The sequence below is a fragment of the Vulpes lagopus genome, chromosome 5, assembly GCF_018345385.1.
Source record: "Vulpes lagopus strain Blue_001 chromosome 5, ASM1834538v1, whole genome shotgun sequence".
In the NCBI taxonomy this organism is placed as follows: Eukaryota; Metazoa; Chordata; class Mammalia; order Carnivora; family Canidae; genus Vulpes; species Vulpes lagopus.
This window is the reverse complement of record NC_054828.1, coordinates 95,517,528-95,660,315: the sequence shown is the minus strand read 5'-3', so window position 1 is coordinate 95,660,315 and position 142,788 is coordinate 95,517,528. Positions and strand designations below refer to the sequence as shown.

The 142,788-nt window shown below is 40.6% G+C and overlaps 2 protein-coding genes across 4 annotated transcripts; one reads left to right on the top strand and one right to left on the bottom strand.

Annotated features, from left to right (window-relative positions):
* The first annotated feature begins 36,522 nt into the window (after window positions 1-36,522).
* Window positions 36,523-42,931, top strand: CD8A (CD8a molecule). The gene is made up of 6 exons (XM_041754309.1): window positions 36,523-37,230; window positions 37,320-37,685; window positions 38,184-38,294; window positions 38,484-38,594; window positions 39,220-39,250; window positions 41,589-42,931. Exons 1-6 carry the CDS (start codon window positions 37,182-37,184, stop codon window positions 41,638-41,640), a joined length of 720 nt encoding a protein of 239 aa, XP_041610243.1. The 5' UTR covers window positions 36,523-37,181; the 3' UTR covers window positions 41,641-42,931.
* Window positions 42,932-50,025: 7,094 nt separating this feature from the next.
* On the bottom strand, window positions 50,026-115,061 carry RMND5A (required for meiotic nuclear division 5 homolog A). Of its 3 annotated transcripts, none has more exons than XM_041755122.1 (10): window positions 114,283-115,061; window positions 92,895-93,037; window positions 75,842-75,976; window positions 74,134-74,234; window positions 61,256-61,422; window positions 60,001-60,166; window positions 57,691-57,793; window positions 55,608-55,762; window positions 54,382-54,469; window positions 50,026-53,904 (listed from the first exon to the last, which is right to left on the bottom strand). In XM_041755122.1, the coding sequence occupies exons 1-9, from the start codon at window positions 114,422-114,424 to the stop codon at window positions 54,406-54,408; spliced, it is 1,176 nt and encodes a 391-aa protein (XP_041611056.1). In that variant the 5' UTR covers window positions 114,425-115,061; the 3' UTR covers window positions 50,026-53,904; window positions 54,382-54,405. The 3 variants fall into 3 exon arrangements, with proteins under 3 accessions (XP_041611056.1, XP_041611057.1, XP_041611055.1); XM_041755123.1 differs by having other exon boundaries at window positions 50,026-53,900; XM_041755121.1 differs by having other exon boundaries at window positions 50,026-54,469.
* Between the last annotated feature and the right edge of the window lie 27,727 nt (window positions 115,062-142,788).

The window sequence follows — 142,788 nt, the reverse complement described above, 5'->3', positions numbered from 1 at the left end:
TTAGTCATAAGAGACTAAGGCCCAGATGTGCAGCCTGCCTTTCCCGAAGGCTCACACCCAGTCCACAGTGGAAATAAGAACAGGCCTTCTAGGTCTCTCAACCCGCTTCAAGCTCTGCTATATAACAGCATCTCCCCATTACTATCCTTGCAATTGTGTTTAGTTGTCTGCAAACTCACATGGGGTGAGGTTGGGGGACCAGGGCCGGGGAAGGCGGGAGAGGGGGATACACTCTGTCTCTTTTCTGTGCAGCAGGCACCTGCTATGACTTGATCTACACAGAGAGCTGGAGCAGGCTTGGCTGCCAACAGCAGGGGCTGCGGTGAAGAGGTCTGCACTCAGCACCTGACTTTTGTTTTGAAAAAGGAACTGAGTATTTACTACTTTTTGGAGGTCCGTTACAGCAAAATATTTTTTTAAATGTTTTTTTTTTAATGTTTTTTAATCTAGCTATCTTTTGACTAGCAATTCCACCTCCAGGCAATTATCTTTAAAACACACACACACACACACACACACACACACACACACACACATCTCAAAGTTACATGCACAAAGAAATACACATCAGATTGTTTCTCGTAGTGCTGCTTATTAGCTAGAAGTTGGAAACAATCCAAATGTCCATCAGAAAAAAGCCAGTTAGATCAGTTGTGGTACAAGGGACTCCAAACAACTGTTAAGGAATGAGCTAGATCCATACATGTGGGCATCAAATCATGGCCACTACATCTTTTACATATTTTAACATCTGATTGATTATCCTTGTTTTAAATGCAATATATGGCCACTGTTAAAATTCAAGCACAGATAAAAACAGGCAAAGTAAATATATGTCCAAGTCAAGATATGTTACCCTATTGCAGGGGTGATCAGTAGGAGCAATTATGAAGTTTAGGGATTGGCATGTCCTGCTTCCCCATCTGGGAACTGCTCCTGTGGGTCCGTGGAAAGTCCCTGAGCTGTACACCCATGATATGCCAACTTTCATATGTACATATAGATATAGATACAGATTATACTCCAATAAAGAGATATTTTGAATATCCAAGTACCAAGCATTGCAGAGATATGTAAAATTAATATTGAAAGTTTCTTGTCCTTCCAGGTTTTTCCCACATGTATTGGTTTAAACAGATATTGAAATCTTACCAAATGTAATATGTAATACATTAGATATAGAATATAAAAATTGAATCTTATTATTCTGAAAATTTGATTTTTTTCTCTAATAATATATCAATGCTTCTGATCATATTTGTGTATGCATAGAAAAAGATCCAGAAGGATATACTCCAAGCTGTTAATGGTAGTTAAGTGAGGAATTTCCACTCCTGCATTGTACAAATGTGCAATTTGTGTCATGCAAATTTTTACAACAATCATGTGTGACTTTTATAATGGGGGTTAAAAAGTTTGGAAAAAAAGAAACAGTCTCTTTTTAAAAAGAGGCTCTGATCATCGTAATGTTAAAAAACTGGAATCCGCTTAAATAGCTATCAATGAGAGATTTGTTCATGAGTCATGATTTTTAAAAATCCGTGCAATGGAAATCATGTGACACATCAGAGGCTGCAGGACAGCACAGCCTAAGTCCACCGGTCATGCCAACCTGGGCAAGCCCCTGTAACATCTGTGGGCTTCGATTCCCTCCTTTGCAAATGGGAGCAGCAATAGTCTCACTCTGTCTTGCTGTGGGGCTTGCAGATAGCAGGGTCTGGGGACAGTGCTGCTTCCCTGGCCAGCCTTCCTCTCAGCAGGAAGCAAGGGTAGAGAATTCTGGGCGCCAGCCTGCAGGTGCGGCCCCCAGCAGCATGAGTTCAAAGGAGGAAGGGGGCTTCTACACCACCCCGTCCCTTTCATCCTTAGTCATCCCCCCCGCCCCCCCCCCCCCCGCAACTTGTGTCTCTACCTGTAGGAAGTGGGCAACTTGTTTTCACAAAGTGATCCCCAGCCCTATGTGGGCTGCGAAGCTGATCTGAATCTACCACCCAGTCAAAGGGAAAGAGAGAGAGCCCTGTCTTCGGAGGTCTTTCCAGGGGTGGAGGGCGAAAGAGATTTCCTCCATCTCTCTTGGGAAACCTCCTCAGATGCGTCACTGACACTCCTTGGTGACTGTGAGTCACTGGTTCCTGGAGTCCCGTGCTGCATAACTCAGTGCCTTGGCCCAAACAGAAGGAAGCCATATCCACCACCACCACCCACCCACATTGGTTTGGGATGCACAGACGTATGCCTGACCCGTGTGATTGTCGTCATGCCGAAAGCCAAAGTGCTGAAAAAGGACTTTATTCCTGCACGGTGTCATTGGCTCTCCTGGATCCTGCTTGCTCCCATTCATTTACTGCCTTTTATGCTCAAGTACCCATCTGAGGTTAGCTTGGGCATTTGAATTTGAACAAAAAAAAAATCTACTTTTCTTTGTATTTGTAATTGCAAACCATGTCCCATCCTGGCCCCTTTGACAAGTGAGCTAATCACCAGCCCCTTCTCTGCACTTTGTGCTCCTCTTCCTCAGGCTTCTCAATGCCAGCTCAAATTATTTATTTGCTGCTAAGTTCTGGGACTGGGGGAATCAGGACAGACACAGCCTGGCCCCCAGATCCCTCCTTACTGACCTGTCCCTGATCTCCTGTCCTACCACTGGCATATACAGACAGCATTCCCCATCTGTGAGGTCAGAATCTGTATGAATAAATGAGAGAAGCAAGGAGCTCACTTGCCAAGCTAGGAGACAGCCTGCCCTAGGCACCCCGTCGGTCCTGTGTGCCAGCTCCCCAGCCCAGCCCTCCCCTGCCCACCCCAAGGCTGTGAGGACTCAACTTCTCAGGGTTTGCTTTGGCAGGTACAGTCAACAAACCCCTTGGAGAACATACGCTCAACAAACTAGTTATTAACTGAGCACCTATAGAGTTCTTTGTGCTCACAATGGGTTTAGCACAGACTCTATCCCTAACTCCATACATTCACACCATCATGTGGGGCTGGGACACAGACACAGGCCTGGGCACTTGTGTGACCCCAAGAGTGAGTGCCCTCGGTCGCCTGCCCTAGAGCCAGCCCTGGTCAGACAGTAAACAGGTGCACAGTTAAGTACCCAGATGATGTTAACCCAAGCAAAAGGCATGAATTGTCACCTCACACAAAATTGTGCTCTGCAGATGGAGGGGTATGAGGCCTTTCACAATAGATTTTGTGGAGGTCTCTGCGGTTGGGTGGGGACAAAGCTAAGAGGGGAAGATTTGAAGTGTTGGTGGGGAGGCGGAGGCCCATCTTCCCCAACACACCCCTCTGCAGCACCCCTTCAGCATCCTGTGGGCCGAAAGCTGGCTGCTTGCTAGACCTGCTGTCTAGGTCTAGCCTAGGGCCAGCTTTTGGCCTACTGGATGTTGATGGGGCCAGGCCAGGCAAAAGGGAGGCCGTGACTCCTATTCCTCTACCTTCACTCAATCCCAGGCTTCTGCTATGCTCGGGGAGCCTAGGTGGCCTAGGGAACAGACAGCAATGGGAGGCTCACCCAGCACAAAAGATAGGACTGGCCTGAGACCTCCCAGCCTCTGGGTGGGCAGGTCAGGACAAGGTGGGGTGTGAGCTGCACCTTCCTTCTACTCCATCATTGTCCCCACAGCCACGCTAACACATCTGGTTTGGGAAGGGGACAGAAGGGCAACTTCCACAAGGCAAGTAGGCCTTTGCAGAAGCCCTTTCCTGGATGGCACTCAGAGTCCACCTGGCCAGAAACTCAGCGTCCCATCTCTCACGGCCCACCTTGAGGTGTTGGGGATGAAGGAGGTGGAGAAGGAAGGCGCGATGGGCCTCAGAGAGGGGCCAGTGTTTGCCCAACAGGTCTCAACATCCTATCTGGCACCTGCGGAGCTTATCAATGGAAGAGGGATAACGCTATTGGGATTTAATCTGTGTCACTTCAGAGGGAGTGTGCTCCTGCGTGGGGTGGGTAAGGTGGGGTGGGGATGTTTGTCTCGTAAACTATTTCCAATTATTGTGCCATACAGGGCCTTTCAGTGGACAGCTGTCCCACGGTGGAGCCTGGACAGACCCTGCTGATATTCATTCAAAACCTCCTTACCCTCTTCCCTGCCCTTCCATTAGCATCCAAATACATTAAGACCCTTGAGTGTGCCTGCGTGTTTAAGAGAGGACAGTTCGTTCACATGGTCTCATCTCTCCCTCCGTGATCTCTACATCAAAGTTTCATCTTCAGAGAATGAGTGGTGACTCAGTCAAGGTTAAGAATACATTTTCCAGGAAAATGGAAATCTGTCATTTGCAGACAAATGTCACTGGGTGGGTGAAAATGTAAAAGAGTGATAGTGCTCACTGCTGGAGAGGACATGGACAAGGGCTCTCACAGGAGTGGCTGCTGGTATCATGAGACACTACAGCTGTTTTCCTTTTGGAAAAACAGTTTGGTAATATCTAGCAATGTTGAATATAAATCACATACTCCGCCTCAGCAATCCAGGGTATATGTCCCTATAAAGAAAAAGCATTACTGATTACTGCATAGGAATAAGTATATAGAAATGATTCTTTTTTTTCTTTTTTCTTTCTTTCTTTCTTCCTTTCTTTCTTTTTTCCTTTCTTTTCTTTCTTTCTTTCTTTTCTTTCTTTCTTTCTTCTTTCTTTCTTCTTTCTTTCTTTCTTTCTTTCTTCTTTCTTTCTTTTTCTTTCTTTCTTTCAGATTTTATTTATTCATGAGAGACACAGAGAGAGAGAAGCAGAGACACAGGCAAAGGGAGAAGCAGGTTCCTTGCGGGGAGCCCAAGGCAGAACTCAATCCCAAGACCAGATCACAACCTGAGCCAAAGGCAGAAGCTCAACCACTGAGTCACCCAGGCACCCCAGAGATGATTCTTTTGATTTCATTTAGGACAAATAAGAACTGGAAACAACCCCGAGTTCATCCATAGGGAATTACTAAGTAAAATGTGATCTAAACATGCCCTAAAATAAGAATGCCATCAAAAGAATGACTTGAGAATGATTTGGTCAGATTGCCAGGAATCCTTAAGGAGGAAATGTCGGATGCAGGGAAGAATTTAAAATATGATCCTATTTTTGTAAAGCAAGTAATCACCTGCAGGAAACCAGGGCTGAGGGTACACAGCCACATGAATGGGCAGTTGCCACTGTGGAAGGAGACCCAACTGCCTGCCAATACTGGGCATGAGCACTAAAAAGCAAATGTTCCCCTAGAAAAGAAACTAGTTTTACTGAAGTCATGAGAAATTGAAGCAAAAGAATTCCTCCTTTTATCTTTTATTAATTAACTTGACAGTTAAAGTTCTATTTTATAATCCATTGGAAAGCACCTAAGAATCAATATTTTTATTTATTCTTGCACTCCCTAATTTCAAAAAGGATTTGGGGAAGGTTACAAATCTACACACGCAAACAGAACACTACAAAAGGGTGAAATAGCAATGGAAGGGAGAATGGGGATGAAACAGTGGCATGCCAGTGGCAACAGCAGCTGATAGCATTCAACACGTTTCCCACTCAAGTCGAGTTGTCCCCTAGTACATCAAGACTCAATGGTACTGTAGCCTTCATCTTACTTGATGCGTTATCATCGCTTTCTATTTTTAGTTTTCCAGTCACTCCAGGTACTTTATTTTCTCCTCTATATCTGCCTAAAATTACCATTCACCACCCCAAAGACACTGTGTTGCTCTGGCTGTGGGTTCGTGGTGTAAACACCCAGGCTGCTCAGCAGGACAGTTATATGAGAGAGCACAGTTTCCCCTCGTTTAAACTTTTTTTTTTTCCACAGTAGAATTTGTACAGTAGCTAAACATATTATCAGTTTCTATATTTAAAAAGATGGCATTTCAGGACATCTGGGTGGCTCAGCGGTTGAGCGCCTGCCTTCGGTCCAGGGTGTGATCCTGGAGTTCAGGGATCAAGTCCCACATCGGTCTCCCTGAGGAGAGCCTGCTTCTCCTTCTGCCTGTGTCTCTGCTTTTTTTTTTAATTTTTTTTTAATTTTTATTTATTTATGATAGTCACAGAGAGAGAGAGAGAGAGGCAGAGACACAGGCGGAGGGAGAAGCAGGCTCCATGCACCGGGAGCCTGATATGGGATTCGATCCCGGGTCTCCAGGATCGCGCCCTGGGCCAAAGGCAGGCGCCAAACCGCTGCTCCACCCAGGGATCCCACTGTGTCTCTGCTTCTATCTCTCTGTGTCTCTCATGAATAAATAAATAAAATCTTAAAAAAAAAAAAAAAGGGATGCCCGGGTGGCTCAGCGGTTTAGCACCTGCCTTCAGCCCAGGGCTTGATCTTGGAATCCCAGGATCGAGTCCCGTGTTGGGCTCCCTGCATGGAGCCTGCTTCTCCCTCTGCCTGTGTCTCTGCTTCTCTCTCTCTCCTTCTCTCTCATGAATAAATGAACAAAAAATTTAAAAATTTTTATTTAAAAGCCTAAGAACGGTACTTCCTTCTCCTCCCCAAACTCTTGTTTTTTAATTTCTTTTCAGGGTCCCAGAACTTGGCTGGCTTCTCAAAGTGTCTGAATCCGAGATGCTGGTCTTCAGTTTTTCCTGGGACTCCCTCCTGCCCCCCACCCAGAGAAGGGGAGCTTTGGTTTTCCCATAAGCTTCATTACTGGTCACCTAGGTTCTGAATTCTGGATTCCTGCATCCTCACGGTGATGTCCTGTGTATCCCATCCTTAAATCCCAGCAGACAGAAAAATTTCAGAGATGGAGGAATGTGATTCACCCATCTTTTCAGAATCAAGAAGGTTTCTTTCTCAAAGGCAAGAGAACCCCAATAGGGTTCTCAGCTACCTGACCCATACTGGCCAATTCACAATTACTGATTCCAGTAATTAAGATGAAGTGAAATGAGAATGGAGCCCATCAGAATATTTGGAGTACATGATACCAGTGGCATTCACATACAAGAGGAAAGACTGGGTTACATAATAAAGTGCTGAGATCACTGGTTCACTGTTTGAAAAAAATGAAGTTTTTGCCCTTCACATCTTACATGGAAAGACAAGTCCAAGTGTCTTAAATAAGTGAATATTTTTAAAAACATACTGAAAGCAAGAAACCAGAAGATGAGTCATTTTATGAATAATAAACTCTAATAAAAATTAAATATGAACTTGTTTCTAAGATAGTTTGGAGTTGTTTAAACAACAAATCTTAAAAAGGAATGCATTTTTTAAAAAGGCATTAGACCAGACTATACCAGAATACAGTATTTCAGATAGATGAGAATGCTGACAAATGGTGCCACCATTACCAAGGGCAATTTGGTAGCAGGTATCAAGAGCCCAGAGTTGTGTATGGTTTTTTTGTTTGTTTGTTTGTTTTGTTTTGTTTTTAATTTTATTTAAGTAATCCCTTCACCCAACATGGGGCTCAAACTCATGACCCTGAGATCAAGAGCTGCGTGCTCTTCCAACAGAGCCAGCCTGGCACCCTAGTTATGTATGTTTTTGATGCAGCAATTTCACTTCTATGAATCTATCATGAAAAGGTTACCATGATTATGCACAGGATTATAACAGCAATCCCTTTATTGTGCGCATATTGAAAACATGCTAAAAATCTAAGTATCCACCACTGAAATAAATAAGAATACATCCATACAATGTATAAGAGCCATTAACATCATGGTGTGCAACGATGCTTAACAACTGGAAAGATAGGGCAGCCTGGTTGGCTCAGCAGTTTGGCACAGCCTTCAACCCAGGGCCTGATCCTGGGGACCTGGGATTGAGTCCCACATCTGGCTCCCTGCATGGGGCCTGCTTCTCCCTCTGCTTGTGCCTCTCTCTCTCTCTGCCTCTCTCTCTCTCTCTGTCTCTCATGAATAAATAAATAAATAAATCTTTAAATAAATAAAAAAATAAAAAATAAAAATCAGGTTATAAAACATTAGATGTTATATGAACTCAGGAGAGGAGAGGAATTATCTGTGTTTTAGAAGCATGCATTAGAAAGAGTAGATGCCATAGTGTTAGCTCTGACTGTTGCACGAATTGGGGGAGGGAGCAAATCACAGGTGACTTTTACCTTCTTGTCCGTGCATGTGGATTACTCACATCTGTGTATTACATGTATAGCCAGACAAAACTATATAGCAATTTTAATTTTGGAAGTTTCAAATTGGGAAATTGAATACATATACATATATACATATTTATATGAAAATATATAATGGCATGAAAGGAATTACTTTTTTAAAAGATTTATTTATTTATTTATTCATGAGAGACAGAGAGAGAGAGAGAGAGAGAGGCAGAGGGAGAAACAGGCTCCATGCAGGGAACCCAACGTGGGACTCGATCCCGGGTCCCCAGGATCATGCCCTGGGCTGAAGGCAGGCGCTAAACCGCTGAGCCACCCAGGGATCCCCAGGAATGACTATTTTTAAAAAGTTATGGGGGTACCTGGGTGGCTCAGTCAGTTAAGCATCTGACTCTTGGTTTGGGGTCAGGTCATGATCTCAGGGTCCTGGGATCGAGCCCCAAGTTGGGCTCCCTGCTCAGCACAGAATCTGCTCGGGATTCTCTCTCTTCCCCAGCTCTGCCCCTCTCTTCCACTCATGCTCTCTGTCTCTAAAATAAAATAAAAATTAAAATTAAAAGTTATGAAATATTAGAGGAACTAGTGTGACCCCATTTTAAAGAGAATGTGAATCTGGAAGTTGATACAGTAGGAGATGCTGGTTGTATCTTTGGTTAGAACTACAAGAGTATTTTCTTTTCCTCTCTTCTTTGCTCTGCTGTTGCTTAGATTTTCTCTATAAAGAAAACTGAGGGGCGCCTGGGTGGCTCTGTGGTTTGGCACATGCCCTCAGCCCAGGGTGTGATCCTGGGGTCCCAGGATCGAGTCCCACATCGGGCTCCCTGCAAGGAGCCTGCTTTGCCCTCCACCTATGTCTCTACCTCTGTGTGTGTGTGTGTGTGTGTGTGTGTGTGTGTGTGTGTGTGTCATGAATGAATGAATAAAATCTTAAAAAAAAAAAAAAGACAACTGATTTTGATCATGAGAAAATAATGTATTGAAGGCTATAACTGTGTAAAATATACTTGAACAGAACTTCCCACTTCCACATTGGCTCCAAATAACACAGGCTCATCATCTCCAGTTGTTATGGGGGTTTCACTCTGAGTCCAGGGCCACAAAAAAAAGGGAATCTTCCCTTCAGAGGCGGGCTCAGCAAGAGCATGTCCTGTCCCCCCCCACCCCACCCCAACCTATGGGGATGAAAGAAAGAGTAATTTAATCTTGGGTCCTGCACAAGCTCACCTAGTCTTATCACAACATGAAGGCTGCATAATAGCTGTCCTGTGGGTTCTCTTGCTACTCTGGTTGTGGCTGAAGCAGCAGTAAGCTGCAATTAAAATTTAAAAATCTTCGTGACTGGTATAATCTGATCCTTTAGAATTTAGACCTCTATGTTGGGAAAATAACTATCTAATTCAGCCTCCAAAATAATATTTGAGGGCCCTTTGTGACAGCCCTGCCAAGTGCTTGTCCTTCCCACATTTAAATACCTCTGTGACATGGAACTCACATTCTCTAATTCTACCACAAAGTGCTTTTCTCAAAGGAAGTCCTTGCAAGCTTCCAAGAACCCCTCTAAAACAAGTGTGCTCAATAGCTTACATTCGACTGCAGTTCTGAATCACTAATGCACCATGATGAGCTCTTTCCTGCCACAAAATTCACACTGATATCCACATGTGACCATTTCCGTGGCCAATTCCCAGTTGTCACTCCATCCCTTTCTAGTCCACTCAAGGAAACCTACTTCAATACAAGGGAGCAAGTGACACTATATTTTATAGGAATAGCCTTGAACTCTATTTATTTTAAAGAAGTGGGTATTTCTAATTGCTACACTTCACACCCAGCAGTGACAAAGTAAGGTACCCATATAGAGAAGGTTAAGAAGACAAGCTGAGGTTATTTTCAGGTGACAGGGTCCAGACAAGTTCCTGGGTAATCTGCTTTCCCAGAAATGTCTGTTGGTGCCTCCTGGCCTTGAACCAATGCAGATTTTAATGGTATCATTATGATCAGCGGTTTCTGTTTCCTCTTCATGTACAAACCCACAGATATCACAGATTTTCAGAATATTTCATTGTTTGCAAGAAAGTCACTATTCTACTCTAGTCACTATTCTTGTTTTTTTGTTTTTTGTGTTTATTGGAAGGAGCAATTTGGCTTTATAACTCCAACACCCTACCACACACAGCAGGGGAAGTGTAGCCAGCTAACCAAGGGGGCAGGTGTGACTTGCCTTCATTCCCATGGCCCAGATGGACTCCTCTGACAACAAGGGGCAGAGCTAAGAAGACATCACAGGCCCTGGTGTTGCCAGCACAGTGCTCCCCCACAAGACCACACTTCCTTTCTGTCTTTCAAGGGTACATCAATATAACATAAATGAGACTTTCTAAAAAAAAAAAAAAAACTTAAAAACACAGGTGTCTAAGTCTGCTTGGTCTACTGATTTATCAAAGCTTGGAGGAGCTCTCTTGGATGTTTTCCTTCAAAACTCCAGCGTCGGTGTCATGCATTCAGGTATGTGCTTCCATTCGAGGCTGCATTGTGCCTGATGTCCCTTCCTTGAGGACAAGGTCTGCAGATGCTCTCTGTGATGTGTCTTTGGGAATGGCTGGCAGACTCGTGCTGAGTCACACAGCCTGATAGGGTCAGGTAATGGCAATAAACAGATGGATCAATGGGCTGGAGGTGAGCCACTAGGAAGGGAGTGGCCTCTTCTGGGAAGCTCCTTCACCTCTGGTTATGGTCTGCTGACCACATGGACTTGGAAGTGGCAGGCGAGGATGGGTCACAGCACTTTTCCTCTCCTGTGCCACTGCTTCCGCGTAAATTCTCTGTCAGTTTCCTCCTAGAGATGTCTGGCCCCCAGGGAATCAACCAATAGGAGGCTGAGTTTGCTTGAACCCAGGCTCCCAGGGCTGGAGTCTCTCTCAGAGCCTCAGGACATCCACCTGGCACAGGGCTCTTCCCACTTGGGATGCGCTGAGTGACACCTGCCAGGGCAGCGGTTCTCAGACTCTGATGTGATCACAGCAACCGCAAGCCAGCCACAAGCCTCTGTTTTTGCGTGCCTGGCGTTTGCTGTGACAGTTACAGACTCTGGGGCTGTGCTTCAAATGGGGTCAGATTGAAATGTGCAATGAATCCCTGAATGTGGGACTCTTTCCCAAAGGAGTTAAAGGGAATAGGCCAAGGAGAGGCTGGAAAAGAACTGATGCAGGTTGTCACCCTCCCCCCAAAAGCAAGGGGAGTCGGGCAGAATGACTGTCACCCCAGGTCCCACCTGCACACCTGTCCTTTTATGTGGGGATGCTATGTAGGGCAGCCCTCCCTGCCCGAGCAGTGCCTCCCACCCCCCAACCCTACCCCACTGCTTGGGGCTAAAAGAATAAGCTCATTTACAGACACAGATGCAGTGGCATCCCGGTTCTGTCCCTGGCCTCCTCGGCCTGCCCACCCGGCCCACCTTAGGCACCGGGGAAGGTCAAAACTGAGGGCCCAAGGAAACTACTCAGACCTTGGAAACCCAGTCTGGAGACTAGTCCTCAGGAACTATTACCCTCAGTGTAATTGGCACTATTTAATAGCATTATTTATGTATTTCAGAAATATCAAAAACAACCTAAATGATTGATAATAAGAGGCCATTTTAATAAACTGTGGTCCAGTTACTTGGTAGACGATTATTCAAAGCTCAGAAATGGAGGTCGTAAAGATTTTCTAAGAGACTCTGAGAATGTTCACGTAAATAATAAGGGAAAAGCACGGGACTCCTGGGTGGCTCAGCATTTGGGCATCTGCCTTTAGCTCAGGGCGTGATCCCAGGATCTGGGATCAAGTCCCACATCAGGCTCCCTGCATGGAGCCTGCTTCTTCCTCTGCCTGTGTCTCTGCCTCTCTCTCTCTCTCTCTCTCTCTCTCTGTGTGTGTCTCTAATGAGTAAATAAATAAAATCTAAAAAAAAATAAATAAATATAAAAATAAGGGAAAAGCAGGACATTGCATTTGCAGGAAATAAGCTCAACATGAGGCTCAGGAAAGAAGCACAAGAAAGTATATTCGAGCGTGCTCTGGAGAGACTAGAATCTTCTTGTCATCTTCTGTGGTGGGCTCTGCTCCCCCCTTGGCTCCTGCCTCTCCCCACGGGCCTCTCTCTCTCTCCCTCTCTTCCCTGGGCCCAGGGGAGCCATGGAAAGGCCTCCCTGAGGCTCCTAGGAGGGAATGATCGGCTGGGGGATGGGGTCGGACACTCTTGTCTTCCTATTTGCTCATTCGGCGGCAGGTTCATTCTTCATTCACTCACTCGCTCTTTGACCTTGGGCAGGTGGCTTCTTGCCCTGGAGCCTCAGTTTTCACTTGTACAAACTGGAGATAACAATCGCCCTCCAGACCCTGTACACACAGCCGACCAGCGGTGAACAAAGACCCAGGACCAAGGGTAGAGCCAGGGGTGGGCCATGTCCACTTGGCTGCCTGCGGCGTAGGGAGAGGTTGCAGTGATCGCAGTGTCTGAGGCACCAGGAATCTGGGGCTTCTCGGGGTGCCTGGCCCAGGAGGTCATGTGGGGAAGGAGAGTGGCCGTCAGTGCCCAGCACAAAGCCTTGGCAGGTTGGCTGTGTGCTCCCTTCTATCGTCTCGGGGTGGGACAGCTCCCTGCTGCACCTAGAATACAGGTGCCACAGGCCCCCTGCACGTGGGTGTGCACACACGTGCGCGTGCACACACACAGACACTGCAGAAGGCCCCTCCCTCCTCAGGCTCTGTGCCCTCTCCTTCTGTCTGGACCCCCAGGGCTCCTCCTCAGCCTTCCTCCCCTGCCATTCCCTCATTCATCCAGAAGGTCCCCTGGAGTGCCAGTGCCCCCTCCTCACACTCTGCAGCTCCTTCCTCCCTGTTTCCCCTGTTGTCTCTGCCCCACCACGCTGCCAGCCTCCGAGGGCACGTGTGTCTCTGGAACATTGCTTAACCCCCCGCCCAACACAATACATATTAAATAAATGACCAAATAAACATTATGTCTAAAATGAAAACAAATCAGGGTCTTGGTCCTTATCCTCAAAGGGCTTTTTTTTTTTTTAAGATTTTATTTATTTATTCACGAGAGACACAGAGAGAGAGAGAGAGGGAGAGAGGCAGAGACACAGACAGAGGGAGAAGCAGGCTCTGCCCTGGGCAGGGAGCCTGATGTGGGACTCGATCCCAGGACTCCTGGGATCAGACCTGAGCCAAAGGTAGACACTCAACCACTGAGCCACCCAGGCACCCTCCTCAAAGTGCTTTAAAAGTGGTGGTAGGAAAAAGACAAATATTGTCTGATTCCCCTTTGGTGAGGTGCCTAGGCAAATCCACAGAGACAGAAGGGAGCACAGTGGATGCCAGGGTTCAGGGGGAGGGGGTAAGGAGGAGCCAGTGTTTTATGGGGACAGAGTTTCAGTTTGGGAAAATGAAAAAGTTCTGGAGACGGGCAGTGGTGATGGTGGCACAGCATTTTAAATGTACTTACGGCCACCAAATCAGACACCTGAAAATGGTTAACTCAATATTATATATCTTTTGCCACAATTTAAACATTTAAAAATTAATTACGGAGAAAGATATAAACATAGTAAACACTTGGAGAATGATAAGACAACATCAGAATAAATGGCACAGATAGTATCAGGCAAGGAGTGACACACACTTCTCAGTCTGGCCCCTAAAAAGAAAAATGTCCAGCCCTGCAGGCAGTGTCGGAGGCGGAGTGTGGCTTTGCACCAAGCATCACTACCCCCAGAAAGGAAGTGAGTTCTTTTTAAGCTTTTCATTTGTAAAAGTAATAGAACTGCAGTACTATACATTACAGAAATTTTGAAATTAGAAAAAAGAGCAAGGGAAAGGAATCTTGATGCATTTTCTTCTAATGTTTTTAAGGTATTACTTACATAGTTGTAATTGCATGGAATATATGTTTTTATAGAGTCCACTGTTTTTATAAAGTCTTTCATAATTATAATGCTTTGCAATTCTAATGTGTAAAATTGCTTTGGATGGATTATCATACCTTACTTAAATAATCTGCTACTTCTAAACATTTCAGTTTTTTCCAACATTTACTTATTGTACTAAATTGAAGATTATATCTACTAGAGAAACGTCCCAGACTGGAATTACTGAGCATATGGGTATAAACATTTGATAGCTTTAAATTGTTTTCCAGGCCACCAGCATGTACCAGTTTTACCTCACTTTCACCCACAACATGTATCACCTTTTTTTTCCTGCTGGGTTATAGGTGGGAAATATTTTTTCAGCATTGTATGATAATTTTGTATTGGAAGACTCCTACATTTTTTAAGACTTTCTTTTTTAGAGCAACTTTAAGTTCACAGCAAAATTGAAAGGAAGGTACAGGGATTTCCCATATACCTCCTGCCCCAACATGTGCACAGCTTCCCCCATGATCGACAGTCCCCACCAGAATGCTATGTTTGTTACAACCGATGAACCTCCACTGGCACATCATTATCACTTGAAGTCCATAGTTTCCATTCAGGTTCACTCTTGGTGTACATACTGTGTGTTTGAGCAAATGTGTGATGTCATGTCTCCACCATTATAGCATCATGCAGAGCAGTTCGCTGTCCTCAAATCCTCTTTGCTGCACCTGCTCATCCTTCCCTGCCCCCCTCACCCTTGGAAATTATTACTCTTTATCATCTCTGCAGTTTTGCCTTTTTTGAATGTTACATAATTGGACTCAGGCAGTATGTGACCTTTTCAGATCGGCTTCTTTCACTAAGTAATGTGCATTTAAGGTTTCTCCATGCCTTTCCATGGTTTGATAGCTCATTTCTTTTTAGTGCTGAATTATATTGCATTGCCAACACATTCCATAGCTTATTTATCCATTTGCCTACTGAAAGACATCTTGGTTGCTTCCAAGATCTGGCAAAGCTACTATAAATATCTGTGCAGGTGTTTGTGTAGACATGTTTTCAACTCCTTTGGGTAAATACCAGGGCATGGGAGTATGTTTAGTTTTGTAAGAAACTGTCAAATTGTCTTCCAAAGTGGCTGTGCCATTTTGAACTCCCACCAGCGATGGCTGAGAGTTCCTGTTGCTCTACATCCTTATCAGCATCGGGTGTGTCAGTGTTCTGGATTTTGGCCAGTCTACTTGGTCTGTAATGGTATCTGCATATATCCTTGATGACATATGATGTGGAGTATTATTCTCTATGCTTATTTGTCATCTGTCTATGTTCTTTGGTAAGGTGTTAGCTAAGATTTGGGCCCATTTTTTAATTGAGTCATTTGCTTTTTTATTATTGAATTTTAAGAGGGCTTTGTATATTTTGGATAACAGCCTTTTATCAGAGTTGTCTTTTGCAAATATTTTCTCCCAGACCATGGCTGGTCTAACCCCTCTCTTGACATTGTCTTAGCAGAGCAGAAGTGCTTAATTGTGATGAAGTCCAGCTTATCAATTATTCCTTTCATGGATCACACTTTAGAACAATGTAGCATTTTAAAACTCTGTGTTTCCCAGGTGAACTATCTTTCCTTGTAGTACACAGACCTGTTTTCTGTGTTAGATAGCTAAAGTATAGAGCTTATGCTGTTTACAGGGCAGGAACTTAACACCCCAGATAGGGTCCCTAATTCATCTCCACCATTCCTGGGGGCAAATCAGGGCAGGCTGCTTGGAACCAGTACTCTAAGACAGTGCCACACAGAATTGTCCAGGGACACAGGCAGAGAGACTGCACCGGGGCTGTTGGGAAGAAACTCCTCACCAAAGCCATGGCAGACCTGTGAGCAGTGCCAAGACTCCACCAACTCTCCAGAAAGAGAGAGGAGCGGGGCTGGAAAAGGCAAAAGGATAAAGAAGGTGGGACAGGATGGAGCTAAGGAATTAAACAGTGGGAAGGCAAGAGTGCAGTGGGCAGAGCAAGAGTGCAGCCCCACCAAGAGGACTCTCCCTTCATGGAGGACTGATGACTGTGGGGGCTTCCCCCTCAACTGTTGCAGGGTCTTGCTAAAAGTGAAACTGTAATTTTCCAAGGGCTCTGAAGGGGTTTGCCCTGTGAGAGAAGATGTTCCACTTCAGTGAGGGTCCACACGGGCTTATAAACAATCCCTCCACCTGCTTTCTGCTGCAGTGTCCCCAACACATCCAGCATCCCAGCCTGGGCCAGGGCATGAAGGAACCTTTGTGTCTCAGCTTAAGTGTGCCTGACAAGACGAGACCCCATCTGCTTCCTCAGCACCAGACAAACAAGAATAGTAAAATCCCCTCTGCAGAGTGCTTCCCAGGTGCCAGCACAGTGCTATGAGGTGCGTTCCTTTTCTTGCTTACTCTCCTGATAGACTAACAGGGTGGATGGTAGTCACTAACCCCTTTAACAGGTTAGGAAACTAAGGCCCAGAGTGGCTCAGAAGCATGATTGAAATCACACAGCGTTACTACATCTGAGAGCTAGGATTCAACCCCGGGCAGCCTGACTCCAACGACTTACCTGCTCCCCACACTTGCTAGACATAGCGAGTTGTTTCTCTAGATTTTGAGGAATAGAAAGCCTGTGAGTTTGGAGAAATGTTTGGGGGAAAACATGTGTAACCTGATAAAAAGTCTGAGTTTGGGAATTATTTGAGAAGAAAAAAAAATTAAGCTGGCCCTTTCAAATAAGGTAAACCCAGCTATGCAGAATGGTTCGGGAGAAGAGGCAAGGCTAGGGGGGTTGGTGAATCTGGAGCCCGAGTGACAGCATGACTCAATGGTTAGAGCAAAGGCTGGCATCCAGCAGGCCTGGGCTGCCTATGTGATCCCAGGCAAGTGACCCAAGCTACTGTTTTTCCCAGTTTGATGAGATATAATTGCTATACAACATTATTAATTTCAGGTGTACAACATAATGATTTGATATTTGTGTATATTATGAAATGATCAGCATGGCAAGTCTAGTTAACATCATCATCTCATGTAATTATAAATTATTTTCTTGTGATGAGAAATTTTAAGATCTATTCTCTTAACAACTTTCAAACATACAAAATTGTATTGTTAATTATAGCTGCCATGATACAGTATATCCCCAGAATTTATTTATCTTAAAATGCAAAGTTTGTGTCTTTTGATATATGGGTTTGTACCTTTTGATAATAAATAGAAAAAAAAAACACTTCTAACCATTTTTCCCACCTCATACAGTATTTGTCTCTCTCTGTTTGGCTTATTTCAGTTAGCTTAATGTCTTCAAGTTTCATCCATGTTGTCACAAATGGCAGGATTTCCTTCTTTTAAATGGCTGAGTGTTTCATTGTGATATATATATATATATATATCTCCATTCATCCATTGACACTTAGGCTGTTTCCATTATCTTGGCTTTTTTTTTTTTTTTTAGATTTTATTTATTTATTCATGAGAAAATACACAGAGTGAGAGAGGCAGAGACATAGGCAGAGAGAGAAGCAGGCTCCATGCAGGGAGCCTGATGTGGGACTCGATCCTGGGACTCCAGGATCACACCCTGAGCGAAAGGCAGACGCTCAACTGCTGAGCCACTCAGGCATCCCATATCTTGGCTATTTTAAACAATGCATTGAACATGGGGATGCAGATACTATTTTGAGATAGTGATTAATTTCCTTTGAAGTTAATTCCTTTAACTCCTTTGAAGTTAATTCCAGAAGTGGAATTGATGGATTATATGGCAGTTCTATTTTTAATTTTTTAAAAAGATTTTATTTATTTATTCATGAGAGACACACATAGAGAGAGGCAGAGACACAGGCAGAGAGAAGCAGGCTCCATGCAGGGAGCCCGATGTGGGATTCGATCCTGGGACTCCGGGACCACACCCTGAGCCAAAGGCAGACGCTCAACTGCTGAGCCACTCAGGCATCCCATATCTTGGCTATTTTAAACAATGCATTGAACATGGGGATGCAGATACTATTTTGAGATAGTGATTAATTTCCTTTGAAGTTAATTCCTTTAACTCCTTTGAAGTTAATTCCAGAAGTGGAATTGATGGATTATATGGCAGTTCTATTTTTAATTTTTTAAAAAGATTTTATTTATTTATTCATGAGAGACACACATAGAGAGAGGCAGAGACACAGGCAGAGAGAAGCAGGCTCCATGCAGGGAGCCCGATGTGGGATTCGATCCTGGGACTCCGGGACCACACCCTGAGCCAAAGGCAGACGCTCAACCATTGATCCACCCAGGAGTCCCCTATTTTTAATTTTTTGAGGAATCATTATATTGTTATCCATAATCGCTTCACCAATTTATATTCCCACCAATAGTACACAAGGGTTCCCTTTGCTCGAAATCTTCATTAGCATTTTTATCTTTTGTCTTTTTGATGATAGCCATTCTAACAAGTATGAGGTAATATTTCATTGTTTTTTATTTGCATTTCCCTAATGATTAGTGATGTTGAACACCTTTTCATGTGACTATTGGCCATCCAAATGTCTTCTTTGGGAAAACGTCTATTCAATTTCCCTACCCATTTTTAAATGGAATTTTTTTTTTTTTTATATTGAGTTGTGTGAGTTCTGTATATTTTCTGGATATTAGTCCCTTTCCAGATCGATGACTTGCCTGGCTATTTTTGAATAGCCTAAATTTTACCCTCACTCAAAGCCGGCAAGTCTGTTTCATTAACCTTGAAAATTCTAGTACTTTAAACAGTGTCTCGAACACCACAGATACTCATCATATGTTAGTCTATTAGCCTTCTAAGGGGGACAGAATATTTGACTATTTTGTTTTAAATTATTAAATATTTCAAATATAAAGAAAAACACTGAAAGTCATATAACAGATACCCAGATACCCACTGTCAGATTTACACAATTTAACATTTCACCAAATTTTCTTCAGTTATTTCAAGATGTAAAATGTTAATACTTACTTCACCTCATCCCAGCCTCCACTACCACTCACCACCAGAGTATCTTCATCCTGAGTTTGTGGGTTCCACCTGGTCCAAATCAGGTTTTTATATTTTTGTACTTATAATACTTTTATTATGTAAGTATGTATTTATAGATAATGATAATAAGAAATAATACAGAGCATTATTCTGCATGTGATTTTATTTTTTATAAATTATGTCGGACTGTATACACACTAGAAATTTGTTTACTTTACTGAATGGCACATTTCTGAGATTTACCTTTGTTGATGTCTATGATCTAGTTTGCTCACTTTGTTATTTGTCACCATTTATTTATCCATTCCTTTATTATTCAGTATTTAAGTTTTTTCCAATTTTTATTACAAATTTCCAGTTTCTATTCTTTGTTACCTCCATGACCATTCTTATACTTCAAAATTTCTCTGCGTGATGAACCTAAAAGCAGAAGTGCTAGGGTTGGAAAGGGAGGGTGAGTTGGGGGTAATGGTGAGTAGCTTCATTTTTGCTAGATATTGCTGAATCGCTTCCAAAGTGGATGTACCAATTTGTATTCCCATCAACATTGCATAAGAGTTCTTCAGCCAAATATTTATGATTGGTATTTTAGTCTTGTTAATTTTTGCTAATCTGGGTATAAAGTGATATCAGTTGTTTTAATTTGCATTCCCCTTATTCACTTAAAGTTTAGTGTCTTTTTATATAGATACGTTTGGTTCATGTACTTTGCTCATTTTTAATTGAGTTATGTCTTTATTTTCTTATTTTGTAATAGTCTGATATAGTATGGATCATGATCCTCTGTTGCTTCGATGTATTAAAAATATCTTTTCTTTCTTTTTTTTTTTAAAAGATTTTATTTATTTTTTCTTGAGAGATACACAGAGAGGCAGAGACATAGGCAGAGGGAGAAGCAGGCTCCATGCAGGGAGCCTGATGCAGGACTCAATCCCAGGACCCCAGGATCATGACCTGAGCCAAAGGCAGATACTCAACCACTGAGCCCCACTGAGCCACCCAGCCATCGCCTAAAAGCATGAGGATGTCCCTTGCATGTACACACCCTTTACACCCTTGATTCCAGATGTCAGGAAACTAAACTGCAGGTCACACACTAGTGAAATTCACCTTGATTAAACCACAGGGATAAAACCCAAGGTGATGCCCTAAAGGGAAGTGTAAAACCCTCACCCTACTTTCCCAAAGGAGATGACCTTGCTTACTTTTGGGGCATAATTGTTACAAGTGATTCTGTGTGATTTCTGCCTTCTGAGGGGAATTCAGAAGAAACAGAAATAGCATTTTCTGGTGTTGGGTCCTAAATTAAATGAGGGTGGATCCTCTTGTGCCCCTAGGCTTGTGGAGTTCTATAATCCTGGCTCCTTCTATGTAAATTGACACACCATCGAACTGGTTAACTGAGTCACAGAGTAAACCTTCCTCCTCCTTAGCAAGTAACTAACAGATTGTTGCCAATTTGGAGCATGTATTGAGCCCTCTTGTCCTTTCAGGACTTCCAGGGGAAGGAAGGCATTTCAGTAATCCCTATCTCATGATGCCTGTCTCCAAAGTACAGCCATGCTGTGACCTCACCAAAGCTGCTTGGCCCCAGGGCCCCTGAGAATCAGGGGCAAGAAGTGTAGGTCCATTGAGTGGATCTTTCACATTTTCATCAGATTCCCTCCCTCTCCCATAAGGGTTTCCTGTACCCCACCCCCACCCCAAATCCTAGATGGATTAACTCCACCCTAGTGAGCTGTGACCCCAGTCCTTGTGACCTACAGAGTATCCACCTTCAGTAAATTTGCCCAAAGTCCTAGAGGCAGCGCTGGAATTGGCAAGTGCTTAGGAACATCCCTGCTCCTGAACCTCTGGCTCAGGATCACCAAGGGTATCCAAATGCTGAGGTTAGAGAAAGTTTCTTACATCAGGTGACCTCCTTCTGAGGAAAACACTTTTCATCTCTTTTCATTTTTTAAAAAATAAAAGATTTTTATTTATTTATGAGAGACATAGAGAGAGAGAGAGAGGCAGAGACACAGGCATAGGGAGAAGCAGGCTCCATGCAGGGAGCCCGATGCAGGACTCAATTCTGGGACTCTAGGATCACTGGAGTGATTACTGGACTGGGTGGAGCAGGCACTAAACCGCTGAGCCACCCAAGGATCCCCTCCTTTCATTTTTTTTAAAGTTTAATAAAAATCTTATGAATATAATTTTGTCAGAAAAACTAATAGTTTGCTACTAGTCACAAATAAGTGTTTCCCAAATCCACCATCAATTGGCATAATACCGCAGTATTTCCTGTGCATTTATACAGACACACACACACACACACACACACGTAATTTTTATATAAGAGTCATAACGTATATATCATTCTGCAACTCGTTTTCCAATTAATATATGTTAGAATTTGTTTTATTCCAGAACATATAAATTATTGACTTACTTATAATTGTTACGTGGTATTCCTTTAGGTCAGTGAACCATGATTTAAATTACCACTGCCTCATTGATGAACAGTGGGGTTTCTCCAAAAATTCACTCTATGGACAGTGCTGCACAAATATTTTAATAACTGCCTCATTGTGTATAGTGGTGAGGAAGCACATTTTGCTGGACACATAACCAGTCATGATGTTGCTCAGACATATGCTGGAAAAACATTAAGAAATAGTTATTTATAAAGATTCCTCAGGGACAACAAATACCAACAGTTACAAATATGATAGATATTAATCCAACCACATCAATAATCACTTTCAATGGGAATGGTCTAAATACACCAACTAAAAGACAGATTGTCAGGGGATCCCTGGGTGGCGCAGCGGTTTGGCGCCTGCCTTTGGCCCAGGGCGCGATCCTGGAGACCCAGGATCGAATCCCACATCGGGCTCCCGGTGCATGGAGCCTGCTTCTCCCTCTGCCTGTGTCTCTGCCTCTCTCTCTCTCACTGTGTGCCTATCATAAATAAATTTTAAAAAAAAAGAAAAAAAAAAGTTTAAGACAGATTGTCAGGATATAAAAAACAAGATCCAACCAAATGTCTACAAGAAGTCTAAAGGTAAAGACTCAGATGAGTTGCAAAAGGATCGGGAAAACTGTATTGTGCTAATACTTATCAAAAGAAAGTTGTTGGGCTGCCTGGGTGGCTCAGTCGGTTAAATATCTGCCTTTGGGTCGTCATGATCCCAGGGTCCCTGCTCCCTGCTCAGCAGGGAGTCCCTCTCCCTCTGCCCCTCCCCACCACTTGGGCACATGCTTTCTCTCTCTCTCTCCAATAAATAAATAAAATCTTTAAAAAATAATTTAAAAGAAAGCTGTTTCTTTTGTAGTTATATTAATTTCAGATGGGGCAGTCTATAGATCAAGAAAAATTATCAGGATTAAAAAGGGGCATTTACATAATGTTAAAGATGTCGGTTCTCTAAGAAGACTTAACAATCTAACAAGTATGCACCTAACAGAGCGTCAAAATACATGAGACAAAAACTGGCCTGACTGCAGAGACAGATCCCCTATCATTGTTGGATATTTCAAACTTTTCTCTAAGCAATTGATAGATCCAGCAGGCAGAAAATCAGTAATGAGTATTACTAAGGAGTCCTGGATGCAGTACTATTAACAAACTTGATTTAGTTAACATTTATAGAATACTCCATCAAACAACAGCAGAATAATATAATATTTTTCCCAAGGTCACATAGAATATTTACCAAAACAGACCCACATTGTGGGCCATAACATACACCTTAACAAATTTAAAATAATAGAAATAATACAAAGCATGGTCTCAAATTACAATGAAATTAAACTATAAGTCAGTAACAGAAACATCTCTGGAAAATTCCTAAATATTTGGAGATTAAACAACATATTTCTTAATAACACAGGGGTCAAAGAATAAACCTCAAGAGAAATTTAAAGATTTTTTAATGAAATGAAAATACAACTTATCAAAATGTGTGGGATGCAGCAAAAGCAGTGCTTTGAGGGAAATTTACAGTATTAAATGGCTGTATTAAAAAAGAAGGAAGATCTAAAATCAATAATGTAAGCTTCCAACTTAAGAAATGAGAGGAAGAAGAGCAATTTAAGGCTAAGACAAGCAGAAGAAAAGAAATAAAAATGAGAGCAAAAATCAATGAAATGGAAAGGAGGGAAACAATAAAGAAAATCAATAAAGCTAAAAGCTGGTCCTTAGGAAAGATCAATAAAATTGATAAATCGCTAGTCAGGCTAACCAAGAAAGAAAGGGAGAAGACACTAATTACTAATATCAGAAATGAAAGAAAGGTCATCTCTATTGATCACATGGACAGTAAAAGAATACTGAAAGTATTCAATAAATGGATGGGGCCACTTGTGTATGACAGACTAGGCCGTTCCTTATCTCCTTAGTCCTGGAAAAAGCAAAAGACTCCAGCTTCCTACACCTAACTTTCCCCTCCCTCTCCACCAAACTCCCTTTATCTTAGGAACAATGAAACAGGAATCCATCAATATTAGGAAAATAATGTCATCTCACTGGGCATCACTTTCCCCCATATTTCAAGCTCAATTACCCTGAAATCTCACCACTCTAGACAAATTTTTTTAAAGCACACATCCAAACACACACCTCAGTTGTATAAGCTTGAGGCTCTACAGCACCCCACCAGCTTTGTGTGCCCCACTGAAAGTTCTGCTCAGGACCAGGGGCAGCAGAGGGAGAGGCAGTCAGGGAATATTCGTGGTATCTGGTTTGATGGGCTAGATTTTTTTCTTTTTCAATAAAGAGTTTTGCGATATTTGAATAAACACAAGCATAATTCCTAGAATGTAAGATTTGACGTTACAAGTCAGAAAACAGAAGCACAAGAACAAACAATCCACATACAACAAAGAAAATTCTATGATCATTAGACCTGGAGGGGGAAAAAGTCAACTTCAATAAAAATCAAAGCAAATTTGTTGAAGTTTCCCATTTCTTACCTCAAAAATACTACTGCCCTGTTTTTGTTTCTGTTCTTTTTATACCTGCAGTGGACCAGAGTTCAATGAAGCAAGCACTCCCATGTGATAGCCAACAGCGTGCATTTGTCAAGTCCTTAAGAAACCAGTTAGGCTTTCACCATTTGCCTCCAAAAGTCCAGACCAAGAAAACAATTTAAAATCCGAAAGATGGGATGCCTGGGTGGCTCAGCAGTTGAGTGTCTACCTTCGGCTCAGGGCGTGATCCTGGAGTTCCAGGATCGAGTCCTACATCGGGCTTCCTGCATGGAGCTTGCTTCTCCCTCTGCCTCTGTCTCTGTCTCTCTCTGTGTGTCTCTCATGAATAAATAAATAAAATCTAAAAAAATAAAAATAAAATAAAAAAATCCAAAAGATACATATGCCAATTGTTTATATATTAAAACAGCCACGTGATTTTCACACTTCACAATATCACTTTAAAATATGGAAATAAAATGGTAAAAGATACAAACATCCAGTTATAAGATAAATAACTTCTGGGGATATAATGTACAGCATCGTGAATATAATCAACAATACTGTATTGTATGTTTGAAAGTTGCTAAGAGTAACTCTTAAATGTTCTCAACTCACACACAGGAAAAAAAATGTAACTGATGGATGTGTCAACTCTTCTTAGTGTGATAACCATTTCACAATACATACATATGTCAAATCATACTGTACACCTTAAACTTACACAATGTGGTATGTCAATTATTTCTCAATAAATGTGGAAAACATTTAATAAATACATAAAATACATAAAGTGCAAACTGTTAGACATATAAAGAGGAAATGGTAAATCCACAAACATACTTTGAAAATTTACAGTTCTTGCAGAAATTAGCAGATCAAGTAGATAAGAATAAAGGAAATAGTAAGTATGGGTAATATATTTCACTAAGCTTCATCTAACATATAGAATTTTGTACTCATTCATTCATTCAACACTATGCCTAGGGTTATTTACAAAATCAACCATCAATCAAAAGTTCAAAATATTCCAGAAAGCTTAAGAGGCCACATTCTCAGACCACAGGACAATAAAACCAAAAACAAATGGGGAAAAATCGATCCACTTAAAAAAGTGTTAGCCTCTTTTAAGAACTCTAGGGGTAATTAAGAAATAAACATTGAAATTGCATACTATTTAGAAAAAATAAGTAACTTTTGAAAAGAAATTGCATACTATTTAGAAATCACTGTATCCTAATGAAAAGGTAGACACAACCTAAGTGTCCAACTAACTAGGGACGAATAGGTCAAAATATGAGCAGACTATTACGCGGGTATCAGGTGAGATTCATGACGAACATGTTATAAAAGAGACGAACATGATCTAAGAATTTTTAAAAGCAGGCTGGAAACCTGAATAGAAAATACGATGACACTGACGGAAAAAAAAAAAATTAAAAATACATCAGCACAGGCTTAGAATAAAAAAGGCCAAAAACAATACCAGAGAAACTAACTGAGGGTGATGATAGTTCATTATTGGCACCATGCGTGATTATGTTTCCTTTTCAATTTTCTATTTTCCAAACTATTTTTAGCCAAAGCGGGGGAAAAAAAAAAAAAAGACGGCAAAACTTTTTAGGTTAAATTTTGATTGTGTATACGTCGGTCGGAGGCAGAGAGAAATTGAGGGATCTGCAGAGTCACAGATTCAGGGCAGCACCCCCTGCCCGCTGGGTTTCACGGGCTCAGGATCCGTGGGAATGGGAATGACCAACACCGAAGATCCGAGCCCCGAGGAACCGGCCGGGCCGGGCTGCGCCCCCAGCACGGCCGAGCCGGCGAACGAAATCCGCGGAAAGGCCGAAGCAACGGCGACGGCCCGGCTCCGCGGCGCCCCGAGGCTCCGCTCCCCCGCGCGCCCGCGGGGCCCGGGGGCCGGATGCTCCACCTGCCGGCCGCGGCCCCCGAGCCCCCCCCCGCCCTGCACCGACCCCATCCGCTTCCGGCCCGTGCTGCCCCCCGCCCCCCCGCCGGCCCCGGACCCCCGCCCGGAGCCCGCGCCCGCCGAGCCGTCCCCGCCAGGGGCGCCCCACACCGCGACCCGGTCACCCCCGGCCGGGCCTCCCGGCTGCGGGAACCGCCCAGGATCTCCGGTCCGGCCCCCGGGATCCTCAGCCTGTCCCTTTTCGGGATGGAGAATTGGGAGAAATCCTAGCCGGGCGCAAAGCAGAGGTCTCAGACCGAGCATTCCTCCCACCGCCAGAGCGCTGACGTTCTGGAACAGTCTGCCCGAGCTTTCACCTCGCCCAACCCTGAGCCAGAAACTCCGTCCTCAGCCAGTCATTGGATCCGCTGTAAAAATGCAAACGCCGCCCTCCACCCCACCCCACTCCCCAGGAGTAATCCCGGTCCCCAAAGAAAAGTAGGGCTCTCAGGAGCCTGTAGGAGGACCTGGGAGCCGGGGTAGCCAAGGGCACGGGCGGGGGCTGCAGCCGGGCACCTGGGGCCTGGGGCGCGCTGGGAGGGAATCGCACTTGCTGCAGTTTGCCGTGCGGTCCCGCGGGCCCGGACTCGGAGGACCTCCCTCCCCGCTCACAGGGTCGAAGCTAGAGCAACATCGCCCCCTGCCGGACAGAGCGGCGCGACAGCTTTCCGTCCACGGGGGGCGCGGAGGCCTCTCGGCAGGGAGCCCGGGTGACCTGGGCGGTTGGTCCCGGTGGGCGCGGCCCTCCCGAGTTACTAGTAGTAAAATGCTTACCCTCGGGGAACTGCTATAATGGAAATCTGTTGCGCTGGGTCTTTCCTGAGTTCATTTCCAACTCTGGATTCTAGATCCCTCCTCTCTCCTTCCTGGGCCAGAGGCCCTGAGGCGCTCCTTCCTCTTTCCATCCCCGCCCCGCTTTGGCAGTTTCTGCCTCTGTGTTCTGCGCTGAGCTCTGTGTCCCTACGGGTGCAGGGACATAAAACCAGGACCCGACCTTCTATTTTTTTTGGGGGGGGGACTTTTTAAATTCCATTCATTAACATAGAGTGTATTAGCAGTTTCAGAGGTAGAGTTCAGTTATTCATCAGTTGCACACAATACCCCAGTGATCATTACATCAGGTGCCCTCCTTCATGTCCATCACCCAGTTACCCCACCCCACCCACCTCCCCTCCAGGGATCCTCAGTTTGTTTCCTGCACTTTAAGAGTCTCTTATGGTTTGTCTTCCTGTCTGATTTTGTCTTGTTTTATTTCTCTCTCTCTTCCCCTACAGATCCTGTTTTGTTTCTTAAATTCCACATAAGAGTGAAAGCATATAATTGTCTTTCTCTGATTGACTCATTTCACTCATTTCTCAGAAAAGACTCATGTCTTTGCAAATGGCAAGATTTATTTTTCTGATGGCTGAATAATATTCCATTTGTGTGTGTGTGTGTACGCATGTGATATAGATATATATATATATATATATATATATATCACATTTTCTTTATCCATTCATCTGTCAGTGGACACCTAGGCTCTTTTAATATTTTGGCTATTGTGGACATTGATGCTATCAACATTGGGGTGGAGGTGCCCCTTCAGGTCACTTCTTTTCTATCCTTTGGGTAAATCCTAGTAGTGCAATTACTGGGTTGGTAGGGTAGCTCTATTTTTAACTTTTTGAGGAACCTCTATACTGTTTTCCAGAGTGGCTGTACCAGCTTGCATTCCCACCAGCAGTGTAAGAGGGTTCGGTTTTCTCTGAATTCTCGCCAACATTTATTGTTTCCTGACTTGTTCGTTTTAGCCATTCTGACTAGTGTGAGGTGGTATCTCATTGTAGTTTTGATCTTTGATCTGATGCCCAGTGACATGGAGCATTTTTTCTGTGTCTGTTGACCGTGTGTATGTCTTCTCTGGGGTAATATCTATTCATGTCTTCTGCCCATTTCTTGACTAGATTATTTGGTTTTGGGGTGTTGAGTTTGATAAGTTATTTATATATCTTGGATACTAACCCTTAATCTGATAAGACATTTGCAAATATCTTCTCCCATTCTGTAGGTTGTCTTTTGGTTTTGTTGACTATTTCCTTTGCTGTGCAAAAGCTTTTTATCTTGATTAAGTCCCAATAGTTCATTTTCGCTTTTGTTTCCCTTGCCTCTGGAGACCTGTCTAGCAAGAAGTTGCTGTGGCCAAGGTCAAAGAGGTTCTTGCCTGTATTCTCCTCTAGGATTTTGATGGATTCCTGATTCACATTTAGGTCTTTCGTCCATTTGGGGTTTATTTTTGTGTATGGTGTAAGAAAATGAGGGCCTGACTTTCTTTAGGCCACTCTTTCCTGGGGTAAGAGTGGGAAGTGTGCTGGCTGTGTCTGTTAAGGACACCCAGAAAAATGAATTTTGTGAGAAATGGTTGGGAGGGATTCAGGCTCTGGATCAACCAGGATGGATATTTTAGACTTCTGCCAAGGCTGTCCCAGAAAATTGTGCTGAAAGAGCAACTGAGAAGGGAAGGAGAACTTTTTGAGCTCCTTCCGATGGCTCCACCTCTCCTCCATCAATTTTCCCTCAAGGGAGCTGGCTGGTGCTGGCTCCCCAAACACTGCACTGCATCCAGCCACTATGCCTTCAGCCTGGCTCCCCAGCCCTGCACTTGTAACCTCCTTTAAGCCTGGGTACAAGCACAGCTGCACAGGTTGCCCCCCCCCCCCGCCCCCGTCGCCCTCCCCCAACCTCCCTCCACCCCTGCTAAGGGTGGCGACTTGGGCTGGGCTCCTGTCCTCACTGCGCCCACCACATCCTGGCAACCCCCACCTGGTGTCATGTGTTTCCTTGCCTGTCCCCACTGCTGGCGTGTCTCTCAGCAGGGGGACCTGCAGAACTAGAAGCAGTGCCCTGAAGCAGGACACCCACCGTGAAGCACATCCCACTGGCACCCCAGCTCCTTGTAGCTCCTCTCCACTGCACCACAGCCTGGGGGGTCATGGAAACATTCTCCCCAGAACGGAGTCCTATTTCCCCCGGCTCTGCCTCTGGGGGCCTGTATCAACATTCCTGATGGCCAGTACACCTCCGTGTCTGAAGGGGGGAGAGGCAGCTCATCTCTCTCATTCCTGCTAAACTGAGAAGGTGCAAACCATCCTCAGAAGCCCTCTAACCTCCTTCATCCCATCCCTGCCAAGACAGATAGACGGAGGGGAAGCTGGGGGACAGAAGGAGGAGGGAAGCAGGGAGGAGAAACGCCCTGGGGCTTCTCATCTCAGTCTTTTCTTTCCTTCCCAAGCTTGACCTTTTCTGCCTTTCTCTCCCTGCACTCAAGACTCCCATCTTCCTCTTCCCAGAGAGGATTTCTTACTGGGGCAGGGTGCTGCAGCCTGCCCTGTCTGCACTGGGGTATTGGTGGTGAGCTCTGGAAACTATGACCCTCCTCTCCTGCAATGTTTCCATTGCTGTGTCGTCCCACTTCCACGGCTCACCCCACAGGTACCTGAAGAGAAGCACTAAGATCCCCCCAGAACGTGGCATGGGGGGGGCTTCCTGCCGGCAAGGTCACAGTTAAAAGACTTGAGAGTGAAAGCTTTAGGGTTGAGTTGAGGTTACTTATGGATCCTCCACCAGCACCCAAACAAAGAATGAAACATCTTGTGTAAAAAGTAAAATTTCCACTGACTCTTTGACGTTTATTTTGGATGTACTGTATCAAGACAACAAATTGAAAGAAAGGAAGGAAGAGAGAGAAGAGAAGGAGGGAGGGAGGAAGACAAAGGGAAGGAGGAATGAGAAATGAGCATTTTTATAGGTTTATTTTGGTACTGGGTGTTTTTTGCCAGAGCCTCAACTGTGAGGTACAGCAGGACTCACAACAGCCCAGAAACAAAAAGAGGAGCTGAAGCCTCATTTATTGTGGATATCAGTACTGCACAATTGGTCAGAAAGAAGTCAGGTTCTCTAAGCGCCAAAAAAAAAAAAATGTGTATTTTAAGTGTTTAACAGAACAGCTGGCAAAGAATGCAGACAGGCACTCTGCAGAAGAGGTTAGCCCAATGGCCAACATGTGACAACACACCCACTCTCAACTTCAATTAGGGAGATGCAAGTTTAAACAACAAGATACCAATTTACATCTCTCAGAGTGACAGAACTGAAAAGACTGACAAAACCAAGAATTTTAAAGCATGTGGGTAAATGGAAATGCATCTACAGCTGGAGTGAGGATAAACCGGTACCCTCACTTTGGAGAGAAATTTGCCAACAGCTGTGGAGGTTGAAGAAAAGCTCAAGCTCCAAGTCACTGCTCTCAAGGACAACATCCTCTTGAAGCCATTCCTCTTCCAAGCTGACACCCTAGAGAAAATCTTGTACCTAGACTGTAGGAGATATTTACCAGGATGTTCACTGTAGCATTGTTTATAATGGCAAAAACTAGAAATAGCCTTAAAGATCCATTAACAGACAAACAGTGGTAGTTCTCATTACATATTGCTCTTGTATTCCCCCCCTCCCAAATATGAAAGACTGTGTACTCCTTCACTTGTTTTTAAGTTTTTATTGTGGTAAAATACATATAATGTAATATTTACCATCTTCACCACTTCTAAGTGTAGAGTTTAGTGGTATTAAATACATTCACATTGTTGTACGAACATTACCACCATCTATCTCCAGAGCTCTTATTTTGCAAAACTGAAACTCTGCACCTATTAAATAATAACACTCCATCCCCCTCACCCTCAACTCCTGGCAACTACCAATCTAGTTTCTCTCTCTCTCTCTCTCTAAGATTTTATTTATTCATGAGAGACACAGAGAGAGGCAGAGACAGGCAGAGGGATAAGCAGGCTCACAGGCTCCCCTTGGAGAGCCTGATGGGGGACTCAATCCCAGGACCATGGGATTGCGACCTGAGCCGAAGGCAGATGCTCAACTGCCCAGCCATGAGGTGCCCCACAGTACTGGTCTTTTTGTGACTGGCTTATTTCATTCAGCATAAGGTTCTCAGGGTTCATCCATATTGTAGTGTATGTTAAATTTTCCTTCTTTTTAAAAGTTGAATAATAATCCATTGTGTGGATATACCACATTTGCTTTTCCTTTCATCTGTCCGGGGGACAGCTAGGTCACTTCCACAGTGTAGCTATTGTGACTAATGCTGCTATGAACATAGGTATACTCCTTCACTCAGTTTTAACTTCATGTCAAACATTTTCATCGTAAGTGGTTGTAAAATATAATTTCCAGTGTGTTGTAAATGTTGATGTTTTAAGATAAAACCTCTACATCGTTGTTTCTGATAGGTTATAAATAAATAATATATCAATTTTATTTCAACCATCATTTGTTTTTGCAAGCAAGAATATAAAATAAAAATAAATAAAAGCAAGAACATTTTCTTCAACTTTTGGAAATTTTTCATCATCCCTTTTTCCCCCTATAATTTATGAATTCTACCCATCTTCTTTTTTTTAAGATTTTATTTATTTATTCATGAGAGACACAGAGAGAGAGAGAGAGGCTGAGACATAGGCAGAGAGAGAAGCAGGCTCCATGCAGGGAGCCCGGTGCAGGACTCTATCCCCTGTCTCCAGGATCAGGCCCTGGACTGAAGCGGCGCTAAACCGCTGAATCACCTGGGATGCCCTCTACCCATCTTCTTGAATAGAAGTTTATTCTAATGTAGTATGTTTTTATGCTTGAAGATCTTTTATTGATCATACTTCTCTGCCAGAAAAGCGTATAAACTGAAATTTTAATTTCCTATAACCATGAATTTTTAAGTATTAAAATTTTATTTAGATTATGCCATCTTTATTGCTATTAGTAGCGCAGATTGTTAAAAAAATGGCATAAATTACAAATATTGAAAATTAAGTGTTAAATATAAAAATAGCCTTTGGTGATAGTGATATTGCAAGATGCTACCTTAGGTGGATATTAGGTAAAGAGTATATGAGATCTCTATATTATTTATTATTAACTGCATCATCAACCTACAATTATTTCAAAGTAAGAATTTTTATTAAAAAAATAACTTTGAGGGGAAAATACAGCTCTTAAATAGATGGATATGATCCAGTTAGTTAATGAACCCATTGGAAATGATTACTTATTGCTAAAATAAGACAAGGTACAACACCAATTATTTTCCTACTTTTGGGGAGATTTTTTTCATATAAAAAATCTCATTCCCTATAAATAAATTGTTGGCTTTGTAATAGTACAGTTGCTAAATCTTTTAACTTTTTTCCAAAAAAAACAACAACAACATTTTTTTACAAAACATAAAGCCACGTAGTGAGCTACCATCAGAAAGTCATCTTAAGGATCTATTATTAGTTGTGTATTCATTTGCTAGGGCTGCTTAACAAAGTACCACAAACTAGGTGTCTCAACAACAGAAATGTATTGTCTCACAGTTCTAGAAGTCCAAGACAGGGGCTGAGTTCATCTCCTGTGAGAGCTGTGAGGAAGAAACTGCTCTCTCTCCTCTAGCTTCTGGTGAGTTGCCAGCCATCTTTGAGTTTCTTGGCTTGTAGAAGCATCACCCTGATCTCTGCCTTTATTTTTTACCTGACATTCTTCCACAGCATGTGTCTGTGTCCAAATTTCCCCTTTTAATAAGGACACCAGTTATACTGGATTTCAATCAACCCTAATGACCTCATGTAAACTTGACTTTACCTTTGATAAAATCCAATCTCCAAGTAAGGTTACTTTCTGAGGGTACTGGGGTTTCCAATTTCAAAATATGATTTTCAGGGAGACACACACAATTCAGCACATAAGAGTTGCCAATTCTAGTAGGTCTTTTTTCAATTGTGTTGAAAGCAAAGACTTGGGAACCACTGACCTGTAAGTGGATTGATTACCATCCTTAGAGTTATTCACATCTCAGTTTCTGGAAACCGACTAAAATAGGCTTTACCAATGTCTATTCAGTAGCTATGAATTGTACCACTCTTATCTCACCTAGAAGCAATTGCCTTCACACTAATGAACTTAGAAGAGGTTGGGGACATAGAAATATTTTTAATTTCAATATAAATCTGCCAAAATAATATTTTAATTAAATGTTTTTATTTTATCATAGACTTTCAGCTTTGTTTTCATCAAAATTTCAGAGCTAAGGATATACCTAATTTGATTTGTTGCAAATAAAAATGCTGCCAACTAACCTCATTGGCAAAGTCAGTCTTTAATATCAAAGCAGTTAGCAAATCAGACTTTGTGTTAAAAGAGAAAGTGTGGTTCCTTTTGCAATACTAATGAACATGCTAGGAACAAGTGCACATCCCATAACAACTGTCTGGCTTCTGCATTGAGGCTCTACAGAGAGAGGTGAGTAAAATGATGAGGCCCAGGGGTTGGCCACGAGATACTCTAGCTCCAGCATTTCTCCCAGACACCCTCTTTGTCAGGATCTCGGGGACATTCCTCAGGAGAAATGCTTATTCATAACTAAGGGAATGGACACAAAATGAAAAATATCTGGGTGTTTCCCCTTTGATTGTTGTCCCAGAGAGTTTTGCACCTCCCGGGCATTGCACCACAGTAATGTACAGAATGGTAGCAGGTCTGCCTTTTTGTTTTAAAGCAAGAGAAGAGCAATTATGAAAGGGGAGATGGGGAAAGAGGATTGGCACGAAGACTAGACACAGACATTTATTTGCTCCTGGGCAGATCCATTTTAGGAAAGAGAACCAAAAGTTGAAGATCTGGGAAATGAGCCCCTTAAAATACAGTGTATCCCAAAGACAGCCAGCCTCCTTGTCCCCCCAAGGGTATGAATACTCTGGTTTGAGGACCACTGAACTGTGGAATATTCACAAGATACTACTATACAACATTTAAAATAAATAAATCTGTATGTGTCACCACAACTCAAACTCAAAGACATACAATATGACAATGTTTCTATATATTGAAACATTCTCCAGAAAAAGTAGGAGTGGCACAATTGAGGTGGAATTGACAGGTATTTGTCATTGAGATAAAGCAAGACTCTGTTAGCTCTAGGACTCAGAGGCCTTTCTAGGCCCAAACAAGCTAACTCCTTCCAAGGAGACAGTATTGTCTTCACAGTCCGGGATTGGCAAGAGGAGGTAGCAGGCCATTGATTCCAAGTTGTCCCTGCAGTCAGGGTCTTAGGAGCTGCGGTCCAGAGCCCTGATTCAATTCATACCACTGCTCTGCCTGGTTATATGTTCCAAATGTCTTCAATTCATGTAAATTAAGATTCTTGTATTTCCATGTTTTAAGAACAAACACTTCAAGAAAAACAAAGACTTGCTTAATTTGGCACAAAAATTGGTTACTCTCATCTCTTTCTGGATGTTTTTAAAAATAAGGGACTTGCTTGACGGATTGCAGTGGTTCCCATGCCTTCCTGCCATCCCACCTGAGTGCTGCAACTTGGGGGAGGGGAGCTTACCTGGCAGTGAGGGGCAGGCCCCACCCAGCCCTCTGCACAGCTGGCCCTACTGCAAGCAAGCATCCCCAGAATTTTCACAAACTGTGTCTGCTCTCCTGTATGCTGCGAGGCGGATGTCATTGTGGTTGCGTTGAGATCCACCACATTCTGTAAAAAATATCATTGGGGTCACAAAGCCTCCTTGGTAGGTTTCATGTGTTGCCTTGGCATCCCCCCCACCCTTTGTCATGCTCTGTACAAAGGGACTGCCACCCCCCATGGCTGACACTTTTCTTAGCTGCAAGGCTGGAAGGTCTCCAAGTCAGCTGCAGCTCTCTTTCAGGAGACCAAGATGGCCTGCCTGCACATGGCTGTTTCCTTGTCACCCTCATTCATGTGAGTTAAGGGATAGCACTGTGTCTATACAGCCACAGACACACACACACACACACACACACACACACACACACACACACATCTATATGCCAGGGGATGCCCTGCATGAGTCACAGTCATAACATAACCATCATTACAAAGGGTTTTCCTTCCCCAGCATCCCTCATCTTCCATTTGTATGTTTGTAACATGTACTGAGCAAGTCCTCAACAATACAGATACATTGTATCTACTAGAGCTCACATAATGTTCATTAACAGGAAAACTAAATTATGGAACATCGATATAAAATACATGTGTTGATGTGAAAAGCTTTTCTTCTTTTGCTATTAGCTAAGAAAGGAAGGTTACAGAAAAAGACATGCAGGGTACAATCTCATGTGTCTAAAATGTTGTATAGGTGGCTGGGCGGCTGTTGGTTGAGCATTCTGTCTCTTGATTTCCGGCTCAGGTCATGGTCGTGGGGTCCTGATTTCTGGCTCAGGTCATGGTCGCGGGGTCCCCAACTAGCAACAGTGTGAGGCGTGTTCATCATGGGATTCCAAGTGGGAAGGCTCAGGCACCCCGAGGAAATGGGAGGAGGGCATTCACCCAGGCAGTTTCAGGATAGCAACAGGTTAAAAGGAAGGGGATATGAGGTGGCACAGCCTGAGAGGGAAAACTCGTTGTTGCAGGCTTTCCCCCCGGTTTCACACAGGTCCCCACCAGGCGCCCGGTGTGCAAGTCCCCAAGTCAAGCCCTAAGTGGGGCTCCAGGCTCAGTGGGGTGTCTGCTTAGGATTCTATCTCTCCTTCTCCCTCAGCCCCTCCCCCTGCTCATGCTTTCTCTCCTTCTTTCCCTAAGATAAATAAAATTTTATATTTAAAAAAACTAAAACTAATTCAACGGGATATATGCACCCCTGTTTTTAAAAAAGATTTATTTATTCATGAGACACAGAGAGAGAGAGAGAGAGAGAGAGAGGCAGAGATACAGGTAGAGGGAAAAGGAGGCTCCTTGAAGGGGGCCCGACACGGGACTGGATCCTGGATTCTGGGATCAGGCCCTGAGCTGAAGGCAGATGCTCAACCACTGAGCCACCCAGGCGTCCCACACTCCTATGTTTAGAGCAGTATTATAAACAATATCCAAATTATGGAAGCAGCCCAAATGCCCATCAATAGATGAATGGATAAAAAAGATGTGGTGTATATATAATGGAATATTATTCAGCCATAAAAAAGAATGAAATCTTTCCATTTGCAATGACATGGATGGAGCTAAAGAATATGATGCTGAGTCAGAGAAAGACAAATACCACATGTTTCCCTCATATTTGGAATTTAAGAAACAAACAAACAAGCAAAGGAAAAAGAGAGAAAGCAAGAAACAGACTTACGTATAGAGAATACACTGGTGGTTATCAGAGGGAAGGTGGGTGTGGGGATGGACAAAATAGGCGATGGGAATTAAGGAGGGCACTTACCATGAGCACAGGGTGATATATCCAAGTGCTGAATCACTATATCGTACACCTGAAACTAAGATAACACTGTATGCTAACTAGACTGGAATTAAAAGAAAATATGCTAAATATTCCCCATAGGCTTAAGCACCTTGGATGATTTGAGAAGCATAGAGAGGACACTTTGAAATCAAAGTAATAGTAATGATTTTTTAAAAAAAGAAAAAAATAGCCCATCCAACACTTCGGTTCTACAAACACAGCTCAGCCCAAGCTATGATATAACATGGTGGGGAAAGGTGTCTGCAACACAGCCTTCACCATGCAAAACCCACAGGTGGGGCAGACACAGAGAACAGATAATGCCACGTGGACCCTGGAATCAAGTAGCAACAGTGTGAGGCGTGTTCATCACCGGATTCCAAGTGGGAAGGCTCAGGCACCCCGAGGAAATGGGAGGACGGCATCCACCGGGGCTGGAAGGTTTCAGGATAGCAACAGGCTAAAAGGAAGGGGATATGAGGTGGCGCAGCCTGAGAGGGAAAACTCGTTGTTGCAGGCTTTCCCCCGGGCTTCACACAGGTCCCCAAGGCCTCCCCCTGCTCAACGCTCAGTTCCCATCTTGCTGGAGACCCTGTGCGTGACTACACGGGTCGTGGACACTGCTTCCCGCTCACTCTCCCCTTCACCTCTCCTAACTTCGCTTAATCCTGTCTCCCCCCCCCCCCCCCACGAGGGAGCCTTTTCCAGGGGTCACTTGCAAGCCCTTTTCTTCATCAGGAGGCCTGCGGGTCCCCACCACCCCCAGCTTCCTGCAAGCCTGCTTCCACCGCCCAGATCGCGGACCCCAGCCTCCTCCCTGGGCTGAAAGGTGGCAACCACGAGACTCTACTCTGCAGGGCTTCGGGTGACATCACATCCTCGGATCGCAAAATCTGGCTCCTAGGCCGGCTGGAGGGCGCGACTCCCGCCCCCCCCCGCCCCGCCCCGCCGCGTCCCGTCCCACCGGCTCCAGCGCGTGTCCGCGGAGCGCACCATGGCCTCTCGGGTGACCGCCCTGCTCCTGCCGCTGGCCCTGCTGCTCCGTGAGTTTGCGCCCCTCGGGGAGGGCGGGGGGCGGGACGGACGGGGAGCGCGGGGCTCCGGGCTCAGCCTCGTGCCTGCCGCCCCGCAGGTGCCGCGGCGGCCAGCGGGCCCAGCCGGTTCCGCATGACGCCGCTGAAGGTGGTGGGCCGGCTGCACGCGCAGGTGGAGCTGCAGTGCCAGGTGCTGCTGCCCACCGCGGCGCCGGGCTGCTCGTGGCTCTACCAGAGGAACGAGCCAGCCGCCCGCCCCGTCTTCCTCATGTACATCTCCCAGAGCCGGGCCAAGACGGCCGAGGGCCTGGACACCAAACACATCTCCGGCCAGAAGAAGCCCGACAACACCTACAGCCTCACCCTCAGCCGCTTCCGCAAGGAGGACGAGGGCTACTATTTCTGCTCTGTCCTGAGCAACTCCATTCTGTACTTCAGCCCCTTCGTGCCGGTCTTCCTGCCAGGTCCGGGCGCCGGGGACGCGGTCCTTTGCGTGTGGGGTGTAGGGCTCACCTCCACTTTTTTCACACGGGCGCCCACTGCTTGCATTTCGCAGACAGGGAAACTGAGGCTAAGGTGCGACGGGGTGGGGACTGAAGATGGTTTCTTAGGTCCGAAGGGCCTGGGCTCCAGTTTGGGCGCCTGTCTGCTTGCTCCTGGGAGGGCTACTGAGTTTGCTCGCCAGTGAAACGCGGGTCAGCCCGAGCCCACGGGCTCGCAGGCTGCACCCTGGAGAACGGCTGGGGGACGGGGAGCGGCTCCCGCGGGGCAGCAGGCGGCCACGCGCGCCGCGACGGGCTGAGCGCGAATCCTGGGGGTCGCCAAGCCATCCCCGCTCCGCGCTCCGCGAGCGCAGAGGTCAGCGCGGGTGGAGGAGGGGCCCTCTTGGCCGGAGGCGCGAAGCAGTGGGAAGGGTTAGCGTCCAGTCCTCCGCGCGATTCCAACCTCGGTTTCCCCCGCAGTCAAGCCCCCCACTACGCCGGCGCCGCGGCCACCCACGCGGGCGCCCACCAACGCGTCCAAGCCGGTGTCTCCGCGCGGGGAGACCTGCCGGCCTGCGGCGGGCAGCGCAGGTGAGACGGGCTCCGGGCTCCCGGGACGGGCTCCCGCGGGGAGAGCCCCCTGCCGGGGCCAGCCCTGATCCTGGAGGCAGCGCCGAAAGCTGTCCGGATGGTGGGGAAACCGAGGCCCGGCCCCAGCTGGTGGTGTGGGTTGGAGGATCCTGGGCCAGCTCCTAATGTCAGCGTCTTCCGTGGCTTCAGTGAAAACAAGTGGGTTAGACTTCGCCTGTGAAATCTACATCTGGGCACCCCTGGCTGGGACCTGCGCCGTCCTTCTCCTGTCACTGGTCATCACCATCATCTGCAACCACAGTAAGCCCCTAGGGACGCGCGCAAGTTGGGGGAAGCAGTCAGCTCCACTCCCTACTCTTGTGCTGCTTGCTCCAGGAAGCCCCTGCCCGACAGAGGATGGCGATTTCAGGGATCCAGCTGCCCTGTAGGGTCAGGCACAGCCCATTTCTCTCCTGGAGACTGAGCTCGAGAAACCTCCTCCTCTTCCTCTTTCCACTCTCTGGGAGGTTTTCAGGAAGACAGAGTCCTTATCCCAGGAGCAGCAGCGGGTGTGTTGAGTTGGCCTAGGGCAGAGGGTGTGCATAGATTCTGGCTTATTACAAACACCCTCAGGAGAAGGTGCCCCAGTGGCCCTGGGACTAGTGCTCATGAAGACTGGGTCAGAACCATGACCCGTTGAGATTTACCCTGGGCCACCTCCTGGTGAACCCCTTACTACTTTGGGTCCCACTGTGGGTGACTATACTTAACCCACATCTGTATTTGCAATGTTTTAAAATTGATGAGAAGAGGGTTGGAAAAGAAGCTCTTACCAAGCTCTCAAGAGTTATAATCCTAAAGAAATAGGAAAAGGGAAGGAGGAACTCTATTTGGGGACTATTGCTGGTGGTAAGGCAGTCACTTTACCCCTTCTTTTTCTTATCAGGGAACAGAAGACGTGTTTGCAAATGTCCCAGGTGAGCCTCTTCCTTCCCCTCTGGGCAGGCCTATGCACAGGTCCTAGCTTCCCAGGAAGCAGTTGGTGGGAACCTTTCCCAGAGACAGGCCATGGCAGTGGAATTCTGGGAGCAAGGAGTCAGCAGAGTTCTTGAGCAAAGAGAGGCACAAGGCTGGCAAACTGAGGAAAATAGAGGCACAGTTTGCACTGTTCGGGAGAGCCGGGTGACTTGGGTAAATCTCCATCTTTTCTGGTCTAGCACCAAAGATCCTGTCTGAAGGATTCCCCCCAACTAATCCTAGCTCTTCAAAAGAACTGAGGTCTCTTTATCTGGATGATTCCAGCTGGGTTTTGTTGTTTTCTTTTCTTTTTTTTTTTTTAATTTATTTATGATAGTCACAGAGAGAGAGAGAGAGGCAGAGACACAGGCAGAGGGAGAAGCAGGCTCCATGCACTGGGAGCCCGACGTGGGATTCGATCCCGGGTCTCCAGGATCGCGCCCTGGGCCAAAGGCAGGCGCCAAACCGCTGCGCCACCCAGGGATCCCGGTTTTGTTGTTTTCTTAAGAAAACTTTTTTTCCCCCCTATTGGCTTATTCTAGACTTTTGAGAGACCAATGTTTTGAGAGAGAGCCAATCTTTTATCAGGGAGCCAAATAAACAATGGCCTAGGCTCCTAATCTCCCTGTGCCAATGTAGGGCCTTGATTTAACACCAAGGCTCCAGAAGCAGGAGCAGTTAGCTATCTGGCAGCTCAAGTAACTCTCCCATCCAATTCCAGCCCATGGTCATTCTGAAATGATCAAGAAAAAAATTTAAAAAAACCAAAGACCAGTGCCTGGAAGAGAGGTCTCAATTTCTTCTGTCCTTTGAACTTAGGCCGAGGCAGCCCTTTGCTAACGTCTAACTAGCCCCACTCCAGCCCTGCACCATGATGGGAGTTACACTCAGGATCTCTCTTCTCTGCACAGCAATCCCATGTGATAGATACCATGGTCACATATCACGGATTAGCAGGTCAGATCAGGAAACCTACCCCAGGCAGTAGAGATATGATGACTCTCAGATTATCAAAATAATATACCATTTGATAAAAGTCTACAGAGTACCTGTTCCTTGTTTTATATGTATTTCTTTTTAAATTTCAAGTTTCATAACAATCCTTCAAGTAGTTACCATTTTTCAGATGAGGAAACTGAGGGTTAGGACATTTAGTGACTTGTTCAAGGCCACACTGTCTGCAAATAGCAGAAATGCAACTTCCATCCAAAGCTCAGGTTTCTTCCTGCAATTGGGTTTGGGGGATGAGAATGTTTAAGGATGATCAGTTCCTTTCAGTAGATGAAAATATTTCAAATTTTATACCTATGGTTTGCATTTCGCATTCCTTGAGATTTCTCTTCAGGAATCCAAGTTCAATATCTCATATGATGTTATTTTTTTAATATATCATTATTTTTATTTATTTATTTATTTATTTTTTTATATATCATTATTTTTAACAGCTGAAAATGTAATGACTTTCCAATGTCTGTATTATAAATGGCATAACAAGGGGATAAAGACCCTTTAAAAACAGAGAAAGATTTTTAACATTTACAAGTATTTGGGGTGCAGTTGGGAGCTTTTAGAGGAGAATCTCCCCGTGTCTCTATCTTTTCTGAAAATTCTCAGTTTGAAATGAACTGAGAACAAAACCCTGCCCTAGAATACAAAGCTATATAGAGTAAACATATCTGAGGGATCCCTATGCCTGAGTTAACATACTCAGTGATGCCTGAGGGCAGCTTAGCTTCCAGAGGTTTGGAGGACGGTGTGCAAAGACATGATGTTCATGATGAATTAGCCCATTTAGGAGGTGCTAGGCCAGTCCTGAATTAACACATGTTTTTAGGGTCACATCAAATTCGGGTTTTCTGTGTTAGATAAAGTAGCTCTGTTTCACCGATGGTGGTGGTTTGCTCACATCCTCCCTGGGGTTGAGAATCAACTCAACTGATGACTTTGGTTATCAGCTTTTCTCACCTCCATGAGTGCCCCTGACAAGGCTCCCAGAAACTAGATTAACTGGGTTCAGAACCTGCTCTATCATCTCCTAGTTAGGTGACCCTAGGCAAGTTCTCACTCTTTCCCAATGCCCCCCATCCTCAGGCTGCTGTGACAGCAAGATGGCAAATGTAAAGCTCTCGACAGGGTTGCTGACATCATTCACCCAGTCCCCTGCTGGTGTTCCAGGGACAAGTGCTCAGACCTTGTAGGGGCTGGGAGGCTAGGTGGGTAGAGAGGCATGGATGGATGCAGTAGCACACTGCGGGGGCTCTTGTTGCAATAATGGTTAGTTGCCTGCCTCTCTTTCAGGCCCGTGGTCAGACCAGGAGGCAAGCCCAGTCCTTCAGAGAAATATGTCTAACATGGAGATGGATCCTGCATGACAGCCACTACAAGACCAAATAGAATTCTCTTTATGAGAACAGCAACAGTCCCTCCCTTTTGGTTTTTCCGGACTTCTTATGTATCCATTCTCATTATTATTTTTGTGGGGGTTGGGGGGGGGAAGGTGATTTTTTCTTTATGTGTTTTCCTTAATTGACCCAAAACAAGACTGTATATCTACAGTACACCACAAGCGTTACAATACCATTGTGTGCATGCATTGGGGTAAAGGGCAGACAGGCCAGAGCTACCATGAGCCATGTTCTCAGAATTTGGTGGTTAGAGCTGGTGATGGGGGCAGGGGCCAGCAGCGGGGGTGCTCAGCATGACTCAGTCCAAACCTCTTCAGTTGACATCCATGGATGGGGAGCAGCTTGATCAGAGTCACAGCAAGTTTCAGGGCTCTTCTTCCAATCACTCAGGTCTTTATTCTGGAGGCCTCTGTTTCAGCAGGTGGGGTACTGTGTCTCAAACCATAAGGGCACAAGCTATTTCTTAAGCAGCAGTCATAGACCTATGACTATACCCACAGCCCCAAAGAGGTCATGAAATAAGAGAACTTCTGCCTTTCACAGAGTTCTGTAATGTAGCTGAATAGTATCAGACTTTTTTTTTTTTTTAATACTGAAGTGTGGAATTGTAATGGAATAGGAAGTTCTCAAATAAAGTCGGAGGAGTGAACCGAATCCTGGAAAATGAAAAACTCCATCTCTGAAGAAAATCTCTGGGAAATCCCCAAGTGGAGGCAAAATTGCCCTTCCAGCCCTTGCGCCGCAGGGGGAGCCCATGAAAGAGGAGAGACCACCGCAAGTATGATCTGAGCATCAGTATAGTTGAACAGAGGTCCTCTTAAATCTCTAAACCTGAGATAGCATATGTGAACATGCTCCTGAAACATCAAAGACACCTTATGATTTGTAAAGGCCGCATTGTTAAGGGCTGCTAGCACAGGCCCTGGCTTCCCCTCCATCAGCAGTTGTGGGGATGTCACAGAAGGGACTCTGGTGAGGAGCCTCAGAGCCAACTCCGCTGCCCTACACACGCATTTCCTCTCTTATGGAGTTGAACAAGCAATGAGTGCTCATTGGAAGGAAAAACTTAGACAAGGAAGTAAGAATCACCCGTAATTCTTTACCTCAGACGTAATCCAGTCTTATTACATTCTTCCTGATTATTTTCTCTGCATATATGTGATGTATATACTTCTGGTTTTTAAAAATGGGATTGTTCTATGCTTTTTATAAGTGGATTTAATAAACAAAACATTTATGACATACTTTTTAACAATGAAGTAGCTCTCCATTTTCAATTCTGCCAACTTTATTTAGCTATTACTCTGCATTTAATTTTCTAGTTTCCAGTTTTTCACTACTATAATAACATAGGATAAAATCCGAAAAGTAAAACTATGGGGCCAGTCCCCACTTTCACTGTGGACTCCCCATTTCCACATCAGCAAAAACTGATTAGCCTCATCTCGCATCACCTTGTCTTTTGTTCATGGCAACAGATGAGCTGATATTCCTCTCATAATAATAAATCATAAAATCTTCACTCTCCTTGTTGAGGTAAAATATGCATACTGAAAAGTGCCCAAATCTTAAGTGTACAGCAGCTCTGAGACATCATTAAGTGAACACACTCACATAGCCAGCACAAGGTCAGTAGAGAACTTTCCCTGCCCTCCTAAAACTGTCGTTTGCAACCTTAATTTTTAAAGCCAAGACATTTTCAAAGAACAGAAATCAAGAGGGAAAAGTGTCCCAAGTGTGAAAAAGCAGAAGTGAAACCTTAGAGTTCCCATGAGACAAGGTATTGTCCTTGCCCTCCTGCTCCCCAAACCTATCCAGCGACCAGAACCAGGAGCCGCTATGGAGACTGAGACCCAGTTCAGAGCGGGCTCCAGGCTCGGAGGCTGCCTGTGGAAGCTGTCCCTGAATTCCCTGGAAAGGGTGACAAGGAACATCCTGTCTCCTCATGGGAGAAACTTGAGAGAATGGCTGTGGAGTGCTGATTTAAAGAACCCCGGCCAGGGTGAAGACAGGAAGAGGGCTTTTCCTCTTCAACTTGCAGCTCAAGTGATGAGTAGCTGGGCAGCCACCCTGGGGAGGCTCGGAGAGAGATCAATACTTACTGATTTTTTTCATACTCCTTAAAAAAGAGTTTCACTTACCATAACTAAAATGGTGAACACTATTTTGGAGATTAAAAATATCAGCATGGGGTGTGGGGGGGTACCTGGGTAGCTCAGTTGGTTGGGCATCAGACCCTTGACATCACCTCAGGTCTTGAAGTTTGTGAGTTCAAGTCCCATGTTGGGCTCCATGCTGGGCATGGAGGCTACTTAAAAAGATTTTAAAAATCAACAGAGGAAAAGGTATCCATTAGAATTGGCCCTCAGGACCAGAGAGAAAATTTTAAAAATCTGCAGACAGGGCTAAAAGCATGCTAACAGTGGGCTGTAAATTTAGACTCAGGACTTGCTGGTGACCACAAACATCCAACTGTTCATTCTGCACATGCAGGAGCACCTGACAGTTCAAAGCCAGCAGCTTCAGGTCCAAGTCATATTTCACTTGCCAACTTCTAGCCTAAATCAATGGTTCTACAAATTTCTCCAGGTGGGAGATGCCCAAAACACATTTTTGGACCCCAAGAAACAGGAAGTAGAAAAATGACTTCTCTGTTTTGCAGTTACCTTGGTGGTTCATTTAACAAACATTCACTCATTTAACAAAAAACATATTCCATTTGTGGAAGAAAGAACCACAGACCTACGTCATTTCTTTCTCTAGTTGTGAAACTGCCCTGCAGAAAGCCCATGCTACACTTGACTATCCCCCATGACTCTTCAACCAGTGGGACTGGGAGAAGTCTCTCTCTTTCACCAGCAAGAAGCAGCCCCTACCCACCCTGCCCCAGGGCTGTGTACAAATTCCACCCCCCACCCTCGATTTTGTGATCACCAGGGGCAGGCAAAACTTACTCTGCTCCTAAAAGAAGGCTTGAGCTATGTTTCTCCACCAAAGGAACTGAAGAGGCCACAATTGCCTTAGGTTATAGAAAAGCTTTTGAAAACAGCTTTCTGGCTCTGCTACGGACTCCGTGTTCTCTAGCAAATGACTTAAGGTCTCAAAACCTTGGTTTCCCCACTTGTAAAATTGAGGTAATGATAGTCCCTCCCTCAAAGGGTTGCTGGGAAGAATATGAGTTTATATGTATTTTTAAGGGCCTAGAACAGCTTCTGGAACACAGTAACAAAATGTATACTGAAAACAATGTAGTGCATTTTTCAAAACCAGTGTAGTTCCTATTACACTCTGGATTCTGATTCTCCCAACCCCTATTCTCAAAAATGGTAACTATTTCTGACAGGACACATTATGTATACACCCAGGGATCTCGGCATCCCAGTGCTAAAGTAGGACAACCCTTCATACACATCTCAACTCAAGAAAGCTCAGTCCCAGATATACACAGTCTTTGCTGTCATTGAGGCTCCCCTCAGCTTCACATCCTGAGTGCCACCCTCCTGTATCCCCTCACCCCCTGCTGCAAGAGAGCTCTACCATTCTTAGAGCTACTGGATAAGGTTGAAAGATAGAAAAAGCATGTGCTCTATACTATTGCGTCATCTCAGCACCTACTGAAGTCCTCATCCTTTTGGGCAACCTCAGTTCTGCATCCCAGTTACTAATTCCCTTTTTCTACTCTTCCTACTCTCTCAGGTGGTTGTGATCTGTGGATGTCATTTGTTCTTACGTTTTATTAACTTAAATAAAATAATAGCTACCAGTTATTGAGCACTCACCATGGGCCCGCTACCTCATTTGGGTTTCATCAGAGCTATGAAGTAGGAACTATTACCATTCTTCTTTACAGATGTGAAAACTAAGGCACAGGAAGTTTCAAATGTTTGCCCAAGATCACAGGAGAACCTAGTGGATTAAGATTTGAACTCAGGTCTAATCCTATAGCCCAAATGCTTACCTGCTCTGCTATGTTTAATATGTTTCTTTAAGTAAAGTATGGTTGACACACAATGCTAGTTTTAGCTGTACGACATAGTGATTCGACAACTGTTATGCTGTGCCATCAGAAATATAACCACCTCAAAACCATTTTTTTTTTACACCTATGCAGCCCAAGGTAGAGAACAAAGGTCACCACCTGCTCTGAAATCAAACAAATGAGATCCTGTCTGAAGTTAGGGTGAGGGCCCTGCTTCTAACACAAATACCACTAGGGGCCAAGAAATGCTGCTCAAGAAGATGGTTCAGTGACAGTTAACTCTTCATTTGTCTAATATCTCAGGGCAGGTGCAGATGGCTTAATTCCTTTACATGAGTGAAATTTCATCTGTTTTCCGGCTCAAAGGCACAGGTAAGTGTGGCAGAGACTTCAGGTTGCTTTCCTAACAACCGTTCTCCCTTTCTTCCTTACTACCACAACCCTCATGGTATTACGGGTGGTGATGCGCCCAGACATTTCCCAGACTTCCCTGCAGCCAAGTGTGGCTAATAAATCACTGGGTGGAGCTTCCAGGAAAGACTGTTCAAAGGGGCTAATTCAACTGGAAGCTGCTTCTTTTCCCACTCCCTTCTTCCTCCTTCCTGCCTGGAGCACAGTTATGACTAAGAGGTAAAACAGGCCACATGTGAAGGTAAAACAGGCCACATGTGGAGAATGACAGGAGCCTGGGCCCCTGATGGCAGGAAGCCACCATACAAACCCAAGACTGCCTGCTCCTCACATGCGGCTAACTGGTACACACTAGGAAAGCCAAAAGCCATCGGCCCAAATTCCCCAAACTACCTCTCAAAGCTTTCAGGACAATTTAGTAATTTCCTGTGAAATACCTAAAGAGCTGATTAGCTCACTGATCTAAAACAACTAAAAGCAACATGGTCTTAAGAATGAGAGGAAACCTAAAATGCATTTCTAACCTGTTCAGAAGGGGAGAAAAGCTCCTGAAATGATTAGTTTTGAACACTTTCAAATAACAGGCTTCCTTTTAAAGAGCCCTTTTCTCCTAGAGGGGTTTGAAACAACATCAAAGCCCTTTACTTGCATGACGGCCCCTGAGACAGTAGCTGAATGCAATTTTCAAGTGGAGTTAAAAAGATCCCTCCTGATTAGAAATTGGCATAAAAATCACACAGCCCACATAGTGTAGAGACCAACAGGAGAGTGTGAAGTTAAAAATTCACCCTTCTAGAAAAGGTAGACAACACAGAGACTTGGGAATGTATTTTAGAACACCAGAGCAAGGAAGCCCACACTTAAGAGACCCCACCTTATTGCTTCTCTGAATTACAAAAGGGTTCAGAGCACTGACATTTTATAACAAAAACATCTCCTTGCTGGTTTTTCATTGTATTTCTCACTCTCACATTATCTTGGCCCTTACTGAGACCATACCTATCTTGTTCACAATGCTATACAGACCCTCTAATACTCAACATTCACTTTACTTACTGTACTAGCCTCCACTGCTCTAACCCCATCCCCTCCCGTTACCTCTCATCCTACTATATAGCCAGAGTGGGACTTAAAAATACGCAACTTACTACACGTTTCCCTTCTGCTCCCTCTCATCAGTCTTCTGGGAGTTAGCTCACTAGTGGGAACTAATCTCACTAGAAGGGCCTTGGTGCTTGGTGCTCTACTTTTCTCTACCTATGAGCAGTCCCTAAACTCCAGGAGGCTGAAACCCTGTTTTCTCTCAGCACCTGGCACTTCAAAAAATCCCATGTTGAATGATTGAAGGTGCCATACCACTATATGTTAAATGTATTCTGCATTTAACATACACACCTGTTTGAGTTATTAAAGAATTCTATTGCACAAGCCTGATGATGCACTTTGACTTTCCCAAGAAAAGTAAATTTTTTTCTCTGACACACAGGAGTTCTTGCTTAGACAATACTTAGTGTTGAGGTATATTACATTTGTTAGCATGGAAGACTCATTGGAGTGTAAGAAGCACCCCACTACAAAGAAAAGTTTTTTTTGAAAGCTGTTTTTTGTTTTTAAGAATGAATAAAGGGGGATCCCTGGGTGGCGCAGCGGTTTGGCGCCTGCCTTTGGCCCAGGGCGCGATCCTGGAGACCCGGGATCGAATCCCACGTCAGGCTCCCGGTGCATGGAGCCTGCTTCTCCCTCTGCCTGTATCTCTGCCTCTCTCTCTCTCTCTCTCTCTCTCTGTGACTATCATAAATAAATAAAAATTAAAAAAAAAATTAAGAATGAATAAAGGACCCCTAGGGGGCTCAGTGGTTGAGCGTCTACCTTTGGCTCAGGGCCTCGTGATCCCGGAGTCCCCGGATCAACTCCCCACATCGAGCTCTCTGCATGGAGCCTACTTCTCCCTCTGCCTATGTCTCTGCCTCTCTTTCTGTATCTCTCATGAATAAATAACCCCCCCCCCTTTTTTAAAGAATGAATAAAATACTTTCTATCATGATCATCATGATCTATTGACAGGGATTTCAAAGTAGCTTTGTGGATGGATCATTCTACCATTCATTATCCCTTAATGCAAGGTTTTTAAAACTCTGGATTTTGACCTATTGGCAGGTCATAAAATTAAGAGTCTTAAGAATGGGATGCCTGAGTGGCTCAGTGGTTGAGTGTCTGCCTTTGGCTCAGGGTGTGATCCCAGAGTCAAGGGATCGGGGCCCCACATCAGGCTCCCTGCATGGAGCCTGCTTCTTTGCCTGTCTCTGCCTCTTTCATGAATAAATATTAAAAGTCTTAACATTAACAAATTGAAAATATCAGTGTTATCACACATCAGAAGCATTAGTTTTGTAAAACTTGTTTCAGAACTATAAACTTGACATGTATATAGGATTATGAGATTTTCTTACTGGGTGCCAGAAAAAGTCAAGTGGGTCCTCTGTGAATTGACATTTCTATTTGCTAGGATACTATATCACCAAGCATCTCTACCAACCTACTGTTCAGTCTAAAGGTACATTTTCAGTTTTTATCTTGCCATTACAAAATTCCTTTATTTTACATCTCTAGTGGTCATCCTTGCCCATTTTGGTGGGAAGGGGATGGGAAATGTATTTTGCCATGCTAAAAACACAACACTCCCTTCAATTGCCTGGATGCTTAAAGAAATGCACTGGTTTTTAAAATCACTGTACTAAAACAAAGTTCAAGGGCACTAAATTTAACTTTACTTGGCAACTTAGAACTTAGTAATCAAGAAAAGGGTAAATTTTGGGACGCCCAGGTGGCTCTACAGTTGAGTGCCTGCCTTTGTCCCAGGACGTGATCCTAGAGTCTCGGGACTGAGTCCCACATCAGGCTTCCTGCATGATGAGAGAAGCCTGCTTCTCTCTGTGTCTCTCATGAATAAATAAAATCTAAAAAAAAAAAAAAAAGGTAAATTTTGTTCAGTAGATGTGATCCTTACCTGTCCATTGAGGAGGGAGGATACTTCACAAAATAAGGAGCATCCAATAGGCCACTTGCAAAGGAAGCCAGTCTTCTCACAAGCGTGCAGCCAATCTGGGATTCTGCATCTCTCACAAGCTCTCAGGTGATGCTCATGCTGCCAGAGATCACACTTTGAGTCCGAGAGAGCCCCAAATGCTGCAGGGATAGATGGTGGGGTCTTTGGCCAGGCCTGCCAGGCCTCACCTATACCACCTGAGCCCTGACTCCAAATGCAACTGAGTGGGACCCACACTTGTTCCCAAGTAGGAAACATTACCCTGTTTTTCTCCCTAGCAATTCAGACTACATGCGCCACCCCACCAGCAGCCCAAGGAGAGCTGCTTCAGGGCTCCTCTTCCCAGTGATACGCTACCACTCCAGTCACAGGGCTCCCTGCCATCCACAGGATGCAGCATGCACAGGGTGCAGGAGCTGGCAAACACTAATGCAATCCCCTCCTAGAAACTGGGGATGGTACCCAGCCACCTCTTCTTACACTGCTGATGGTGCAGAAACAGGATGGGATGGAGACAAAGATATTCTCTTAAATTCTTTACATGCAGATCCTTAGCAAATGCAGGCAGCAATGTTCTCTTCTTACAACTGACACCTCCATACTCCCTCCCTTATACCTCTGTCACCTGTCACATTTATACAGACTGGTTCCACAAAACACTTTTAAAATGTGCATTTCTTTAATTTTTAAAAATATACACAGGAGAAGCCATGTGTTTTACATAGGAATACACACATTAACAAAGCATTTGTTATAGTTTTCCAAAACTCTTATATCAGTCTGAAATTTATAAATTAAGTATATCAGAACTTTTTAAGTCAAAATGAAATCCCTGAAACTACTGGATATGGTGGACTTTTTCCAAAATCAAATGAACAGAGAGTATGAATATGGTTTGTGTTAAATAAGGTTTATTGTTAGCTTTATTGCCTATAGTCTATAAGATGCAACTTTATTGTGCCTTTGCAAACAGGATACATTTCTTAAAAAACTGATCAAAATTTTCCATACATATAGCTCTATATGATAGATTACAGTGCAACACTATTCTTGTTACATAATTATAGAAATACTATAGAACCCAAGAGCACAGCGTAAGCAAAAGAAATACAATCCTGAGCCATCTGAACAGATGATTTGATGAATCCTTTTAGTGTAAGTTAAGAAAACATGGAGGAGATAAAAAAAAAAAATACATGCACGCTGCAGTCGTGAGCAAAATACATTAAATGCCTGTTCCTTGTTAGACACAGGTGGGGGGAACGGTGAGTCTCAGACACATGCACACTCACTCACACTCCCATTTTCTTCTCCTGCTTCCCTCCCATCCCCAATACATTCACTCCCACCCCTCCCCAAAAGAAAAGATCAGGCACTAAATCCTAGTGAACCCCACATCTGCCTTGCTGGAGAATGTTAAGTGACTGCTAAAATAAGAGTGTAAATCTTCACCCACAACATGAAACAAAGCATGTGCTGTAAGCCAATTCCAGCTGCTGTTGCCTCTTTGGAAGTAAATGAAGCATATGCTCACTACAGTTTAGCACTGTAGAGTGAAATGTCTAGAAAACAAGTCTTTGTTTTCTCTCCCCATCTCTTGAAGTAAAATCAACAGTGGAAAACTCACTCTAAAACTAATCGCCTCATCTGCTATTAAAATACATTTGTCATTCTATTTTTGGTATCTATTCAATTATAGTTCAATAAGAACAGTTCATGAAGTTTGTACCTGCTTATGGTAAACACTATTGTACCACATAAAACCCACCACAGCTGGACAGGCTTATGGAGCACCAAGCCTTCTATGTATGTGTTCCTTGCTAACATTCCTGCAAGACCACAGCATTCTAGTGTTACCAAGGATAATGTACGTAGAGTTAAGTAATGAAAGGTATTTGGTTTGTGTCTTCACCTTACACATCCTAGTGATGAAATTAACCAAACCATGCCTTCCCTGAAAATAACCTGAGTCTGCTGACTAAGCAAACTGACCAGCTTGACTGTCAGTCCACTAATCAGAAGTTGAGCTGGAAAACCAGAGGGCTAATGTCTACCAGCAGCTTGTCTTGTGCGAATAACCAAGAGAGTTCTTGGTTTCTGCAGTATCTGTTGTCCCAAAGGCTGAACCATTGAGGTGGAAATAACTCACAGCATAAAGAATACTGAACAAACTACATACCTGTGGGACTACCTGGAGAGAAAAAGGATCCTCATTCCCCACATAATTTGGTGTGGGTTTTAGTGTCTCTGTATACATCAGCTGCTACAGAAAAATCAAAAGATTAACTTCGTAACTTTCTTATTTTCAATTAAATGCTCATACACTCACAAAATACTCACACACCCTATGAATATGAGGTGGCTCTTCTCTTTAACATTTTTAAAAGCAAGAGGCACCAATACCCGTTCATTTATGTATTAGAAGTCTCACATAATCACCACCAAAACAAAAGAAATGGTATTTGTGATGATCACACGAAGGAGAAAAGAGATTGAAAGACAAACTTAGCCACTGTACTTCAGATTGTACTTGAAAGCACAGAAAGCACAGGCGCTCTGGCTAAATCAGAATCTAAGGTTCTAATAAGGTTTAATTGGTTTAGCTTAGTCCCATGGCCTTTGTCCATGACTGATAAATGGAATGGTTCCTATGGAAATTGAGGAAACCACTCTACAATTCTGTTTTCAATGTATATTATTATACTGAGTCTATTAAAAAAAAAAAAAAACAACCCTTGGCTCTATCATGACCTCTTGCTAATGGAGGCAGAGAGTGACAAAGTGCATCCTCCTGCACTGCTGACATACACAGCCTCGGCGATACGGTCCTGACACCACGCTTAAGGGATTTCTAGAGTAAAAAGGACAATATGCTGTACTTCAGCATCTTTGGTTAAGGTCTGGCCTTTTCAAATCCACCTCTCCTTCACATTTAGTCGCCAATGTTTTAAGTCCATGCATTTAGTTAAAGGTCACAAGATAATTTTCATGTTAAATTGTCAAATCTAGAGTTTCAAATTTCTGGCCCTACTGTGCTCAGCAGGACTATAAGGACCCTACGTAGGAAACTGTAAAATAAAATGCTTCAGTTAAATGCATGCTCTTTTTAAAGTTTCATGAGCTGCAAAGAAAACTGTCAACAGGATTCCCAACCTCGGGAGAGGGGCAAGGCGGAGCAGCTCTGGCTCTTGTCCTTAAAGATGGGCTGAGCTGGCTACGTGAAGCGTCTTGCCCCCCAAATATTTACTGCCAGCCTCTATTATTATAGAAGTCTTTGTGAAACCTCAATGTTTTTTAAGTGGAAATATGAGAAGAAGTTGTGAGTAAAGCTAAATGTGGCCTAGTGAGAAAAAAGATAGTAAGAAAAAATACTCTGGATTAGAACTCAAAGAAAAATACAGGTCATAAACCAGGTTTACATCCTCAGCCAGAGGTGCCTGGATTCTCTACCTTCTGTTATGGAGTCCAAGGAGCTTCCCCCTGCTCTCTGCCTTCACTGCCTTGGTGGAGAGAAGGAAACTTTAGGGAGTGTTCCACCAGGGAAGCAGAACACAGAGCTAATGTCCCGGTGAGGCCAAGACATGGGTCAGACAAAGCCAGCATCCTGAGCAGGCTGATGGCCATTCCTGGTTAACCTACGCAGCACACAACAGCACTCAGAGAAAGCCCGACCACACAGCAATCAAGCAGGGCTTTCCTGGAGACAAATCCCAGCTCTCCCAGATAAACATTTCAGGACAAACTATCTGGGCTGGTATACTACTGCACATGCTGACACTTTCCAGGGAACTCAGCACCACACCTATTTTCTCCCTCCTCACAAAAGAAACCAATCTGAGACTTAAAATGCAAAGTGTCACGGTCCTCTTTCCTTCTGTTATTTTCTTCTTTCTTTGTTTTCTCATCAAAGTTTTCCTATAGTAATGTTCAGTTCCATGTCAGATGAAATAAAGTTGCAAATATTTGGTGATTTCCATATAACATTCTTCTCATAATGAAGTGACTTAATGGATTTAAGTCAGAAGTATGTCCACAGAAGTCCTTTCCATGTAGTTCGTTCATCATACAGAGAAAGACTCTTACACATGGCTATTTCTGGACAGTGCATTAAATGGAGATACCTCACAAGAGAAAAGATCATTATCTGTATCCATTAGAGTAATATACAGATTCACAGTCAATGAGATGATATACTTTGAAGAGAGGCATTGAACAGTATACTATTCAAATACAAAAACAGCAATAAACATATTCTGCACTACAGAAAATATGCTAACTTCTAACTTGAAGGATTTAAAGTAACAAATCTGGTAACTGCATTTTAGGACTGGAACATGCTTCTTCCCTTCCAGAAACACAATGTTTGATGCTGGTGCACATATATACACACACACACACAAAACACTGTGTCTGCGATGATATATAAATGAAACAGCCAAGTCCTGAAGGCAAATTTCAGAGAATAGGGCTACCAAGACCAAGAGAGCAATATTAACTTAAGAACACCTCTAACTTCAGAATTTCATTTTATTGAACACACTTTTAAAACAAGCACCTCTTGGCAATAAAAGCAAAGGAACAATAGTACTCCTTCCACTCTGTTCTAGTGGAAGACTTCTCACACCAACCTGCTAAATTCATGATGGAATTTGAAACAGGCAGCCCGCTGGGGCTACAAGCAGAGCTCAAATGCAGGTCTGCTGACTTCTCGGTGAGAGCTGGAGCAGAGGAAAACATCAAAAAGCAAATTGGGAATCTATCACAGCTTTCTTCCTTAAGCAAAAAAAATGCAAATTAGTTTTATAACCACAATTCAGTTTTTCAAACTTTTTCTCAAGAATTTTCATTTAATTATGTATACATAACAGGAAGTAAAACTTTTTCACAAACATTCTCAAACCTTACAATTATCAAGAAATGACAAAAGTAAAAGCAGGAGAAATATTAAACACATGGCAAGGAGGTTGATTTCTGTTTCTGCTCTTAAAAAGTAAAAAAATCACCATATAATTAAGTACAAAAACCTGCATTGAATGACAACTGCTGGTGTATTTACTTGATCAAAAATGAAGACCAAGAATATAATAAAGCCCTATGATAATATTCATCTGGAGCACTCCCCTCAGTGTGTACACTAAAATGTTGGCAAAGTTTCTGGAGCATTAGCTTATATAAACACGGGAGTCCTCAGTTAGCTGCATTAAATGGAACGTTCTCTTCTGAAATGCGCCACAATTCATTTTCACTTACAAATTCCAAATTAAAGTTATTTCTTCAGAAAAATATCTGTTTGGCATCTCCTGGACTTTGTTCCATTGGACAATATGGACATTTTAATCTGAAGACAAGAAAGAAAACACTGAGTCAAGGAACAGGATCAGTACTGAGCATTCAATTTTCATCTACAGAATGCCTTTAACAATTACACACACACACACACACACACACACACACACACACACACATCTGTATTTTGTTTTAAGGGTTAACTGTGCTTTCCCCTAATATAACAGCCAAGCTCTAAAGGGTCACAAATAAATACCAATCAAGCCAGACACAAAACTGAAGGCTCTTCTTTAGTGGAAATTAGTGAAAACTATTTTTGTAAACAAAACAAAGACAATGGTTTTGAAAACTACTCTTGTGGTTTTAAAAGTAAATCCAGTTCTACAAAGTTTGGATTTTTCCTGTCTTTAAACAAGTTTCAACTGTTTGGTCACACAATCCATTCAAGTGCAGCAAATGTGACGCCAACTGCTGAGCCTACGAGGCATGGAGCCTACCAAGAATGGCGCACAGAACTTGTATGGTCTAGTCACCATCGATCTGCACCACCAGGGTTGTTGAATGGTCTGGGAAGAGCACAACAGCTTCATTACATGCAAGGACCTTCTTTTAAAAGAAAGACTTTACCATAATGGGTGTGAAATGAACTCCAATGAAAGATGTATTTAACTCCGTAAGCTAGAGAAATAGGCTTTAGACTTTTTTGGTTTTTTTAGTAAGTTGGGTCCATTATGGGTATAAAACTTATAAATGTATATACTCTTTGAATTAGCGATTCCAATTTTACAATTTATATATCACATGTAGATAATTCACTTTAAAACAACAAAATTTAAATGTTCATTGATAAGGAATTGGCTAAATAAATTCTCATATTTCCAGATGGTAGGACACTCTGCAGGTTTAAAAAAGAATGAGGGCTCTTTCTTTAGCATATAAAAGACCTCCAAGATATATCAATAAGTAAAATAAGCAAAAATAAGCAAATAAGTATATTATGACTCATGTAAAGGCAGGGGGGAGCAACAACAATGTACTGCCTACCCAAAAAAGTTAAGATTAAAATCTAATCACCAAATTTATGAATAAAAAGACTGACCAAAAAAACAAACAAAAATTCAGAGACCACCCCTCCCACTAAGTTCCAAAAGAAAATGTCTTTGCCAACATTTAAAAAGTCAGACACTTACTTGCTACCATTAAACATTTTATTCAGGGCATCTCTTGATATAATATGACCACAGACCAATTTCATGGGTGGATTGTTATCTGTTGTTTGCTGACGCAGAATGGGACAGGCAAATATAGAGTGATACCAGCACTTTTTACCAAGGTCCACTTCAATCTTAAAAAGAGTAAAAAGGCTCAAGCTGTATTTCAGAAAACCATCTACATATTAATAAACATTGGGCAGCCAAAACATCACCAGTGTACTCATCTGAACTTGACTTTTTACAACATTCTTACCTCAAAGATGGGTAGTCTTAGGGATCCAAGTGTTACTTTATAATTCTAATTAACCTTCAAAATTACTTATAACACTACTTTTCAAACCAACATCTGATGTCTGAGGAGTCAAAGGGAAGGCAATGCTCTAGAAATCAAATGCTCTTGAAAATTTGTCAGAATATACCCTAAGAGCAAAACCCACCAGAAACTCTGTTTTGTGGCACATTTAGGTAGGTGATAAAGTTTTGTGCAAGCTTCAGATCTACATTTCCCATGTTCTATGTGTAATGGTCCAGAGAAACCACCTGAATCAAGAACCTGAAGCTCAAATTCAACAAGACCTTTCACAATTTGTACATCAGAGCCCATGGTAGGTGTACTGATTATTTCTCTTCACAGCAAACATAAAAAAACAAAAGCTATGAAATCACCTAGCACAGCGGCTGGCACATGACAGTGGCTCCACAAATCTCAGTTCTTTGTTTTCTTTCCTTCTAAAATCATTATCAATATAAATTCTACTGTCCAAATTCAAGAAAGCTGACAAATTATTCTGTGTTAACAGAATAATCCTGAGAAAAAACAACCAGATCACATCCCATTGCTTTACTACCCTGACACACAGGCTTTTTGGGTAAATTGATTTCAGAATGCTCTGTGCTAGTGCACAAATGTCAGAGATGTTCATAACATAGCTGGGAAGCTGCCAGATTCTCACAGGCACCTGCCTCAGCAAAGCAAGTGATGGCTCAAGTCCTTTTCACTTGTTCAAATGAGCAGCAATCAAGTAGGGGTGCTGCCTGTATCTTGACCACACTCAGGACTGGGAATGCACCTGTGTCTTTAATCAAAACAGATCTCTGAGGAGTAGCTGAGGCAACCAACTGACAGAGTTAACCAGCTGGAAGGTAACTGCAGATAAACCTGTGCCCAGGTGTGGCAGAAAAGCAGCCAAAAACCAAATGCATACTTAGCCTTTTAGGATCTATGACACAACCTTGACAGGAATAATAATTCTAGTCAAAGTTTAGTGCCTACTGTCAGAGGTCTGGTGGAAACTCATATATAATGACCTTTGTCACTCCATGTCATGACTATTATGGCAGCAAAACTGGAGAGTATCTACTATGTATCCCATATTATTCTAAGCACACCAATGTTATCTCTAGCCTTTAAGAGTCCAATAAAGAGAAGGATGGTTCCCATTTTAGAGATGGACAAACTACTGCTTAGAGAAGTAACAGAGTGGGCAAGTGACTGGAGCTGCTGCTTCGTCATGGTCTGTTCCATGAGAGCAGTGGCACACAAGCATTGGAGGGCCACTGATGGCTGCAGGTGTCCCAGGGACAACCTTTATGTCAACAACTATATGCTTATTTTAGTAAGTACAAATTCATAATCTCATAAAGATCAATGCTTAAGACAAAACTAAACTCAACCAACAGACTCACTACTTTTGAATTAAAAAAAATCATAGTATGAGTGGTTTCATCAACTACAGGGCAGAACATACTGCGTGCAACAGCGTATACCACAGACACACCTGCGACGTCTTCCTTCATGAGCTTTCACTGCTACTCTATGTCAAAATTAAAAACAAAAACAAAAACAAAAGCCCCCAAAACATACTCCAGTGCCTCCAAAATGTACTATACCTTCCCATTTCTATTGTTTAATCACATCTACACATAACATAAAAGAATCCTGGCTGAACAGCTGCAATAATGTTCTCTCATTAAAAGGTAAAATAGGCATTTTAAACCCTTAACATCCATGTTCTTCTAATGGCAGGAAAAAAAATAACCAACAGAAAGTGGAACTCACCGGTAATTCATCTTTCTGATTCCAAACTCCAGTGCACTGCCTCTGTTCAATCACAGCTTTGATATTAATTAAAGCTGGCAATGCCACACAACCTGCTGAGAAACTGGGAGAACAGAAGAGGAAGTGTCAGTGCCAGGCCATGTGTCAGACAGCTTGGTCCTAGGAAATGTCAACTCCTCCAATCCCCATGTGCAGAGGGCCCAGGTCACTGGACAGGACACAGGGCCCTCTGCTTTAAATTTTACAAAAATTTAAAAGCTTTAAATTTTACAAAACCACCAGATTAACAGATTCTGCGTATTAGTCGTTAATGACATTCTGAAACAGTTTCTTGCACGTAGACCAGGATACCCCTGCCCCTGTCCTGGGCAGAAGTGCTCATTTCTTAGATCTGGAAGTGCTGGTAGTCAACTCTCAGCTGAGTCCCACTTCACAAGTATCCTCACTTGAAGCATGTGACCTGACCAGGGTCATAGATGACTGCTTTGTGTGAGGATACGGAAGCACAGCTCTGTTGCCCCAATTTGGGGCACATGCCCATCATAGCTCCAGAGCTCCTTAGAGAGGGGCTGAGGTCTTTGATAACATTGCAGTCCAACTTACCCTCTGCCTAATTCTGCGGCTTTCATTTCCCCACAGGGGCTGATCCTAACAAACTTCTTGCACGTCAATCTCCACCACTTCACAATCTGTTCCCCCAGAAAACCTGACCTACAGCCTAGTCGTGCATTATAATTAACTGCATCAGTGTCTCCTATGCTCAGATGGAACACCTTATTTGATGCAGACTGTGCCTTATTTATCTTTGTATCCCATACAATGACTGGTACACAGCAGGGATTCAAAAACACTTTAAGGAATTAAATAAATAGGAGAGAGCTAAAGAAATTATTTTCTTAATTTAGGTCTATAAACTTCTTGGTTTCAGGACACAGTTACATGCATAGATATTAAGAATCTCAAAAGGCATTTGTTTTTGTGGGTTATACCTATCACTATTATACTAGAAATTAAAACTGAGAAATTTTTAAAACATCAATTCATTTAAAAAAAGAAATATATTACATGTCATAAAAAAAAAAAAAAACCTCTATATTTTCCAAACCAAAAATAAATTTGTGAGAAGACTGGCACTGTTTTACATTTTTAACAAATCTCTTTAATGCCTCGTTTGATAGAAGACAGATGGATTCTTATATCTTCTTTTCCATTCAATCTGTTGCAGTGTGTTCTTTTGATTGAAGTAAATGAAAAAAAAATCTAGCTTTAAACAGATATATAGTAATTTAATTGGCTTTTCAGATAATTGTGATATTCGTCTTTAATGCCACATCAAAATTCAATGAGGAATAGTGTAAAGGTTAGTTGCAAAGTGGAATCTGAATCCTTATCATTGAATCTTTTCGTACCCTGCTACATTTAAATCCAATCATCTCATACTGTGAATGAATCTTTAACTCATGCATGATTTTGTAAGACCATAGCGAATTAAGATCTTCTAAGTGTTAACACATTTCAGTATATAGTATCAAAAAAAAAATCAAAATTCATTAATGTTGCCAATATTATCAGAAAAGTACTGGGAAGCTGTCAGCCCACAGTGGCAGGTATAAGTTTCCTCAAATTTCTATCTCAGCTTAAACTCATGAACTTAAAAGATACAAAAAGATAAAGTTGCTTTCCTTGACATGACAGGCTCACTTCATACATGTGAAAAAATATCTGCCAAAAGCCTAAGTGTAATTAACTGTAGTTTATCTTTTAGTGATTCTTTCAAGTAATAACTGTTTCATGAAAAAAAAAAAAAACTAGTTTACTGGCTCATGGAACACAACATAGAGTTTTTGAGATAAGCGTGATTTTTTGGCTTGAAACTAAAGTGCTTTTTGAGAATTTCCCACTCTGTCACATAGAATATCAAAAAGATGTGTACTAAAAGGCCAGGATCTAATAAAACTAATAATTTTTACTGTGTATTCAAGAACAGCCTTGATACAGCGAGTCCTCTGGAGTCTGGGACCTGCCCTGACCTGTGCTAGGGCTCAAGCAGTTTAATCCACTACTATTCCTGCTCTATCTGTGCAAATATCAACACAGTGGAAAAGGCTCTCAGGGACACCCAGAGGTTCACTGATCATACTGCTCTAAAATTGTTTCACTGCAAATTGTGATGATCTCTTGCAACAGCAACTGCACTCTTCTCAGAAAGACAAATGTTCTCTTCAAGTTGAACATCAAGAACTAGACAAGACATTAAGAAAAACTGAAACAAAGCAATGCATATTTCAATAGCACAACCAATCTCCATACCTGACGCTGAGAGGGGACTCCACCGAGAGCCCCAGGAGGGCACAGGCATCCCGTGTAAAGATGTCACAGATGTCAGCCCACTGGTTTGCATCAAGCAGGTGAACATATGGTGAGTTCTCAATCCCTTGTCTCAGGTACACAAGGCTTCCCATCAAAACCTGAATGTCTAAACAAAAACAGCAGCAGTTTCAAAGTGTGAATAATCACACCTGAAATAGAGACTGACTTGTGGGTAGGAGGCTGGGAAAGACAAAAATTCCCCTAATTGATATAGCCTAAATTATTAACAATGTCTTTTAAAATTCTGGTCCTTAAGCTTGGTTTCTCCCTTCAACCTACTAAATTAGAGAAATGGTATAGAGAGAAAAGGGAAGAAAAGGAAAACACTAAATATGAACTCCAAATTACTTTATTCTTTTTTTTTTTCTAGAAGTTACTTTATTCTTTTTTTTTTTTTTTTTTAAATTTTTTTTAAATTTTATTTATTTATGATAGGCACACAGTGAGAGAGAGAGAAGCAGAGACATAGGCAGAGGGAGAAGCAGGCTCCATGCACCGGGAGCCCGACGTGGGATTCGATCCCGGGTCTCCAAGATCGCGCCCCGGGCCAAACGCAGGCGCCAAACCGCTGCGCCACCCAGGGATCCCAAGTTACTTTATTCTTATACACAGCACAGAATATCTACCATTGTCTAGAGGAGTAAAGATGAGGTCATAAATGAGGTCATCACATATCTCTGACTGTAAAACTGGCCGATATGCCAGTACTGCCACACTCAGCTCAGTGTCACTGCTGCCACCCTGGAGTACCCTCAGACACTCTGTAGTGGCAGTATTAGCAACATGGGCAGGGGAGGGTGGGAAAGCAAGTGCCTGCCTTGCTCCTTCTCATATTTCTTACATATGGAATCCAAAAATACAATGTCTCTGACTTTTCATCCAAGAGGCTTCAATGTTTTACTTTTGTTCTAGATCCTGTTAGACCTTTTTCCTTCGTGATTATCATATATAATTGTTTCAGTTCATTAGCAAACATGTATTAGATCTCCTTAAGTTAAATTTAAATCCCAGTGGTGGCTATAGGTCTGTTCCAAGTATCAAAAACATTCAGGGTGCCCAGGTCGCTCACTAGGTTAAGTGTCAGACTTTTGATTTCAGCTCAAGTCTTAATCTCAGTTCATGAGTTCCAGCCCCACGTTGGGCTCCACACCCAAGCAAACAGAAAAATACCAAAAACATCTTACTCCAGACTCACCTTTTTGATGATTCAGGGCAAATGGCTGAAAATTTTTAGCATATTGTAATGCCTCTCGCTGATTTGTAGTTCCACCCATTAATAAGCTAATAAAATAAAGTCTGTGTAGTTTAAATTCCAAGGAGCTGTTTTGGGCTATGAGCATTTCTCGGTTTGATACTGCCCATCTAAAGAAAAAGCAGAAAAGATTTAATGTAATTAAGAGTATAGGCAAGGAGTGTCAAAAATTCTTTGAAACTTACCAAATACAATAAAAGGGCTTGATCTGCCATCTTGTGGAAATCAGTGGTAACATCAATTCCTTGGCCCAGAGACTTTTGTAAAGAAAATAAACATAACTACACCCAAAGAGACGCTTCAGCCAGTGAAAGTAAGAAAAAAATATTAAGTCAGATGACAGTTACACATTTAGTAAGGTTTTACCAACCAAGACAAAAATGACTCTGATGAGTCACATGGTATTTCTGGAACTATACAAGGGCACACTTTAAAGCAGGTGTTGGCCATGAGATTCACTCACTACTCAATTGCCCATAACCATTACCCCTTTCCTATTAAACTGGCATGGCATATTTATAAGTGAATCATATGATTCTGAATGGGAACCATCTATTTTCAGACTTTTTGGGGGTGCAAGATTTTGTACTATGCACTTTGAGATTAAAAACAACAACAACAAAAACAACAAACACTTGTGTTTGCCTCAAGGTGCTTTCACTCTAAGCAGGCAGAACTACATATATATGTGCCAAAATGATTTGTATAAACAGTGCTAATGAGGAAAAGAACAATATTCAATTTTGAATGATCTGAAGTACAGGGACTCAAGCCTCTACAGTATAGCACAAACAATCCTGGGCTGGGACCACCACTTCAGGTGGGCACTAGAATAAAAATGTACACCAGGCCAGCTGTTAAAATCAACTTTGCAATCAAGTGGTAAGGAAGCATTACTTTATTCCTGTAAACATATCAAGATGTAGAAGCTGTATCATATTCTTCTTTAATTTGATCTTTAGTTGGACAAATAGTCCCCACCTAACCCATTTCATGAAGGACCACCGGTACCTAACTGGGTAGGAATATAAACTAGGGAGTAGCTCTACAAACCACAAAAGTAAAATGTTTCAATTAATTCATAATGGATCAGTTGACTGGGATTAGACTTCACAGAACTGTACTTTTACAGGATCCTACCCTAAGGGTTGTACACAAATGAATATCCTAATCAACTCGTTGATACATTCACATCTTAGAGTCCAATCATGAAACTTTTCTGACCAAAAAAATCAAAGTTATTATTAAAAATATTAACCACCTGGACTTTGGTTAGTATTTACTTAAATTTAAATAAGGCTTGACTCCTTGCCTGGCACTAACACGCATGCAGTCAAGTTGCAACACCAAGTCAGGGATAAATCCCACTGACCCCAACAAGGTACTTTTGGCAGCAATCTTTCATGAATGCCCAACACCAACCAACAGTACTAAAAGTACTGTGTTTTAGCCAATCTCTAGTTTGTCAGGCACCTTTCTTGATTTTGAGTTCCAAGGAGTACATTAATTTTTTATTTAAATTTAATTCCAGAATAGTTAACATAGTGCTATATTAGTATCATGTATATAACATAGTGATTCAACAATCCCATACATCACCTGCTACTCATCACAAGTGCACTCCTTAATGCCCATCACCTATTTCACCCAACCCTCCCACCCATCTCCCCTCTGGTCATCATTAATTTTTCTCTACAGTCAAGAGTCTATTTCTTGGTTTGTCTTTTTCCTTTGCTCATGTTTTCTTAAATTCCATGAGTGAAATCACATGGTATTGGTCTTTCTCTGACTTACTTCGCTTAGCATAAGACTCTCTAACTCCATCCATGTCATTGCAAATGGCAAGGCTTCATTCTTTTCTATGGCTGAATAATATTCCATTATGAATATATACCACATCTTCTTTATCCATTCATCTACTGACAACACTTGGGCCAAGGAATACATTTAAATCAGGTTACTTATTACCAAATTTTACCCTGCCCCCCTCTCACTTACAAATGCATATGTGTTCCTACTAACAAGTAAGGAGAGGCAGCAAGCTTTTTCTTGTTTCTGATATGAGGTATATTAGAGTTTGTAGAGTCAAAAAGAGAGCTAACAGAGTACCTACAAATTTTTATAAACAATGAAATGCAGCAGAGAAAGGGCAAAGTCCTTAAGTAGGCAATTTACAAAGGAAGAAAATCTATTTCATCTTCACAGGCAACTGTTCAGGATATAATATTATAGGGGGGAAAAGTTGGGATACGTAGGAAAAATTAACTTCCAGTTATCAGAATTTTTAACAGTAATGACTCCAGAGAAGTTGGATTGCACACGTTATTTACCATCTGCTATGGCATGGGCTATGACAACCCAGAACAGTGCACCAACTACCAGAGCAGAACCAGGAGTCTAGAAACAACAGGACACACCATTGAGTAGTAGCTAATGGCAGTCCAAGGACAGTTACTTAACACACACTCTCTGCTGTCCTTGTTTTCTAAATTTTCTATAATGAACATATACTACTTTTATAGTTAAGAAAGTAATAAATTTTTAAGCAAATGCAAAAGTAATATTTAACTTCCTTTTTTTCATCAAAGAGCTAACAGAGTAATTGCAAATTACACTTCCTAAAGGTAATTCAAGCCATGCATTATGAACTTAAGCTCCGCAAACTCTATATGTTTGAGAGAGGTATTTACTTAGACAATGTCATTCCCAATTTACCATTTATTTTTTAGCCACTTTCAAGTTTAGCTATAAACAAGGCTACAAAATAATCAGAAAAATACTAACATTGCTAGTTCCTGACCTCCACCCCCACCAAGAGATTTTTAGGGAAGTAAATAGATGTTCCATTACAAAAAGGAGCTGGAGGAGTATGGGGAGAATCCAAAACTCAAATTCACAGAATAGAGGTTGTCAAGTTTCTTAAATCATATTTCTTAACTTTTTATTCTTAATATATTATCTTCATTCTACTTCTGAATATTATATTAAGCCTGTATCTTACAAAGCAAGGGATTAAACATTTCTAAGCTCTCCCTTTCTGGCAAAATGTCCTTTTCTAAACTAAGGATCTCTGCCCCCAAACATGTAAGCACATCTAAGTATTAAGGTAAAACCCTTGCCTTATAGCACCTCTCCCTTATACCCCAGGATTGTACCCCTGGCACCCACCTTTGTATTTTCTGACCCCAAGTCCTTGGTCACAGTTAACTGGCCAGGTAAACATGGGTTTTAAAGTTACACTCTTGTGTTGTCTCCTATAAGCAAGTTCATCCATCCCTTACATCCTTCACAATCACTTCATGAACCTGTATCTTTTGTTCTTTAAATTTTTGATGGTTGCCTTCCTTGACAATCATGATAACACCTGCCTTAACTAATCTTTGGAATCTGGGTACACATTTCACAGCAGCATTTTTATCCACATGAGCAGCCTTCCCAGAGAGCACAACATTAGTCAATTCATGATGACTTCTGAATTGATGAAACCATCTTAGACTGGCAGTAAAGTTCTTCAACCTCCTCATATTCACTGTTTTTTTCAAAGAGCCAACTGACTTCAACACATCCTGAATGTTAGCCAAACTGATGGAGAATTGTTTTTTTTTGGGGGGGGGGGGAGACTTTTTTTTTTTTTAAACACTCTTCAATCCAAACTAGAAGTAAATGTTCCATTTACTTTTCTAGGAAAAGAAACCTGCCTAGTGCAATTTAAATTAAAAGCTGTCAAAATGCCTCTACCTTGGTTTTTATAATCACAGGGCTTTTTCACTATGGCTTCTATCATAACTTCATGTAGGCCCACATCTCATCCTAGCTTCACCTTGCCGCTGTTATTTTTCACATCTAATTACATTCAATTTCACTTCTAGCAATTCGCCTTTGCTGACCAAGCTCCTCTTTTAACTCTCCATTTCTGTAATATATTGTGGGTTCACCTCTGGGAGATGAGGAGGCAAGACAACTACACACTTGTTGTCTGAAGGTAACAGGTGCACAGTGACCAATCACTAATGGACTTGAAAAGAAGGGTTGTGGTTGGCTGTGATCATGATGCACATCTGTTATTATGTAGTGATTTGTGGACTCTAAGAGTTGGGAGGATAGTTTGTAGTTTATGCAATTACTTATAGTTAATACAGTTGTAATTGAAATCTGAACCTTGCTGTTGTGGCAGGGGTGGACTGGAATAATTACCTCAACTGTGGTAAATGAAATGCAGGCATACAGAAATTGTGCAGAGGACAGTCCTTAGGCTTAGTAGAGAAGACAGACAGGAGAGAAAGAACATCTCACAGGGAGAAGGTTACTCTATAGACACCAGGAAGGCCCAGAGCAGCACAATGGAGGAAGTTGCAATGTTTGAGGAACTGAGCAAGTCCATGTGGCACAACTCTTAAAGATTCAGAAATAAAATTAGTTTTCTTTCTCTCACCGAGATCCCTGTCTCTCCACTTTTTTTTCCCCCCTGAGAGGAAGGGAGTTCTGCGGGAAAACCAAGAGGTTTATGCCAGGAGGGAAGTTATGCAACATAGGGGTGGGTGTCAAGGGAGAAAGCAATGGTTGGCCAACAGGATGAACTAGAGGCGTTTGTCATGTGGTGTGAAGATTTAAAGGAGGAAAATAGCCATGCTGAGAATAGAATGGAGATAGAGGTGCATGCCAAGAAAAACACAAATATATTCAGATAACCTAATCTAGCAACCTTCTTTACCATCAAGTGATGTGTCCAGGTGAATTAAAGCTGGTCTAGATAGAAGATCTGTTTGTTTTATGAAATTAGAAGCCATGATCCTACCTCCAATGCAGGTGCTGGTTAACTTTTGCAAAAGTACAATCAAACAAAGTGAGCAGCTGAGAATAGAGTTGAAAAACTCAAGGCCCAAGCTCAATTACCAAATTTTCTACAACTTTCCTAAATAATCTATCCACAGAACTCTAAATGTCTTTATCTGAACCTCTCACATGGCTCATCTCACAGTCTATTTGGTAGGACAGTTTCTGATCTTTTATAAGGCAAGAACTCTGTCTTGTTCATCTTGGCACACCCTCTTACTTTGAAGGGGTATACGGATAAAGAGTACAGGTTAACAGAGTTAGCTATGCATGAACTTCAATCTTAGCTCTGCAGTGTGAATTTGGACAATCTGTTACTCAGTTATCTAATATCTGTTTCCTTACTGTAAAATAAGCCCTCAAAGGGTTGTGAGTATCAAATGAAGGGGCTAGTTAAAGCACTGAGCACAGAGACAGGCACAAACAGATACTCAATAATAAGCTACTTAATTTGTATTCACTGAATGGATAAACTCTAGACTCTATTGTGGTTCTTCCAAGTCATTATTTTTATTTTTTTAAAGATTTATTTATTTATTCATGAGAGACACACAGAGAGAGGCAGAGACACAGACAGAGGGAGAACCAGGCTTCCCACAGGGAGCCCGATGCGGGATCCCAGGATCAGGCCCTGAGCCAAAGGCAGAGATGCTCAACCGCCGAGCCACCCGGACGTCCCATTCAAGTAATTATTTTTAATACGAAAATTATACTTAAAAGACAAGAGCTGGGGGATCCCTGGGTGGCGCAGCGGTTTGGCGCCTGCCTTTGGCCCAGGGCGCGATCCTGGAGACCCGGGATCGAATCCCACATCGGGCTCCCGGTGCATGGAGCCTGCTTCTCCCTCCGCCTGTGTCTCTGCCTCTCTCTCTCTCTCTCTGTGACTATCATAAATAAATAAAAAAAAAAAAAAATTAAAAAAAAAAAAAAAAAGACAAGAGCTATTTGGGCTTCCATGTAACACTCACTGCTATTTTGCTTTTTATAGCACCAACTGTTTGGGAATACGATGATATGCATGTATCATTTAATCCTCTTCAAAAAAAATAATCAATTTTTTCAGCTAGAAGCTCACACTGAATATTTGGGTATTTGATTCTCTCAGCATAGAAGACAGTCACAGCCTTAATTAACCTGGTAAAAACCAAATCTAAATACTATAAAGCATAGGAAACCACAAAAGCACAAAATATAACTGACCCCCAAAACTTAACCCACCATCTATAAAGTCAACAGAAGACACATGACTAAGACACACAAAAAACTACTGGAAATGTTAAGGAATAGAGTGCTATATTCTAGATAATGGCATTTCCAGCAGAAAGCTTTCGATTTTTAATTTTTAAAAGAAAACAACTTGTGTGGTATCACAATCAAGCTAACTAGACATTTAATTAAATTATAACTCCACTGTGATTTGTTTTTTTAATTCTGCTCCCAAATCTCCAATATGTCCAATGTGGACCATGAAAACACCATCAGTTTTAGAACCAATTCCTTGTTTAAAAAAACACTGTTAGACCACCCCCTCACAAAAGGCACCAGTAACGTCACTGATGTCACAATTACCTCTATTCACTATCAATGCATTCTCTAAGAGATCTTTTGTGCCTCTCCCATAAAAAGACCTCGTACAATACTACTGACTTAGGTGACTAAGTCAGAAGCAACCCACATCCACACAATTATCCCACAAAGCATTAAGCGCTAATTATCCTAACTGCCAGGCCTCTGAGAAGACTTGGCACATTGTTAGTTCCATATTTAAAATTTCCATGTTATTCCAAAAATAATTAAAACAAGATTCCACCTCCATAGTTAGCTCCTGTCCCACAGGAACCTAGCTGACAGCTTCATCTATTTACCCCTCTCCTCTCATAATTTTGCCAATCTGGGTTGGTGTCTTTTTCTGGTAATAATGAAATAAGAATAATTCTTGCCAATTCCCAGAGACACTCCACTATAACCTTTCACAGCATTTTTAAAGGCTTACAAAAATATTTCTTTTCATGGTCTCCTTTAGGGCTATATTCTTGGGGGGTAAAAGCTGAAATTCTAGGAAATTAATGACACGTGTGTTTACTACACAGGTGTGGACTTGACTGAATGTTACTGGTGACCAAGTCAAGTGCTTAAAAAATTCAGAGAATGGCAAAAATGACAAAAATCAAAGTTCTGCCAAAAGAGTTAAGAATTCTATAACTCTGCTTTAGAGACCAAAAAGAATGGCTAACCTCTCAATTCTGAGATATTTTCAAATGGCAGTTTCTCAGATATGGATTGAATCCATCACTGGAACTACTAACATTTTACTCACCTGGGAACTAGTGTGAATCTTGGTCCTTCTTACATGCTATTTTAAAAACAACACAAACTACAGTATTACACATTTGGATATACTTTAAAAAACAACATACACATTTCTAACTTGAGCCTCTTGTAATGCAGTGTCTGGTTAAGAGTGCCTAATAGCTAAATGTGGGAGGTGGCCACCAACTGTGCTGGACAGCACAGTTCTACAGATTAGTGATATATTTTTTAAAGTACTTAAATATGGGGTGCCTGGGTGGCTCAGTCAGTTACGCATTCAACTCTTGGTATCAGCTCAGGTCATGATCTCACGGTTGTGGGATCGAACCCCATGTCAGGCTCCACACCAGGAGCAGAGTCCCTCACTCTCCCCCCACTAAAATAAAATAAATAAATCTTAAAAAAAAGGGGGGGGGGACTTAAACACGACATGCTTTATTTACTGCTAATTTCCTACCACAAACCCAAAAGATTTTACAACCTAAATAGAGATCAGTATTTTATAAACATAAACTCCAGGGATTTCCCTCTTGGCTCCCTTTCCTGGCCTAGTTCAGCTCCTTGTTCTTTTAAACAATCTCAGGGACAGTTTATTTCAATTCTGCCCTTCATTCTAAGAGATTCTCAATTCCTCTATAGCCATGGTTTGCCCACTTAATTTCCAATAATGCTCAAGTCCTTGGTGAGGATATATCCCAGTAAGAGATAGTCATGTCTACTCTTCTTCCTGAAGAATACCTATTATGTTAGAACTGCATATAAACTTTTGCTAGCAACAGACATAAAACAGACAACAGAAAATGATGTTACCACACTAGGTATTTCTTCCCTTTGGGCCTTTACAGTCTCCTGAGCTATCTTCTATATTTTTTCCACTGGGTACCTCTTTCCATTTTTAATTAGCTTCTTTTTAATAGAGTAGCTCCTTCTTCACCAGACTTAATGCATGGGCACAGTGAGTTAAAAATGTATTCCCTAGGGCACCTGGGTGGCTCATTTAAGTGCATGCCTTCAGCTCAGGTCATAATCCTGGGTCCTGGGGTAGAGCCTGTCATTGGGCTCTCTGCTCTGCCGAGAGCCTACTTCTCATTCTCCCTTTGTGCATGCACTCTCTCTGTCTCTCTCAAATGAATAAACAAAGTTAAAAAAAAAATGTATCCCTTAACTTACCTCTCTGCCTTTTCAGGATTAAGAACCATCCTGAACAAAACAAAACAAAATAAAATAAAATGAACAAAAATGAAAACAAAGACTCAAGCTCTGGAAAAAAAAAATCCAACTTGTTCAAACTTTGATTTCTCTCCTCCAATGGTATATCTATCAGAGCCTTCTTTCTTCTGTGGTCATATGTGGTTATTTAAAAAAATGCCTGAGTGAGCAAGACTGCCCACCTATAGGAAGCCAAAACTAAAAACAAGAAAACAGATACAGAAACTGCTTAATCATTGTCACCCTCATCTCCAGCGGTAGTCAAGGCTCTCTGATCAGGTACTCCAGTTTGCTCCCTTCAGTCTCATTTTCTAAAATCTTTCTCCATGTATAAACTATGTTTTCTTCACTGGTATTATAATTTCTCTAAGTCTGGCAAGGATCTTCTTCTTAGATCCACCATTCATACCACAAAGAGACCACAATGGCAAGCTCATCCCACAGCCCTCTGTGGTTTTTATTTCTAGCCCCACCTAATCACTAGGCTTGGAGATGGGAGTCCTCTCATTTTTCGACAGCCTGCCTGATACTGTTCATGGCCTGTCTAATCTAAAATCTTGTGTGGTCTAAACTAACAAAGTACTTTCCTCTCTTCTCTGAAAAAATCTTTTAATTCACTCTGTCTCATAACCTTTCAGTTATTTTCTGTTCCCTCATAGCCTTCTACTGAGGCTTTCGAAACAGAACTGCAAATTCTTCTAAATGAGTGCTAGGAGGACTGCTTCTCTTTGAAAATCCAGGTTTCCAAGTCTGCAAGGTTTTAAGTCAGATCCTAGGCTGTGGCAAATCCACCAAGGTAATACCACTCTTTGAAACACCTTTAGGAAGGCAACCAACTCATTTTACCTGAAGACAGCACTTCCAAAGTGTCAATAACTGGCACATACCTACAAGGACGGTTTCTATTCTTCTAATATTTCTCCACCTCTTTGTATTAAGTTACTATTATTCTCTCATTGGCACTGGTTACTTTTGGCTTAACCTCTATCTACCACGTGAAGGAGGGGGTCACATCTATTCAAAGTTCTTTGAACTATTCCAACATTTATTGAAGTATGCAATAAGCTATGAAGAAAGTACTATGCTAGGTGCCAAGAAGAACTTAAAAAATAGATAAAGCAATCTGGATGAGAAGAAAAATCTGTACACAAACTCAGAAATATAAGGGGCAGGAACAAAAGAGTAGGCTGTGTCCTAACTAGATCTCTGTATATAATTAGCTGTTCTGACACTTCTCTCTGCCATATCATCATTTTCTTCTGCCTCCTTTCCATCGTGTATTACTTGCAGGAGATAGCGAATGCTATCCGAAGTTCCTTCCACGGCCTCTATCCATACTAATTTTTGTGGTTGGCCTCTGCCTCTTCAACTGCCAGCCTGCCTGGGAGAATTGCTGCGGCCCCTCAGGGAGGGTTCCAGGACACAAGTCTCCCAGCATGTACAAATAGAAGGTGCTGCACAACTGAAAGCTATTCTCCACCTTGTATCTGAACCAGAATTCTCCAAACTGAAGTCCCACATTTTTCAACTTTTGCTACAAGCTAAATGAAGTAAATTCTCTGTACCCTGCATGTTAAAGATGCTAAGGAAATAACCACATTGTATCTACTGGTAATAGGCAAGAACTGGAAAGTCTGAGTATATCAGGCATTTCCATTAAGCTATCATTTAAAAACTTTTGTTCTGTAGAACTCCAATTTTGTGGGTTTTAAGTGTTTTGGGAGTAGGGAGACAAGAACAAGGGTTCTCTGGTCAAATATGCATGGCAAACAAGGAGTTTGGCGAAGTTAGATGAGTTTCTTTAGGACTGCTGATGGCCCCAGGAATGTGCTAAAGTGAGTCTCTTAGAGAAGAGTATTCAGGGGACATGATGTGAGGCATTTCCCATGTGACCTTTTGACTCCATATCGTCTGTTTCCACAAAGCACTTCCAGACCCCAATTTCTCCTCCGTAAAACAAGTACTTATTTCATAGGGTTAATATGAGGATTAAATAAGTTAATACATGTAAAATGCTGAGAACAATGCTAGATATATAGTAAGCACTCAAAAAGAATTAACTATAATTGCCATGACATTCCCCTATGCTGATACTATTTAATATGGCAATATTCCCAGAAAAATGAAGTGAAAATTTTTTTCTGTGTAGTGATTTCCACTATTACTACCAAGTGGACAGAATGAACCCTCTGTTTGCCTGAGAGGCACTGCTTGAGGTGCCACATAACAGAAAACATTTATAGAAATAATTGATATATATGATATAGTTATCAGTAAGAAACAGTTCTTGGGAAATCTGGGTGACTCAGTGGTTGAGCCTTTGGCTCAGGGCATGATCCGGGTCCCGGAATTGAGTCCTACATCAGGCTTTCTGAGAGGAGCCTGATTCTCCCTCTGTCTGTGTCTCTGCATCTCTCTCTTGTCTCTCATGAATAAATAAATAAAATCTTTTAAAAAAATGGAAATAGTTCTTACAGAAAAAGCACAACGTGAAAAAGGTTTTATAAATTTTCTTCATTCCAAAAGGAAGAAGGCTTGAATACTTTGAGAGGTGAGGTGGTCTAAATGCACTCAGTATGGTCTTTGGCACATAGTAAGGACTTGGTAAAAGTTTGATGAGAAGCCTGAGAAATTAATGGATAAATGACTATTACCTTGAACAGCTCAAATATTATTTCTAAATCACTATAAAACAACTGGGAAACCCATACATTTCTCTATTTAGGCTCCTTTACTCTTCTCCATAGATGTTTACTCATATAGGTGAAATATGAAAGTAGGTAGAAGAGTTGTTGCCATATTCTGTTTAAGAGTTATTAGTGGTACTTGGCAGAATTTAATCTCCCAGGTGTGTCAAAATCTAACCTCTGCTGAAAAATAAAAATAAAAAAACTGTAAAAGTAATGTGCACCATACACAATGGTATATGTCTATTTTTTTTTTTAATTTCTTATTTGACAGAGAGAGAGAATGTGCATGCAAATGAGCAGGGGGAGTAGCAGACGGAGAGGGAGAAGTAGGCTCCCCTCAGAGCAGGGAGCCCTACATGGGGCTAGATCCCAGGACCCTGGGATCATGACCTGAGGTGAAGGCAGGTACTTAACCAAAAGCAGACACATAACTTACTAAGCCACCCAGGCACCCCTGACGTTTATTTTTAAAGATACAGTACCTACCTGCCTCATATTTATAATTTATAGCAGAATTTATCATTTACAAACTTACACAGAAATCTGTCTCTATATGATCATCTGAGCTGGTCTTAGAACTATGCAAATTTTAAAAGAACTGATAAATGATCAGAAATAGAAAACTAAGCTATGAAGAATTAAGTGTGTTAATAGAAGAAGAAAATGTGCATTTCATAAAAATCAACAAGAATCTTCCCAATTTTTTTTTTCTGAAAACAATGATCTCAAATACTTCCAATTTTTAAATATCAGAATTCTATGCCTAGAACCTCAGCAGTTTCTTCCCTTTATTTTATAGCCCTCCTTCATTTCCTTCTTTCCAACAACCTGGTAATCCTCACATTACAAAATTCTAGGACAGAGATGCCTGAATGGCTCAGTGGTTTAGCGTCTGCCTTTGGCTCAGGGCGTGATCCCGGGGTCCAGGGATGGAGTCTTGCACCGGGCTCTCTGCAGGGAGTCTGCTTTTCCCTCTGCCTATGTTTCTGCCTCTCTGTATCTCTCATGAAAAAAAAAAATTCTAGGACAGGGGTCGGCAAATTATGGCCAAGGTCCAAATATGGCTTGTTGTCCATTTTGTACACCAGATGGCCAAGATTTTTTTTTACACATTTTTTAAACAGTTGTAGAATAAATCAAAGAATATGTGACAGAGATCTCATGTGGCTCACAAAACCTAAAATATTTACTCTCTGGCCCTTTACAAAAAACTTTGCTGATCCTGCTCGAGGGTATTATTTATCACAGCTTACTCAGTAATTTAAGACAGTTCATATCAATGACCAGTTCAAAATGAATCATTACATTTTACAGTGATAATTAGCACAGAACTCCTTTGTAACAGTATTTTTGGTCTTTATGCATACCACTTAGTTCCAATAACCAATTAAGTTGTTTTTTTAGAATGCTAGCACAGAATCCCACACATTATGGAAGTTCAAATATCAAACTCAGACCATCTAAACAATAGTACTTCAGTTACAATGCTAGTCTATAGTAGTGGAATGGCTTGGATACAGGAAACCCTTTTTCTACCTTGGGAATTCAGATCAACTGATAAGCAAAGAAAGCTCGGACCATTTTCTCCTATTTGCACATCCCCCATTCTTACTTAATTAAAAGGAAGAAAATAATTTTTCCTTGCTTTCTCTGAAGTCCATCCTAGGTGAGATGTATAGATGTACGGATATATATCAAAATCTCAATGTGTTTTCTAATTAAGTTTTCTTACAGAGTTTTTCCCCAAGTATTTGGAAGAAAACAAACACAGAAACTTACTCCAGAGCAGGTCTCAGAACTCTGACTTTTAATGCTTCTAATATTCGATTTAACTCCACAAATGGTTCTTTCTGACTTGGGTCTACAGAAAGACCAGATTCCTGAAAAAATAGAAAGTACTTTTGTTAGCAGTAATCAGGTTAAAAGATATAATAAAAACATATTCTAAATTATAAAATATGGTGCAAGCCATTAAAAATAATTTTTTACCATATATTTCTATGGTACAGACTGAAGACTGAGCCCTACTATCGTTCTTTCCAGTAGTAGTAGAACCCTTATGTATTCCATACAGAGCTGAGTACATCAATGTATGGAATAAAGCTTAGTATGACATTGCAGAGATGTAAGTTCTGGTCAGTAAAACATAACCATGTACTCTTTATCCCTTCCTGGCATACCAAAAGTTGTAGCTAGAATTCTGGCTGTGATCCAGAACTCTAGCTACACCTTTCTAAGGTGTTCCCAATAAGGACAAGGGACACCTTAGAAACAGCAGAGCTACAAGGAGGGTAGGTTCCTAAAAGCTCATGGAGCACAGCTACAATATATGCTGTGAGTGGCTTACTACCTCCTATTTCTGTGCAAGAGAAATAAACTTTATTTTTTTTAAGCCACTGGTATTTTATGTCTTTGTACTTATAAATCAGCTTAATCCTAAACAACATAGGATTTAATAGACATAAACAAAATTCCCATACAGAGAAAGACCTGAGTTACTGTTTTTCTGAATTATTTAAAATAGAAGTGGTGCCTGGGTAGCTCAGTCGGTAGAGCATGCAATTCTTGATCCTGGGGTTGTGAGTTCAAGTCCCACACTGGGTATAGAGATTACTTAAAAATAAAATCTTTAAAAAAATCATAAAATAGGTTTAGATTAGAGGTTTTGTTTAGTCTGGCTTTAAACTATTTCGTCTTTATAATCCTTCATTTTTCTAAACAGAAAATACAATAGCACATGGTGGCTTAGACTAAGTTTGAGGACATGAATTTGGGACTGAATCCTAGTTCCTTTGCTAAGGAACCTGCATGGCCTCAGGCAAGCCACTTCTCCAGACCTCAGATTCCTTATCTGTAGAATGGAAGCAATTTTTACCTCACAGGATTGCAGTGAAGAATAATGGCAGGAGTTGGCTTGTGGACTCAATACATGGTAGCTGCCACCATTCTGACTAGGTGATTCTGGTGAACTATTCTGAGATCCCTAAGCTCATGTCTACTAGCAATAAAAGACAAAAGCTGCTCATCTGAAGTAAATTTTAGCTTTAAACTTATTTGATAAACAAAATGCTACAAGTTGGGCCAGATTCTTCTTTTCTGCTATCTTACTTTCCCTATTGAAAGAGGAAATGGGGAAGGTAGTATCATTTTTGACCTCCTGATGACCTGGGACCAAGGTGATGGGGCAGGAATAAGGAAAAAGCAACTCAAATAAGAAGTTCTAGGATCATAGTCTTTACCAATTAAGAAGAAAAGAAAAGAAAAAAAGAAAAGAAAAGAAAAGAAAAGAAAAGAAAAGAAAAGAAAAGAAAAGAAAAGAAAAGAAAAAGAAAAAGACGAAAAAGACTTCCTAGTAAAATGAGGTTAGCCCTGAAACTTAAAATATTAAAAATCTATCTATGGCTAGAAGATTCAAAAACTCCAAGGAGTCCCCTCGTTTGTTTCATCCTCTCACACACTGGCACACTGGTAGCAGACACATTGTTACCTGGCAGAGCTCTTCAGCTACGTCCAGCATTCCTTGTCGGAAGAAATGCTCCACCATCACCTCATTGAGAAGCCTTTGACTGTCAGCCTGCCAGCAGCCGTCTATTCCCACACTGCTGATGTCAGAATCAAAATTCTGAAAAGAAAATGAATCATGAATTGACTAGGATATATGATTTGGACCTCACCTAACAGAAAGAGTGCTCTTCATTTCACTCCAAATATCCACAGTTAGGACCCAGTTCAAATAATCTGCAGCCTATGAAAGGAAGTGCTTTTCCACTGCTCCTTTTTAAAACTTGTCACTCTCATTGATTAGTGCTGGAACAGTCAATGAGTACATTTTTGGGAAAATATATACATTTAACCATTTCTGTGAATTAACGGATTTCTAAGCAATATAGCAATATTTTCAGGTGTACAATGCTACCTATAAAAACATATTCAATGCAGCACTATCTGACTGGAAAAGAGAGAAAACCCATATGCCCAACACAGGATTAAAGAATCATGGCCCAGCCCAACAACTGCTGTGCCAATGGAGGGTTTGGGGGTGGGAGATTGGCCAAATAATTAAGAGAGTAGGCTCTGAGGCCAATCTACTTGGATTTGAATCCTGGGTTTTCTTACTAGCTGTGTGATCTTGGCCAAATTAATCAAGGTCTTTGAGCTTGAGCTTTCTTAAGTGGAGAATATAACAGTACCTTCCTATTATGGGCTGCATCTTCTTAGAATTCCCATGTTGAATTCCTAATTCCCAGCACCTCATTAAATTAAGATGAGGTCATTAAGGGGGGGGGGTAATCCAACAGTACTGCTATCCTTATAAAAAGAAGAAATAAGGACACAGATAGGTACAGAGGAAAGACCATAGGTTATGGACTGAATGTCTGTGTGTACCCCGCCCCCCTCCCTCAAATTCCTACAGTGAAGCCCTAACCCACCAATGTGGCTGTATGTGGAGACAGTCTGTGAGTAAGTGATAAAAGGTTAAATGAAGTTATAAAGGTAGGGGCCTTAACCACTAGGGCTGGTACTCTTAGAAAACAAGGGACAAACACCAGACTGCTGTCTCTACCCTGCAAGGACACAGTGAGAAGGCAGTCATCTGTAAGCCAGGAAGGAGGTTGTGTGCTCTCAATAGGAAATGAATTGGCTAGCCAGCACGTTGATCTTAGGCTTCCTAGTCTCCAGAACTGTGAGAAAAATAAATTTCTATTGTTTGCATAATCTAGTCTATGGCACTTTGTTTTGGCAGCTCAAACAGACTAAGATACCATGTGATGATATTGGGAGAAGATGGCTATCTACCAGCCAAGAAGACAGGCCTCAGAAGAAATCAACCCTACTACCACTCTGATCTTGAACCTCTAGTCTCCAGAGCTGTAGAAAAATTAAGCCATCCAGTCTATGGCACTTTGTGATAGCAGCCCCAGCAAATTAATATACTCCCTTATTGGTTAAATAAAATGGTAGTTGCTACTATTATTAGTATTACTATTCCTAATGAAAAAGTGAAGCTCATTATTCTATCTACTAATATGGAAAAATATCCATGACACCGAAGTGAAAAAAATCAAGTTTTACAAAATTATGACCCCATTTTTGTCTTTTAAAGGAATACTTGCAAAAGCTTAGGAAAAAATCCAAAAGAATATACGTTAAAGTATTAGCAGAGATTATCATTGAAGATTCCCACTCTCCACATAAAAGATTTTTTTAAAAGCACACATGTTGAAAGTTCCAGTTCGGGTAAGATCATGTAATAAGCACATTCCACCCTATCTATCCTACTGAATACAGTTATAAAATCCAGATAGAATGAAGGCCAACAGCCATTTGAGAACACTAAAAATTGACTACACATCTTCCTCCACTTATTATGGAGTTGCATCCTGATAAACCAACCCATCCAAAGTTGAAAATAACATTCGCTGATAATGTATTTAATATACCTAACCTACCAAACGTCATAGCTTAACCTAGCCTACCTTAAACATGCTCAGAATGCTTACCTTAGCCTACAGTTAGGCAAAATCATCTAACACAAAAGACTATTTTATAACAAAGTATTGAATATCTCATGTAATTTATTGACTACCATAATGAAAGTGAAAATGGTGATACGAGTATAAAGTGGTTCTAAGTGGGGCACCTGGGTGGCTCAGTGGTTGAGCAATCTGCCTTTGGCTCAGGTCGTGATCCCAGGGTCCTGGGATTGAGTGCCGCATCAGACTCCAGATAGGGAGCCTGCTTCTCCCTCTGCCTATGTCTCTGCTTCACTCTGTCTCTCATGAATAGATAACATGGTTCCAAGTGTATTGGTTGTTTATCCTTGTGATCACATGGCTGTTTACCCTTGTGATCATGTGGCTGGATGGAGCTGCTGCTCACTGCTCCTGCCCCATATTCACAAGGATATCATACTACAAAATATGGCTAGCCCTAGAAAAGATCAAAATTCAAAATTCCACGTACAGTTCCTACCAAATGCATATCGCTTTCACACCATCATAAAGTAAAAAATTTGTAAGTCAAATCATCCTAAGTCAGGCCCCATCTAAATGGAATGGGAAGAGGGTCACAGGACTAGTGGGGAGTTTACTACTTTTCTCCCTCCAATACCTCTCAGCCTGGATGCAATACAGCTACAACAGAGAACCAGGCACCAATAAATGGACACAGAGTTCCAGGGGAAGTCCTCTAGTTTTGGCATGAGAAACAGGAATGGGTTTCTCCTAGTACCTAGAGAGGAAGGGAAATCACATGTTCTTTCTATCTGTTTTCTTGTACCTCTAGCTCAAGGCAGTGTGTATACAGGTACATTAGTTTTCTATTGCAACTTAAATCAGCACAATTTTATTATCTCACAGCTTGACAGATCAGAAGTACAATAGGCTCAGGCAGTTTCTCTGCTCCAGGTCCCACACAAAGCTGAAACTGAGGTGTCAATGACCTAGGCTCTTATCTGGGGAATATGGGATGAATCTGCTTTTAGGCTTGTTCAAGGTGTTGCAGAATGCAGTGCCATGCAGTTTTAAGACTAGAATCCTGTTTTCCTAACTGGCTGTAGGAGCTGTTCTTGAGCTTCCAGAAGCCACTCACATTCCCTGGCTTGTGGTCCCCTCCATCTTCAAAGCCAATAACAGTGGTGACATCCCTCACACTCTGAATCTTCTTTTCTCTTTCTACCAAGCTCTACTGCTTTTAAGGGCTCTTGTAAATTACACGAGGCTCACCTAATCTCCCTATTTTAAGGTCTACTGCTTAGCAACCTTAATTATAGCCACAAAATTCCTTCATAGCAGTACCTAGATTAATGTTTGAATAACCAGGGACCAAGAATCTTGGGATGATATCTTTAGAATACTGACTACAGCAGGAAACCTAAAACTCTGGCAGAGGGGATTCTTTCTCTCCAATCAGAGGAGCAGTGGTCCCAAGAAGAGGGGGCAAAAACCTGTACTGCATCTTTGCTTTCTGTCTTTCCACTCCATAACCATAGGTACAGGCATGGTCATGGTAAATGTACAGAAGAATAGGGTAACAAAGCCCCAGCTTTCTGGCCAAATTACAAAGAAAAGTGGCCCCAGGGAACCATAAAGTCCTAGCAAGCTTATAGAGAGCAAAGAATTCAGAAAAGCAACCCCTTAGAGTTGTGTTTATGAACTCCTGGGCTCACTCCAGTTGCACATGCATGGGCTGACCCTAAGCAACATACCAGACTTTGAAAACTTAACTAGGGGACAGAACTAGATTCCAGGTTCCAGAATGGCCATCAGATGGCACACAAACAAGATATATCTGAATAGCTCTAATATTATAACTATAACTCAGAGAAAAATGATCAGAACTTAAAGCCTAAATCCAACCATGTTAACTGTATGCTAAAACAGAAACATCAATATTCTCCACAGAATTTAAACAAGACCAAGAATCTTCTAATACAGCTGACCCTTGAACAACATGGGTTTGAACTGCACAGATCCACTTATGTGTGCATTTTTTCTGATAAATACACTACAGTACTGTATATGTATTTTCTCTTCCTTATGATTTTCTTAATAACACTTTAGCTTACTTTAAGAATACAGTATATAGGGATCCCTGGGTGGCGCAGCGGTTTGGCGCCTGCCTTTGGCCCAGGGCGCGATCCTGGAGACCCGGGATCGAATCCCACGTCAGGATCCCGGTGCATGGAGCGTGCTTCTCCCTCTGCCTGTGTCTCTGCCTCTCTCTCTCTCTCTCTCTGTGACTATCATAAATAAATAAAAATTAAAAAAAAAATTTAAAAAAAAAGAATACAGTATATATTATGTATATATATATACAGTATATATACTATATATGTGTGTATGTGTGTGTGTGTATGTGTATATATATATATATATATATATATATATATATATATATATATATATATATAATATGTGTTATCAACTATTCACGTTATCAGTAAGACTTCCACTCAACAGTAAGTTACCAGTAGTTAAGTTTGGGGGGAGTCAAAAGTTATATGTGGATTTTCAGTGCTGCAAGGTGTTGTTCAAGGGTCAGCTGTATTAAAAATGTCCAGGATACAATCCAAAAATCATCTGGCATTCAAAGAACCAAGGAAATCTAGACTTACATGGGAAGAGATAGTTCAACACATACGAATGCCAAGATGACAAAGATACTGAAATCATCAAAGACCTTAAAGTTATAAAACTGCTTTACAAAGCATCAGCAAATAATTTCAAACAAAAGACATAAAGTTGGGTGCCTGGGTGGTTCATTTGGTTAAGCGTCTGCTTTCAACTCTTGTCATGATCCCAGGGTCCTAGGACTGAGCCCCGCATCGGGCTCCCTGCTTGGTCTGCTTCTACCCTCCGTCTGCCACTCCTCCTGCTTGTGCTTGTTCTTCCCTTCTTCTCTAGATAAATAAAATCTTAAAAGAAAAAAAAAAAAAAAGACAGTCTTAGCAAAGAAAAGGATATAGTAATTAAAAAAAAAACTAGTTGAATGGACTCAATATCAGAATGGAAGTGACAACACAAAAAGTCAATGAAGATTAATAAAAATTATCTAAACAACAATTTAAAAGACTGGAAAAAATGAACCGAACCTCAGAGACCTGTAGGACAACAGACATTTAACATGCATGTCATCAGAGTACCAGAAGGAGAAATGAGAGTAATGTAGAAAAATATTTGAAGAATATTTCCCAAATTTAGCAAAAGATGCAAGCCAACAGATTCAAGAAGCTCAGCAAACTCATAAAAGGATAAACTCAAAGAAATCCACATCCAAACACCTCACAAATTGCTGAAAGCTAAAAGCAAAGAAAAGTATCTTGAAAGTGGCTAGAGAAAACAGGTGTTGGCAAGGATATGGGAACTCTCTTGCACTGTTGGTGGGAATGCAAACTGGTACAGCCACGCTGGAAAACAGTTTGGAGGTTTCTCAGAAAGTTAAAAATAGAACCACCCTACGATCCAGTTACTGGATCATAAATACCACTACTAAGTATTTATCCAAAGGATACAAAAAAGGATTTGAAGGGGTAAATGCCCCACCCCAATATTTTTATTAGCATTATCAACAACAGTCAAACTATCGAGAGAGCCCAAATGGCCATCAAGTGATGAACAGATAAAAAAAGATATGGTAGGTATACACAATGGAATATTACTCAGCCACCAAAAAGAATGAAATCTTGCCATTCACAATGACATGGATGGAGTGAGAGTGTATTACGCTATACTTATAAGTCAGTGAAAGACACATGCTGTCTGACTTCACTCATATGAAAGATTTAATAAAGAAAACAGATGAACATATGGAAAGAAGGAAAAGAAAAAAAGGAGAGAGGGAAACAAGCCATAAGTGATTCTCTTAATAACAGAGAACAAAGTGAGGGCTGATGGGGGATCAGTGGGGAAGGGGCTATATGGGTAATGGGGATTAAACAGGGCACTTGTTGTGATGAGCACTGGGTGTTGTAAGTGATCAATCACTGAATTCTACTCCAGAAATCAACAGTGCACTCACTCTACGTTAACTAACAAAATTTAAATTAAATTAAAATTTAAAAAAACTTTCCCTACCCAGTTTTACTTTCATTCCCTAAATCTTTCATAGGCATTACCCTCTAATAAATTTCATTTTTTTAGCACATAAATTTAATTAGACAAGATTATTTAGATTTAACTGAAATTACAATCCCACAATTACTACTTAAACCGAGAAGCATAGGATTATTTTATAGTACATACAAGAACAGGCAGAAACTGCTAAGCACCCATCATTTACGATTACCACTACACGGAGAGTTCTCCTCTCCAATATTGAGCACATCTTTCTTTAAAGAGCTATCTACTCTAATTTTGGATGTCAATTCAGTAGCCTAAAACAAAACACATATAATAAGACTCAGAATTACACAAAAACCAAAAATGAACAAGTAAAATTACTGTCAGTCTTAATTTTTATTTACTTGCTTTTTACAGACTTCTTTTGTGGTCTAGTACGTAACCTAAAGAAACTAATAATACAAAGTACCTAGATGCTAAAGCAATAGCTTCCACACACATACTAAATAGGCTTGTCCCTAGCACTGAAGAAAAAAACCACAACTGCTTGCATAAGGCTAATTTTAAATCAGTTTATCAGATTCTGTCTGTTGAGAGATGACTTTATTATAATCCACCAATGCTTCTGAGTAGACTATTACATTTTTACATCATCTATGTCCACTAGTAGAGATGGTGCTACTGTGTTCCTCTTCCAGTCTAGAGCAGAGGCCATAAGGAGTGAATGATATCACATATGCTGTCTCATATTTTTGCCCTAGACAAACGGCCATTCAAATGAATAAAGGAATGGGTATCTGAAGATGACACGATTTATTTTTATATTTTAAAAGATTTTACTTATTTATTCATGAGAGACACACAGAGAGAGGCAGAGACATAGGCAGAGGGAGAAAAAGGCTCCCTGCAGGGAGCCTGATGCAGGACTCGATCCTAAGACCCCAGAATCACGACCTGAGCCAAAGGCAGATGCTCAACCACTGAGCCACCCAGGCGTCCGTGAAGATGACATGATTTATAACAAACTCCGGAATCTGCCTGTATTTCTCTAATGTCTAAGTGTACCCTATAAGCAAGAATCACTGAGACTACACAAGAAAATTTCCTTACTGATCTATCAATCTCCTCCAATCCAAACACAGCCTTCAGAATTCTACTTATCAACCTCCAACAAATTTATAAGCTGTCTATTCTTCAGGAAAGAAATGAAACAACTTTGAAAGACACACTGGTGGGACGCCTGGGTGGCTCAGTGGTTGAGCATTGCCTTTGGCTCACGGCATGATCATGGGGGCTGGGATCGAGTCCCGCATCCGGCTCCTTGCGGGGAGCCTGCTTCTGTCTATGTCTCTGGCTCCTTATCTCTCTGTCTCTCATGAATAAATAAAATCTTAAAAAAAAAAAAAAAGACACACTTGTCATCTCAAAGGACCATGTTAAAAGAGACTAGTTTATTTGGCAATATAGATTAAGTCCAAATTTTAATAGCTACTATCACAGTAGCTCAAGAAAAGAATTCCTTCAAATCTTCCCTTAATATACATAAAAAAGTTAATTTCGTACAGCTGAAAGTGTTAAAACATGAAAGTTTAGTATTTAAACAAATTTAAACAATTTTACTATGCCCCCACATACCTTTATTTCCATAAATATACCTTGGTCACTGTTATACGGGTAAGAAAAAAAATCAAACACCCTTACACTCTAGATATCGTCACTGTATTCAAACTCTATAACTTATTTGATAGTCTTGGAAAATATAACTAACCATGAATAAGCAATGCATTAGATGAAATTTTCTGAGCTCCCTTCTACCATTCTGACTTTGCAGTTTAAACTATCAAGGTAGAAAAACAAATTACTTTCATAGCTTATTTTCTGCTTACCTGTAGTTAAAATTAAAGTTAAAACTGTAAAAAGAGGTTGAGGAAATGCAATATAGTGTTAGAACTCCTTTTGTTATAACTGCGTTCTTTCTGTTGCATCAGTGTTAGGATCAGTTCCAGCTTCTGTTGCTAGGTGACCAAACTCGTTTGCATGGCTGCAGGAAACCAGTACCATTGCAAACAAGCCAAGAAGTGGCTAATAAAAAGAAATATCTATTATTAGTACTTCTGTCTTACTGTACTTTTTCCTTGTATGTTTTTAAAGAAAAAATGACTTAAGATGTTCTTAAATGTGAAAGCAGGATTCAAACAAGAATCAAAAGCAAAAAGCACACATCTAAGGGTGTGTCTGCCTGGTGACGATGTTACAGATTAGAAAGAAATTCAAGGATACATTAATTCATATACTATCTCATGACTTTCAATGTAATTCATATTTTTCATGATTTTAAGTTTGAAAATCTGGAAGCTAAGGGGCACCTGGGTGGTTCAGCTGTGTAAACATCTGACTCTTGGTTTCCACTCAGGTCATGATTTCAGTCAGGATCATGATCAAGCCCCGCATGGGGTTGCATTCAGCAAGGAATCTGCTTGAGATCCCCTGCCTCTCCTCGGGCACTCTTTCTCAGACAAATAAAATCTTTTGAAAAATATAAATAAATATCTGGAAGTTGAGACAGGAGTAAATAACTTTAATAAAACATTATGAAACTATGAAATCTAAATAGATCAACCTATCTCCTTGGCCACATCTCATGTACCTGCTTACAAACTGGTTAGACCTTAAGGACTGGCTTGACTGCTCACCATCCAAAACCAATACATTTCTGATATACAGTTAACGAAATTATATTTTTTAAAGTAGGCTCAATACCCACTGTGGGGCCCAAATCCATGACCCTGAGATCAAGACCAGAGTGGAGATCAAGACTCAGATGTTTAACCAACCGAGTCACCGAGGTGCTCCTAAAATTATAATTACTGAGCAAACAATGGTAACAATACACGATAAAACTCAGTATTTATTTTAATTCTTAAGTGTGAATTCTTTAATACTATTAATAAAAATCCCCCACCTACTTTTGAAGAAAAATTGGTGTATGAACCTAACAATGTGCTATTGTTGCACCTACCAGGAATCAATTTCCCTTCTAAGCGCCCAGTTAATCTGCTTTAGCAGTAAAGACAGAGACCACAAAAGATACTTAACAGGGAAATAAGAAGACCTGGATTCTGGTTCCACCCAGTCTGGGAAAAGATACCTATATTACATGCGTACATATACATACATACTTTATATACATTTAAAAGAGGTATTATTTTGGGATCCCTGGGTGGCGCAACGGTTTGGCGCCTGCCTTTGGCCCAAGGCACGATCCTGGAGACCCGGGATGGAATCCCACATCGGGCTCCCCGTGCATGGAGCCTGCTTCTCCCTCTGCCTGTGTCTCTGCCTCTCTTTCTTTCTGTGACTATCATAAATAAATTAAAATAAATAAATAAATAAAAGAGGTATTATTTTTTAATTCTTCCCAACATGAGAACAAAACAATCAGACCTCCTCCAATCAATAATAAAGACAAAAAAACCTAACTGAAAAAAATGGACAAAAAATGAGCAAGAAATTCACAAAAAGGAGAAATTCTGATAACTGAAAACATGTAAAGATGCTCAACCCTATAGGTAATGAAGGAAATGTAAATCTATACAACTAGATAATATTTCACTTCCATCTGATTAAGAAAATTTAAAGTCTGATGATACGAAGTGTAGGTAAGAACTGAGAAAATAAGACTCTCATTTAATATATGTTTGGTAGGATGATAATTTAGTATAAGCCCTTCAGGGAAAAATTTAGCAAACCTAACTGATAATGAAGTACATGGTCTCAGATGAAACAATCCATACTGGGCATATATCAGTAAAACTGATGATGAGGCACATGGTCTTAAATGAAACAATCCATACTGGGCATATATCAGTAGTGTGTCAAAATCAGTATTTCTAGATGCATTTTCTAGATGTAGACCTTCTTAAATGTTCCACTCTGTATGATATTCATACTTCTATTCTGATTTTCAAAGTTGAGAGGTAGGTTGTGCCAGATAAAGAAAGGGGTTGGGATGGACATGGGAGCCATGTTGGTAAGTTTTTACTTTATAAACAAAGGGGAGAGTAATGTGGCATGGTCAGAGATATGCCAAACTACTGCACTGGGCTTTTAAAAATCCTTAAAATGAAAAAAAAAAAAAAATCCTTAAAATGCTCCATAATCCAACCATCTGTCACATTTGCATCCCTACCCCTCACAATTATTTTACGTATCACTTTACATACCTTTCTGCTCTGGTCAATCTGCTTTCCCAACTGCCTCCTTATCTGAACAGATGACAGAAATTTGAGGAACTATTTTACCAATTCTATGAAAGATGACACATACCTCTTACCGCTCTAGATACTTAAGAGAGAAATTCAGACACACAGTGGATGTCTAAGGGCATCAGGAGCTAGTTCTCTCAAAGAACTCCAGTTAAGGAAGTTTCTTCAAAGTCATGAAATCTGAGTACTTACCCAGTTCCTCCATGTGCTTTCTAGTTCTTTGATCAAAGTTTTCACATCTGTATCTGTGCACAATTATCTCTATCTTACAAAGTATTGGTAAAGACTAATTAAATAATGTATACCAAAATATCTACCAGGACCTACCCTGCAGTAAGCTTTCAACACAACGGTAGCTGAATCGGAGATTCTACATTTAAAAGAGTCTTCATTTTAGAAAACATAAATAAAAACAAAAAACATACTAACAGAGGCATCAATAACAAATTCATTCATTTAAAAATTACTTGACTACAATTACATCCTGTATTAAGTGGCACAACTTAACGGGTGTAAGGTCCCTTTTCCCTCTCAACCCAACCTGAGTTGGATGCTAGATCAAGTAAGCTATTTCATCTTCTGGCCTCAGGCAAAAGTGGGTCCATACCACCTCCAGGCCCAGTGGAATTCTTTGATTCTGCATCCTAATATGAGACCTGAGTGGCAAAGGTCTAGGCTTTCCTCTGTGGTCTAGATTATAATGCAAACAATTATCATTATTAACTAAAGAATGTAGTTTATCTGCTCAGAGCAGAATAAGAACAAGATAGGCCCAGAGCTTAGAGCTAATGATGTTGTGTTAACAGATGGCAAAAAAAGCAGAACTGAACTCCTCTTCTGAGAATGATCTTTAGATTGAAAAAGACAAAACCAATATTGTTTCACAGAAACTAGAGCCTGATACAAGTGAAAAGACCCACAGAGCATCTAGTTGCTTGTATGAGTCAGGACTCTTGGTTCCTACAAACAGAAATCTTTGCCCAAACAAGTTGGATGTGAAGAAAGGGTCAGGTAACCAAGGGTAGGTAAGAAGGTAGCTGAACCTCAAAATATGTTCCCTCCTCACTCTTGCCTTTATTTCTCTCTGCAGAAGAATTTTATTTCCCACAACAGACCAGATTCTTTCAAGGGCTACTAATCACTCCTAGGCTCACATATTCCCAGCCCTTCTTTCCATAAGAGCTCTAATGAGAAAGATACAAGGAGAGGACTCTGAGTCAAGAGTAACCTCTCTCTACTACATATGGATTTACCCATTACATAATAACAGAACTTTAGAGCTAGTACATACCTGATCTCACCCACTCTGTATCTCAACTACTACTTAAGGCCAAATCCAATACCTTTTCTCCCATTGGTATCTTTTTCTCTTCTCATACCCCAGTCATACCTACATAAAAGGCAGTTCCAGATGGCTCACCCAGAATTATCTTAAATATTCTATTTCACTTTTTATAGCATTACTCCATTTTTTTAACACAGTCAGCATTTTGCGTCACCCATGTAAATGCTTCATCTACTGGCAGAAGATCAGCTTAGGCTGACACTTTTAAAAACTATTTTTAACCCTTATCTCCCTCCTTAAAACACTACCAGCCCTGCAACAGCCTAACTGATTTCCTAGTATAGCACAGTGTTTAAGAACAGACTCATGAGTGAAATCTTTCTCCAAACCCTGATTCATCACTTCCAAACTGTACAACTGAGGTAGGTTACTGAATATCCGAGTCCTAAGATGGAAATAATGTACCTGCATCATGAGATATAAATATAGGTACAGCACCCAGCTCAATAGCTGGAACATGGTCAACACTCAAGTGTTATTATTATCAGTGTTATTATTATCTTCCTGTTCCTGGCTTCTCAGTCTAATTTCATCCTATTTAACGAGGAAAAGCAAATCCTCAACTGCTTATATCATCCACTCCCTTTTCTCCTAATCTCCTTGAGTCAAATCCTCAGGCCTTCCATCAACCTGATCTTGCCCTATTCCCAATAAGGCACCTACTCCAATTGAGTCAGTCCCTGAGAGTCTTACACAGGAGTCCAGCATTCCTCAGTTGTTCAATCTTTCTCAACCCTACAGAAAACCACACTTCACTCTGTTTTAAATCTTACCTGTTCTTCCAAGTCTTATTTATTTATTTATTTATTTATTTATTTATTTATTTATTTACTGCATGCATGCAAGCAGGGGTAGGGGTACAGGAAGGAGGGGAGGGAGGGAAAAAGAGAGAGAGAGAGAGAGAGAGAGAGAAACAGACCCTGCACTTAGCATGCAGCCTAATGTGGGGCTCGATCTCACGACCCCAAGGATCGTGACCTGAGCTGAAATCAAGAATCGGACACTTAACCGATTGAGCCACCTGACCACCCCACAGGTCATATTTAAGATACCAACTCCACAAAACTTAGATTAAACAAGAGCAATCTTTTAAATGCCCTTCCCTTCACTTTACAGTAAGCAGAGGCCACCCGTGCACATTAATTTTCTGTTGCCTCAGAATCTTCCCAGATCTTTCACGTGTACAAGCTCACTCTTACATGACTAGACTATACCATACTCTTCTAAAGAACATGGACTATGTATTTTGCTTTCAACTATCCCACAGCAATGTCTAAATTTAGACAATTTAAAATCTTGGCAGTATTTTAACATACACACATAAACACACCTAAAGCAGTAATCATTTTATTGATTTTTCTTACTTAGGAAGTGAACTCAAAAAAAGTTAAAAGATTTAAGTAAAACACTTAAGTAAATGCTCTAAGCAGGAGAGGATTCTAGATGTTCTTAAAATGGGAGAGGAAATTAAAGATAGCCCAACACAATTATTTTTACTAAAAATAATTTGCCACAGAACTCAACAGCTGATATTTAAATAGTGATCATACCATGGACATCTGAAAATAGCCAATACATTAAGGCAGAAATCTTCAATACTTTTTTATGTTCACAATAATTAAAAGCCAGCAAGTGCCTTGGCTATCACCACAAACTTCTTTTTTGCTTACATTAGCGATGACTAAAGAACTTTAAAACAAGCATCAAAACATTAAAGGGAAAAAAATCATTAAGCATGTCAAAAATTTACTAATGTTCCTCACTCAAAACCAGCCTGCTCATAAAGGAGTCATCAGCTTCTCTGTCCTTCTCTCGGCAGGGTGGGAACACGTGTCCATAACAGGGTGCTCACAGGCTGCTGGACAGCATTCCAGTTTATTACTCAAGTCTGTCTGTGATACTTAAAAGCCTGTGCCACAATGGCTTCAGCTTCATTCTGTTTGCTCACCACCAGCCCACAGGAGTACACCCAGCCTTGTTACAACAGGTGGCCCTAGAGCTTGTACAAATTCACCAGGTCCAAACTAAAAGAGAGGGAAGACAAGTCAGTAGAATCCTGTACAACAAGAACCTCCATAGACTTCCTCAAGAATGTGAGAAGCACAGGATCTAGTAGTTTTAGTGGGGTAAGAGCTTCCTGTTTCAGCTCAGGCCAAGGGAGATGCTCCCACCCCAAAAAAAGGAGGAGGGAGGAAGAAAATGCACTGGAAGATGGTAGAGAACTGGGCTAGAAAATCCAGGCTTCCCATCTTTAAAAGAATTAACATCTATGAAGTACTACTGAGGCCAAAGGCAGGCCACCCCAATTAGCATAATAATTAAATAAGTTACTGGAGAAACAGCTGGTGCATGGACATTCAGATTCTCCTTTGTCCCTCTGAAAGCAGGAAATAAATCTCCCATATGAAAAATATGCACCCTATATAGTGAAAAGACATCCTATCACCAGAGATTGGAACTTGAAAGCTAAGAAAGCTATATAAACAAACCTTGTTATATTTTTCTAACTACTACCTCAGCCTAAATTCTGCTTAGAATTCCTTACTAATTAAAACTCTCAAACATCTGTTTTCTTATCCAGTCAATTCCTCACAAATTTATAGTGTCTTTGTCTAAAATGTATAAAAATTGTCTGCTTTGGTTATTTCTTTAGGTCTCAATTTCATTATTGGGCCACTGTGTGCACATATTAAAATTTTAGTTTCCCCTTCCCCCCCCCCAAAGAAAGTCCAGGCTTTCTTCTGTGCCCCGGGACCTTAATTCAACAAACATTTATCAGTATCAACTTAGCAATGTAGTTTCGTAGGATGGATCAGAAGAGTCTGGAATCCAGGTCACCTAGAACCTAAACTACTTTCACAGCAACTACAAAAAAATTTTTTTTACTTGTAAAAGCCCTTATAACCTCCACGTACATCACAAAATGTCCTCAAAAGAGAAATGAGTAAATAAAATATATAATTAGGAACATTCGCCTCCAACACATCCCCACCAAAAAAGCCAGAATGTAGAGTCCTCACTATGCATTCCCTTGGTATCCGTTGTCAAAGGGATTCTTTTGTTCTAGTACCAAATACACTTAAATACTTTATCTCAAAGATTAGCCAATGTATCAGACAACCATTATGAATACCTGTAAAGATTTGCTAGGTCAGGAAGATATGCTCTGCAAGTCATCAGTAGCTAGGGGGATAAGAGTAAAAAGAAGATTCTAAAAAAAAAAAAAAAATTTTTTTTTTTTTTAAGATTTTATTTGAGAGGGAGAGAGAGAGAAAGAGAGAGAGAGAGAGAGAGAGAAAAGGGGGAGGAGAGGGAAAAGCAGACTCCCTGCCAAGCAGAGAGTCTGATGTGGGGCTCCATCCCAGGACCCTGGGATCATGACTTGAGCTGAAGGCAGCCGCTTAACGAACTCAGCCACCCAGGAGCCTCAGTTCTAAAAACTTGATAGGACACCAGGCACAATCCAGGAAATGTAACACATGGTCACTCCCTCAGTGGCAGAATACAAAGCTGATGAATTATGGGTCCAAATGCTCCAGATCCTAATGGCCAGTAATCCAAGCACTTGAGATATGGCTGCTGTGGGCATCCTCACCTATCCCAAATCTGGGATGTCTTCAGCTCTTCCCACTATCACGGCATCTTCTGGTCTTGCTGTCTCCACCCTCTGTCTTAACTACAGGCAGTTTATTTATTTATTTTTTTTAAAGATTTTATTTATTTATTCATGAGAGACATAGGCAGAGACACAGGCAGAGGGAGAAGCAGGCTCCATGCAGGGAGCCTGATGTGGGAATCGATCCTGGGACTCCAGAATCAGGCCCTGGGCCTAAGGCTCAACCGCTGAGCCACCCAGGGATCCCCAACCACAGGCAGTTTAGTGATCAAGTAGGATGCCTCTTGGAACCTCCAGGGGTTTGAACCATCAATCACGATATTGCTTCGGTTACTGTCAGCCACCAAAACCTGAAGCTTCCTAAACACTACCTAGAGAACATGAAGGTCCCTCCCCCACAGTGATTTAAAACCCTCTCTAAAATGCCCCATGACCATTCCAGTGAGCCCATAAGCTAGTACATACCAACTGAAGATTTCCAAGCCATGGCCCCCCCAAAAGTCTCATGCCAAAGCCACTTCCAAAGCTGTGTTCATTCTCTTTGAGTCACCAAACAGGCATCACAACCTTAAAGCTATTTTGGAGAACACTCACTGCCTTCCCAGCCTTTGCTAGCAAATGCTATCACTAATCCAAAGATGGGGTTGCTGCTGCCAAGACTACTTCTCAGGCTTCTTTTGCCAAGTTAAAACTCTCAGCACTATGGGAGTGGTGAAAGTTCTCTGAAAGGTTACTAACACTTCTGTATATCAGAGCTACCCAATCCTTAGAGCCCCTCTACACAGTCTGATCACAATGTACCTACCAGTTAACAATATCTCCTTAGAAACGGAGAGTTCTGCCTCAAGTCTAGCCTATCAATACTACTGCTCTATAGGATCATTTCTAACAGGTAGGCTTACCTATGTGTTAGACGAAGTCACCCTCTAGATTCCTTGAGTTTCTACCTACATCATAGCAATTAGCCCTCCTACATTCAGATTAAGCAACTCATACACTGCTTTTGCTACAAAGAGCTCACCTAAAAGTTTTTCCTACCTTCCCAGAAGTTTACAATGTGTCAACAAAAACATCCATAAACAGTTACAAACTCTGCAATGGCTGATGTAGTCAGAGGTATCACATGGTAACCTTAGATCCTGCCCTTTTAAGGCCCTACTATGAACTCCAAGACCAAAACTGGCCCAGTGCTAAAAAAATAACCACTTATAAGTAAACCACTAAGTCAAAGAGTCATTGTCACCGGAACAATCACCCAACCGAAGTGGACTGGCCCTGCTGGCTACCAACCAACCCATTCACTCACAGAGAAAGCAACACTGGACTAGCATTCAAACAGGAAGACAACAGGGTGATGCAGGGGAGACAAATGCAAGGGTGTTATCCTAATCGCCCCAGAAGAGAGACAGTCACGGCTAGGGAACTACTCAGGAAGTAGTTGAAGTTACTTTCTGTAAACACATTCCCTCACAGGAGTAAAAATTTCTTTGGAAATTTACTCTTCATGGTACTAGGAACTATAGTCATTTAAGCAAATGTTTTCATGGTGGTGGGTTGTTGTTGTTGTTGTTGTTTTTTTAAACAGTAACAGAATACTTTCAGAATAACATAGTAAAACCAAACCTGCAAAAGTTATGAAAGGCCAGGATAAAAAGAACAGCATAAAAAATTGGAGAAAGCAAATGTTATCAGAGCAGTGATAGCAGATGAAGGAGGATGTTAAAAAATCCCAAACATTTCCTTCAACACCGTACCTTATCAATGGCTTTTCCAACCCGAGAAACACTGCTGTGGATGTCTTTGTGGTCTGAAGCCAATTTTTGAACAGTATCCTTTATCCTTTTACAGCACTGTGTCAAAACAAGTGAAAGTGTCCCTGATAATTCAGCATCTTGGCCTATAAAAAAGTAAAGAAAGAAAGATTGGTTACTCATGAAAGCAAAACTCAAAGATGGCAAGTTTCAAGTAGGCCCTTTAGAACATGAAAGTTGGAAGTGAAGAAAAATATCTGCTTTGAGGCAGATGGTCACATTCATAGATAACTTTCTTAGCATTCAGTTGAAAAAATGTTATCTTAATTTACTTTTTGGAATAAGTAAGAAAACTATACTATGAAATAAACCACTTTTGTAATTACTAAAATAGCACAGACTGTGAGTGATACTGCCAAGGCATTTCCAGAAAATGTCTAACTGAATAAACTCAGTATTCAATCCACTTAAACTGCTCAAGTTATTCTCAAAACATTTTCATTGTTACTAAAATTTCTAAAGAGAGATTTAATCTAAATGCTTTATATTCTACATAAAGAAGTAGAAAACAAAAACAAACTTCTTTGGATACCATGTTGAAAAGAGTGAATATAGCAGAAAAAGAGTTAACATATTCCCATCTATAAGGCATAGTGAGCCATTCTTATCAGGGTTCCCACCACCCTAACTGATAAGAGTGGCTCACTATGCCAAACTGTACAATGTGGCTTATGCTGAATTCCTGCTTTCCTTCTGAGAGTCTGGAATTTTGGTATGTGCTATGCAGAGGGTACCTATATGACCAGTCCCCAGTAAACACTCTGAGCACTATGTCTCTAATGAGCTTCCCTAGTAGACAACACTTCACACTTATTACAATTTGATGCTGGAGAAATTATATGTGTCCGGTCTCTGTGACATGACAGGGCATGACTGAGAGAGGGCCCTTGGAAATCTTCTCCTGGTTTCTTCTGGACTTTGCATCATGAGCCTTTTCCCTTGGCTGATTTTTGCTTTGTACCTTTTTGCTGTAATAAATCTTAGCCATGAATGTGACTACATGCTGATTCCTATGTGTCCTCCTAGCGATCATTGGAACCTAAAAGTGATCCTGGGGACCTTGATACACACAATAAATCAACTGAAAGTTACTACAGTTTATAGCCTCTTTCCCAATGCTATGTCCTCAGGAAAAAGGGAGAAGATGACGGAGGAAGAACGAACATTCATCGATTACCTCAGATATCACAAGTCCCCACCCTTGAGCAACAGGTCTGGTTTCTGAACTCCTACTCACTATGATATAGCAGTGTTTCTTAAACTTTAATACATCAGAAGCACCTGAAGGACTAGTTAAAACAAAGGAGTTGGACCTCCACCCCATGTATCTAATTCAAGAGGTCTGGGATGGGGCTCAAGAATCTGAACAAGAACAATCCCAAAAGTACAGCAGCCCTAGGATGTTCAATGAATATTCAACAAACATTTATTGAGTATTCATTATGTGACAAGTACACCAGTAGAACAAAACCACCAAAATCCCTGCCTTAAAACTTACCTTCTGGTGAGCAAGATAAACAACACAAAATAAGTCAGTTATATGACAAAAGATGATATGTTACAGGAGGAGAAAAAGTAGAGTAAAAGAGTTGGATGGTGTGAGTCGAACAACTGCAATTTTAGAATGGATAGAATAGACCTCACTGAGAAAGTGATATCTGAGCAAAGACTTGAAAGAAATGAGGGAATCAGCCACAGGGCTACTGTGGGGATGAAGGGTAGCAGAATCTGCCACCCCAAAATATGCTTCTTTGGCATAAAGATTGTTTCAAGCATATTATTGTGAGAAGCAGCAGATACAGGAAAAGCTCTGAAAACAGAGTACAAATTTCCCTTTGTAAGGGAGATTTACATTTATGAGAGAAATTTCCATTAGTAAAAGTGTCTCTCTCTCTACACCAGAAAAAGAATGGCTCTAAATCATAAGAAACTTATCAATGAAGAAAGTTTAGACTTATATCTCCCTAAAAATCTTAGTCTTGTTTACTGTGCTTTTCCTGATAAACTGGCCTCCCTACACCCTTCTTTTGTCTTTACCTGAAGATAATATTTAAGCCTGAATTCTAAGTCACCTCTTTGAGTTAGTCTTTTTTCTTTGGGAACCTCCCATGTATACATACGGTATACATGTTAATAAACTGTTTTTCTCTTGTTAATCTGCCTTTTATTATAGGAGTCTCAGTCAAGAACTCATAAGATTAAAGGAAAAACTATTTCTCCTCCTCTTCAGGGAAAGCATTCTAGGCTGAGAGGAAAAAATCCTTATAGAAATATACCAAAAAAGAAAGAAAAGAAAAGAAATATACCTAGATTATTTGAGGAATAGCAAAAAGGGCAGTGTTGCTAAAGCAGATGTCTGGCAAAGAAAAACAGGAGGAGAAAAAGTTTAAGAGATAATGGGGGCCCTGATCTTGCAGGGCCTTTTTGGCATGGTAAAGACTTTAGCTTTTATTTTGAATGAAAGGTATATCATCCACTACAAGGTTTTGAAGAGAGCACGTATAAATGGACACATTTTAGTGTGGTCATTCTGGCTCAAGACAGGAGTACAAGAACAGAAACAGGACAAAAAGTCAGGAGGCTGTGGCAGCAATCCAGATAAGAGGGCAGTGACTCAACCCAAGGTGTAAAGTGTAGAGGTGGTGAGAAGTGGCTGGATTCTGGATATATTCTGAGGGTAAAGCCAACAGGATTCCTGACTGAGGGAATAAAAGGACTCAGAGATGACTCCTAACTTTTTAGCTTAAGTCAACTAGAAGATGGAGTTGTCTTCAATTAGAATGATAAAGATTAAAAGTTGAGCAGGTATGAGAGGAAGGAAGAGATAAAGAGTTCAGTTTCGGGCTTGTTAAATTTGATATGTGAGTCACCTCAGTGCACATGCGGAGGAGTGAGTTAGATCTATAAACCTGGAGTTCAAGAGCAAAAACAGAGCTGGATATACAAATATGTGAGTCACTGGCACGTAGATATTTAAAACCATGAGGCTAGGGGCACCTGGGTGGTTCAGTCAGTTGAGTGTCCAACTCTTGGTTTTAGCTTAGGTCATGATCTCAGGGTCCTGAGATTGAGCCCCAAGTCAGGCTCTGCACTCAGTGAGGAGTGTGCATGAGATTCTCTCTCCCTCCCCCCTCCCATGATCTCTCACTCTCTAAAATAAGTGAATCTTTAAATAAATAAATAAAGCCATGAGGCTGAACGAAATCATCAAAAGAGCTGGTACAAACACAAAGAAGTGATAAAAGATGGGAGTCCTGGAAACTCCAAGTTTATGAGATCAAGATGAAGTAGAACTGGAAAAGAAGACTAACAAAGACTACTGAAAACACTGTCACACAGGAGGAAAATCAAGTACGGTGCTGGGGAAGCCAAGGAAAGAAAATGTGTCAAGGACAAAGGAGTAACCAACTGTGCTAAATGCTCTGCTATGTCAAGATGTGGACTGAGAACTGATCACTGGATTTACAATATGGAAGTTACCAGTGACTGTAACAAAATAGTTTCTCTAAAGTTTCAAGAAAAGAAACCTCGAAGGTTGTAGGGACTGTGAAGAAGGAATATAAGTCTAGTTCAGTGACAACCACTGAGAGAAATAAAAAGATGAGCAAAGAGAGAAAGATATTGGGTGCCCATAAGGTACCCAACCCAATATGATGTAGCCAAAATAAACACTGCCCTCATCTCTAGATACAATTGCACAAAGTATGTATCAGGTGCTCCCAACTTCTAATAATTGAGGCTAAGCGAAGACTTGGTAATTAAGGAAAATTCCAAAATCTGTCTAAAAGGTATTCCATACACCTTGGGTCAAAAGAATCTGCTTCAGTAGCTCTAACTCTGGCCATTTCTGTATCTAAGTCTTACCTAACCCCAGTGGTTTCATCTCGTCTATGAACCTCTCTGCTCATAGACTTACTCAGTCTTCTCAATTCCTAATGAATTCTGTTCTCTCCACCATTCCTCTGGCACTAAACTATATCCCACTCAACAATTTCACGGATAATTCCATCACCAATCTCAACTTCGTATATATACATCCTGAAGGAAGACTGGAATATATAGTTTACAATAAGAACCTGTCTTATCATATGCCTTTCACAGTCTCACATACTATTAATCTAAGTATTTGAATGGTTGGTAAATAAATCAAGGAAAGAACAGTTAAAAAGAATGCCATATTCAACAAATGGTGCTGGAATAACCAGATATCCATAGGCAAAGGAATCAAACCATATACAAAAGTTAACTCAAAATGGAATGATCATCTAAATGTTAGGGCCAAAACTATCAAATTTTTAGGAGAAAACGGATGTACTCTTGACCTTGTATTGGACAATGGTTTCTTAGGTATGACACCAAAAGCACAAACAACAAAAATAAATAAAAAGACAGAGAAATAAATAATTCTTTCATTTGTTCAACTGGACTTCATCAAAACTATAAACTCTTGTGCTTTAACTACCACCAAGAAAGTGAAAAGACAACCCACAGAATGACAGAAAATATTGGCAGCTTATATATCAGATAAGGGTCTAATATCCAGAATGTATAAAGAGCTGTTACAACCCAGCAAGATAAATGACCCCATTTAAAAATGGGCAGGGGTACCTGGCTCAGTTGGATAAGCATCTGACTCTTGGTTTCAGTTCAGGCCATGATCTCAAGATCCTGGGACTGAGTGAGTGTTGGGGTCCACACTCAGCACAGAAATCTGCTTGTCCCTCTCCCTCTGCTCCTCCTCCTGTTCTCTCTCTCTCTCAAATAAATATTTAAAAAAATAAAAACGGGGATCCCTGGGTGGCGCAGCGGTTTGGCGCCTGCCTTTGGCCCAGGGCACGATCCTGGAGACCCTGGATCGAATCCCACGTCGGGCTCCCGGTGCATGGAGCCTGCTTCTCCCTCTGCCTGTGTCTCTGCCTCTCTCTCTCCCTCTCTCTCTCTGTGTGACTATCATAAATAAATAAAAATTAAAAAAAAATAAATAAATAAAAATAAAAACGGGCAAAGAATTTGAATAGGCATTTTCCCCCAAAGAGGATAAGACAAATAATCAATAAACACAGGAAATTATGTTCAACATCATTAGTCAAAAGAGAAATGCAAATCAAAACTACAATGAGAACTACTTCACACCCACTAGGATTAGTTATACTGAAAAAAGATGGACAACAGAGTTTGGGGAGGATGTGGAGAATTTAGAACCCTCACACATTGCTGGTGGGATGTAAAATGGTGCAGTGGCTAAAGAAAATAGTTTGACAGTCCAGAAAGTTAAACAGAGTAACCATATGACACAGGTATGTACCACTGCTAGGTACACATACCCAAGAGAAATGAAAACATATGTTCACAGCAGCATTATTCATACTAGCCAAAAAGTGGAAACAATCCAAAAGCCCAAATGGATAAATGTGGTTTATCCATACAATGGACTATTATTCAACCATAAAAAGGAACGAAGCACTAATACGTAGTACAACATGGAAGACTTTGGAAAACACTGTGCTGACTGAAATAAGTCAGATACAAAAGATCATATATTGTGTGAGTCTATTTATATGAAATCTCCAAATCCATAGACAGAAGTAGATTCATGGAGGCCAGAGGCTGGGAAAGGGTAGAATGGAGAGTGATATTAATAAGCATAAGGTTTCTTTGGGAGTGATGAAAATGTTCTGGAATTAGATAATGGTTATGGCTGCACATCTCTTAATATACTGAAAGCCAATGAGTCACACCCTTTAATAGGGAGACTTCTATGGGATGTGAGCTATTTCTCAATTTTAAAAATCTTAAAAATGCAAGCCATTAGTCCTACCCATTCCATCATGTTTGTTTCTACAGTCAGTAGACAACAAAGTAAGCAAAAAGTTGAAGAAACAAAAAAGCAAAGACCTCTGACTGGAGGACAGAGGTCATCTGGAATTTACCAACTGAAGTTCCATGCCCCAAACCTGAAATCCACTGATATTTTCAAATCTTAGTAACTTAAAGGTCTGAAGTCTGGTGTTGCTGTCATATATTCTTTTTCCTTAACCGTCTATAAGACCCCACACTTTTTGGTTTTAAAGTTTATAAATGACAGATACTAGTAGCATAAGGTCAATTAATTAACATTGAGAATTCTCAGTATGCCCCAAGGAAAAATAATTTCTACAACATATTTGGAAGCGTAAGAAAAGTATAATGGAATCATCTGAAAGAGAACCCTGGGAAAGCCCTGCTCAAAGAGAAAGATTCCACTAATGCATTTCAAATGGATTTAGTGGAAAGCGGCCAAAGGTAAAAACAGGTTTAGAAATCACTATAATAATCAAACTGACTGAGACCAAATCTCTAAGTCCTAAAGGGACTAATGTTCTTATTTCTCTGTCTGAAAACAAAAACTGCTTCTAGAAGAACCTTTCTGTGAAAGAAATCTAAACAGATTCAGTTCCTAGAAATAAAGCTGGGGAACAACTGTGATAGTCATCTTTACCATAACTAAACTATATGTGAAGATGTTAGAATCCCAGCTGGCCACTGTGGTGGCCTTACCCAGGTTGAAGTCATGTGCCAACTGTGTCTTTCTTTTCTTTCTTTCTTTTTCTTTTTTCTTTCCTTTCCTTTCCTTTCTTTCTTTCTTCTCTCTCTCTCTCTCTCTCTCTCTCTCTCTCTATTTCAAGAGGGAGAGAGAGAGAGAGCAAAAGAGAGTGGGGGGGAGGGAGGAAGAGGGACAGAGAGAATCCCAAGAAGGTTCCCCACCCAACATGGAACCTAAAGCACAGCTGGATCTCACAACCTTGAGATCATGACTGAGATCAAGACCTGAGCTGAAATCAAGAGTCTGAACCACTTGGTGCCCCCAACTGCGTATTTCAATGCTTTAAATAAACCTTCTCGGGCTCATGACCCATACACAACAATGAAAGAAACAGTTCTGAGGCAGTGCTCATCACTTAGTGACTACATGTACTCTTTTTTTTTTTTTAAAGACTTTTTTTAGGGCAGCCCAGGTGGCTCAGCAGTTTAGCACTGCCTTCAGCCTAGGGCCTGACTTTGGAGACCCGGGATCAAGTCCCACATCAGGCTCCCTGCATGGAGCCTGCTTCTCCCTCTGCGTGTATCTCTGCCTCTCTCTCCCTCTCTCTCTGTCCCTCATGAGTAAATAAATAAAAAATCTTAAAAAAAAAAAAAAAAGACTTTTTTAAAAGGGAGTTTTAGGTTTACAACAAAATTGAGGGAGGGACAGATTCCCCATATACCTGCTACCCCTACACATGCATAGCCTCTCCCGTTATCAACATCACCCACCAGAACAGTACTTTAAAAAAAAAAAACAAGGATGAACGTACACTGACACATCATTATCACCCAAAGTTCATGGTTACCTTAGGGTTCATTCACCCTTGGTGCTGCACCCATGGATTCTGACAAATGTATAATATAACAACATATATCCATCACAATAGTATCATACAGAGCATTTTCACTGCCCTACAAATCAACTGTGCTCTGCCTATTCATTTCTCTCTTCCATCCCAACCCTGGCAGTCATTGTCTCCACAGTTTTGCCTTCCTCAGAATGTTAGATAGTTGGAATCACATAGCATGTAGCATTTTCAGATTGGTTTCTTTTATCTGGTAATACGCATTTAAGACTCTTTCATGTCTTTCATGGCTTGACAGCTCATTTCTTTTTAGCACTTAAAATTCCATTATCTGCATATACTGCACTTTGTCCATTCACCTACTGAAGAACATCTTGGTTGCTTCCAAGTTTTGGCAATTATGAATAAAGTTGCTATAAACAATGTATGCAGGTTTTTGTATGAGTATGTTCTCATCTCCCTTGGGTAAATACCAAGGTTCAAAAATGCTGCATCTCATGGTAAGAGTAATGTTTACTTTTTAAGAAATTGCCAAACTGTCTTCTAAAGTGGCTGTATCACAAAAGTACTTTTGTACTTTTAATCACTTAAAAGTGATTTTAATCACTTTGAGGGGCGCCTGGGTGGCTCAGCTGGTTAAGCATCTGCCTTCAGCTCAGGTCGTGATCTCAGGGTCCTAGAATCGCACTCCATGTTGGGCTCCCTGCTCAGCAGGAAGTCTGCTTCTCCCTCTCGCTCTCCCTCTCTCTCTCTAATAAATATATAAAATCCTTAAAAAAATCACTTTCAACAGCTAAAATAATTGGTACGTCCATGAGAGATTTTAAATCCAAGCAAAGAACCAACACACACGGTTGGTCTTTCAATACAACATAAAATATTTTAAGGATGATATTCTCAGAAAGTGCAATAGTCATAGTCTCTTCCAAAATCAGACAAACTAAATTAACATATCTGAGTTCACTCTAAACCATTTTTTAGCAAGCCCAGCTAAGACTTCAAGCTTTGCCCTAAGGCTTCACTCCCTAGCCTTTCAGGAATTATGTCCATTAGTTTCAAAGAAATAATAAATTAGAAAAACGTTTATTTCCATAGCATCCCATACCTGTATTTACCTATCAGAGTTTCATACTTCATTGTAAATATTTGTCTATCACCTCCATGAAATTACTTGAAAATAGAAAATATGATTGCTTAATCTTCAGTGTTTAGCTCTATGCCCAATGTGCGACTTAAACGCACGACCGTCAGATGGAGAGTCACATGCTCTACTGACTGCACCAGCCAAGGGCCCCTAATCAATTACATATTCTCAGCATTGGAGACTCTGGCACTACCAACACACTCTGAACTAATACCCACTGAAGTACCAGCAGTTTCACACTCAGCACCTCACTGATCTTCTACTCCCTTCCAGGATATTTAGTATATACTATGCAATAGTATTATGGTCTAAATTTTCCAAATACTGAATAAATAAATACACACACCCCAATATCCAAATAAAACACACTCCTAGAAGAGAGTCCCCCGCAGTTGTTAAGTACCTTCCCTTTTCCAAGTAATGACCAATCCCTTCCCTCAAGAACCTAAAATATGGGGCACACCTAGGTGGCTCAGCAGTTGAGCATCTGCCTTTGGTCATGATCCCAAGGTCCTGGGATTCAGTCCTTGAACAGGCTCCCCGCAGGGAGTCTGCTTCCCCTCTGCCCATGTCTCTGTCTCTCATGAATAAATAAAATTAAAAAAAAAAAAAAAAAGAACCTAAAATATGTAGGTAGACGTGGGGAAAAAATTAATAGGCTTGTGTTTTGAGTAACAGTTTCTGTGTTTGTAAAAGAAAGCTATGCCAAGATTTGTCAAAAAAACAAAATACATTTCAACTTTGGTACATAACATGTTCCTATAAAACTGTACCCAAGTCAGAATGTAGGAAGGTAGAACAAACTGACACAGTAAAAGGACTGCCCAGTTCCCACAAAGGGAAAAATTACAAAATTCCTAATTATAGCTTGGTTTTATAAGTAACTATTCAATATAGTTCTATCATTTTGTACATTTACTTGTTCAATTATTTTCCTTCATTACTAATCACATGGCTTAAGTAAGACAACCATATGTCCGATTATATGACAAGATTTACTCATCATTTTGGCTCATCTAACACAATCAAGACAAAGATATTAAGATTGAAAACTAATGTTCTCATCCCTACTCAGTGTTTGCATTTTCGATTTTGTTTGCCACTTATTTTTAGGATATCAGAAACGAAAAAACTCTCAAATAATTGTACACACTGTTAAAGAAAGATAATATTGCTAAAACTAAACAGTTGGTTGGTAGGCAGCACTATAATGGTATAGCTTGATATGTCTTCTCATGGACAGATAATCAAAAGTTCTAATTTGGTCTATAAAAGTCAGTGTAAAGGTGTCAATTACATGATGAAGTACATGCTGCCTAAGAGTCAAACACATGAGAGATGAGACCCCCCCCCATAATTAAAAGCACACTATAAAAAAATGGTGAAGCACAACACAGAAAGTTCATTTCTCTGATGACTATTATTCAGATGTCCAAAATGGCTGAAAACATCACCACCTAGGACTAGAATATTTTGGTAGAAGCAAATAGTAGTATTCCCTAGAAATCACTAAGACCCGACTTAGCAATCTTATGAATATCATGGAGGCAGAAAAAATTTTAAAATATTCAAGTTTACAGGCAGCCCTGGTGGCTCAGTGGGTTTAGCGCCGCCTCCAGCCCAGGGCGTGATCCCGGAGACCTGACATGGAGTCCCACATCAGGCTCCCTGCATGGAGCCTGCTTCTCCCTCTGCCTGTGTCTCTCTGCCTCTCTCTCTCTCTCTCTGTGTCTCTATGAATAAATAAATAAAATGTTTAAAAATAAATAAATAAATAAAATATTCAAGTTTATAAATACTACATATATTGCATTTGAGCTCATCTGCATTATTAAAAGTTAACTCTGCTTCATAAAATGGACAGAAGTCTTAAATTTAGAATTAAGTGGAAAATAAAATGGCACACAAGTTTTTATGAGACTACAAAGAAATCTGTTTAGTAAACATAATCCTAACTGTACCTAAATGAAAACTCAAACCTCAGAGCTATACTCCAGAATGCATTCTAGATTAATTCCTAAAAAAAATTACAATAGGAAAAGCCAAAAGAAGGCTATAAGGGGGAAAAAAATACTGTACATTATCCCACTGGTTTTTTTTCTTTTCTTTTTTTTTTTTTTTTTTTTAAGGGGGAAAGGGCCAGAGTGAGAGAATCTTAAACAGGTTCCACCCTCCCCAGACCCCCATATAGCTCAGACACGTGGCTTGATCTTACAATCCTGAGATCAGGACCTGAGCTGAAATTCAAGAGTCAGACCCTTAACCACCTGAGCCATCAAGGCTCCCCTATCCCACTCTTATTTTTAAAAGTCTTAATAACTTAAACAAAATGAGACTAGATAAAAGACAAAACAGAGGGGAAAAAAAGACTAAAGTCAAAAGGAAGGGAGAACCATGACATTTAGAGTCAATTTACTGAATGCCTCTGTCAGCAATGTTCAAGGTACGGATCAAATATTTTAGACAGATTAAGAAATTTAGGGTGGGGAAAAAAAAGAAATTTAGGGTGGGAATAAAAGCAGATAAAGAAAAAAAGGGTCCAAGATTTATTCTGAAGAAGTCACTGGCAAGGTGAACATGGATATGCTTGCAAAACATTAAAACAGAAAAACTTGAAACTTGAAAAGGTAAGGTTGGTATTAAAATAATAATAATAAAAGGACCATTTCATACTGCAAGTAGCAAACTAAACTGTGGTCTATTGGGGTTTGGGGCTTCTTTTGAGCTACTTCAGCACCTAGGACACAGCAGCTGTTCAACAGAGATTCACTCAGAGGAGGGGGGGAAAAGGCACAAATAGAACATACTCTTTTTTTCCTAGAGGTGGTATACACTGAAAACAAAACAAACTTTTCTCAATATATTAAGAGGTGGCAAATCTACAAAGTACAGCATTTTGGGGGTCAACCCCAGACCTCTCAGAACAGAACGCAGACTCAGGTGTGTCCTGATGCAGTATACCAAATCATAGTCTAGTGTGCTGCAAAACCAACCATAAGAAAGAGAGAGAGAGAGTAAATTTATATTTAAAAGCTAAATTAGGGATGCCTGGGTGGCTCAGTGGTTGGGCATCTGCCTTTGGCTCAGGGCATGATCCCAGAGTTCTAGGATCAAGTCCCACATCAGGCTCTCTTCAAGGAGCCCTCTTCTCCCTCTGCCTGTGTCTCTGCCTCTCTCTCTCTCTCTGTGTCTCTCATGAATAAATAAATAAATCTTAAAAAAAAAAAAAAGGCTAAATTACATGGTACAGACTAATAGCACTTCTAGTGCAGAGAGCTCAAAATGACTGGCATAGGGAAGAAATGGAAGGCTTCAAAAATACATGAGGAGGCAAGAACTGAGAGAGATGACAAGAAAAAGAGGACACACAGCACCAGTTTTTACATGTCTGCTAGACAGTCCCACTTTGGAGAGCCTATTCATTCCCTTCAAATTCCAAATACAGAGAATTAATCTCTAGCCATATCCTTATGTATTTCTGAAAGGAAGGGCTGAACCAGATAAGGTTTTTTGTAGTCCTTAAGTATAAAAATCACACTTAAAAATCAAATTCAAAATTTACCTTCCCCTCTCATAAACTTTTCTTCCTGGTTCCGTATGGTCTACCTGTCCACTCGTGCTCAAATCTTAGAATAACCTTTGATTTTTCCAACCCTTCTCTCCCATCCTGCCAGACTACAACCACAACATCAAGTCCTGTTTAATTCCCTCCCTAAGGAGATCCCATGCATGGGTCCCTGTACACCTCTACCACTACTACCCAAAGACAGATCCCTCTTTCATCAGGTCTAAGTTGACACTTAGTCATCTTGCCTCTAGCCAAACAGTACTTACAACTCCAATCAACCTAAATGCTGCTAAATGGTCTCAGATCATGTCCCTGTCCAGTCCCTGTTCAAAATGTACCCCGCACCCAAGTCATTCAAGATCTTCCCAGTCTCCTATTTTCCGTGGTATCTGTGACTGTATAAACCCTGATTCTAATTTAATTTTAACTCTTTTATCCTATTTCTCCCCACTCTGGTCCTTTGCTGTTCCCAGAATGCCTCTTGTACTCTCACTCCTCTGCACCTTTGTTCTTTCCAACCACCACTCTGGCTTCCTACTATCCACATTCAATCTCGGTTATTGAAACTTGACGGGTTAGAGGACTCTCTATCTCCAATCCCACTCCTTCTTGCCTGTACCATTCAGTCAGCATTGGCCTATAAACATGGCCTTGCATTACCAGGCACTGTTTGTTAAAAACATACCAGTGTCATCTCCCTAACTAGACAGAAAGTTCTTAGAGCATGAGAACAATTGCTTGCCCTTTGTAACTCCCACAAGATTTAGCCTAGTTCCACATATAATTGGCAATTAATAACTATTGACCAGGTGCTCTAAAGTTCAATTGAAACCTCTCTTTCTCTCTCTTATACACACACACACCAGCAGTTCTTTCTAACAGGTTCTTCTCTTCCCATTTCTCTGATCTGCTAGTACTTGTACCAAAAGAAGCACTGCTATTTATACTGTATCATGGTCATGGTTTTTTCCCCCATCTCAAATGTAAAAGTCTGATCTCATTATCCAACTAAAGTTTCTTGAAGACTTTCTTATGCTTTTTGAATATTCCTTATGGTGTCAGGCAGACCACTGGGCACAGAATGGTAGCTAACATACACCAGTATAAAGATATATCAAAGTATCCCAATTAAAACACTGCTTAAAGGCATAGACCTTAAAAAACAAAAAGGCACAGACATAAAACACAACAAATATATCTTTTCAGATTTTAAAGCCAGTTTATATCCATTATCCACTCAATTCCCATAACTCTGTGACATAAATTACCAGTTTACTAAAGAGGATACAGGTTAAGCAAGATTATAAAACCAGTAAAGTGGCAGTGGCAAACCCAGATCTCCTGAGCTCATAAGGACAAAATGTTGTGGCTTACTCTCTAAGTGGCAGACTCATCTTCTTATCTCCCTAAACAGCCTCCAAGTTCCAGAAGGATGAGGCCACATAGGGTGGTTCTTCCAAGTCACTCCTTATCTCCTTCTGAATACCTTCAAATAATCAATAATGAAATATGAAACCTATATGGACCCCACAGATGGAGCAAGCTCATCAAAGATGATACACAGCCGGACACAAATGCCTCAAAATGACAAATTAGTATACAGGTTCAATCTTAAGTGTTAGAAGACACTGCACTATAGCCATATGGACTCCCAGAACGCTGTTCCCTAAAAACCATTCTGAGCTGAGCCATATAATCACCAAACCCAAATAAGATCAAAGTATATTTCTAAAAGTCTCAAATCCTGCTGGAGATTATAGTCTCTGTTCCTTGAGAGATTAGACTAGCACCTAATCTAAGAGGAAGGCCAGATGTTTCTGCCATTTTTCTACAAACTCTTGAAGATAAAAAAAAAAAAAAATCTCCAGTTTAGAGAGCATCATGTCCCTGGTCTATCAACTTCTAGGGATTACACAGAGCACCATGGGGCTCCAGTACAAAGCGACTAGAGTGCTCTAGAATTCTCCTCTATAGTGCATTTTAGGGTCATTTTCAAATATTTTACAGATGAAGAAGCAGGACCCCAAATAAAAACAAGAGAGTTTTAATGTCCCAAGTGAACAGTTTACCAAAACACCATTTTCACTCTCCTAACAACTAAGAGACTGAGACATGGAAAGGATGGAAATTTCTCTATATACCTTCATATGATCATATCACAGAAGCGTTGCCAAGTTTCTCTCTCACCAATGTTATTATCCAGTGTTATAAACTACATTAAAGATAAAATAACCTTAGGAAAATTATTTTACTATGTAACGCATACAAGCAATTTCAAGTAAATTCCTAAAGGTAACATGAACCAAATTGTATTTTTTTAAATGTTTTTTTTTTTTTAATTTTATTTATTCACGAGAACACAGAGAGAGAGAGAGAGGGGCAGAGACACAGGCAGAGGGAGAAGCAGGCTCCATGCAGGGAGCCCGACGTGGGACTCGATCCCGGGACTCCAGGATCACGCCCTGGGCTGAAGGCGGCGCTAAACCGCTGAGCCACCCGGGCTGCCCCAAATTGTATTTTTTTAAATCTACAAATTAAGTTGCATTAGCAACTCAGTATTTGAATTGTATGAAGATTATAGTTAGGAGGCAAGGCAAAAGTTGAAAAATAGAAATAGAAAACACCTCATGACATTGTTATTGGTATAACTTGTAGCTACTCAACTATAACAGCCATCTATCACTTTTGTCTGGGTGCAAGTTTTCCTTTCTAGAGCTCTCTCCATTGCCGTACATCTCCTGACACAGGGTCAGGCAGAGCCCAAGGTAGCCAATGGATTCCATGCCCTGACCCCAGTTACTGATTGAGGGAGAGGCTTATGACCCAAACCAAGACAATATAGATACTCCCTGGTAATTTTATGTTTGAAAAAAACAGCATATTACTGTCATTGGGATCACTGTGATATAGGATATGAACTCCACTGGCCACTTTTACCTCCATGTGGAGAAAGCTCCTCTGAGAATGAAGCCAACCATGGAAAGCACAGTTGAGTGAGGAAGAGAAAAAGATTAGTCTTTATGACATTCTTTCTGCTTCTGGAGCTAGCTGGCCTTACCTTAGCCTATTTAGTCACAAGTGAACAAAGTCCATTTTAATTAAAACTATTCTGTCACCTGCAATCAAAAGACTCCCGAGTAACAAACTAGTCTGAATAAGTAAGGTGCCAAATAACAAAGATATCTCCTAAGAGGCTGGAAAGGAATGGCTGACAAAGTTAAATCAGCTTCTAAACCTAACTGGAAATACCCACACTAACCTACTATTCTCACCATCTAACACAGCCCAGGTAGCTTGCTAACTGGTCTATTCTTTTCTTAGGGTATCTGAACAATGACTACTGTTATTCACTCCAACTTTTCTGACCGACTTATCTGCTGCTTTCCAAAATAGACGTTAAATGTAGATATCAAATTTTATTCAATTCAAATTTAAAGACCTTCTTCTCTTAATAGCGTCTTGTTAAATATTCAGTAAAAAGCTGAGAGATCAGATATTGTAGCCTACTCCAAGTACCCCAAACAATAAGGCTGAATAAACAAACCGCTTGTCTACCAAATCCTGATCCTTTAATATTTATTCAATAGAATATATTCAACCCTGGTAGGCTCTGAAAAGCACAGAAATTTTTATATATTATATATATATATATACACTTTTATATAAAAGTATGCCTATTTATATATATATATAAAATACATACAACTCCAATTCTAGAATGAAGAGTTACACCTACCATGTGACCCTGAATCAATATTCTGTCTACTGATACAAGTCATACCACAGAAATTATTTTAAAACATGGCCACCACAATTTGCTTTTTCTTTCATGCTTATAATTGCCTATTTACTTTCTCATTTGTTACCTTCAAATTTTAAAAACTGGAAGCAGTTCTGCAACTGGTAACTAAATTCTCTTTGATTCACCTAAGAAAGAAAGATGGAGGATTATGGTTTGAATGAGTATTACTAAGAGTCAGACCACACAAACACGCATGTTCTAGAAGCTAATAAATGTGTTGACCACTCCTACAAATCAAGTTGTCTTTACCAACTTGCAAATTGCAATAACACTAAGCCTAAATCACAGTAAGTAGAATTGCATGTCCAATGCCTCAAAGTAAAAATGAATAGTGACAAATTATTATTCCCCTGAATTTTCTTAAAAATTTTCCTGGAAGCTAGAATTTATCTGTGAGGTAGGCAACTAGGTAGTCCAGAAATAAAAAGAGAGTAGGAGGGAGATTTCTTACTGGGTATCCTTTTTTTGTCATTTGAATTTATACCATTTGAACATATTATCTCAAAATAAATAAAATCTAAATTTAGAAAACTAAAAAAAAAATTGAGAATCATTTTCAGATACAACTCCCTATAACAGCCCAGAAATAGCTTGTTTCAAATAAATAAATAAATAAATAAAATTAAAAAAATAAAAACCAGCTCCATGCCCAGCATGGGGCTTGAATCACCACCCTGAGATCAAGACCTGAGCTGAAATCAACATTTAACTAACTGAGCCACCCAGGTAGCCACCTAACCTAGAAATAACTTTTAAAAATACGACACACCCTTGACTCCTACAAAGATTGTACTTTTCCTAGTACACTTCAAACATGTTATGAACGCTACCCTATTGTTTCAGTCTAATCTCCACTTACCAAATGTGAAAATAGAGTATCAGCAATACATGACATATACTTCTTTTCTGTTCTCCCTTCTACCATACAAGTGCCGATGGGAAACAAAATATATTTGCTAAGAGAAAAAAAACAAATGCTAAAAACCATACAAATAATTACAAGTCAAGTCACAAAAATTTATCCATATTATCTGTTAATCAAGGTTTGTCCAAAGAATGATTCCCACACTACTGACGTGAATGGTGATTTTAGCGGTATGTGAAGTATTTTAATAGTCATGAATTTACTTTTAATAGTTTATCTAATACACCAAATCTATGATTTCACAAATATCAGTGCCTATAGTGAGGATAAATCTACTTAAGTGAAACCATGAACCCATCTGAAAAATAAGAGCACACATGTGAGAGTGAAGTTTGAGAAGCACCAGTGCATTACCCAAATTAGATCAAGGGCACACTGGGAATGATCACCAAATAGTATCAATCACAATGCATCTTAAATTAGACCAAACTTCATACGCACAGGGAAACTCACTGAAAAGCTGGTACAACTAAATAACAGTGCTCTCTCCTCTTTCCAAAAAGTTGAGAAAATTAATCAAAGTAAGGTTAAGAATCCGAGCTTGGTACAATCCTTGAACTTCTAGCAAATTAAGCTTAAAAATGGTATTCCTTTCCCATCCCAAACACCTCAGCACAGACCTTTCATTTGCTGTGAACAGTCCTCTTTAATCCCTTTTACTTCAGACACCTAACTCAGCAGGTTCTGGATCACTCCCCCATCATCCAATCTATCACTCTGAAGTTCCCCAGGCAGCTCTTGGGCCTGAAGAAAGCCTTTAAGTCAATCAGTCTTCAGGAAGAAGAATGATCAGGCTTCAGAACTTCTTTTTAGTATTCGCTGTGATTCTTTACTGCCTCTTCTCTCTTCTATTACTGCTCTGCTGCCCCTCAAATACCAAAACTCCATGGCTATGACCTAGCCAAAGCCTGCACTTAACTGTCAGAGCCTTATACTCTCAAAGGACTCCTCTGACTTAGGCCTCACATTCCCATTAAAAATAAATAAATTAAAAAAAAAAAAAAAAAGATTTTCCTTTTCCCAGACTGGACTTGGTTAGGGGTAGATTAAATGGCAGAGTACAAACTAATACACCAGGTGTGAGTGACCATCCACATCACCCTTCTTCTCCCAAAAAGGATTTGAATGAAGACAAATGCATTTTAAAATAATTAATGACAGAAAATTTATATGAAAGAATTTCAGCCTATGTAGAGGCAATTTAGAGCAGATGAAAGAAATGTTAGGGCTCACTGCAGGACTATGTGTAGGCCAGTTGCCAGGTGAGCCCCCTTTGGCCAGATTTTATTCACAATCTGGAATAAAAGTGGTGAGAGTGGACAAGCGTCGTCAACAGACTTACTAAATAACCCATTTAGTAAGATCAGTTTCCACCATAAACTATTATAACTGTCCTCATTTAGTACAGTTGTTCACACACTTTGGAAAAAAGATATTTAAACATAAGAAAAATAGGGGATCCCTGGGTGGCTCAATGGTTTGGCCCCTGCCTTCAGCCCAGGGCGTGATCTTGGAGTCCTGGGATCGAGTCCCACATCGGGCTCCCTGCATGGAGTCTGCTTTTCCCTCTGCCTTGTGTCTCTGCCTCTCTCCCTCTCTGTGTCTCTCATGAATAAATAAAATCTTAAAAAAAAAAAAAAAAAGCATATAAACATCAGAAAATATAAATCATCCTTAAAAATTTAACTAATCCCTTGACCATAGCTAAAAAGGTATTTCTGAATCAGGCAGTTACCATCAGTATGATACCATGATCTATACGGTTCCCAAGATTCTACTTTATTCACATCATATTCTTACAAGAATATTATCACAACTCCAGAGAATGAGATCCAAAGCCCAGACAGATGGTCCCAATTGGAGCCCCTCTCTCAGATCATAGGAGCTCCCAAGATCAATTGCCCAAATATATTCAAACTTGAAAATGGAGTTCCAAATTCAGATTTCAGTAGACATGACTTTAGGAAGGGTATATCTAAGATACAAATGTAATATCCACCACATCACTAGCAAAGAATATCAGAAATTACCTGCTTTGAAAATTCCTATAATCTAGATACCAAAGCACGATGTCTGCCTTCACACATAAGAATACTGTAAGAAAAAAAAAGAGTCCACTTTGGAAACCAGACCTGGTATTTATTTTTCTTTCGTGTCTCATAACTGCCTTTAGTCACGTAATCCTATTATTAAAAAATTAAAGAAAATCAAAGAAATACTAATCTCAAACTGCAATTTGGTAGACAAGACAGTAAAAAATAGGTGGCTGAGAAAGGAACATATGTAATTCACCAAGTCAGACCATTTGAATAGTATGGCATACTCTGTGGCTAATACCCTCACACCATATATTCCTTGCGAAACTCCGATACCAAGCAAAAACAATCTGTCTAAAGCAAACTCCTGCTTCGGCATTTTCTGCCAATTATTTTATCCATCTAAGATAGGCCCCAAATTCCCTAAAATGAGGCTTGCAATCACATTCCCCTTTAATTAATATCACCCCCCTCCTTTTTTGTAGGAAGATATTTTACTTTCCATCTTCTCTCTCAAATTTTGCCTATCCAACCCCTCAATCTCTGACCTGGTACCTAAAAAGGAAACGTTCCTTCCACCTCTCCAAGTTTAGAACCTTCACTCATTCTCTACCTTCCAGTCTTTAACAAGACAAAGATGGGCAGGAAGGTGGACAGAGACAGAGGGACACAGGCACGCACACACCCCTCCCATTCCTGTACTTAAACAGCCTTGGGCCTCCTTACACTTCAGTTCGCACATTTTTCTTTACACCCACTAATCTAGTTTATTTTAACTCTTTGAAGCTGCAAGCACAGAGGGTCACTGACTTCCAATAGCCAAATACAAGCTGCACAACCTCTCTTTTTCTAAGCTCCTGCCTTTTCTGCTTCTGCTGGCTCCTCCAGCTCTCTCTCCAAGAGGCGTTCAAGGTGTGGTTAGACCCTACAGTCTTTCTTCCCTGCTGCCTACGTGACCTCCTTCACTCTCCTCTGTAGAAATACTAGGAAACCATCTTCGATCATACTTTCCCCAATTCTAACCATGCATCTTTAGCCACCAGTGAACATTAAGTTCTTGATTCTGTCTTCACTAGCCCTTCAGCTTTATCTCACATGCCCCAAATCAAATTCACCAGAGCCTTCCCAGGACCCCCCATTCAACTCCACCTCAGCTTCCCCTTCACAGGCAGCCAACTGGTCTGCTTATTTTTTCCATATTAATATTTTAACTCCCATTCCCACTACGGTTGCAGGCTCACTTCTTATCTGGACTTCAAAAGTGACTGCCATGTTCAGAATAAGAGGTTTTCAGACTCCTTTATTATGGGCTAGCACTTCCCCTCCACCGAAAGGAGTCTAGAAAGAAAGATGTAGGAGAGGAAAGGAGGGGAGAGGCTCAGCTGCACCACTGCCTTCACCTCACCCTATGTAACAGCATTTCATCCCTGCTACCAAACTTGCCATAAATTGCTGTTCAGCCTAGGAGTTGAGAAGGCTCCCCCAAACTCTTGAATGAACCCATTAAGTAAAGTCCTTCATTTCTTGAGCAGGAGGAATCACCACTATGAATATGTTACTCTAAGGATACCAGACCTCTAATGTTACCAAAAAAAAAAAAAAAAAAACCAAACCAAAAACCCTCCCCACCCAGCTTCCACAAGTTAACTTCCACAAAGTATCTGCCCCCAGGTCCTAGAGCAATAATGAAATAATCTAGGCAGACCACCTTCTACAGAAAATCGTGTTTTCTAAAAGGAAAACAAGTAAAAACTTGACCAGGTAAGGCAAGTATCTAACAACTTGCGCCACAATTTGCTTCAGGAAAGTTGCCTGTTCTTCCTCAGGCTACATTAGGAGAGCTGAACACTTCGATTCGGCTCGTTTCCTAGGAATCCTGTCTGTGCTGCTGCGGAGCTAAGAGCTGCTTCCACACAAGAGTCAAATCGTGAAGTTGCAGCAACGGCTGTTCTGTTAACCCACAGCTAAGAATAACACTCGACTTTCTAATTTAAAAAAAGAACGGAAAGAAGAAGAAGGGGGAAAAAAAAAAAAAGACTTGGAAAGTAAGTCCCCGGACTAAGGATCTGGGGCAGAAGAAGGGGCTTCCGGCACTGACCCTCTTATCAACCAGAGCCTTGGGTCCAACGCACTTCGCGCACCTTCGACCGCGGGGACCTGAGCGCGCCCGGCCGGGCGGGGGCGAGGGCCGCCCACCCCGGGACGGTGGCAGTTTGCAAGGGCCACGGACCAGCCCCCACACACGTCTAACCCGGCTGGACCCCGCCGTTCCGGGCTGGGTTTCCGGGTGGATAGCGCTCACTCTTAATTGACAACGAGGTCGGGGCAGGTTCGAGGCAAATCGGGAGAAGGAACAGTCACAGGGGCAGGGGCGCGGGGTGGGGTGAGGGGTCTCCGCGTCTCGGGGGAGGCAGGGGCATCCCTCCTGGCCCGCCGGGGCCCGAGGGGCCGGGCCCTGCCCCGCGCGCCCACCCGGGCCGCCCTACCGTGGCTCTGCAGGATCTCGTGCTTGAGGCCGCCCGTGTAGTCGATAAGCTCCTCCAGGCCGCGCTCGCACAGCTGCCCGTAGCCCGAGAACTTGTGCAGCACCTTCTCCAGCTCGCGCTCCACCGTCACGCATTGATCCATCCCGGAGGCGGCGGCGGCGGCGCTCGGCTCCCCGGCGCCCGGGTGTCCGCAGCCGTTCGGCCCGGGCCCGGCCGAGGCCGCGTCCTGCTCCTCGTCCCCCAGGCGGGCGGCGCGGGCGGCGGCGGCGGCGACCGAGGCAGCGGGTGCGCTAGCCGCGGCGCCGGGGGAGCCCGGTGCAGCCCGTGCCCGCCTGCCCCATGCCCCCTCCCCCCGCCCCCGGAGCCTCGCCGCCGCTCCCGCTCGCTCTCCCCACCCGGCCCCGCGACCCTGGTCCTCACTCGCCGCGTTCGGCTGCCCGCGGCGGCGCCGCCGATTGTTTTTGTTTTCACGGGAACCGACCGATGACCTGGTTCTCCCGGGCGGCACCAAGCGCCGCCGACCCGAGGGGGGGGGAGCAGCCACCCCAGCAAGGGAAAGAGGCGGCGCGGGCCGTACCAAGCGCACCCTCGAGGGGGAGCAGCCTAGCGTTCGCGGGCGGAGGACGCGACGGCCGTCCGCTCACGCCGCCGCTCTAAAGGTGTGGGCAGTACCACGCGGGATGCGTGAGAGGGAGAGGGCGAGGGTGGAGCAAGAACCCAATTGGCCCGAGGAGCTCAAAAGGGAACTTTGGAGACAGCTCCGGCGCTCGCAGAGCGCTACAACTGCGCTCTCCGTAAACAAGAGGGTGGAAACCGTCCCTAACCACTCCGCCCAGAAACCGGGAAAAAGAACCAATGGGCGCGGGCGGTACGTAAGGGACCAGCGTCCTCCAATCCCTGACTGAGGCGTAAACCCCCAGCCAATCGTAGCCTAGGGGCCGAACCAATGGTCTCGCTGTTGGAGGGGGGTGACTTGGGGTGCATACTGGGAAGCAAGTTATTTCGGGAAAGCCATGAGGGAGAACGAGACAGAGGAAAAGGTCGATTTTCTAAAGGAGTTCGCCCTAGTCATCATTTATGTCATCTCACCCGCACTCCTGGGACTACTGTTATTCCGAAGTTTGGGAAGACGGGACTCGTCGGACGGAAAACGGAGCCCGGCGGGGCGGGGGTGATGCCGGAGGACGGCCGAGGAGGGCTGCTCGGTAGCCGCGCGGGGCGGGCGCGGGGAAGGGCCCAGCGGGGCCGTCGGAGCTGCTACGACGCTGGTGCCGCGGGGAGGTCGCGCTGCCCACCCCGCTGTGGGCCTCGGCGCCTCGGCCCCAGGGCTTGGACTCTCCCAGCCGGTAGCCGGCGCGCTGCACGGTGTGCGGGCAGCTCCACGCAATGGAAAGCCGCGCGGGAGAGCGGCCCCGCCTGGCCCCTGCTCTCTGGCGCCTTATTCCATCGATACGAACTGAAATACCTCCTTGGCGTAAATTCTTCCCCGACCGCCGCGCGGTCTCCAGCCTTGGCCTGTATCCCCTCGCGCACTAAGCTCCAGTTGCGTTGTTAGCTTTCCTCCGAAAGCCACATTAGTTAATTACCGCAGGGCCTCTGCACTTAGCTCCTCGTTGGCCTGGAAAACGCGTACACCTTTCTCCTCCTCGAGTTCTCAGTTCACTTGTCCGCTCGGAGGACCCTCCCCTGACCACCCTGATAGGTAGACCGCTCTACCTCCTGCACTCCTCCAGTGTTGTGTTTATATATATATATATATATATAATATCAGCCATATCACCAGTTTTCTTTCACACTATTTGTTAAAAGCTGAAATAACCGGGTTCGATTTTTCGTTTCCTTTTCCGCCAGCCCTTCTTCAGTAAATACCCATAAAGGCAAGCCCCTTGCCCATCTTTATCTGTGCCCGAAAGTGGTGCCTAGCAACATAGTGGGCTTTTTTTTTTTTTTTTTTTTGTAATTAAGGCGAAATCTTTTTGAGTCTCAATTTCCTTTTTTATAACTTGGAAATAATTGCAGTTAATAATACAGCATTGGATTCTTGGGAAATTAAGTGAGATAATATATGTAAACATTAATAGTAAGCAAGGAATAGCCACAGGATAAATGGTGGTGATTAGTATTGCCTGTTCCCAGAAGTAAATCTGAGATGGGAACCTAAAATGGAATCATGTTGATCTAGTCTCGAATTATTTTATTCATTTCTTGGTGATTTTCAAGAGTGGCCCTAGCTATTACTGTTATAAATCTCTTTTCTCCCCTCCACCAAACCAATTTTCTTTCTCCTCTTTCTTGGCAGATGGTCCGGATTGCTGTTTCACTGAGAAGATAAACATCCAGCTCCAGCATCCTCTGCCATTCTTCTCAGAGTATTTTTACCATCCGTTGTGAACTGTTGTCAAGTATTTGAAGGAATGAGAGTTTTTTCTACTTTCTAAGTTGCCAGCCTCGACTTGCTGGCTTCATCTCACCTTCCTCCAGACCTCCTTCCCCTCCTATATACTAGGTTCTTCCTTTCTGCTTTGAGACTGAATGGAACTGACCTACCTGGGGAATTGGGAGAGAGATGGTTTTTGTTTATCCCTTCTCAGATGTTTTCCTTTTCCTCTACTCTTCACTGCTAAACTGCCCAGACAAACCTTTACACTTTTTCCTCCCTGATCTCCTTGATAAGCTCTTTCTTTTCTCAGTATTTTTTTTTTCCTCGAGCTCACTGCTACACAAGAAAATTCTGACTTACTCTCACCTGTAAAATTCTCCCTTGACATTGCCCTGGTAAAATAATTCAGTCACACCTTCTCCCTTTCTGGTTCATTTAGCCATCTATGTGGGTGGGTATTTGCCTCAGGTTTTATCCTCAACCTCTTTTTCCTTTACCTGCTGTCCTGGGACAACACATTACAATTTCCCCTCTCCAGCCATAATCTGCCTCATAAACTCTAGCTTCACATTCCCTCCAACCACCAAGACATCATCATCCAAAGGACTCATTACCTCTAAGCAACATACTAAAAAAAAGTGCATTATTTCTTTTCAAAATCGACTTTATTCCCTTTGACTCCTCTGTTTTTTGTCAGCATTACCTTATGTTTGTCAGCATTACCTAAACTCCTAGCTACAGCTACCACTTCTCCATCCTTATCTTTTGTTGAGTAACCTCTATACCCAACATGGGGCTTGAACTCAGAACCCCAAGATCAAGAGTCTCTTGCCCCACCAACTAAAGTTGGGTATCCCTCCATCCTCATCTTTAACTTACCTGCAGGACTCTCAAAAAACCTTTATCAAATGCCTCAACTCCACTAACTTGTTTACATTGCTACCCATCTCCATCCTTCCCAAGATCCTTTTGCTAATTCAACTGCCTTCATTCACTCCCAGAATATTGATGTTCATCAGGATTTTGTCCTCATCAGTATCCCTAGGGATACAGATTATCTTCTCCCTTTTTCATTCATCTTCCACATGTAGTCAGACATCAAGTTCTATTGAGTCTAATTTCCTAATGTCCTAATGTGGCTTTTTACTTCTGCATCCTCATCATCTGTAGCTTTGAGATATTTCTAAGATAATTGCTTCTCTTACCCTTACAGTGCCACCAAATGAATCTTTATTCTCCTCAAAAGGTTGTTATAGTAATTAAATGAGGTAATCTATCTAAAGCATTCAACATAATGCCTGACGACGTAAGAGTTCTTATCCACTGATCAGAAACAATCATACAAATAGCAAACTATGTTGTACACCTGAAACTAATATGTTACATATCAATTATACCTCAATTAAGAAAAAATAAAGAACCAATTACCCCCCATTACCTACAGCTTCAAATCATAACTCTCAGCTGGATTGTCTGCCCAGTGTAGCAACCCATCACAATCCCCCCATCCAAACACTGGACACTTTCACATTTTTAGAGTGAAGTGAGCATAGTTCACACCTGTTTTTTCCTCTCCTGGAATACCTTTCTTTGTCTAAAGCCATTCAAATCCTCCCCTTTCTTCAAGTAACAAGTCCAACATTTTGATACCTTCTAAATCTTGGCCTGCATTCTTCAGTATGGTAAATCACCAACTGTATGTAGCTTTTCAAATTAAATAAAATTAGAAATTCAGTTCCTCAGTTGTACAGACCACATTTCAAGTACTCAGTAACCACATGTGATTAGTGGCTACTGTGCTAATCCATCCCTGTAGAAAGTTATTTTGAAAAATGCTGATCTAGAACGTGACCACAGTACAGTTACCAGCCAATCCTTGCACTACTATAGGACCTCTGTGTTAAGTCATTTAATTCCTAAGTCTCTTCTTGTTTAACTTCTCCAGTTTACTCAATTAGATTGTTAGCTCCTAGATCCGGGCTGACTTTTCTTTTTCTCCCATACGACAATCAGCATAGAAAAAGTGCTTTAGGTATTTGTTAAAGGAAAGAGCATAATAAGAGAAGAGCCTTCAGGGTGCCTGGCTAGCTCAGTTGGTAGAACATGCGACTCTTGATCTCAGGGTTGTGAGTTCAAGCCCCATGTTGGGTGTAGAGATTACTTAAAATAGTTTGTATTGGCCCTTCCTATAGCGCATAATTGCTTTAAGCCTTTATGATTTCTCAGAGGAGAGTCTCTAGAAGCAAAAGGGGGAAAAATCAGTTTTCAGAACAACTGCAAATTATTTTTCTGTGGTTGCATTTTCACCACACAATAAAAAAGAATTCCTACAAAAACACAAAACCCCACTCCAGTATCAAATGAACTCCTGCCCCCATACTCTGTTTAATCTGGAGAACCTCTCATTTGTGGTCCTTCTGGACTTTGCTCTGGTCCTGCTTTTCATTTTAAATTTGATTCTCTGTCACATTTATGCAACTATTAATTGAAAGAAAAGGAAAAGAAAACCTTTGTCTTATGACTAAAATACATATTCATCATAAGGAAATTAGAAAAAGAAATAATACATAAATTATAATCTCATGAAATCCCAGAAACCAGAAAAAAATTAATTTTAACATTTGGAGTGAATTTCCAGAGTTTTTCCTGTGTATATGCATATACCCATATGTGCATTTTCATAAAAACTAGGTCTTTTTATGTACATTTTGTAAATTGCTTTTGTCGTCCACTTCACAACTTTTCTCTAACAGCAACAAAAGTTTTTAGGACTGCCTTTTTTTTTTTTTTTTAATGTAATCTCAACACTCAACATGGGGCTTGAACTCACAACCTCAAGATCAAGAGTCACAAGCTCTTTGACTGAACCAGCCAGGCACCCCAGAACTGCTTTTGACATCTTTTGAAATGTTTAATAGCTGTTGCACGTTACTAGAACTGAGCACTCACCCTTATTCAACATATCTCATATTTATATTTTTCACTTTCATTTATTCTTTGAAATCTGAAACTACATAGAGGCAAGATAGAAAAAGTCAAAATTTCATCTTTCCAATTTGAGAATTTATTTTAAAAACTGCTTTAAAAATGTACTGTTATGCAAAATACATTTTTGATAACGGTAAGAAAGACTTTATAAAAAAAGACCTTGAGGAAAAGAGCTTGTTAATTACTTACTGTTCTAGCTCACAGCTAACGTAAAAGTCAGTAAACTGACAAAATGTGTAATGAAATATTGAATTACAAAAAACAGTAGTCCTCATCTCTTAAGTCAATTTTCATCATTTTCAAATAAAAAAAATCTCCACACATTTCTGGGAATTGTTACTAAGACCAGTTTAACAAATGAGTAACAGTACAACTACAAGCAAAAAAAAAAAAAAAATACTGTGAATGTTTTCCACTTTGTTTATGTCTCCTGTGTGGTTTGGGGCAGATTGCCACTTAAATGCCTCTTTGCTGGCTGGCTAGATGATACTTGCCTGCCATTATGACCTGCTGTTAGGAATTGGATGGGCAGTGGTGACAATAACTTTTTCTTCTGTATCCACTACTCCCGTGTTTCAACCCCACTAATGTTTGTCAAAAGACAGCCTCTCTGTCACTAGCAAAACCTAACCCCAGTGTAGCCTTCCTCACTTTTGGAGGCCAGGGCACTTTGATTGGTTGCCCACCAATTAAGCTACCCCCTTATATATCTCTGTAAGTATGGTATGCAGGCTTTGCCCTCATATATGGTACCAAACCTGTATGGAAGTATTTAGAGCTTTTGGATCTGTTCTTCACCTCCCTGTGTTTTACTGGCCCAAATCTTTTTCCTTCTGGAATCTAGGGTGTCTTTCTATACTTTATTTCCTGCTCACTCTTGTGTGTACTTTACTGGGTATAGCAAGAAGGGTGCTAACACTGAAGTAATTCATTCAACTCCTCCCAACCTAAGTTTCTTTATCTATAAAGTGAGAAGCTTGCACTAGGTGACCTTTTAGGTCCTTCCAGTTTTAAAATTATAGAGATGCCTAGATTTATTAAGCAGCATGTGAGGTGTGACACAACCAAACAGGAATGAACACATGCACCCTCTCCACTTTTGAAAGCTTTGAGTCTGAATCATTATTTCCTCATGGAAATGCAGTGTTGTTGTTGGTTAGGTTTTGTTTTTGTTTTTGCTTTATTTATCCCTCATTATAATAGTAACTACCTACCATTTATTTAGTGCTTACATTATGCCAGGCACTTTGCTTTAAATGTGATTATCCAAAGCAACCTTTTGGAGTAAATATTATTATATTTGTCCCCATTTTACAGATGAAGAAACTGAGGTGTGACGGGGTTAAGTAATTTCTCCAGGATTACACGAATAAGACATGGTAGAGCTGGAATTTGAATTTTTTTAAAGATTTTATTTATTTATTTATTTATTTATTCATGAAAGACAGAGAGAGAGAGAGAGAGAGAGGCAGAGACAAGCAGAGGGAGAAGCAGGCTCCAAGCAGGAAGCCCCACGTGGGACTTGATCCCAGGACTCCAGGATCGCGCCCTGGGCCAAAGGCAGGTGCTAAACCGTTGAGCCACCCAGGGTCCCTGGAATTTGAATTTGAATCTGTCTGACTCTAAGTCCATAAGCCACTATGCCTCAAAAAGCCAAAATTACACTTTGTACTTACTTGATAAGTACAAGATTTCTCCTAGAACAGAGGGGTCATTTACCCTAGGTTGTGTGGGTTGGTATCAGGAGCTCAGGGCTAAGAGGCCTAAAAATTGTAATTAACACTTCTACTTATCAACTTTTCAACTTTAGGCAAGAACTTAAACAAGCAGCCTTTCTTTTTTTTTTAATAACAATATCTGTTCTACCTACCTTGAAGCATTGCTGAGAGAAACATATATATTTATAAAGTAATATGAATATACTTTATATAGTAAATGTATACATTTCATTAGTAAATATGTAAGAGCATGTGCATATATACATTATATATGTAAAGTGCTCTATAAACCATTAAGCCCGGGATCCCTAGGTGGCGCAGCGGTTTGGCGCCTGCCTTTGGCCCAGGGCCCGATCCTGGAGACCCGGGATTGAATCCCACGTCGGGCTCCCAGTGCATGGAGCCTGCTTCTCCCTCTGCCTATGTCTCTCTCTCTCTCTCTCTCTCTCTGTGTGACTATCATAAATAAATAAAAATTTAAAAAATAAATAAACCATTAAGCCTTATAAGAACTTAGGGTACTATTATTTCCTCTTATTATGTATGCATTTGATTCATCTGTTTATGCATCTGTTCAGAGTCTGGGCTGTAAATTGCTAAAATACAAGATTCATGACTTTTGACAACTTTGGGGAGATTCCAGGTAGTAAACTAAGCTAATGTTTAAAAATGGCCTTTTAAGGAAACTTCCAGTTCAACTAACATGAAGTAATCCCATTCCTCTAGGTTGTCCCTAAAAAGCCCTAGAAATAGTACAAAAAACAAGCATAGTAATAGTTTGGAAGGTAGAAAGAAATTGGGCTACATAGGAATCTGGAGACTTGAGGAATGACACACAATGATAAATTTCCAGGTTTCTTTATTTCCTCTCAGATCTCAAACAGGGCAATACAGAATCCTCCAATGCAGCATTATGAACAGGCACAGACAATAAATGCTCCAAGAAAAGTCTGTTTTCCCTAGACAAAGGATGGAAAAAAGAGTAGCCTCACAATGGAAAGCCTTATTGGCAATTCTGTCCTACTCCAGCCAAATACAGAAAAACTACACCCTTTAATCCTAGCATGGTTTCAGCAGAGCTGAGCAAGGAGTTAATTTTCCATTCAACCCTCCCTAATGATGTACATGAAAGGCAGCATTCCAGTTCCCCTGCAGGATGGTTTTGGCAGGGCTGGAGTGGGGAGCTGACCTTCCATCTCCTGCCTGGCAAAAGCAGGTGGTGCTCCAGTTTCCCCAGCAGGCAGTATCAGCAGAGAGAGGGGAGCTGAGTTTATACCCTGACTCAGATGCAACAAGACAGAGTTGATGCCCCACTTTCACTGTGAAGTTGCCAATGGAGTAAGGGGGGAGCTGAACTTCCACCCCACCCATTTGCAACCAGGCGGTGTGAGTCAGTGCTTCACTTTTGCCAAGATGGTATTGGCAGGGCTCAGAGAGAAGCTAAACATCCACACCCAGCAGCCCATGTGCTAAATCTCAACAGGAAACTTCCTGCTTTAAAAGTAAATTTAAAAATTGATTGATTGATTGATTGATTAAATAGAATCCAGAGCTCCATAATCTAATATCTAAAATGTTCAAGATACAAAAAAAAAAAAAATCACTCATCCAAGAACCCAGAAAATCACAACATGTATGAGAAAAGACAATCAAAAGATGCCAATAATGAGATGAATCAAATGTTGGAATTCTCTGATAATTATGTTAAAGCAGCTATCATAGGAATACTTCATCAATAATTTACAAATACTCTTGAAACAAATTGAAAGTAAATATTTCAGCAAAAAAATGGAAGTTATAAAAACATTAAATAGGAATTATAGAACTGAAAAATATATAAGTGAGATAAAAAAAAAACCTACCATAAGGGCTTGATAACAGAGTGAAGATAACAGATGGTAGAACTTGAGGAACAGACCAATGGAAATTACTCAAGCTGAATAACTGGATAAAATTGTCTAGAATAAAATGAATGGAATCTCAGACTATGGGATATTAAAGTAACAATCATATCATTGTAGTCACTGGAGGAGAGTGAGAGGAGAACTGAAAAAATACTCAAAGAAATAATATCTGAAAACTTCCCTAACTTGGCAAAAGACATAAACCTGCAAATTCAAGAAGTTAAATTGCAAAAAAGACAAGCCCAGAGGAATCCACTCCAAAACATACAACAGTTAAACTTCTGAAAACTAAACACAAAATATTTTGATAGCAGCCAGCAAGAAATGGCATTACTTATAGGGGAACATCAATATGAATCATAGCAGATTTCTCACCTAAGGTCCTATGGAGGCCAAAAGAAGTGGCACAATATTTTTCAAGTATTAAAAGGATTGTCAACCCAAAATCCTATGTCCAGTGAAATAACCTTCAATGATAAAATGGAGATCAAAAAATTCTCAGATGGGGCAGCCCCGGTGGCACAGCGGTTTAGTGCCGCCTGCAGCCCGGGGTGTGATCCTGGAGACCTGGGATTGAGTCCCACTTCGGGCTCCCTGCATGGAGCCTGCTTCTCTCTCTGCCTGTGCCTCTGCCTTTCTTTTGCTCTCTCTGAATAAATAAATAAATAAATAAATAAATAAATAAATAAATAAATCTTTTTTAAAAAAAAGAAATTCTCAGATGAAGGAAAACTAAGAGAATTTGTTGCACCAAAAAAGAATTTTTTTTTAAGTGGGCTCCACACCGAGGTGTTTGTTTGTTTTTTTTTTTAAGTGGGCTCCACAGGACTTGAACTCATAACCACTGAGGTCAAGACCTGGACACTTAACTGAATGAGCCACCTAGTTGTCCCAAGAATATTTTCTAAACAGAAAGGAAAATGATGAAAGAAGAAAACTTGGAACATCAGGAAGAAAGAAGGACATAATAAAAAATATTGGTACATACAATAGACTCTTGAATTTTATAAATTCCTAAATTGATAGCTGAAGCAAAAATTAGAACACTATTTTATAAGGTTCTAAATGTATGTAGAGTAAATATTTAAGACAATTATACTATAAACAGGAAGGTCAAGGACATAAAGGGAGTTAAGGTTTCTATATTTAACATGAACTTGTAAAATAGTGACACAGTAGTCTGTGATACATATACATAGTGTAATACCTAGAGCAACCACTAAAAAAACTATACAACAGGTAAAATTAAAAAGTACTAGAGATAGGGGATCCCTGGGTGGCTCAGCGGTTTAGCGCCTGCTTTTGACCCAGGACGTGATCCTGGAATCCTGGGATCAAGTCCCACATTGGGCTCCCCTCATGGAGCCTGCTTCTCCCTCTGCCTCTATCTCTGCTTCTGTCTCTGTGTCTCTCATGAATGAATAAACAAAATCTTTTTTTAAAAAAGTACTATGATAAAGAGAAAGTGGGGAGTTACTGTTTCAAGTGGTACACTGTTTCTGTTTGAGATTAAAGATGCTAGACATGGATAGTGATATTTGTTTTTTTAAAAATATTTTATTTATTTATTCATGACAGACAGAGAGAGAGGCAGAGACACAGGGAGAGGGAGAGAAGCAGGCTCCATGCAGGGAGCCCGATGCGGGACCGATCCCAGGTCTCCAGGATCACACCCTGGGCCAAAAGCAGCGCCAAACCGCGGGCCACCGGGGCTGCCGGGATAGTGATATTTGCACAACATTGTGAATGTACTTAATGCTCCTGAATTATATACTTAGAAATGTTTAAAAATGGTAAATTTTATGTTGTGCATATTTTACCAAAAATAGGTAAATTTAAAAAACATAAATGGTGATCCATTTTGCAATATATATCAAATCAATACATTATACACCTTAAACTTACATAGTGTTAAATGTCAATTTTATCTCAATAAAGTTGGGGGAAACTCTATAGATAAATCAAAATAGAATTTTCAAAATAAAATTTTTTTAGATTTTATTTATTTATTTGATAGAGAGCCAGAGAGCACAAGCGAGGGAAGTGACAGGCAGAGGGAAAGGGAGAAGCAGGCTCTCAGATGAGCAGAGCCTGACACAGGGCTTAGCTCCAGGACCCTGGGATCATGACCTGAGCTGAAGACAGATGCTTAGCCAACTGAGCCACCCAGATGCCCCTCAAAATAGAATTTTCAAAAATGTTCAAGTAACACAGAATGGCAGGAAAAAGGAAACTACAGAAATGGAAAACAAAAAGTATACACAGAAAACAAAATAGCACATTTAAGTTGTAACATATCAATAATTGCATTAAATGTTAATCGCCTAAATACACCAATCAAAAGGTGAAATTGGCAGAATGGATTTAAAAATGTGACCTAATTATATATGATGTCTACAATAAGCTCATTTCAAATATGTTATTGGCAATGAAAGGAATTTAAAACCAAATATCATATGAACATTAAAGAAATGTGTGCTGCCATGAGTGGCTGACTTTATATTAATATCACCTATAGAAGACTTAAGAGCAAAGAAAATTACCAGAGAAAGAGATGGCCATATTGTGATAAAAGGGTCAATTCACCAAGATGACATGACAATTCAAAATAGGTATGCACCAGACAACAGAGCTGCAAACAAAATGTGAAACAAAAACTGAAAGAACTAGAAGAAATAGACAAATTCACAATAATAGTTGGAGACTTCAACACAACTGATGGAACAACTAGACAGAAAATCAGCAAGGATATAAAAGAACACCAACAGGGGCGCCTGGGTGGCTCAGCTGTTGAGCTTCTGCCTTCAGCTCAGGTCGTGATCCCAGGGTCTGGGATCGAGTCTCACATTGCGTTCCCCACAGGGAACCTGCTTCTCCCTCTGACTGTGTCTCTGCGTCTCTCTCTCTGTCTCTCATGAATAAATAAATAAAATCTTTTTTAAAAATAAAAAATAAATAAAAGAACACCAACAGCCAGCAGGATCTGGTCAACATTTATAGAATACTTCACCCAATAACAACAAAATACATATTCTTATCAAGTGCTCATGGACATATACCAAGATAGACCGTTTCCTGAGTCATAAAACAATTCTCAGGCAGCCTTGGTGGCTTAGCGGTTTAACGCTGCCTTCAGCCCAGGGCGTGATCCTGGAGACCTGGGATCGAGTCCCATGTCGGGCTCCCTGCATGGAGCCTCCTTCTCTCTCTGCCTGTGTCTCTGCCTTTCTCTCTCTCTCTCTCTCTCTCTCTCTCTCTAATAAATAAATAAATCTTTTTTAAAAATAAAAATAATAAAACAATTCTCACTCAAATAAAATTATACTATGTTGTCCACACACAATGGAATCAAACTAGAAATAAATAACAGAAAGCTAATAGGAAAATCTCTAAATACTTGTAACTAAACAACACATTTCTGAGTAATGCATGGTCAAAGAAAGTCTCACCTAAAGGACCTCAGAAAAGAAGTGCAAAACAGACTCAAAGCAAGCAAAGAAATAATAAATATAAAAGGAGACATCAATAAAACTGAAAATAGAAAAACAATGGGGAAAATCTATGGAAGAAAATTAACCTCTAGCAAGACTGACAAAGAATAAAAGAAGACGCTAATTAGAAATACCAGGGATGAAACAGTAAATATCACTACAGACCCTGCTGACATCAAAAAGCTAACAAGGCAATAGTACTTCAACTCTGTACATATAAATTCAACAATTTAGATGAAATGAACTATTTCCTCAATAAACACTTAACTACTACAACTCACTCAATATTAAGTAGATTATTTGAATGGTTCTAAGACTTTTAAGGAAATTGAATTCATGATTTTGGAACTCTCGAGAAAGAAATCTCTAGACCCACATGGTTTCACTGGAAGATTCTGCCAAATCTTTCAACGGTAACTAATGCCAATTCCATACAACTCTTCCAGTTTAAAATATGAGAGAATGCTTCCCAGCTCATTCTCTGAAGCTAGTCTTACCCTGACCACAAAACCAGATAATGACAGCCAAAAGAAAATTATGGACCAATATCTCACGAATTTAGTTGCAAAAAATACAAAATTGTAATTGATTCCAGCACTATATAAAAAGATTCATGTATCACAATGTAGAGGAGTTTGTTTCAGGAATACAAGGTTGGCTCAGCATTCAAAAGTCAATATAATCAACCATATCAACAGGCTAAAGAAGAAAAATCACATAATCATATGAGTTGATGCAGAAAAGACATTCGATAACATTCAATACTCATTCATGATTAAAAGCCTTAGTAAGCTAGGAATAAGGGGTAACTCCTCAACTTGTTAAAGAATATCTACAAAAACCTACAGCTAACACAGCTACTGGTGCCAGCCTAAATGCTTTTCCCTTAGATGTCCTAGAATCTCTACTCTCACTACCTAGTGAAGTGGCAGAAAGTTCTAGCCAGTTCAGCAAAGCAAGAAAAGTAAAAGGCATGGCCTAAAGATCAGGAAGGAGGAAATAAATTTGTCCCTATCTGCCAATGACTTTAGTGTCTATATAGAAAATTCCAAGGAATCTATATACTCAATCCCAGAACTTAATAAATGAGTTCAGCAAGGTCACAAGACACAAAATCAAATTACAAAAAGCAATTGTATTTCTATATACTAACAACATCAGTTGAGGAAACAAATGTAAAACACAATGTCATTTATAATGCTCCAAAGAAAAATGCTTAGGTATAAATATTATGAAACATATACAGGATCTGTATTCTGAAAATCACAAAATACTGATGAAAGAAAGAAAAGAATATCTAAATAAATGGATAAATATATTGTGTTCATGAATTGGAAGACTCAGTATAGTAAAGATGTTAATTGTCCTCAATTTGATTAATGCAATTCTGATCAAAAATCTCAGCAAGGTATTTTGTAACATAGGCAATTTTGCTGTAAAATTAATATGTATAAGTGGAAGAGCTATAATAACTAAAACAACTTTGAAAAAGGAGAATAAAAAAGGAGGAGTCACTCTGTCCAGTTAAATCTCAATATATAATGAGTAGCCATGATTGTATGGTATTGGCACAGGAATATACACATAGATCAATGGAATAGAATAGAGAAGCCAAAAATAGGCTGACACAAATATGCCCAAGTGATTTTTTTTTAAGTGCAAAAGAAATCAATAGAGGAAGGATAGCCTTTTCAGGAAATAGGGTCATAAAATAATTGAGCCTCCCAAGAAAATCTTAATGTAAGTCTCACACTTTTTACAAAAATTATCTCAAAATAGATTACTGACTTACATGTCAAACAGGTAAAGTAAAATATAAAACTTAAAAATAGGCAGAATCATTGGGACTTAGCACTGAGCAAAGATATTTTAGATTTGACACCAAAAGCACAATCCATAAAATGAAAAATTGATAAGCTGAACTTCATCAAAATTGAGAGCTTCTGCTCTGTGAAAGATCCTGTAAAGAGAATGAAAAAGACAAACTATAGAGTGAGAGAAATCGCAAACTGCGGATCTGCCGAAGGACTTGTATCTAGACTATGTAAAGAACTCTCTAAAGTCAACACTAAAAAATCAAACAATCCGGTCAGAAAAAGACAAAGGATGTGAACATACTTATCACTGAAGAGGGTATACAGATGACAGATAAGCACATATAATGCTCACAGAAGTTTTATTTGTGATAGTCCCCAAAAGAAAACAACACCAATGTCCTTCAAAGGTGACTGGTTAAAAAAAACAAAACAAAACAAACAAAACTGTGGTATAGTCATACATAAAATATTACTCAGCAATAAAAAAGAATGAACTATTATTAATACACACAGTGCCATGGATGACTTTTAAGGAAATTATACTGAGTGGAAGAAAAAAACCAGTCTCAAAATATAAAATTACATTCTTGAATAATAAAATTACAGAGATGGAAAACAGATTGAAGGCTGCCAGGGATTGACAATAGTAGAAAGGACACTGGCTGTGGCTGCAAAAGACTTACATAAGGGATCTTTGTGATGGAACTCTTCTGTATCTTGATTGTGGTGACCACACAAAATTGCATAGGAATTTGCATAAACACGCACACAAGTGCTTGTGAAACTCATGGAAACTTAATACATTCAGTGAATTGCACCAGCATTAATTTTCTGCTTGCAATACTGCATTATGAAGGATCTCTGCATTATTTCTTAAAACTGCATGTGAATCTACAATTATCTCAAAAAGTTTTTTAATTTGCTTTTGAGGATAATTATGATAATGAAAGGGAAAGGCAACCACTCCTTTTATGTCCACAATTATATCTACAGACACTTCTCCTTGTTTTTAGGTTTACTTTTTCCAGTGATTAATTCTGAGTTATGTTTAATACCTCTTTTTCTCTCCTCTCCATTTTTCCTGTCAAATAATCAGTAGATTATTTGGAACTGATGCAAGATTATTTAGAGTTACATTTCAGTATAGAGTATAGAGACTTGTGGTTCTCAAACCTATGACTGATCTTCCTCATCATCCCAAAGGCAGGGACAGCATTATACATGTTGGGTACTCTCTAGTAGAGAGCACACGGAAAGTCTGTAAAGGGTGTGTTTTTATTGCTACAAAAGACAAATGCCTCCATTATTAATCCTCTAAGTCACCTATGTGTTGAAATGAGTGGGGAGATTTTTCGCTTGATTCATTCTAATAGCTCCCTTTGCCGTTGGTTGAGAATCCGGCATTACTCTTTTCTAAAAAGAGTCATGGTTTATTAGAATTCAGAGAACATAGTGTTTACCAATAGGAATAAAGGTCAGAATATGAAGAACAACCACATAATTGATTACAAACATTTGAAAGGAATAGTAACATATGTCTTTGGCAAGTACAATATTGTTTTGTGCTTCTATGCCTTAGCGTATGCTATTCCGTCTGTCTGGAATGCCTTCTTTCCATGTTTCAAATTTTGCTTAGGTGTCTGTGAGTCCTTCTGACTCATTTATCCTACAGATATAATCATTCCCTATGCTTTACTACTTCTGTAAAGAGTACATACTTCTATTATGGCATATAAGATGGAAAGAAACAGTACAATATAGTGATTAAGAACTTGAACTCTGACACCCACCTGAGTTTGAATCCTAGCTCCACTAGATGTGTGACAGTGAGTAAGTTGTTTAACCTTTTGTTAAATAATTCAACTACCTCACCTATAAAATGGCAATAGTAGTAATATCTTATTAGGTTATTGTAAGTATCAAATTAATATATGTAAAATGCTTAGAAGAGTGCCTGGCATATAATTAGCATGACATAAATATTAGCTGTTATCTTTATTTTTATGTTTATTTCACTTAATTAGACCATAAGCTACTTGAGGGCAGTACAAATTATCTATTGCTGTATTCAGATTATTCCAGAACTTAATGACTAAAACAGCAAATAATATCTCATGGTTTTTGTGGGTCAGGAATCTTGGAACACTTGGTTGAATCCTCTGGTTCAGTGTTTCATACAAGACTGTAATCAAGGTGTTACCTAGGCTGGTAGTTATCTGAAAACTCGGCTAGGGAAGGATTATGTGTTTGCTGGCAGGATTAAATTCCTCATGGATTATTGGACTGAGGCTTCAGTTCCTCAGAGGCCACCCTCACTTTCTTGCCACTGGGCTTCTCCATTGGGAAGCTCACAACATGGCAGCTGGCTTCCATCAAATGAACAAGTGGGAGAGATTGAGCAGGACAGAAGTCGCCCTAGTTTTATAACCTGATTTCAGAAGTGACATCCCTCCCCTTTCCTGCATTGTTTGTTAGAAATGAGTCACTAGGTCCAGCCCACATTCAAGGTGAAGGGATTACACAAGTGCAAGAATAAGAGGAGACAGAATTATTAGGAGCCATGTTAGAAACTGCCTACCAATTATTCCCATTCCTCCCATATGCAAAATATAATTATTTCCTCCCAAAGTTCCCAAAAATCTCATCCCAGTATAGGCAGAAACTATTTTTTATTCATATTTATAACTGCAGCCACTTTTTTTTACTGATTTGATCAAAAGAAATGGGGTAATATTCTTTGTAATGAAAGGAAAGTAGATGATTTCCTGTCACTAAAACTTAAGCTATATGAATAAAATTCTATGAATAAAAATGTAATAAAGAACAAGATTTTGGGGAGTGCCTGGGTGACTTAGTTAAGTGTTCAACTTTTTATTTCAGCTGAGGTCATGATCCCATGGTTCGTGAGATTGAGCCCTGCCTTGGGCTCCATGCTCAGTGTGGAGTCTGCTTGAGATTTTCTCTCTCTCTCTCCCTCTCCCTTTGCCCCTTCCCCCACTTTCATGCATTCACAAGCACGCTTTCTCTCTCAAATTAATGAATCTTTTTAAAAAAAAGAACAAGATTTCCTTTAGCTGTTATTTTGAATACCTCAAAATTTTTGGAGAATTTAGTAACTACACAGATTTTAAGCATTCATCATTTTATTTCATTTCCAGATTTGATTTGAGTGTGAAGATGTTTCAAGAAATCAGAAGGTAACAATCTTACATCTTAAATTTCTATAAGCTCTTCCACATATTGTTTATCTTCTCTGTTTACAGTTGGATTCATAATAGCAAGAGATGTAGACATTTTAAACTCCTTTTTCCAAATCAACTCCTGATCATGGATGTCCAATAAGGTACAACCAACTAAAACACATCACTGTATTGAAATAGAACTTTTCCCATCCAACTGTGTATGTAGCATTTCTCCAATCTAACTGTAGGTGCATTCACCTGTGATGCAGAAAGAACACAATAGGTATATGCTATACCATGTGACTCTTTGTCTCTATCCTTCTTCTCATCATGCACATTTTTCTGAAACCTAAGCAAAAGCCACAGAACCAACTGCTTTGCCCTGGATCCTCTCCTTAGATCTTTAGCAGCCTGTTGGAACAGGACATTTGAAGAAGGGATGGGGAAGGGGATTTTTTTATGAGGTGCTGAATTCAATGCCATCAGAAAAACCAAAGGAATTGAACCTGGAGGTGACAAGGTATATATTTTGATGGCAAAATAATTAAAATCCATTTTTCTTGTTCCCAGTCCAGTGGGCCAGAAAACATATTTTTCTTTTTATAAGCTATGGGATCTTAAGTTTTTACATTTATTTATTTATTTATTTATTTATTTATTTATTTATTTATTTATTTATGAAAAAGAGTGAGGGAGAGAGAGCAGGAGCTGGGGGAACAGGAGAGGGAGAAGCAGGCTCTCTGCTGAGCAGGGAGCCTAATGTGGGACTCAATTCCAGAGTCCCAGAATTATGACCTGAGCAGAAGGCAGACACTTAACTGAGTGAACCACCCAGGCATCCCTTAACTTAAGTTTTCAGATATAAATTATCTAAGTAGCAGGAGGTTTTCAAATTATCAGGCTAAAAATCCTGGCACTCTGGTTTTATTTACTCCTGCCCCAAATTTATTTTAAAACCTTCTATAGGGATCTTTAAGTTACTATTGTTATCTGCGAAGAGGGAGAGTTTGATTTCTTCTTTGCCAGTTTTTTTTAAGATTTTATTTATTTATTCATGAGACACACACACACACACGCAGAGCAGGAGGAGAAGTAGGCTCCATGCAAGGAGCCCGACATAGGACTTGAACCAGAGTCTCCAGGATCACGCCCTGGGCTGAAGGCAGACGCTCAACCGCTGAGCCACCTGGGCTGCCCTTCTTTGCCAGTTTGAATGCCTTTTATTTCTTTTTGCTGCCTGATTGCTGAGGCTAGGACTTCTAGTACTATATTGAATAGCAGTGGTGAGAGTGGACATCCCTGTCGTGTTCCTGATCTTAGGGGAAAGGCTCTCAGTTTTTCCCCATTGAGAGTGATATTCGCTGTGGACTTTTCATAAATGGCTTTTAAGATATTGAGGAATGTTCCCTCTATCCCTACACTTTGAAGAATTTTAATCAGGAATGGATGCTATATTTTGTCAAATGCTTTCTCTGCATCTATTGAGAGGAACATATGGTTCTTGTTTTTTCTCTTAATGATGTGATCTATCACGTTGATTTTTTTTTTGAGAGAGAGAGAGAGAGAGAGAGAGAGAGAGGCAGAGACACAGGCAGAGGGAGAAGCAGGCTCCATGCACCGGGAGCCCGACGTGGGACTCGATCCCGGGTCTCCAGGATCGCGCCCTGAGCCAAAGGCAGGCGCTAAACCGCTGCGCCACCCAGGGATCCCCTCACGTTGATTTTTTTTATGAGTGTTGAACCACCCTTGCATCCCAGGGATAAATCCCACTTGATCATGGTGAATAATACTCTTAAGTACTGTTGGATCCTTTTGCTATTATCTTAGTGAGAATTTTTGCATACATGTTCTTCAGGAATACAAGTCTATAACTCTCCTTTTTGGTAGGGTCTGTGTCTGGTTTTGGAATCAAGGTAATGCTGGCCTCATAAAATGAGTTTGGAAGTATTCCCTCCCTTTCTATCCTTTGAAACAGCTTTAGTAGAATAGGTATTATTTCTTCTTTAAATGTTTGGTAGAATGGCCCTGGACTTTTGTGTCTTGGGAGGTTTTTGATGACTGCTTCAATTTCCTCACTGGTTATTGGCCTGTACAAATTTTCTATTTCTTCCTGTTCCAGTTTTGGTAATTTGTGGGTTTCTAGAAATGCATCCATTTCTTCTAGATTGCCTAATTTGTTAGCATATAGCTGCTCATAATGTTTTTAAAACTGTATTTCCTTGGTATTGGTTATGATCTCTCCTCTTTCATTCGTGATTTTATTAATTTGAGTCTTTTTTTTTTCTTTTTAATAAGTCTGGCTAGGAGTTTATCTGTCTTAGTTATTCTTTAAAAGAACCAATTCCTGGTTTTGTTGATCTGTTCTACAGTTCTTCTGGTCTCTATTTCATTGAGTTCTGTTTTAATCTTTATTATCTCTCTTCTTATGTTTGGTTTAGGCTTTATTTGCTGTTCTTTCTCCAATTCCTTTAGGTGTGAGGTTAGCTTGTGTATTAGAGTTTTTTTTTCCATTTTTTGAGGGAGGTTTGTATTGTGATGTATTTCCCTCTTAGGAACCGCTTTTGCTGTATCCCAAAGATTTTGAACAGTTGTATTTTCATTTTTGTTAGTTTCCATGAATCTTTTTAATTCTTCTCTAATTTCCTGGGTGGCCCATTCATCTTTGACTAGGTTGCTCTTCAACCTTCATGTATTTTTCTTCCCAATTTCTTCTTGTGATTGAGTTCTAGTTTCAAAATATTGTGGTCTGAAAATACGCAAGGAACAATCTCAGTATTTTGGTATTGGTTGAGACCTGATTGGTGACCCAATATGTGGTGTATTCTGGAGAATGTTCCTTCTGCACTTGAAAAGAATGTGTATTCAGTTGTATTTGGATGGAATGTTCTGTATATATCTGTGAAATCTATTTGTTCCAGTGTATCATTCAAGGCCCTTCTTTGGTGATGTTCTGCTTAGAAGATCTGTCATTTGCTGTCATTTGCCGTGTTACAGTCTATTAGTGTATTATTATCTAAGTATTTCTTTACTTCGGTTATTAAATGATATTCTTGGCAGCTCCCAGATTAGGGGCATAAATATTTATAATTGTTAGGTCTTCTTATTGGATAGATCCTATAAGTATAATATAGTGTCCCTCTTCATCTCTTACTACAGTCTTTGGTGTAAAGTCTAATTTATCTGATATGAGGATTGCTACCCCAGCTTTCTTTTGAAGACCATTTGAATGGTAAATGGTTCTCCACCCCTTCATTTTCAGGCTGGAGGTGTTCTTAGGTCTGAAATGAGTCTCTTGTAGACAGCATATAGATGGGTCTTGCTTTTGTATCCAGTCTGTGATGGGATCATTTAGCTCATTCACGTTCAGCGTAACTATTGAAAGATAAGAATTTAGTGTCATTGTATTACCTATACAGTCCCGGCTTTTGTGGATTGTTTCTTTGGGCTCCCTCTTTCTTTTACAGGGTCCCCCTTAATATTTCTTGCAGAGCCAGTTTGGTGGTCACACATTCTTTAAGTTTCTGCCTATTCTGGAAGCTCTTTATTTCTCCTTCTATTCCAAGTGACAGCCTTGCTGGATAAAGTATTCTTGACATTAAACATTAAACATTAAAGTATAAATGTTCTTCTCATTTAGGACCCTGAATATATCCTGCCAGCCCTTTCTGGCCTGCCAGGTCTCTGTGGAGAGGTCTGATGTTAATCTTACATTTCTCCCCATATAAGTTAAGAATCCCTTGTCTCGAGCTGCTTTAAGAATTTTCTCTTTATCGTTGAAATTTGCAAGTTTCATTATTAAATGTCGAGGTGTTGAATGGTTTTTATTGATTTTTTTGGGGTTCCTCACTATCTCTCGGATCTGAATGCCTGTTTTCTTTCCCAGATTAGGGAAGTTCTCAGCTATGATTTGTTCAAGTATACTTTGTGGTCCTCTCTCTCTCAGCCTCTTGGGGAATCCCAATTAGATGCATATTCTTCCTTCTCAAGCTATCATTTATTTCCCTCTTCGCAGATGACATGATACATTGAAAACCCAAAAGACTATACCCCAAGATTGCTAGAACTCATACAGCAATTCAGCAGTGTGGCAGGATACGAAATCAATGCACAGAAATCAATGGCATTTCTATACACTAACAATGAGAAAATGCTGTGCATCACTTGCCATCAGGGAAATACAAATCAAAATCACAATGAGATACCACCTCACATCAGTGAGAATGGCAAAAATTAATAAGACAGAAACAGCAAATGTTGGAGAGGATATAGAGAAAGGGGAACCCTCTTGCACTGTTGGTGGGAATGCAAACTGGTACAGCCACTCTGAAAAACAGTGTGGAGGTTCCTCAAGAAATTAAAAATAGAGCTACCCTATGACCCAGCAATTGCACTACTAAGTATGTAGTGAAACGCCAGGACACCAGCACCCCAATATTCATACCAGCAATGTCTACAATAGCCAAACTGTGGAAGGAGCCATGAAGTCCTTTGACAGATGAATGGATAAAGAAGATGTGGTATATACATACAATGGAATATTACTCAGCCATCAGAAGAGACAAATACCCACCATTTGCTTCAATGTGGATGGAACTGGAGGATATTATGTTGAGTAAAATAAGTCAATTGGAGAAGGATAATCATCATCTGCTTTCACTCATACATGGAAAATAAGAAATAGTGAAAGGGATTATAAGGGAAAGGAGGAAAACTGAGTGGGAAAAATTAAAGAGGGAGACAAACCATGAGAGTCTTCTAACTCTGGAACACAAACAAAGGGTTGCAGAAGGGGAGGTGGGTTGGGGGATGGGGTAACTGGGTGACAGGCACTGAGGAGGGTACTTGATGGAATGAGCACTGAGTCTTACACTGTATGTTGGCAAATTGAATTTAAATTAAAAATGCAAAAAAAAAGATACTAGTGTTATCTTTCATGAGAAACTATGAAAGATTTTATTCACAAAAGAATCAAACATTGTATTATAGAAAAACTAGTTCTGTTCATGGACCACCATTCTCCTGAAATAGATTCTAGAAATCTCCTTGCAGTGCCCACTTATTAAATCCAGTCCCTTTCTTGTGCTGCTCACTACCTACCTGTTTATTTTCAAAACTACTTCCTAGCATGAACTTTCAGTTCTAATCTAAATCACTCTCCTCCTTTTCTCCACTTACATTGTTGTCGCTCCTAATGCCCTTCTCTCAATCCCTTGAAGTCTGATCCTATACCTCAGATCCCAGACGATTTTTTCCTCAAAGCCTCCCTACATCATGAGAGCTGTCCTGGAGCTCTCTTCTGTGGATTTCTCTTATAGATAGAATTTTCAGTGCTTAATTTTTTTCTTAACCAAATACCCTCTGTTTAGTTATCATATAACATTTTCGTGAGTAGGACTGTCTATCATAATGCTGTGGCCTCAAGATATTTGTTTTGCAATTTTAGACCTTTGGAGATTAATGGATTATGAAGTACCAGCTATTCCTACAGATTCTGTATGATGCTACCAAATGGTGGTAAACAATGCTGCATATTCTTGATATTGAAGGGTACATGAGCAGAAGAATGTGTTTTTTCCAAATTAAATACTGAGTTTCTGCATGACTTTATATCAAACTCAGATTTTCAAATCACAGTACTTAAATAAACTAAAGCAACTTGCATTTACACAGTCACCTAAAGGCAGTATATCTTTAGAGCATCATACTACAAAGTGTGTGTGTGCATGTGGATGCACATGCATCTGTATGTTTGTATTCTGTGATATATATGGATTTCTTTCCTTGTGACTTAATTATTTCTAAGCCTATTTAATTTTCAAATATTCTTGAATATTTACTAAAACTAAGTCCTTTTGTGGGCACTTTGTCAAGTTTGCTACTTATTCTGGCAAGAATTTCATACAGCTACTCCTGAGGCTCAAAACTGAAAAAAAAAAATCTACATGCTTCTGAACTAAATTGCGCTAAGAGTAGAAGAGTAGCAGGTTTTTTCACCCTTCTTTGGATGGCTTCTCACATAATTTGCCAATCTCTTTTTTATTTTGCTCTCCATCCATTTCTCCATATATGATATATAAAACACTGTTTTATAGTCAGCAGAGAAAATTACTTGTCTATTTTCCACCAAACAGAAGATAGTGCTAAGGCACTTAGGAAAATCTATTTTAATTTTACCCTCTGCCATGACCATTCAGGCCGGAAGCCAATTTGGCAATTTTTACTTACTGACATAAGTTACCAATTTAACAACTCTTGCCAGTTTCCCCTGGCAAATTATAGTGTGTGTGTGTGTGTGTGTCTGTGCGCACGCGTGTGTGTCTTGGTTAAGTTGTTTCATACTAAATTTAAAGTGACAGTATCCCTTTCAGGAGAAGAGAAAAATAGCTGGTTTTATCACACTCCATGACTAAATTGTAGGTTTCTCTTTAACTTTTTCTTTCTTGCACCTCTCTCAACTTAGCACAAGTGTTTAAGTAGTACAGTAGTACTGAATTAAAATTGTTTATAATTTTAAAAATTATAATGTGTCAGGATACAGACTATTACAAAAAGTTCTAGGGGCACCTGGCTGGCTCAATCAGTGGAGCATGCAACTCTTGATCTCAGGGTTGTAAGTTCGAGCCCCATGTTGGGTGTAAAGATTATTTAAAAAATAAAATCTTTAAAAATATTTTTTAGGTGTCTTCCCCTTATATTAATTACCATTAATATTAACCATAATTTTATAAATTTCATTTGTTAGAAATGAAATTTTTAAGACTAATGCATAATTAGCAGTTTGACAAATTACATTTTAAATATTTGATAATGAGGGTTTAAGACAGTGAAACTCCTTAATCTCTTAACATATTGCCCTTATACTCACAGAAAAAGAGAGAAGGAATGTATCTCAGGTAGTCCATGTTCTTTGCTATCATCTGAGCCCCAGTTCTTTCTTTAGAATTAATGAAGTGCCTAAAAATAAAAAATAATTAATGAAGTGCCTAAAATCCATGACTCAACATACTATAGGAGAAGAAGTGATAAAATATTGATCTAACAACTCCTAAGAATGAACTAACAGTTTCCTGGATTGGTCTTCCTCTCTCAATATCTAGCCCTCTGGACCCAGAATGAGTTGAGAGTAAATGTCATGATAGAGTTGCTATACTAGTTTTGATAGAGTTTACATAGTTTGATGATAGAGTTTTATATTAGTTTAATTGCTATGTAACAAATTATCCCAAAACTTAGCAGCTTAAAACAGCAAACATTAATCATACTTTCTGAGGCTTAGAAGTCCAAGAGGGTCTTACCTGCATGGTTCTGGCTCAGCATCTGAAAAACAGATCATTCTTTTAAATATATACATAGAATTACAAATCAGTAAGCACATTTTATTTTACATGAATGTTGCACTCAATCAGAATGTATCATGTATTTCATTATTTCAAATCATTTCTGATCTTTTTAAATTGAAGTATAATTAACATACAATGTTATATTAGTTTCAGGTGTACAACATATTAATTTAACAATTCTATACATTATTCAGTGCTCACCCTCATAAGTGTAGTAACTATCTGTCACTACATATTATTAACTATATAATTAATATCATTAACTATATTCCATATGTTGTACTTTTCATCTTTGTGACTTATTTATTTTATAACTGGAAGTTTGCCTCTCTTAATTCCTTTTATCTATTTCACCAACCCCCCACCTACTTCCCTTCTGGCAACCACCAATTCTCTGCATTTAAGAGTTTGTTTTTGTTTGTTCATTTGTTTTGTTTTTTAGATTCCACATATAAGTGAAATCTTATGGAATTTGGCTTTCTCTGACTTATTTCACTTAGTTAAATACCCTCTAATTCTATCCATGTTGTCACAAATGTCAGGATCTCATTCTTTTTATGACTGAATAATATTCCATTGTATGTATAGTCCACATCTTCTTTATCCATTCATCTATCAGTGAGCACTTGGGTTGCTTCCATATCTTGGCTATTGTAAAGAATGCTACAATAAACAGAGAGGTGCATATATCTTTTCAAATTGATATTTTTCATTTTCTTTGGGTAAATACCCAGTATTGGAATTACTGCATTTCATAGAATTTCTATTTTCAATTTTGTGAGGAAACTGCATACTGTTTTCTATAGTGGCTGTACCAATTTACACTCCCACCAACAGTCTGTGAAGGTTTCTTATTCTCCACATCCTTGCCCACACTTGTTATTCCTTGTCTTTTTGATACTAGCCCTTCTGACGGGTGTGAAATGATATCTCATTGTGGTTTTGATTTGCTTTTTCCTAATAAATAGTGATGCCAAGCATCTTTTAATGTGTCTTTTGTATGTTGTATGTATATCATCATCTGTATGTCTTCTTTGGAAAATATCTATTCTGGTCCTCTGCCCATATATTAAATCAGATTGTTTGGAGATTTTTGGTGCTGAGTTGTATAACTTCCTTATACGTTTTGATTATTAATCCCTTACCTGCTATATCATTTGCAAATACCCTAAGTAGATTAAACTATTAACCAGGTTGCCTTTTTGTTTTGTTTAGGGAAATCTCATTTATAATGGAGTCAGGAAGCCCTAAAGGGGGAGCTTTCACCCACGTATGCCTAAACGAGGTTTCCTTACTTTCCATAGCAGCATAGCAAATAATAAAGGGAAAAAATTAAAGCATCAGTCACAAATCATGGAACGATTAAGCAGAGAGCTATTAAAAGGAAATTGACAATCATTGTAGAAAAATGAAGATGATATATTTCAAAGGGCAAAAAACAAGGAATCAAAAGTTTGGAGTTCTAGCCCAGATCTCTTGGTTGCTTAGCTTTAGGTAAGACATTTACTGCTGACTTTGTTTCCAAATCTATAAATTGAAGAGGTTGGAAAATCATGGTATCTGAGATCTCCTTCTAAAATGATGTCACTCTGTGCATCTAAGTTCTAATCAGCGGGCAGCCGGGGTCGCTCAGCGGTTTAGCGCTGCCTTCAGCCCAGGGCCTTATCCTGGAGATCCCGGATCGAGTCCCACGTCGGGCTCTCTGCATGGAGCCTGCTTCTCCCTCTGCCTGTGTCTCTGCCGCTCTCTCTCTCTCTCTCTCTCTCTCTCTCTGTATCTCTCATTAATAAATAAATAAAATCTTTTTAAAAAAATAAGCTCTGATCGGCAAGACAGAGATATACAATAAAGTCAAGCAAAATCCACAATTTAAGAAAATAATTGAAAAAATTCTGAAGCAAAAGCAAAACTTAATTTACAGATAAAATTTAAATTGTCTTCAGGAATAATCCTCAAAGGAAGACTCCCACCACCCTCCATCACTAGTCAAGCACATATGAAAGAATAATGCCTCAAAAATGAAACATTAAAAAAATAAAAAATAAATGAAACAATAAACAAAAACATAATTGTAATTAGATATGAAATCTGCATTTTCAAAAGATTATAATAATAAAATTAATAAAGATGGAATAGATTTGAACAATACAATGAATAAAATGTGACTGATAGAAAATCTATAAATGTACTATTCAAATGTACTATTCAAATCTATAAATGTACTATTCACCTACTATTCATTTGAATCTCTTATGAAAACTACACAATAATCATAAACAGCCTCAGTCTATAAATGACTATATAATTTCAAATAAGTTTTAAACTACCCAACCATAAGGAAAATGGTAAAACATTATTTTTAAAAAGATTCAGAGAGGAAATACATAATATAATGATGGAATTTTTAATTAGCTTTATTGAGGTACAATTAAAATATAATAAACTACACATAAAAGGTACATTTTAATAAGTTTTGACAAGGCATATACCTATGAAACCATCGCCATAATGCACACAATGAACATAGACATCACCCCTAAAGGGTTCCTTGTGCCCCTTGATAATGTGTTTCCTACACTACCCTGTCTTCTGCCCATCTACATGATCTACTTTATACTATTATAAATTACTTTGCATATTCTAGAGCTTTATGTAGATGGAATTATATATTATGTACTCTTTTTTTGTCTGGCCTCTTACTCAGCATAATGTTGGCCAAAAGCTCAAGTCCATTAATCTTTTATAAAAGCTGGGGATCCCTGGGTGGCGCAGCGGTTTGGCGCCTGCCTTTGGCCCAGGGCGCGATCCTGGAGACCCGGAATCGAATTCCACGTCGGGCTCCCGGTGCATGGAGCCTGCTTCTCCCTCTGCCTGTGTCTCTGCCTCTCTCTCTCTCTCTCTGTGCGACTATCATAAATAAATAAAAATTAAAAAAAAAAAGCTACACAAAACTTAAGATTAAATTTTACAGAGAATTCTATGTAGTTTTAAAATAATAATTTGAGAGTACCAGTTTATGTGAGGAAATGATTAAAATTATCTTCAAAAGAATTCTCTGCAGGGGGAAAGTCCAGAAATAATAGTGGAATATTTTTTAAGCAATGAAAATCCTAGAAAAAATATTTTTAAAATCTTTGGGATAGAGCCAAAAACAAATATAAATATTGCTTGAAAAGCTTATATTGACAAAAAAAGAGAAAAGAGAAACCCAATTAATCAAATTTATACTTTAAAAAAATGAAAACGGAACTGAGAAAAGGTATACTAATAAATTTAACAGTACAGGTATAGTATTAGAGTGATAACTTAGTGTGAATGATAAATAAAACTACAAATTAACTCTCAAGTAAACCACCAGCCCAACTAATTTTTAAAAGGCCCAGAAAGTACATAAAGATAAAACACTGACAAAGAAGATATCACATAGATAGATAGATAGATAGATAGATAGATAGATAGATAGATGATAATTATGTAGCTAGATATTACTTAATAGTTATCATTGGGATATGGGATTACAGGTAACTTATTTATCTCTTTCTCTCTTATTTTCTCTTTTTCTTCTTATTTTCTTCTCTTATTTTCTCTTTTTCTTTTTTCTTTTTCTTCTTATTTTTTCTCTTATTTTCTTCTCTTATTTTCTCTTTTTCTCTGGGGTGAGTGTGTGTTTTACATTTCTATAAAGA

Coding starts and splice junctions, on each gene's coding strand:
- CD8A (XM_041754309.1), top strand. CDS start 37,182: ATGGCCTCTCGGGTGACCGCCCTGCTCCTGCCGCTGGCCCTGCTGCTC. Junction 37,686..38,183: donor CGTGCCGGTCTTCCTGCCAG/GTCCGGGCGCCG, acceptor TTTCCCCCGCAG/TCAAGCCCCCCACTACGCCG. Junction 38,595..39,219: donor CACCATCATCTGCAACCACA/GTAAGCCCCTAG, acceptor TTTTCTTATCAG/GGAACAGAAGACGTGTTTGC.
- RMND5A (XM_041755121.1), bottom strand. CDS start 114,424: ATGGATCAATGCGTGACGGTGGAGCGCGAGCTGGAGAAGGTGCTGCAC. Junction 75,977..92,894: donor TTGGAAAAGCCATTGATAAG/GTACGGTGTTGA, acceptor TTTTCTTTTCAG/AATTTTGATTCTGACATCAG. Junction 55,763..57,690: donor ATCAGAAAGATGAATTACCG/GTGAGTTCCACT, acceptor ACTCTTTTTAAG/ATTGAAGTGGACCTTGGTAA.